This window comes from Leptodactylus fuscus, chromosome 7, assembly GCF_031893055.1.
Source record: "Leptodactylus fuscus isolate aLepFus1 chromosome 7, aLepFus1.hap2, whole genome shotgun sequence".
Lineage (NCBI taxonomy): Eukaryota > Metazoa > Chordata > Amphibia > Anura > Leptodactylidae > Leptodactylus > Leptodactylus fuscus.
Window position 1 is genome coordinate 97384566 of NC_134271.1, and position 144179 is coordinate 97528744.

Sequence of the window (144179 nt, forward strand, 5' to 3'; positions counted from 1 at the left end):
AGTCGGGGACCAGAAGGAGGCGAGGCTTGCTTCCAATGCAGGGCAATAAGCATCTTTGCCGCTGTTCAAATATACAAAAACAATTTAGATGTCTGCTTACCCAGATGGGGGGGATTAAGCAAGTAAGCAAAAGAATCCAACACAATGCCCTAGATAAAAAGAGCTTTCGTAAGAATCTCAAACTCCAGCCAAAGGGGATGAATATCTAGACAGTCCCAGAAGATGTGGCACAAGATACCCACCCCTACTCTGCAGCGCCAACAATGGGGCAGAATGCTAGGATTCAAGGAGTGGAGTAGGGCAAGGGTGTGATACCAGTGCCCCAGGTGATTTTTACATTTGCACAATAAAGGACTGATTTTAGAAGATACTGCCTTTGGTGAGTGCCCCCTTTCTATTTATGCCTGCTACTGTGGATTTTCTTCTGGAACGCTGAGCACCACCATTATAAGGCTCTGCCCTAGCAGGCATAGTTCACATATATTTTTTCCATTTCACTGTGCAAGAAGGATATTTGAAGCGACAGTAGTTCCAAACTGCTTTTTGTTCTTTCCCTATTTGGATTTCTTAATATATCATAGTGATAAGAGTCTATTTTTCTAATGCAGAATATCATTCAGCAGATGCGGACCCACTATACCAATAAATGTGTCTGGCTAAGTGCTACTCCTGAGGGTGTTGTTTAAGTAACCCCTGATATCCAATCTTTAAGCCTTGTATGGGAACATGATGAAAGAACACCACTTGCATATATCCTTAGTGAATTATACTGTTTATGCAAGTATCATCAGTGTATCATATTGGTATCCTGTATCTGTATTACTATGCTACTGTAACATACTGAAATTTCCCCACTGTGGGACTATTAAAGGATTATCTTATATGTAATGTCTAGGACTAGTCAGGAGTGAGACCATCCCATTTGAGATCCTTCAATCTCCAACAAAACAGAGGACTATAACTCACAAGGTTTTATCCCTTTTATTTTACAAACTGTTTTGCTTCTTGTGTCACCTTTGTCTTTTTTATATATACTTAATTTAATTTTATCTGCCTGCAGCCACCAGTAGAAGGAGCCTACTGCATGTATATAGTTTATACATTGAAATCAATAAGAAGATTAAATGCAATTCACTTCCTCTCATGGTGATCACAGTCAACCAAACATTTATCAATTAAAGGGTGTTCCAAATTATTTTTTTCTCTTGTAGAGCATACTTACCTCTGAGTTCAACTGGAGATCCAGCGGAGGGCCTCTGTTCAGATCCCACTCCCCCTGACCTTTGACCAACATCAGATGCAGTCAATGAATGGTTGAGCAGTGATGTTCCATATAGACCACCAATCACTGCTCAGCCACGGATTTTCTGATACACTCACAGAACGACAAATAATGGAGATTCTCTGCTGGATTTCCAGCCAAACAGAGAGGTAAGTATGCATATATTATTATTTTAAGCCTCTGCAGTGGGGAAAAATGACTAGGACCACCCCTTTAACTCTGTGTCTAGGCTTACCTGTGTTTTTCCCCTTTCATGGAGAAATGTACTTTTATATATCTACCCACAACAATAATATTCTAACAGAACATCTATTCTTACTGTTTGCATCAGTGACTAAAGTGTGAAATGATAACCAATGCGCTTCTGTAGTTACACAAGATTTATTGGTACAATTGTCACAGTTATTCTTACTTTGTGCAATAAAACCATTAAAACATTTTTTTTAAAATGTTGGAGATTTTGAGTAACTTATGCTTTAAAATTATTGCTTTTTACATAACACCTCATAATGTGCATAACGCCTCATTTTCACGAGTATACTGAAATAGGGTTGGAATCTATATTTATGTTGATATTTAGTTCTTTTATATTCAGATCTACTTTACGCCAGTGTTTTCCTTTTGTTACCCTTTCTCCCAGCGGTGCACCTCCCATAGAGACAGATCACCCATCATTTCCTTTTTCACTGCTTCTAAAGCTAGCTACACACATTATGTTACCATCTATTGTGTATGGGGCTGTCCCAACCTTTTCAAGTTCCTCTCCTTTTGATTGACAGCAAATAAGTTTCCACCAAAGATGTCTGGCTTATTTCACTCTCCCCAACACATGCACACCTGACTGAGGTCTAACCCTATAAATGCATATTATGAAAGATAATAAGGTTAATGCTGTCAAAAGTCTGTCCCTTGCACGAGCCATTACACTGAATAATAACTGGGGAATTTGTGTACTCGTATGAATGATCAGGGTGCTGGTTTCTTGAGAGGATCTGGCTATTTCTTTGATGTTTTGCGCTCTGCCCGAGGTCTCAGTCTGCAGATCACACCATCCAAGGGCCGCAGGGTTCCAGTATCCGTCATCCTGAAGCTCTGTCCTTCCACCAGTTCAAACTCAAACCTCTGCAAAAATTTGGCTATGACAACCTTTGCCTCCATCTGTACAGAGAGAATAAAAGTTATCACTGACTAAATGATAGTCTAACTTATTTCCAAAACATAATAAGGATAGGAAAATACAGAGCAGTATAATTGGATTGGGTGCCGATTCCTGACATTTCATGAACTAAAAACTTATGATGTCTCTTTAGTCAGCAAATGACCACTGACGTGTGCCCAGACAGGGTGCAACTACAGAGGTCAAATAGTCATGTGCCGTTTGAACACGTCACCCCTAAGGCATGTGATTGGTTGCAGCGGTCATGTGATGCCACAGGATGCCATCACTTCTAGTCAAAGATTGGAAAAGTCAGTGGTCGTCCGCGCAAGAAAGGGGGACATTTAAAGGTTCAATTATGTAATTTTGTTTGTTAGGGGTTTTTTTTGCAATTTTTAGCCTTTACGACCTCATATTTTCAGGGAAAATATGAGGTAACTTCAACTAAACTAATATCTCCTGTTTGTCTTACCTCCCATTTGGACAAATGACTGGGCGTACTGAATTTCAACAAGGCCGACCATTCTCTTTCCTGATATTTGCTATCATGTAAAAATCTGTTCAATTGAATCCACATTAGAGGGCCGGCTGTCCCACAGACATCAGGAGGTTTGGTAAATGCTCATAATATGTACATAGACATGATGTTTGCATGGTGTGCAGTCAAGCATACATGGATTTTGTGACTAATGATATTGAAGACCTACCCCTAGGATACATTGTAAAAGCACTATACAAAATCACCACAGTCCCTTCAAACAGTGGATTAGAAGGGGCCCGGTGTGTTATAACCCCACTGATCTCTTAGATTGTTAGGACCCCACAGATCAGCTATTTCTCACAGTATGCAACTCCCAGTATTGTTTACATACTGGACACTGTGCTGCTCACTCACTGTATTCTTGATATCTGCATTTGTGGATGCTAGGGATGTATCCCTTTCAAATATATCAGATACCACTGCAGCACATGTGACCATCACTATCAAGAATATACTGTAGGGAGCAGGTAGAGGGCCATGGACAAAGTTTGCATCAGGCCCACTGGTCATTAATATTAGATGTCCTGATCTGACACCTAGGTAGTAGAGATGAGCGAGTACTGTTCGGATCAGCCGATCCGAACAGCACGCACCATAGAAATGAATGGATGCACCTGGTACTTCCGCTTTGACGGCAGCCGGCCGCTTAACCCCCCGCGTGCCAGCTACGTCCATTCATTTCTATGCGAGCGTGCTGTTCGGATCGGCTGATCTGAACAGTACTCGCTCATCTCTACTAGGTAGCCCAGCAATGTAATATTGATGAAATATCCTATAGATAAGTCATCCCATAAAACCCCTTTAATATCAGCCACACATTAAAATGCATCTAACTTAGATTTTATAGAGATCACCACTCCTGCTAGAGGAGGCGAATACAGTGTGGACTTTTCTTCACCCTCTGAGAGTAGCATGGCATAAAGATGGTTAGGACTGTTAAGGCCGGTGTTATGGGTTATATCACGCACAGGAAATATCACTTATGGAGATGTTTATCCACCGGATGTCCTTTTCCAGAGACCTACAAGACCTCTCTACATGATCACTAAATGTTTCTCTATAAGTGCCTGATTTGTGTATACATGCTAACAAGTTGGAAATGCAAAAGCTGTGCAATCCAGACAGAGATACCCTAGTATACACTTATCTATAGAAATGGAAATATGGGAAAATAAAATACTTCAATGTCATTACTGTCATAATCCTTTTCTTTAACAAATAATACAGCTATGCGTTTATGATCAGGACATTCAGTAGCTTCTTTGGTTTTACGTGCTAGGATTCAGAGTGAAAAACTCAGTGGTTAACCCCTTAAGGGCATAAATATGGCCCCCGCTCAGAAACTAGAATACATGTACAAGTAAATAAACATACACATTAAGTACCTATAGTATTAAAATATAAAAATACCAATTACATATGCCATACGGTGAAAAACAGTAGAAAACAAACCATAATGGCTGAAATGCCCCTTTTTTTCACCACTTTTCCTCCCAAAAAAATCAGAATGAAAATGAATCAAAGCATCAGACATTTCCCAAAATGGGATCAATAAAAACTGCATCTTGTTTCACAAAAAACCCCACAGCTCCCTATCCAGAAATCTGAGAATGTTATGGATGTTACAATACGATGCAAACAAACACAGATAAAGCCAATAGTCTGCTGGCATGCTAAGCCGCTAGCTCTTTAACTAACAACGCTACCTGTTGGGGAGAGAATGGTGAGGCTTATGTTTAGTCTTTGGCTTAAAGAGGACCTTTCATGTCCTCGGGCACACAGGGTTTTATACACCGCTAGAAAGCTGACATTGCGCTCAATTCAGCGCACTATCGGCTCTCCCGTTATGTGCTCCTGGTGAAGAGCTATCGGTGCCGGTACCCTAGCTCTTCACTGTCAGGAGGGCGTTTCTGACAGTCTAAATGGGAATGCCCCTTCTGTTGTTGCGCATGTTGTTCATCTTAGGTTATATTTACCTACTTTTAAGACGTTATAAGAAAGATGTAAGCTCTCCAGCTGTTGGGAAACTGCAACTCCCAGCATGCATACTTGCTTGATCATTTTGGAACTCCCATAGACATGAATGGGACATGCTTCGAGTTGTAGTTTCACAGCAGTCGGAGTAACAAATGTTGTTCTAAGGACTAGATGTTGGTTATTATGTCCTGATACATAACACATACATATTAAATACTAATACTCGACAATAAAGTTCCTGAAATATTACATGCTGTTTATTGTTTCATTTATTTAGTTTTTACTACCTGAGAAAAAACTTGTCCAATACATGTTCTCGGTCCAAGAGAAAACGGAAAGTAGACGTGGCTAGTTCTGTTTGTATAAAACAAGATAAAATTATATCCAGTACATATACTATGGGTCTAAACATCAATACCAACTACAATGAATAATAAAACCGTATGCAGTAAATTCCTAAGAGGATTTGGTGCTTTAGCTAGGAAAAAGAATGTGCAACCACCGTAAAGTTACAAGAAACTAGCCAGCTTAGACTATTGGATGTAAACTGATATGATATTAAAATGTGGACATTTCATTTAAGGGCTTACATTGACCGCTAGATTTTACTTCCAAAGGGAATCTCTTTGCATGTACCCACACCCGTGGGCTGTTTTATTTACTGCTCTCGACTTTGGTTGTTCTCTGACTTTATCCCTACCTGCTGTCACTATCTTATTAGTAATAATAATTAGTGATGAGTGAGTAGTATTCGATTGAATACCTCACCGGCATAGGAATGCGTTTAACATCCAATGCGTTTAACCCCTTGGTGTTCGGCCAATTACACGCATTTCTATGGCGGCGAGGTATTCGATCGAATACTACTCGCTTATCACTAATAATAATAATAAGAATAATGAAAATGTTATTTATTTAGCACAACATATTTGGCAGCACTTTACATATCAGAGGGGAAATGAACAAATAATATTAGACACTACAATGGGACAAAATAATTAACTCTATGTGTTGCTGACTTTAGCATGTTCCTGACCCTTGAACCTGTGCTGCCAACCTTGACCTTCTGCCTGTTTACTTTGATTGCACAAACTCTGTCACCCATGACCTTAGTCAATATTCAGACTTTGCCTCTGTCCAACCCCTTGGGGGTTTGCACTGTAGTCTCTGACTTGCCTAGTTGACCACCACCAACACTCTGACCACTCCTAGAGGTAGCAATTTGATGGTTTCCCTACAGGGATTAAATGGTGAAGACGAGGAAAGCCAAACTGATTTGGAGACCCAGAGGATCCTCAACCCACTTGTTGTTACCATACTTACTTGGGAGCATCAGGGTGGAATCTATCTGGGTTGAAGACCAGGGGATCTGGAAAATATTTCTCCATCCGGCACATGATATATGTATTGAGCTAGGAAAAGAAGAAATGACTTGTGTGGGAAAATAGTACAGAGACTACAGCTGTGTGGACAAAGATGTAAATATAAGCGGAGGGAATCACAGCCCCAGTAATTTTCTAGAATAACACCCACTATTTAAAATGAACCTTCTACAATGAAACTACAGTCCAGTCTGCAGGCAGAAAGTTATAGAGCAGGAGGATTTGAATTTGAGCAGATTGATGTATAGCAGTGGTTCCCAAACTGTGGGCCGAGACCCCCTGGGGGTTCATGTGAAGACTGTGAATGCTGTGCAGTGCTGTACTGCAATCCCAATATGCTTGTTGATAAAGATTAGCAGACATATAAGTAGGACAGCACTGCACAGCCTTCAGAAGTGGGCCTAGGGAGCTGAATTATGCATAACAAAAAGTTATATTTAACTCTACTGGGAATCTGGAGATGGCCCAGAGTTCTCTACAGGAAAAGGATCTTGTGGGGTTCACCCATCTATGCTAATGAGGCTTCCTGAGGCTTCTGGCCACTGTATGCAGTGGGGGCACTGGGGGGCACATTATACTGTGTGGGGCCTCTAAAGAGCATTATACTGTGGGGGGAGCATATTATACTATATGGAGCCACTGTGGAGCATCACACTTTGTGGGGCCACTGTGGAGCATTATCCTGTGCGGAGACACTGTGGAGCATTATATTGTGGGAGGTACTGTAGAGCATTATACTGTGGGGGGAGCATATTATATGTATGGGGCTACTATGAAGCATTATACTATGTGGGGCCACTGTGGAGCATTTTATACTACTACCACTGTTTTTTTACATTTCTAGACTGCTAGGACCCTGCAGATCAGCTACAGTATTTCCCACAGCATGCAGCTCCTGGTATTGTTTACATCTCGGGCACTGTGCTGCTCACTCACCATACTCTTGATAACTGCAGTTGTGGGTGCTAAAACAATATACCTTTTAAGTATCTGAGATACCAGTGAAGCACCCATAATTATCACTGTCAAGAATTTTCTGTAGGAAAGGAGTAGGGAGCCCCGGAGAAAAGTTTGTACCGGGGGCCCACAAGACTTTAGTTACCCCACTGCTGATTGTATAGTCACATATAGGAAACTATACAATCTAATCTATAAAAAAACATAAGTGGTTACTGAAATATGAAAATAGGGCACATAATAAGAAAGGGATATGCTCTCTATGAAGACTCATCTCATTTAGCCCTACAAAGGAAGACAGTATTTCAAGCGTTCATTTCATTCCATTCATTCCATTCATTCCATTCCATTACTACAGATCATGATTCACTTTTGGCATATTTTTTGCTCTGGAGTGTTTCTCTCTTACCATTACATGTGATCCAGAAGGAATCCTCACTCCTTCAATAACAATTTCCTCTAATGAAGTCCTTGATGTTCCTGGAGCTGTTGGGTACAACCTCAATGTTTCTTTTAAAACCTAAATAAGAAGTTAAGATTTGAAAGCAGATCTATAATGTAAGGCTAGGCTCACACGGCGTCATTTGAAGATGATTTTGAGGTGGATTCATTTTCAGTCAATTGAATAAAGAAGCGCCCTGCTCAATCTCTGGCAGATCTTCCTTTGCAGAACCCTCAATGAGAGGCCATGTCTGTTTAGCCTCACTGTGTTTAGGGGCCAATCAGCATGGAAAGCCAAAGCTCTTCTTTCTGCTGCCTCAAATTCCTATCGAAATTTCACTGTGTGAACCTCACTTAATCGTCCATACTGAACTTGTCCAGTGCTCGTATAGGAACATGTGTAATAATGAAAATAAATCGTAAGTTCACTAGAGCAAGAAATGGCTGTTACTATAAATACCTGAGACATGTATTGCAGTTTCCCAAGATCTTCATATTCAATGTCTCTTCTGGAGCCAATAACTTCATCCACTTCATCCCGGAGCCTATGGAACCAGAGAAATTATTAGAATTGTGAGAAATAAAGTCACTATCATCTGGACAATATTACAAGCTGTGAAGGATATCCTATAATAATATATAAAAAAAAAATCAATAAATCAATTTATTGTTGACCATGATCCAAGGCTTGTGTTACCTCCCAATTCAGTTTCTATTAGTTTAATTCTTTGGTAATGGTCATATAAAGCTGGTTGATTTATACCTTACATTAGTAATCTCCAACCTGTGGCTCCCCAGATGTGGTGAAACTTCCAGCATCATGGTATGAAGACCTCTGCCGTACATTACATGTATTTACATTATGTGTAAAGGTCCTCATTACATTGTGGGGAAGTTAGCTCGGTAGAAGCAGTGGTGCGGACCCAAACAGTCAAGACAGGGACACAAATGGAAGCATGAAGTGCTCTAGAATTTCCTGGTAGACGGCTGCACTAACTTTGGTCTTGATAAAACACAGTGGACCTACACTAGCAGATGACATGGCTCCCCAAACCATCACTGATTGTGGAAACTTCACACTAGACGTCAAGTAGCTTGGATTGTCTGCAGCCTCTCCACTCTTCCTCCAGACTCTGGGACCTTGGTTTCCAAATAAAATGCTAAATTTACTTTCATCTGATAACAACACCTTTGATTACTGAGCAACAGTTCAGTTTTATTTCTCCTTGGCCCAGATAAGATGCTTCTGGCTTTGCCTATTGGTCATGAGTGGCTTGACACATGGAATGTGACACTTGTAGTCCATGTCCTGGGTACATCTATGTGTGGTGACTCTTGAAGCACTAACTCCAGCAGCAGTCCACTCCTTGTGAATCTCCCCCAAATTTTTGAATGGCCTTTTCTTAACAATCCTATCAAGGCTGTGATTATCCTGGTTGCTTGTGCACCTTTTTCTACTACATTTTTCCTTCCACTCAACTTTCCATTAATATGCTTTGACACAGCACTCTGTGAACAGCCAGCTTCTTTAGCAATGACCTTTTGTGGCTTACCCTCCTTGTGGAGTGTGGCAATGACTGCCTTCTGGAGATCTGTCAAGTCAGCAGTCTTCCCCATGATTGTGTTGCCTACTGAACCAGACTTTCACACGGAGTAAACATGCGTGCATTTTGGCAAAATACACATGTAAAAAATACACATGTAAAAATAAGACTCCTATTGACTTCAATGACTTTTTTTTACACGTGTAAAAAAACACGTCAAAATACACATCAAAATACACGTCAAAATAGCAAAATGGCTGTGCAGGAGGCCACATCCAGGCCTCTGGCTGCTATGGCACCCTTTTGGCAACCTGCATTCGTGCTGCAGGGGACCAAGGGGCTGACAGAGGGAACCCCTTCTCTCTTTGTAGCCACTTAACATGCAACAATCACTGTTAACTTATTAACTTAGCTTATAAAGAGTTAAACTACATCTACATCTGGCCCTTACTCATGTAGATTCCTATACTGGAACTCTTCTTTAAATATTTCATATTTCTTTTAAATATTTCATATATATATATATATATATATATATATATATATATGATCTATTTACCTTTTGTGAGAATTAACTTACCGATCTAATACATCTGGGTTCCGACCTAATTCCATGATAGCAAACGATAACTGGTTGGCTGTTGTTTCTTGTCCTAAAACCATTATTCAATCAATAGTCAACATCATTGTAACAAATAAATGTGTGACTGCTGCCCATCCCCCTCCACCTAGCAATCAGGAGAACAGGGAAAGAAAATTTGTCCGGTCCCTAGCTGTGAATGGAGCACTAGAAAGCGCACTAGCCCTTAATTTACAGGGAGGATTCAGGGAAATTATCTGCTCCCCTTACTCCTGATCATTTGGGGTCCCAGAAGTCAGACCCACAGCAATCTGATATTTATCCCCTATCCTATGGATAATACATGAGTATATGTAGTGGCACAATCCCTTTAAGCAGGTACATCACAAAGTATACAGTTAAATATTTCGGCAGCTTGATGTTCCTGCTTAAACAAACAACAGATAAGTGTTGTTATGACCTGCTTGTATAGTATATAGAATTGGATTGGCTATCCGGGTGGCCACAAATACACTGAGACTCACTTGTTGCTGGTCCTTTTCTCTACATATTAGATAGATAGATAGATAGATAGATAGATAGATAGATAGATAGATAGATAGATAGATAGATAGATAGATAGATAATCAAATTTACAAACCCGCAATGAAGAAAGTCACAAAATTATCTATTAAATCCTCCAGAGTGCAGCCTTCTTCTAACTCTAAAAAGACAAAAATAGTAGATAATGGGTATATTGTATTATGAAACGCTGCAGGATTTTTTTTAAAAAAATATATAGATATTGACATGAAAAGTTAAAACTTTACTAAAAATTCTTAAAAGATTTGCTTAACATTAAAAAACCTCATTTAAAACCATGTAATTTTACGATGACACATTTAACTTATTAAAAACACGGAGTAGGATGTCTAAAGCACTTTGTTAGTTGATCTGTTCTATTCCCTATTTTATCTTTGTGTATTGTGTTTTGGAGGGACCCTCTCCTTCTTAGTGACCAGTCTGTTGAGTTTTTATGTTTCTGGAATAGGACATATTTCTTTTTTTTATTAGTATAAGAATGTGTACCAAGACTAGGTTTCCCTAATGATACCACAAGTATTAAGTTACGTTAAGTAAATTGTACCATTTTCTGGATGACAATCAGCATGGCCATTAGGAGACTGACAAAGAAGAATGACAATTCTATATTGGAAAAGTCTAGTAGTTAAGAGGGGAAGATTCCATTCCATGATAAAGGTACATTAGTAAACCTTATAACTAAGGTGTATAAGCCCATTGCTATTTTATATCTCCACTTGCTGCATCAATTTTGATGTGTACACACATATATATATATATAGAGAGAGAGAGAGAGAGAGAGAGAGAGAGAGAGAGAGAGTATATATGAATTGGTGCATATGATCATGTTATTGGATGTAATGTACTGAATTGATTATTAAATATACTAATGGAATATTGCTGTGATACATGTATAAACCACTGTCAATTTGAAATTTTATTAGTTTGAGGAAAAGACACAACTTTTTAGATGAAGAATTTAAATTTCTGCATAGTCAGAAATTTTGGAACATACCGCCTCCTTTGAGGATCTGTGTGAGAATGTCTTTAGGAGTCTCTTCTCCATCTTGAATTGCTTTTATCCTTTGCTCAATACATTCTTTGCCTGTTTTCCTCAGAATGTCAATATTCCTTTTCACTTCTCTGATAAATCCTTGTTTGCTTGGATAAAACTAGGAGGAATAAAAGGATCAGCGGTGACTGAAAGGCAATTGTTTTTATTTGGTAGCCATGGAACAGTAATGTTTGACTCCATATAATGATATGTATATGACCTTTGCCTAAGGGGAGCTCTAGTGTCCCTATTATTAGTAACTAGCTGGTACCCGCGACTTCGTCTGCGGTGATTGTAGCAGTGGGTATATACAGGCGTGGGTAAGGTTTTCGTACTGTGTATAAGGTATGGGATATGAAATGTAACTTTGTATCTTGTTTTTGCTGTAATTCAGAGAATACGTGAGACTTTTGTGTTGAAGTTAATTTGTATTAGAGCTGCTATACGGTGTTGTGAGAAACTTTACATAGTGACTTTGGGACAGAAGTATTTGAAGTTAACCCTTTCCCGCCGATGGCATTTTTGATTTTCGTTTTTGACTCCCCTCCTTCTAAACCCCATAACTTTTTTATTTCTCCGCTCCCAGAGTCATATGAGGTCTTAATTTTTCTTGGGACAAATTTTTCTTCATGATGCCACCATTATTTATTCTATATAATGTACTGGGAAGCAGGAAAAAAATTCAGAATGGGGTGGATTTGAAGAAAAAATGCATTTCTGCGACTTTCTTACGGGCTTTGGTTTTACAGCGTTCACTGTGCAACCAAAATGACATGTCCCCTGTATTCTGTGTTTCGTTACGATTCTGGGGATACCAAATTTATATGGTTTTATTTACATTGTGACCCCTTAAAAAAAAGCCAAAACTGTGTTAAAAAAAATTTTTTTGAAAAGTCGTCATATTCCGACAGCCGTAACTTTTTTATACGTGCATGTACGGGGATGTATAGGGCGTCTTTTTTTGCAGGACCGGGTGTACTTTGTAGTTCTACCATTTTCGGGAAATGTTATTGCTTTGATCACTTTTTATTCAAATTTTTATCAGAATCAAAACAGTGAAAAAACGGCGGTTTGGCACTTTTGACCATTTTTCCCGCTACGGCGTTTACCAAACAGGAAAAATATTTGTATAGCTTTGTAGAGCAGGCGATATCGGACGTGGGGATACCTAATATGTATGTGTTTCACAGTTTTTAACTACTTTTATATGTGTTCTAGGGAAAGGGGGGTGATTTGAATTTTTAATCCTTTTTTTTTTTTTTAATATATATATTTTTTTTTACTTTTTTTAAACTTTTTTTTTTTTGCCTTTATTAGACCGCCTAGGGGTATTGACATGGGTGGGCGGTGTCGCGGATTGTCAGAGTGGTGGGGGTCGGCAAACATGGCTGCTCCGGAGCGTTAAAGAGCGCCTCCTGGAGTATCGTTAAGGTGAGGGGCAAAGTGGTAAAGTATATGTATATGTGAGTGTGTGGGGTTAGGGGCGAGGCTGTAGAGGGCAATATGAATTTTGTGGCTTGCTATGGTCCAAAGTGTGTGAGATTGCAGAGATGGTGGTGTGAGTTTGGGTTTTGTGTGGGTCCTGGCACAAAGGTATGTGCGCTATTGTGACGAAAAGTAGCCTATTGTTTAATCGGGTGTATTAACTATGTTTGTGGAAAATTTCAGCCAAATCGGTGGAGCGGTTTTTCCGTGATTGAGGAACAAACATCCGAACATGCAAACATCCAAACACACAAACCCACAAACCCACAAACTCACAAACTTTCACATTTATAATATTAATAGGATAAAGGTACAAATATTGCTCTGGATGTAATACATACCACTGACAATGGGTCCCGTGCTTCAACCATTCCTTTCATAACCATTGAAATAGTTTGTGGGAATAGCCTTTGATCTTCACGAACTGCATTGAGCTCCATCCCAAAAGCAATCTAAAAAAGAATACAGAATGTAAACTAAGATCTTGTGAAATGTCTTTTCAGCTCTGTCATGCCAATTTAGATTAGATCTGGGATGCCAATACTCCAGTAATGGACACAGGTTGTTATAAAGATATCCACTGAGGACAATGGTACTAATATCCACCTGATGTATATTGAGTACATGCAACATTTGCGTTTCAGCACCATTCTTGTTCCTTCATTGGGCATGACTTACAATACAGAAAACTCTATATGGTGAGAGGAGCCACAAACCTCTCATTATGTCACCATGGCAATGTTAGGCTGAGGTTCCTTGGGCCCATCTCCAATAGACCATTATACCCTTCATATTCATAGACCATAGCAGAACCATTATTGCGTTAGAGCCTGGATCCTCTGATACTCTGATGGGCCAGTCCAATACTGACCATAGGTTGGGGAGATTACTGCCATCATGCACATAAAACGTACCTAAAATACATCAATGTCCGGTACCTCAAGTGGATATTGAAACTGTTGTCCTCCATGGATATCTTTTCGATAGCCTGTGCCCATTATTGGAGTATTGGTATCCTGGATGAGGATTCCTTCAAACGAACACGTGAATTCAGATGTGTTTTTAACCCAAATTAGACCACATGGAAATAATAAGGCTGGTAGGAAAATGACCACAGATGACTATGTTCATCCTCCATCTATTGTACATTTGTAGTTTCTGTATTTTTTATCTTGTATATTCTGCAGCATATAGAGGGTGTGAGAAGCATTAGACTAGGGCTGAGTATAGATCAGTCTTTCTCAAAGTGGGCGATAACGCCCCCTTGTGGGCGCTGGGGGCCTATAGGGGGGCAGTAAAGGGCACAGAGAAGATTGGGGGGCGTTGAAGCGGTTTAGGGGGGCGATGGCTAATTGAAAGGGGTGGTATCATAACAATGATTCTATCTATACTGCTTGTTAATGTGAATGTAAGACTTTTCCTAAATACATTGCTTCAGCAAAACTGCATTGTTTGTCCACTATCTTACTTTATTCACTTCATTATGGACACTAGCACCTGGCCCCCTGCTCATTGCTGAGGGAGCCACATGACGTAGCCCCCTGCTGTGTGAGGGGAGAGAGGGGGGGGCTGAGTGTACGGAGCTAGCCTGTGCCTGCACCACACATACACATCACATACACATCACCTAGCTCCCTGCTGTGAGATAGAGGGGGGGGTGTGGAATAAGTGCTGCTTTCTTATATAAAGCAGTCTAAATCCTACTGGGCTAAAGGACCTGGTCTCTCTGTTCACTAGGATCAAGCTTTATTATATAGAGCAGGCTACTAGTGGGCAGAGGAGCCAGGTCCTTTAGGAAACTCCGTACAAGGTAAATCCAAGTCTACAGGACCTTTTGATGACATCACAGGCCCTTCAGTCATCCCATAGGATCACGCTATGTGGTGCTGTGTGGAACTGTGCTGTGGCAACGTTGCTAACTAAAAAGAGAAATCGGTTGCAGATTACGGAACGCGGTGACTTATAGCTGTTTTTGAGTAAATTCGAGCCTGATATTAACAAACTTGTTAAAAATCATCAAATTCATCCTTCACATTAGATTAGTTTTAAAATTAAAATTGAAATGTTTTAATAACATGAATAAAAGTTTTCCTAATATTACAAAATGGTGTTTTACATTACCCTCATCAGAAAGTCTTATTTTCACATGACACACATAATTTAATTATTAACATAATGACTGCGATTGTGATTCTTAAGATGTAGTAAAGTAAAAAAATTTGGGGGGGGGGCGCTAGAAAATAATTAATTCTCGAAGTGGGCGGTAGACAAAATAAGTTTGCGAACCTCTGGTATAGATCTAGCAATGAGGAGTGTTCACTCAATTACTTTATATGATAAATAGAGATGAGCGAACAGTGTTCTATCAAACACATGTTCGATCGGATATCAGGGTGTTCGCTATGTTCGAATCGAATCGAACACCGCGTGGTAAAGTGCGCCAAAATTCGATTCCCCTCCCACCTTCCCTGGCGCCTTTTTTGCACCAATAACAGTGCAGGGGAGGTGGGACAGGAACTACGACACCGGGGGCATTGAAAAAAATTGGAAAAAGTCATTGGCTGCCGAAATCAGGTGACCTCCATTTTAGACGAATAGTGGATTTCAAATCCGGGTCATATGAGAATGTGAACTTTGTGACTATGAGACAGGGATAGCTGTACAGGCAGGGATAGCTAGGGATAACCTTTATTTAGGGGGGAATGTTATTAAAAATAACTTTTTGGGGCTCTATCGGGTGTGTAATTGTGATTTTTGTGAGATAAACTTTTTCCCATAGGGATGCATTGGCCAGCGCTGATTGGCCAGAGTACGGAACTCGACCAATCAGCGCTGGCTCTGCTGGAGGAGGCGGAGTCTAAGATCGCTCCACACCAGTCTCCATTCAGGTCCGACCTTAGACTCCGCCTCCTCCAGCAGAGCCAGCGCTGATTGGCCGAATTCCGTACTCTGGCCAATCAGCACTGGCTAATGCATTGTATTGGCGTGATGAAGCAGTGCTGAATGTGTGTGCTTAGCACACACATTCAGCTCTACTTCATCGGGCTAATAGAATGCATTGGCCAATCAGCGCTGGCCAATGCATTCTATTAGCTTGATGAAGCAGAGTGTGCACAAGGGTTCAAGCGCACCCTCGGCTCTGATGTAGCAGAGCCGAGGCTGCACAAGGGTTCAAGCGCACCCTCGGCTCTGATGTAGCAGAGCCGAGGGTGCACTTGAACCCTTGTGCAGCCTCGGCTCTGCTACATCAGAGCCGAGGGTGCGCTTGAACCCTTGTGCACCCTCGGCTCTGCTACATCAGAGCCGAGGGTGCGCTTGAACCCTTGTGCACACTCTGCTTCATCAAGCTAATAGAATGCATTGGCCAGCGCTGATTGGCCAATGCATTCTATTAGCCCGATGAAGTAGAGCTGAATGTGTGTGCTAAGCACACACATTCAGCACTGCTTCATCAAGCCAATACAATGCATTAGCCAGTGCTGATTGGCCAGAGTACGGAATTCGGCCAATCAGCGCTGGCTCTGCTGGAGGAGGCGGAGTCTAAGGTCGGACCTGAATGGAGACTGGTGTGGAGCGATCTTAGACTCCGCCTCCTCCAGCAGAGCCAGCGCTGATTGGTCGAGTTCCGTACTCTGGCCAATCAGCGCTGGCCAATGCATTCTATTAGCCGATGAAGTAGAGCTGAATGTGTGTGCTTAGCACACACATTCAGCTCTACTTCATCGGGCTAATAGAATGCATTGGCCAATCAGCGCTGGCCAATGCATTCTATTAGCGTGAACTGAGTTTGCACAGGGGTTCTAGTGCACCCTCGGCTCTGCTACATCAGATTGCTACATCTGATGTAGCAGTGCCGAGTGTGCATCAGATGTGTAGTTGAGCAAAACTGACTCAGCACTGCTAAGTCTCTGCATTCGCATAGGAATGCATTGGCCAGCCTTCGGCCAATCAGCGCTGGCTCTGCCGGAGGAGGCGGAGTCTAAGGTCGGACCTGAATGGAGACTGGTGTGGAGCGATCTTAGACTCCGCCTCCTCCAGCAGAGCCAGCGCTGATTGGTCGAGTTCCGTACTCTGGCCAATCAGCACTGGCCAATGCATTTCTATGGGGAAAAGTTAGCTTGCGAAAATCGCAAACTGACAGGGATTTCCATGAAATAAAGTGACTTTTATGCCCCCAGACATGCTTCCCCTGCTGTCCCAGTGTCATTCCAGGGTGTTGGTATCATTTCCTGGGGTGTCATAGTGGACTTGGTGACCCTCCAGACATGAATTTGGGTTTCCCCCTTAACCAGTATATGTTCCCCATAGACTATAATGGGGTTCGAAACCCATTCGAACACTCGAACAGTGAGCGGCTGTTCGAATCGAATTTCGAACCTCGAACATTTTAGTGTTCGCTCATCTCTAATGATAAATATACCAAAAGTATAGCACGTCTATTGGAGGAATAGGTATAACCCATCATAATTCAATCCTACCTCCCTCCCTCATTAAGCCCTTCAAACCTAGCATGTCTTAAACCACAAACAGATATACAAACACAAAACTGGAACAGGCCAGATGGTTATCGACACTCAACATATCCAACTACAGGTTCAAATATAAAAAATATATACCTTTATTAACACAATGTTAAAATTATATACATCAATATAGAGAAATACACATATACTGGACAGATGCAAAACACCGTATAAAACAGTACACATAGATGAATCTTAGTGAAATAGTATTGCACATATATATATATAGTAAGATGAACTACACCTGATGCAACCTCCACAAACAATTTATTAAATAATCACACTACCCAAATGTAGCTAAACTACTCTCCTAGTATTGACTAAGCATGTATATAGTCATAATATCCTGATTGCAGAAAGAACACTCTCCTTAATTCCACATAAAGTCAGAAAATGACCAATAATATGTATTTCCGAAGCAGGAACAGGGATAAACCCATGTTTACAACATATTGTCATCAGGGAGGCAGAGCCGCAGGTATAATGCACACATAATGTAAAATACAATAAGGATAGGTCTACATCAAGAGGAAATATGCCATCTTACCCATATAGAATCACTGTGATGTAAAGCAAGAACACCTAGTGTCTGTTTGTCAGCCCGCTGTACGTTTCGGCACGCTAAGCCTTCTTCCGGGGGTGGAGTCGTGGCAGGCGCACTTCAATTAGGAAGTGCATTGGTCTGCCTCATCTCAGATACTATAGCATAGTCATAGCCTCAGGGCCTACGACCCCTTTTGTCATTAGTTGCACAGTGTTGCTTTCCCAGCTGTGTCACTTCGCACTGCCTGACCCTGACTCCAATCCTTACATGGATAACTTGTTGACATAGGAATACTCCTTTAAGTGGTGGCACAATGATGCCGCATTATTTTGTAAGAAATGCTAATGGTTACCTTGGCAATGACGTCCAGAGTAAGTCTACTCATTATCTCATGCATTCTGATGGGAGTTTTCCAGTCTGCCTTCTCTAACAGTTTGTCTACCAGTTCCTCTGCTTTTTCATTAAAAGTCCCCATGGATCCTAACAAGTAACTGGAAAAGAAGGTAACGCACACATAACACAATATAATACAAATAAAAGAAGACAAAGCAGCACTCAAATGTTTTTTTCAGTGAATATTCCACTGAAATAGCTATTTGGGTGTAATAAATATTCACTTTTTTCCATTTTCTGGAGATATTTTAGGTAAATATTAAATAAATTATTACACATGTCCTGGGGTCATGCCAAAAACCACCCCATTCTACTGATCTATCACCATCTACTTCCAGAGGTATAAGAAGTACTTACGATTTATTGAATGCTGGATCCATAATCCTCCTTTGTTTGTGCCAGTGGTCACGGTCTCGATCTGTGAGTAAACCTTTTCCCAAAAATCTGAAAGTAGGAATTACCATTTGAAAGTAAGGCAAAACTAACATAGAAAGCTATGGCTATGGCTATTGAGTTTTTTAAGCTGTCCTTCTACTGGAGTACAACAGTCCTTTTTTGTGCTTTTTTTTTTCAAAAGGGACACATCATAAATTGTAAAATGTAACTACAGATAAAGCACACCCAAATTCCCTGACACAAAGAAGGTGAAAAGCCCGGTGTAAAAGGCTTCAAACTAGGAGCAAACACATGATAAATGACTCCAAGTGTCATATGAGTACAAAATCAATCCCACCTTGGACGGCACACCTGGTCGTGTGCATGGGGTCTAAAGCTTCTGGCCCAATGCAAAATATGCACCAGGGTCCCTAACTGTTATCACTACTTATGATACAGCACGTACTGTTATGTGGCAGTAGAGTTTTTAGGCATCAAAGCACATGTACACCTACATCATTTGCATCCCTTATGCTAAGTTCACATTCGCGTCAACTCTTCGCTGAAGGACCAGAACAACAGATAGGCGGTACTCTAAAATAGTGGTTACATATGGAGCCCAACAGACCCCATTGACTATAATGGGGTCTTTTGAGTGTCCATTGTTTCAAAACTGAAAGTGGCGAATGAAAAAGTTGTGTATGCAGGACTTTTTCATTTGCTGATTTCAGACGGCATTGGAACAAAGTCTCCAACGGAGGCTCCAGTGCAAATGTGAACGTAGCCTTAGAAATAAAAATATAAATACTTCCCTAAGTAAGTCAGCCAATTGTTACCTTGCTCCAAACATGCTGTGCAGATTATCATAGAAATCATCTTTAGTGTATTTCGGTGACATCAAAAATTCCTATAAAAATATAAAACAAAAATTCTAGTTATTTATAAGGGCATAATGGGAGACCAAAATATCAAGTAGTGTTACCAACTCAAAAGCAATCACAATGAACAGTCTAAGAAAGTGCATTCTCAAGGACTAGGTCAAAATTTTCTCTTTCAGTCACTTTGTACTACCCAACTCCAATATATCTTTACAGTATGTACAGTAGTTTCACAGGTTACACCTCTTCAAGCTCAGTGAAGAAGAAAGTAGGAGCTGTCTCCCAGAGCAGTATATAGGTAAGTATGATGTGATAGGGGAACAAGGGGTGCGATGGGGGGAGGAGTCTTAGTAGTGGGCGAGATAAACCATTAAAAGCACTAACAGACCTTTAAAAAAAATTGCCCTGAAAAACTCTCCAGGACTAGACTGTTGTATCCACACCCGTTTGAACTTCTGCGCCATCCACACTCGTGCTGCGGCACACGAGGTGTATTTAGTTTTGATTCTTTTCTTAGGGTTCTTCTTATGTTGTCCGAACACTGTCCTATTCCCTCATCTCTGTAATTGCTTTTCACCTTGGTTTCACTCTGCCCCTCTAATAGTTAACTTTAGCCCTACTTGTGTGATTGACAGCCTATCTTCCTATCAGGTCTGGGGCAGGTTCTTCCTTCCTATTTATTGTTTGCACATATTCACATTGGTGCTTGCTATGTCTTGTGCTTGCTGGCTGTTACTCTTGCTGATTTGTTACCTGTACTCATATTATTGACCTCTGGCTTTATCTTTGACTATTCTCTTGGATTACGATTTTGTACTGTGTTACTTGACAGTTACCGAACCCTTGGTTAGTTGACCTCCCTTTGGTGTTGTATGTCTTGTCTGCGTTCTGTGTCATCACCTATATCTAGGGAGGGTTTTGTTGCTAAGTTGTCGTCTGTTGCTTAGAACAGTTCAGGCAAGTAGGCAGGAGGGGTGGTATTTTTATCTTGTTTTTATTTTTGGATGTATTTTCCTTTTTTTTTTAACCTGGGAAAATATAAAAAAGAGGAGGGAATACGTGCCTGTTTTTCACTTTTATTTTTTTTTAGTTAATAGCACAAAGTGCTACTAAAAAAATTTTAGGCTAAGGCCCCACGTTGCAGAAACGCAGCTTTTTTTGTTGCAGATTTTGCTGTGTTTTTTGATCCAAAACCAGGAGTGGATTGAGCAGAAGAGAGAAGTATAAGAGCTTCCTTTATATTTCCCATTCCTTTTGTATCCATTCTTGGCTTTGGCTCAAAAAACTGCAGCAAAATCTGTAGCAAAAAAAGCTGTGTTTCCGTAATGTGAAGCCTTAGCCCAAGGCCAGGGCCCCACGTGCTGCAAACGCAGCGATTTGCCCATGGCGGAAACGCCGTGGGAAAAATTGCTGCGTTTTACAGTACTTGCAAAGTGGATGGGATTCATGAGAATCCCATGCCCACTTTGCGGAAAAAATCACAGCGCAGACACACTGCAATTTCCAAAACCGTTGCGGTTTTGAAAATAGCAGCATGTCAATTATATCTACGGAAACGCCAAAACTTTCCAATAGATATAATTGTAACAGAAAGTCCGCAAAAGAAAACTCCATGAACTTTCTGTTCAAAACGCTGTGGGAACAACTGCAACGCGTTCACGCCGCGGTTGTTCCAGCAGAGCTTTAGCCTTAGCCTAAAACAGTTTTTCCTCTCCATTACGGTAATTTTTATTTTGTTTGGTATCATTGGGGATGAGGCCAGAACCTGTAATAAGGGGGTGGTTTTGATGTGTTATTTTGTTTATTTGTAATTATTTTATTTCATTATTTTTTACTTTTCTTTTTTTTTCTTTTTTTTACATTGTGTCCCCATAAAAGTCCTTTGGGGACATCTGATCACTGTTTCTTTTGTGGGGGAGGCTGATTTTCCCAGTAATTGGGGCTTGTATATTTAGCCCCAGTTGCAGTAGGTATACAGCCTCCTGCACATTACAACAGAGCTGATCTGGGTCCTGTAGTACCCAGCAGCTCTAACACATGTTTATCCCAGTGGATCATGTGATTGCCGGTAATAAACCTTCCCTGCCTTCTCTCTGGGACCTCTGGCTGAAGTTACAGCCAGTTCCTTGTTTCAGCAGCACGATTTTGCACAGCTGCTGAAAACTGCTTGGATGTACCGTTACTGCTACGTCCTTGTAGAAGAAGGAAACCACCATCTGGATGTATATACTCTATGGGCGGTCCGGAAGTGATTACATTACTGCTGGACAACATCATTGTAAATTGAAAATATGATATATTAGACCTCTAATCAAATGTGTAACTGAGGAAATGTTGCAGACAACAGACTTCCATCACAGCAATACTTAAAGTTATGTTCACACAGTATGTTCATATGTCAGTATTCTGCTCAGTATTTTTGTGTCAAACTAGGAATTACTATAGAAATCCACAACACAGATGGGTCAAATAAGAATAATTTATAAACCATCTTTTTTGTCCTAACCCAAATAAAATAAGCCGTGGTCATGAACATTTATCTAGGAATGTTTGACTGCTTACCTTAACTCCTTCAGGGCTAATAACAAAGACCATCACCTTGTGCACTCCATTAAGACGTATTACTGGGCCATACTTCTCCATCCTAGAGAAGAAATAGTTAATAATGTAGGGTATCATCACAAAATGTGCGAATGTCCAAAAAAAATTCTAATCTTATACGAAGGCAAGTGAGACATCTTACATACTTTAGCTGTAGAATTTATTTTCAGAAACTTTCAGAAAAGACAAATACATCATTTTTCAACACAATCTCCATTTTCAACAGCCTTTTTTGTTCCATATAATTTTCACAGTAGTTACTTGCCCTTCTGTCTCCACCTTTTTATCAGACATCAGTCTTTGTTCTTATTAACTGACACTTGTCTTGTCCATCCAACAGAATCATTCCCAGCAGCCCCACAGAAGTGAATGGAGCGGCCGTCACTCAAGCGCAATGGCGTTCCATTCACAAAGAGGCGTCCTTTTTTTTGGTCCTCCCTCCTCCTGATCATACAGTTATCCCCTCTCCTGTGGATAAGGACTAAGTGTCCATAGTGCGACAACCTTTCAATGTTTCCATCAGCTCCTTTTTTATGACTGACATTTGGACGACTGTACAAGACTATACTATACAAGGCGAAGTATGTTCCTAACTCTGATCTAATAAAAGACAGGGCAACTGGATCTCAATTACTTGAGTGCTAATAAAGTCAGAAACATAAGGATATTCTTTCCAAGAGGGTGAATTCTACCACCTTATATTACCACAGTTTTATCTGCTATTCCCACATTTCACTCAGGGGGAGGATGTTCTTAGTCAACATGGGGGCACAATGGATGTCCGTCTCAGATTCCTCATCATTTTCCATAGAATGAATTTTGACATTAATACCTCCCAACCGTCCCAGATTCAGTGGGACAGACCTAGATTCCGGGTCCTGTCCCGTGGTCCTGGTCCGTGGGAGGTATTTCCCGGATTCAACTCATTTGTGCCCGGAGAGAATGCAGATGAGTTGAATACAGTGGTGAAGCAGGAGCGTACAGAGTATGTAATGGGTATGGCGACAGCCCAAAAGTCTCCTAAAGGGAAAGAAGGTTCAAGCATGTGAGAAATAAACATATATGGAAAATATATTGAAAATAACTTCCAAAAGGCCTGAATTAAGTATCTATTTTGATATAATTCATAGAAAAGGGAAGGTAATGGATTCTTGAACTGCATAGACAGACCCATAATTTCCATTCAGTCAGCCATTAGAAGACAAAATAGGCTGCATTCAAGAAGTAGTCTACACCAATGGAGAGGCTTCCTGGTTCAAGCTTCTATCCATTCAGTTCCAAGTAACTCAGACAGATCTTATCTGCCCAAAGTCCTTGCCCTTGCACACTAGACTGACTTATAGCTTAGTGGAGTAGATGACTGCATTTAAAGAGAAGCTGTCACATTTGGGCCTGTGCACACGATGTAACGTGGCGCTCGTTCTGACACGTAAACTCGTGTCAGAGTCAGCACTTCAAAACAGAATCCCATTGATTTCAATGTGTAGCGTGTGTAAGACGGAACACATTGAAGTCAATGGGATTCTCTTTTGAAGCGCTGACTCTGACACGAATTTACGTATCAGAATGAGCACCACGTTACATCATGTGCACGGACCCTTAAACAAGCAGTCTTATCTATAGGCAGCATGTTTATAGCATAGGAGGAGCAGACTGATGTATCATCTTGTATGAAACTTGCCATTTATTTATTGAAATCTCTGCTCTTTTGTTGCTATAAAGTCGAGGTGGTGGTCCTATGAGAAGCTATCCCCCAAACCTATATATAGATTTGCTCAACTCCTCCTGCTCTATAACATGCTGCACTTTGCACTGCATTTTCAATGTAACAGATTTGCTGTAAGAGAATGATCAAGAATTTCTTTAGAACTATGATTAGCTCCTTGACCACTCAGCAGATTTTCATGTCTACATGTCAAAATCTGTGCATAAAAATGGTAAGAACTTGAAGATAAAGATTCTTCATTTCATACAAAGTTTAAAGACATCATTTACTTGTGAAATCTGAAGAATATTTTCATTTTTATATCTTACAGTTGTTGACATCACAACAATGAATTATTGTATAGCTAATAAGTAAAATAAGATTACATTTCATTGCAGTTCTGCAGTGTGTGACTTTGTTACACATCACAATGTCGCGCTATAAGAACATACTTGGCAGGCTGGGGAGAAATCCTGAAATAGACCTGCTATTTGGGATCATTTTATCTGAAGGTTTAAGATTAAGATTAATATATTAAGGCATTCCCTGGCTAGAAGAATTATTCCAAATGCATCAATTTTTACACTTTATTAACCTTGCAGGAATTTTTCAGAATTCACTGTCCATCTAGTGTAGTGTCTGTAGTGTAGGGTTGGACATAACTTCCCTTTAAACCTTCCCCAATGGCAGAACACAAGATCAATAGGGACAGGGTTAAGTTAGCAAGGTCAGTTTTCACTATCTTGATTCTGAACTTTGACACTATCTTGTTGCTGTCCCTGACTTTGCCAATATTTACTTTGCATAGTTATTGTAGTCATCTGAATTAACGTATTATCATGTCTGATATGCATATACACAGAAAGCCAGCCATATACTTCAGATAGCTATCAGCCAAAGTTCTTTCAGCTGTCTGCCTGACTCTCCCATGCACATGCTTGCTCAGCGTGCCAGAGTACTGCATGAAAAAAATACACAAATGCTAACAGGCTACAAATGTATACGTATGGTGTATTCCATACACAAAGCCAGTATGGCAAAATGCGCATCGGGGCCCGTTCTCATATGGTGAGATATTATATTTCTAAGGACAGAATGGTGGTGTTTTATTATGATATTGCAACTTTGTATGGCTTTATGTATCCACTTGATTGTATTATTATGAGTTCATTCTCTTTTTTGTACACACTACGTCACTGGGGTTCTTTTAGCTATACTTGTTAGCATATAGATACATTTATACCACCACCTTTGTCCTTGTATCATATTAATGTTTTTATTTCTCCATATGTGATGCATTAAGGCAACACTAGCCTCCCCCTTTCTTTCTTTGTTCCTTTTACTATTTGCTATTTTTTGTCATGTGATTTTATTGACATCATTAATAAATGTATGCCATTTTACAATTGGTGGTTCTGTCTTTTGACAAAGAGTACTTCACGAGTACAGAACTGGGAGAAGAGTGGAAGAGTCTGGTAGTGGCTGTTCTTCTACAATGGGGAAAGATCAGGGGTCTGCCATATATATTACATGGTCACAAGAGCTTAGAAAAGACCCAGAGTATAATAATAGTTCTTGGATGATTTACCCCCAAAATTTGAGTTCTGCTGGACCCCAAATTTTTGCAATATTTGCAACAAACACTATGGGACATAATACTGTGAACAGAGACCACTATGGGACGTGTTACTGTGTGGAAGGGTCACTGTCAGACATTATACCTTATGGAGGCTGCTATATGGAGCGGCCACTATGGAACATAGTACTGTGTGGAGGGCACACCATGGGACATTCTGCTGTGTATAGGGGCCGCTATGGGACATTACACTGTGTCCAGGGGCCGATATGGGGCATTATACTGTGTGAAGGCCACTTTGGGACATTATTATGTACTATGTGGAAACTAGGAAAGGGTACTATGCCATGGGAGTGGGGCCCAAAGTGAAAAGTTTGCTATGGGTCCAGTTTTGCTAGGCACGCCCCTGATTCCCAGTCTTTACACCAGATGTATTCACCAGAATGCAGTGTGTGCATAGCCTTCAAATGCATATGGGCGCTGATCGAACTGTGACCCAATGGCAGATGTCAAGGGGAAAAAGGATTGATCATGTTGATTTTAAGATGCTCAATTCTCTCTGCTCTCAATAAGTTAGTGGTTTATTACCCTCTCTCCACTGAGAAGACATGCACACTTGGCAATGACAAAATATTGGAAGGTAAAATACATACCATTCAAAGAAGGGGTCATAAATTATCAAGTTATTCTTCATCATCTTCATCAATGATGGTGAGTGTCCAAGGAAGAAACTGCAGATTAAATATTATATATCACTATTTTTATGTTATATTGTTACAGGTAAAATAGTTTATTGTATTATATATGTAAACATGCTGCTCATATACACCCAGGAGTATTCACTGGCTTGAAAGTAAAGTTCAAGAGGCAAAGAGCTCAAGGTAAAGCAAAATGTACATAAAAGATACGGTGTTATCTGCTGCAAAGATAGCTTGATAGTAGCTTCTGTACCTTGGAGCCTCACTCCCCTCTAGGTGCCAAAACATCTCTGAGCTAATCTCCCACTACCTTCCCAAATGTAATCTCTGATCCTCTGAAGACCTTCTTCGCTTTGCTCTTCATGCAACTGCCTCAGGCTACATTTAGATCTACACCAGAGTCTCTGTTGGAGACTGTCACAGAGTCAGACAAAAATCCGACGTTTTCAGTTTACAAAATTATGATAGACCCCATTGCTTAGTGTGTGACTGCTGTTTTAGCAGTTCGCTACTCCATTGTTTGGGTCCCCCAACTGACCTGAACAATGGAGATCCTGCACTAGGGTAGACCTAGCGTCAAAAATTTATTCTGTGCGTTCCTATACTCTGAATGGCATTACCACAATACGTAAGCCTCACAATCACCACCTTCAATAGGACCCTACTGTAACCATAATATCTGAATAGCTTCCACCTTTACCTACTGTCTCCCACCCCCTTTCATTATAGATTGTAAGCAGTACCCTCTGTCCCACTGACTAAGTCAGTCTATTGTATGTATTATGTCTGTAAACAATCTTCATTGTACAACACCATGGCATTAATGGTGCTCTAATATAATAATAACTATAACAACTAGTTGAAAAGCCCCCTCAAAGTCAGGTAAGGCCTGGTTCACATCTGCGTATGGTATTCCGTTTGGGGAGTCTGAGGATCGGTCAACAAGTACAAAATTGTAAATGCCATACATCATCTAATGTTCCCTGTGCTCATGATCAATTTGGCGGTTTTATTTTTAAAACGTGTCCACCCATTCGTAAGATATGGTCCCTGGAAGTTTCTAAGTAGACTAGCTCTTATTCCCCAAGTGGTTGGGAGCCATTTGGTTTTCTCATAGAAAATCAAGGGGTTACCGCACACTTGGGGAATAAGAGTGAGTTTAGATATAATCTTTTGGGGGCTAAAACTTTTGAACAGGTGGAGGATTTTAAAAAGTCAAATTGAAACAGGAGTGCAGACAGTATTCAATGGTATATGGCTTTTAGTATTTTGTACTTGGTGACATACACTCTTTAAGATCTTAAGTGCTTTTAAGTAGGATCAAGAACTCCACAAAATATTACACAGGCTTGTTATCCATTTGCTAGAGAAGCCTCATTGTATATCTATTATGTTGCATTATATTATTACTTTGCATTATTGGTTTTCAATCCATAACTGAGTTGATTGGAGACATAATGTATCTCCAAATACCAGTATACAAAAAATAGGGACTCCATTCACTAGCAGCAAGCAGAGACTAAAAACTGGGAGAAAATGAAATATAAATATATTAGAAACTTGTAGCTCTTACCTTTCTCTCGGGGGTCCGGGGATGTGGTCATACTTTACATGGGTGTAGTAGATATAGCCAGTGCAAAAAAGGAAAACTATGAGCACCAAGAGTAGGAGCAGGTAAATAGCCCCAGTTAGAAGGGCCAAAATCCCCATGTCCTTTGAGTTTTCTACTCTGTTACAGTGAAAGAAGTTCTAGGACAACATCAGACAAGCACAGGGCTTGTCTGTGATCTATGACCACACTTCAGGGAAGAGCTAGACTATTAAGCATGCCTGTAAGATTATCCCTCCCCCAGGAGGATGAGGAGGTACTATATACATTCTATGCAATAAGGAAACACTCAGAAGCTAAATGTATGAGAAGGTAGGGAGCGTGGAATAACAGGATACTATGAAAAACTTCTATAGTAAAATAAATTCCTTTATTAGCATTGTTACAAAGGAAAACAGCCTGAAAAGACATAACGCTCCTATGCCAGGCACATCTTAGGTGCACAGCTCTGATTTGCACTTGGGATGCCCCATATCAGTGCTTTACTTGTTGCTTACTTCGACCTGTAAGGGGGAGTTCACACAGAGGAAAGTGGAGCGCAATCTGGCATGTATACACGTGCCGGCAGATGACGTGCTCAAAATGCTCCCATTCATTTCAATGGGAGTTAGTAGCGGATACGCCGCGTTATTTTGCGGCCGTGATTTTGCATCCGCAAAATAACGCGGCGTATACGCTCCTAACTCCCATTGAAATGAATGGGAGCATTTTGTGCGCGTCATCTGCCGGCAGACGTGCCAGATTGCGCTCCACTTTCCTCCGTGTGAACTCCCCCTAAGATTTATGAACTACTAGCAGGAGGACCCGGCTTCGCACGGGTATATTACATTTTTTGTTTGTGTAGTGACCCCATAAGAACTGTCCAATTTTGCACTGGTGTATTTTGTATGTTGTTTGTGTGTATGTCCAAAAGCGTCATGTGATCATGTGTATATCATTATGGATATCAGTGAAAAACCTGTGATCAGTTGTTATGGATACCTGGAGTAAAGCTGTGTGAATGTGATCTTGTGTAACAGTGTCATCCACAGTGTCCTGCTTCTTTGAAGCTGACATACAGCAGTGAAGAAAAATGGCTGGTTTGCTATGGAAACCTGTGTGCAGAGGTACGTATCTAATCCTCCCCATGTGGTACTGTGTACAGTGGCATGTATCTAATCCTTTGGTGTGTGGTATTGTGTGAAGACGTGCGTATCTAATCCTTCCCCGTGTAGTACTGTGTGTAGACGCAAGTATCTAATCCTTGTTGCTGTGGTACTGTGTGCAGATGCACATATCTAATCCTCCGGTGTGTGGTACTGTGTGCAGACGTGCCTATCTAATCTTACGGCATGTGGTACTGTGTGCAGATGCGCGTATCTAATCCTCTGGCATGTGGTACTGTGTGCTGAGAAGTGTATGTAATTCTCTGGCATGTGGTATTGTGTGCAGAGGCATGTATCTAATCCTGCCCCATGTGGTACTGTGTACAGACGCAGGTATCTAATCCTCACCTATGTGGTATTGTATGCAGTGGCGCGTATCTAATCCTCCGGCATGTGGTTTTGTGTGGAGAGGCGCGTATCTAATCCTCCGGCGTGTGGTACTGTGTGCAACGGCATGTATCTAATCCTCCCCTGTGTGGTATTGTGAGCAGTAGCATGTATCTAATTCTCCGGTGTGTGGTATTGTGTGAAGACTAGAGATGAGCGAACAGTGTTCTATCGAACACATGTTCGATCGGATATCAGGGTGTTCGCCATGTTCGAATCGAATCGAACACCGCGTGGTAAAGTGCGCCAAAATTCGATTCCCCTCCCACCTTCCCTGGCGCCTTTTTTGCACCAATAACAGCGCAGGGGAGGTGGGACAGGAACTACGACACCGGGGGCATTGAAAAAAATTGGAAAAAGTCATTGGCTGCCGAAATCAGGTGACCTCCATTTTAGACGAATAGTGGATTTCAAATCCGGGTCATATGAGAATGTGAACTTTGTGACTATGAGACAGGGATAGCTGTACAGGCAGGGATAGCTAAGGATAACCTTTATTTAGGGGGGAATGTTATTAAAAATAACTTTTTGGGGCTCTATCGGGTGTGTAATTGTGATTTTTGTGACATAAACTTTTTCCCATAGGGATGCATTGGCCAGCGCTGATTGGCCGAATTCCGTACTCTGGCCAATCAGTGCTGGCCAATGCATTCTAATAGCTTGATGAAGCAGAGTGTGCACAAGGGTTCAAGCGCACCCTCGGCTCTGATGTAGCAGAGCCGAGGCTGCACAAGGGTTCAAGCGCACCCTCGGCTCTGATGTAGGAGAGCCGAGGGTGCACTTGAACCCTTGTGCACCCTCGGCTCTGCTACATCAGAGCCGAGGGTGCGCTTGAACCCTTGTGCACACTCTGCTTCATCAAGCTAATAGAATGCATTGGCCAGCGCTGATTGGCCAATGCATTCTATTAGCCCGATGAAGTAGAGCTGAATGTGTGTGCTAAGCACACACATTCAGCTCTACTTCATCGGGCTAATAGAATGCATTGGCCAGCGCTGATTGGCCGAATTCCGTACTCTGGCCAATCAGCGCTGGCTCTGCTGGAGGAGGCGGAGTCTAAGATCGCTCCACACCAGTCTCCATTCAGGTCCGACCTTAGACTCCGCCTCCTCCAGCAGAGCCAGCGCTGATTGGCCGAATTCCGTACTCTGGCCAATCAGCACTGGCTAATGCATTGTATTGGCGTGATGAAGCAGTGCTGAATGTGTGTGCTTAGCACACACATTCAGCTCTACTTCATCGGGCTAATAGAATGCATTGGCCAGCGCTGATTGGCCGAATTCCGTACTCTGGCCAATCAGCACTGGCTAATGCATTGTATTGGCGTGATGAAGCAGTGCTGAATGTGTGTGCTTAGCACACACATTCAGCTCTACTTCATCGGGCTAATAGAATGCATTGGCCAGCGCTGATTGGCCGAATTCCGTACTCTGGCCAATCAGCACTGGCTAATGCATTGTATTGGCGTGATGAAGCAGTGCTGAATGTGTGTGCTTAGCACACACATTCAGCTCTACTTCATCGGGCTAATAGAATGCATTGGCCAATCAGCGCTGGCCAATGCATTCTATTAGCGTGAACTGAGTTTGCACAGGGGTTCTAGTGCACCCTCGGCTCTGCTACATCAGATTGCTACATCTGATGTAGCAGTGCCGAGTGTGCATCAGATGTGTAGTTGAGCAAAACTGACTCAGCACTGCTAAGTCTCTGCATTCGCATAGGAATGCATTGGCCAGCCTTCGGCCAATCAGCGCTGGCTCTGCCGGAGGAGGCGGAGTCTAAGGTCGGACCTGAATGGAGACTGGTGTGGAGCGATCTTAGACTCCGCCTCCTCCAGCAGAGCCAGCGCTGATTGGTCGAGTTCCGTACTCTGGCCAATCAGCACTGGCCAATGCATTTCTATGGGGAAAAGTTAGCTTGCGAAAATCGCAAACTGACAGGGATTTCCATGAAATAAAGTGACTTTTATGCCCCCAGACATGCTTCCCCTGCTGTCCCAGTGTCATTCCAGGGTGTTGGTATCATTTCCTGGGGTGTCATAGTGAACTTGGTGACCCTCCAGACACGAATTTGGGTTTCCCCCTTAACGAGTTTATGTTCCTCATAGACTATAATGGGGTTCGAAACCCATTCGAACACTCGAACAGTGAGCGGCTGTTCGAATCGAATTTCGAACCTCGAACATTTTAGTGTTCGCTCATCTCTAGTGAAGACGCATGTATCCAATCCCCCGGAGTGTGGAAATGTGTGCAGACGTTTATATCTAATCCTACGGGATGTGGTACTGTTTGCAGACGCATGTATCCAATCTCCCGGCGCATGGTACTGTGTGCAGATGCATGTATCCAAACCCCCAGCGCGTGGTACACATGATGCACGTATGTAATCCTCCCCTGTGTGTTACTGTGTGTAGAAGCGCATATATAATCCTCTGGCGATGGTACTATGTGAAGACATGCATATCTAATCATCCAGCGTGTTGAACTGTGTGCAGATGTTCGTATCTAATCCTCCCCTGTGTGGTATTGTGTGCAGAAGTGTGTATCTAATCCTTCGGCATGTGGAACTGTGTGCAGACGCACATATCTACTCCTTCAGTGTGTGGAACTGTGTGCAGAAGCACATCTGGTGTGTGGGACTGTGTGCAGACACGTGTATCTAATCCTCTGGCATGTGATACTGTGTGCTGATCTGTGTGTCTAATCCTCTGATGCATGTATCTCAGTTTGGATATCAGTGTTGGATTGTGCATGTGGAGTGACCGTGTATTGCAATTGGAATATGAGTGAAATACTTACAGGTTTGTATTGGCTAAGAGGGGGGGCATTGTGTTCGGAATGCTGTATCTCAGCAACGCTACGTCCGAGCAAGTTGGAGTATCGTCTTAAACTTTCCCAGATACCTGAAGAATCTCTGTAACAAATTTGGTGAAGATCTGTCCAGTCGTTTGGTCGTGCATACAGAACAGACAGACAGACAAAAATTCATTTTTATAATATAGAGAGATAATAGAAATATATGCCAGTCCCTGACTGGTGTAAGTTTGAGTTCAAGTGCACAGAACCTCCTGAGATGTACCAGAATTATGGTGAACTGGTGAATACTGAGAGGAATACTCATCTCTCATTGGCCAAGGCCCACCAGTAACCAATAAGAGCTTCCATCAGTATTGATAGGAAACGCTCATTGTCTATCGACAAGGCTCAGTAATTAATGAGCCACCATTTTCCTGATGATGATCATCATCATTCAGGTTAGTGGTGACCGGCAATGTTCAGCAAGGGGCGTAGTACAGTTTTGGGGTAGCAGTTAAAAGTAATTAACAATAATATCTACTACATTATTAAAAGCGGATTTATTAATGGGAAACATGGGAAATTTATTGGTGGAGGCTGAGATGCAAGTGCATAACTAAGGCTAGGCCCACGTGTTAGATTCTATTTTAAAATCGATAGAGAGAAAAGTCCTGCATGGACACCACGAACCCCATTATAGGCTATGGGGTCTGCAAGTGTCAGCTTTTTTAGTGGACGGGCTTGCTATCTTTTGGGTCCACTGGGGGCCCAAAAGTCAGAGAGACGGACACTAGTGTGAACATGCCTAACTCTGTGTGCAGTTTTATATAGTAGCCACACATACATACATTGCGCATCACTTGTACACCACCATAATGCCAATTAGCACAGCCCCTTTCCAGTTTGCATACATTGATGTAGAAGATGACGCCTTCCTGTAGGTGGCCACTTTGAGTATGGACCAATCTTATTTGTGAGGTTCAGACAGACTGGCAGGGCAGGTTATAGAAGTCCTTGCTTCTGCCAGTTATGGAATAATCCGCTATGGTTCTTGATCCTCCAGATAGAATAGTAGTATCCATTGCTTATTGAACATATAAACGTGATCTACACAATAGATGTTCAACAGCAGAGTTATTTAAAGGCAATAAGAGGCCAGAAAATGATTTTGGAATTGTTTTATGTGAAATATATTTTTAAAGATCTTTTTGATGATGATTTTAAAAATGTTCTATGTTGTTAATCCTGCAGTTCTGATACCATCTATTAGGCCATATAATATTTTGAGACTTTGAGGTTTTCTGTAGATTTCTTTGCAGCAGCCACCTCACTTATCAGCAAATTGATGTTCCAAGCTATCAGGTAAAGGTAGATAAGACACAGAATCCACCAGTCACGTAGGTGATTTTAAAGCTTATCTGCTCCCCTCTCTACACAATGACCTCTGCCCAGGTCACAGAGCATGCATAGATAACTCTCCCATACAAGTGAATAGGGTTTGCTCCAGACCATTGCGTCTATGGCCCTTGGTCCCTCTAACATTTGAGTCTCACTATGAGACTCTGTCCCCCATTTTGTTTAAAATAGGCAGAGAGAAAAGTCCTGCAAGGAGGACTTTTCTCTCCACCATTTTTGATGGAAATCTTGTGGAAACCCAGCAGACCCAATTATAGTCTATGGAGTCCGCGGGTTTCTGCATGTAACTACTTTTTAAGCTGATAGGGTTTCCATTTTTTGGACAGAAATCTGAAAGCGAATATGAACCTCGTGTTAGTGGCAAAAGTTGGAATTCTAAGATTTTTAGGATTTTATAGCAATTATAGCTCTTTTTAGGAAACATAGCTATTAAAAATTCTTAGAAATTATGTTTAATATAAAAATGTTATTTAAATAATATTTATCTTCCTGGAAAAACATTCCCTTTAAGTATTTTTTAGCCCAGTTGTCTTTTACGCAAGGTCAGGAGTCTGTAACATGTTGTGCAGTGGAATCTGAAACAAAAATAGAGCAGTCTGTGGACTGGAATTTTTCAGCAAAAGAATGCAATTTTATAAAATGTACATTTACTTGCATTGTACATGTCCTATTCTGGATTTGTCAGTGCGGAATCCACATGTGAAATCTACAAGTCTGCCTGAATCTCACCTATTCCCCCTTTGATCCCGTCCAAACCCACCCAGAGCCTTTGTGTCCCCAGATAGTATTTTTGTTGTAACTGTGCTTTATGAAAAACTGGCAATGTACAACAATATAAACACTTTACTAATTGGGTAATGCCGTATATAAAACAACACATGTATAAGAGTCTTAACTGTAACACACAAAGTATAAATGCTTTTTTTTACTATCGTGTAGGGGTCTGTTTGGTGATAATTTTTGTGATGTGCTTTAGTAACCCATCTAACTTTATTTTCAGGCTCTAAATTTCTCCCAACTGTCTATGGAAAATCCATACACATTGGTATTACCAGTACATAGAACCATTGCTTTAGCCAAGGAAGGCAACTTCATATGGCTGTATCTCCCGCTTTACCCCACCTAGAAAAGTGGTTCTGTTGTCATATGAAAGCAGAAATTTCTGACTATATTTTTAAAGGGTACATGTGGTCATGAAAAGTTGAAATATGTGCAGGATCTTGCTGGGCAATCTGTTCTCTTGCCATATAAGTCTTCAGAAATGGTGCTTTATCCGTTTTTCTGCTACTAAAAGTCCCATTATGGCTGGAGCACATCTTGCATTTCGGTCTAAGGCTGTGGGCGGTTACCATAAAGAGCAGTCTTCCCGTATCCATTACTACTACTAATGGTTTGTAAAGTAATATGTAAAATATGCAAACAAATGGCTGAGAAAAGCACAATAGAACATAATATATAAGCTACAGGAACACTGGATTGCAAATGCAGGACATGGTGCAGCCAAAAACATCCCTGACAAAGGAAAACAGAAGTCTGAGTAAAATAGAAGAAAATCTGTCTGCTGTCTGTGCCTTATATTCTATCTGCAATAACACACACAGATATTCACTTGTATATAGTGAAGCTTACATTCTCCTTACATTGTAGAAATTGTAGAATTCTCTAAATGCCTGTTGTGCAGAGAAAACTGTCTTAAGATGTGCTGTGAGGAGAAAAACACCCATACTCTATACATTCACAATGTAAAGACAGAATAGTGCCTCCCCCTTCCATGAAACCATCTTAAGCCTGCTGTATCTATCGACAGGACTTCCATAGTAACAGGGAGTGAGCAGAAAATTAGCTAGAAGGGAGACTCCTTGTGGCAGGAACTTTAGGGTATGTTCACACAGAGTTTTTGCAGGCGGATTTTGACACAGAATTCATTTCAATGGGAGCCGCTCACTTTTTTTCCCCGTTAGCATTTTTTTTAAGCTAACGGGAAAAAGAAACGACATGCCTTATCTTCCCGCTGATTCCGCGGCTGACTCAACTGCGGCATCCGCTGCTCGAGATTCACTCCCGATTAGGCCCATTCATTTGGGCCTAATCAGGAGCGGGATGCCGATTCATTGCATTGGCATCCCATTGCGGCTAGCTGCACAGAGAACTCACATGTGTGAACAGGCCCTTAGAAAGGTTTTTCTGTCAGAAAGCAGTAACAAAGTGCTTTATAGTTTAGTCTAAACTCAAATGCGCTATTAAATGATACTAAGTTCTTTGAAAAGTTAGTGACCATTTAACAAGTGATCTCTGTCTTTTAAAGAAAGAGTTTCAGAAAACCTCAGCTTTCATATGATACCCTAACCACTTTTCTAGGTGATATAAAACTGGAGATGTAGTCAGTACATTGCTATAGGAGATGCAAAGGTAGCAATGGCTATTTGATCCAGGAGCTTTAAGGAGCCTAAAGGCCTCTCCACAAATTAAGAAGACACCAGTGTCATAGATAACACATCATGTAGTAAGCGGGACCCCTGTTACATATTTCGTTTTCGAGCTTCAAGTTACACCTCTGGATAACAACCCCTCATTTGTAAATGCTATAGCTCTACATAGTGCATTGAGAATGGATATACAGGACTCTTTTTGGCTTTGCTAGTGGGAACTTTAGAGCCTGATTTCTATTAAAACGCCAAAATATTCAGCAAACACCCTGACACAATAGCAAAAAAGAAAAGGCATATATTGAATATGGTAAAAAAAAATAACTTCTAACATTTTAATTTAGATTGTTTTGAAATTATTTTTTGGATTTATGTTCTGCCCGTAGTCTTAGTCTGCAGATTGTGCCATCCATTGGACGCAGAGTGGCTGTATCCAAGATCCTGAAGCTCTGCCCTTCCACCAGCTCAAACTCAAATCTCTGCAGAAGCTTGGCCATGACAACCTTTGCTTCCATCTGCAAAGAGAAACATAGATATTATATGGGACAAGTTCTCACATTTCTTCATGGTGTCAAAGGTGCTGTTGGGCTGCTGGGTTGCTTTCTCTGTACCGAATATTCTAGAGACCCATAATACAGAGTTCACCATGAAGTGGTTAATGGGTTTTTGCACCTTGACAAAATGTTTATTTAGATCTGGTGTTCAGTTTTGTAGATTTTGCTGAGAAGCATAGCATAGGAGCATATTCTATAATAATTGGATGTGCGGTCCATGTCTTTTTCTTTTAAATGTGAATAGCTATCTTGTTCTTACTGATTGGTATTCAAGAAATCAACTAGTGTATATAGAAGTCAGAGACTGATCACATTATCTCATCTTCATTGGAATAATAGATGAGCCGATTATTTCACATACAGTACTTTCTGATACAGATATACCCAGAGTGCAGAGAATGGTTGTTATCATTGCACTGATGTCAAGAGCTTCCTAAATCCAACATCAATAAATAATACTGTATTAGTGCTTCACAGATTAGGCCTTGTCTTTGTTTGCAGAGCAACTTCAGTTGACATGTTTGAATACTACTGCAAAGACCACTAGGAAATATGAAGACATGAGAAATATTATTCTGCTCTCCATACTAGGCATCAGGTTCAATAGGGACTTATATATATGTTACTCTCTTTAGAGCTATGCAGAATATTTAGGTGCTAGATATGTGAAAGAAGTAATAAATATACCAGAAAAATCTCTACCGTGGAATGTCTTTCATTAGTTCTCACAAAGCACTTACCTGAGCAAATACTTGCCCAATACATGATCGTGGTCCAAGAGAAAATGGAAAGTAAGCATAGCCAGGCCTGTTTTAGTAAAAAAAATAAAATAAAATAATAATAATAATAATAATGATGATATCACTGTATAAAAGGCTGTAAATAAGGATTATATTACAGTATGGATAACACACTTACTTGGGAGCATCAGGGTGAAATCTGTCTGGGTTGAAGACCAGGGGATCTTGATAAAATTTCTCCATTCGTGCCATAATGTAAGAATTTAACTACACAAACAAAAAATCCAAGACAATCTGAGAAACCCTAATAGTCTGTATAATGCCACTATATTGAGTTTATAAAGAAGATCTGGCTCTGTATTTGTAATTACTTTTTAATTAAGGAAAATCTGAGGTATCTCCATACCACAATAAATTTGTTTAAGGCCCCACGTTAGGAACGGCGGGCTTTAAACGTAGACCCCAAGGCAGAAACAAAGTGTTTTGGGGGGGGGTTTGTTGCAGATTTTGTTTTTTGAACCCAAAGTCAGAAATGGATTAAAAAGGATTGGCAAATATAAAGGAAGCTCTTAGACATTTCTATTCGGATAAAGCCACTCCGCAAAATTGGCAACAAATAAAAAAATGCATTTCCACAACATGGGGCTTTAGTTTAAATGAGCAACTAAGGAAGGAACTCAGCTGGTTTCTCAAAGACATTTAGCTAGTGTACCCAACTTTTAAGGTAGGGCCGCAGCTAAACTAAATGAGTGAAAGCCCGTCATGACAGAGATTTCTCTGGGCATGCACATGCCTGCTCTCCAGCACTATAGGGGATCATTTCCTGGCTGCAATTTTTTGTTTGTTTGAGGTTAACTCTGGGTTATGGGGGCGAGCACCTTAGAGTAAGATATATATTCCTCTCGCTCCTGCCTCCCCCTGCATTTCTTCCCGGAGGAAATTTTTCCCTCCCTCCTTCCCTTGCATCTACTGAATACACTGAGTTATTGCTTGGTATTTTGTTTTTCTGTTCCCTTCCCTTATTTCTTTTGCAAGTTAACCATCAACATCATACTTTTGGTGTCTGTCTGAATTATTTCTAGATAACAAAGTACGATGTCCCCCTCCTGCTGAGGGGGCAGGGTGTGGCAGGTCTTTCTGTGCACACAATGACATGGGAATATCCCGGTCATGCCTCTTATCATCCATACGACTGGCATACATACGAAATCTATCCCAGGACTATTTGAAAAGCAACCAACCAGCTAACCATAAAACAGTGCAAACTTCATAAATGTTATAAATGCAAGCACTTTATTCTGATACTGAAAATTTATGAGACAACAGCCAACTGTATGGAGAAAGAAGTCCCGGCACAGCTAATATAGCAGCACTGTTGGGGGCCACACGGTGGCTCAGTGGTTAGCACTGCAGCCTTGCAGTCCTTGTGTTCAAATCCCACCAAGGACAAAAAAAAACATCTGCAAGGAGTTTGTATGTTCTCCCCGTGTTTGTGTGGATTTCCATCCCATATTCCAAAAAGACATACTGATGGGGAAAAAATGGGGAAAAAATGTACATTGTGAGCTCTATGTGGGGCTCACAATCTACATAAAAAATAAAAATAAAAAAAATATAGCAGCACTGTACATTCACTGAGACTGCTCCAAGTCTCAGAGTGAGACTAATACCACTGACCGGGGACATGTGAGAGCGGTTATCGTCCACACATCGGGATGAAAGTGGTTACCATTAAGCCAAGCATCTAAATAGGTTGATGAGTAAAGCAATATTTCTGCTATCACTGAACTAGTTTATCATATCCTACCTTTTATACTGTAGGCACATCATTCAGGAAAATAAACTGCTTGCCCACAAGTTTGAGCAGTTTGAAAACTAAATTGAGTATAAGCCGCAATCTCTAAAAAGATTATCATCAAACGTTCTTTATTACTAATTTATGCAAACACTTTGAAGTGGATGTGGATGTAACTGATATTTACTGTCATTATTAAGTAACATTAGGCCTCTCTGCACACAACAAATGTAAGTTTGAAGATGTTTGGCTCTTTGGTGAGCGTCCTAACCGTTTTATTATATCTTCAACATTTGCATTTTCAATCTGTTTAGTCAATCAATTATTTGTTCTGCTTTAAATTGCTCTATCCATAAAGTATAACCATAAGGTTGTAAAGAATTACTATGTGAACTATTAGGTCCCATGCAAGATTAGAAACATCTTAACTCTCTAAGACTATAGAATAGATTGCCACAGTCTATCACCTACCATCACAGTTGTTCCAGGAGGAATCCTCACTCCTTCAATGACCAGCTCCTCATCTAGGGTTCTTGATGTCCCAGGAGCTGCTGGGTACAACCTCAAGGTTTCCTTTAAGACCTCATAGGAAAAAGAACATTCAGGATTTTATTATAACATTCTAAGGCTGCATGCACACGGAGTTACGGCCGGGCTTGTAAAAATACTCATTCACAGCCGTACACGCGAGTGCTGCGGACGGATCCCGAACACTTCCCATTCACTTCAATGGGAGCGCTTGTAACGCCGGCGTTATACAATACAATATATACAATTTTCCAATATACTTTCTGTATCACTTCCTCACGGTTTTCTAGATCTCTGCTTGCTGTCATTCATTCTGTTACTTCTAGAGGATAAAACTCTGACCATGGTCATGTGATTTACGGTCCATGGTCATGTGATGAGCACATGATTATTGTGTTGTGACTATAACGAGCAGAACCTGTGTCCTCATCACATGACCATGGACCGTAAATCACATGACCATGGACCAACCCCTTTAAAATATCACTAACTGTCCATAAAGTTTGACAGAAATCTGCAATAGAAGCAAATATAAGAAACTTTCTTACACTTATCAGAAAAAAACTATTTCTTTTCTGTTTTTAAAACTATAATTTTTATTAAAGCTTTTCATACATGTTATAAAACATAAACGGAATTAACTGCAAAAAACAGAGCAATAACATCAAAACCACCATTATTAGGAGGCCAAAACAGTAATAAGAAAAACTCACAGGACAAATGACATAATGGGGGGAGGGGAACAGGACAAGACAAAAGGAGGGTGAAGGGAAGGAAAGATCAGAGACCTTGGAGGCTACAATATCTATTCCAAGGGGACCAAATAGACTGGAAGACCTCCACCTTATTATTGAGAGTGGCAGTGAGGAACTCTAAACTTCTAACATCCTTGATACAGTCCACCAGCACAGAACCCATGGGGGGATATACACTCCGCCAATAGAGAGCCACCAGTGTTTTAGCTGCAGTGCAAATACATAAAAAGAGCTTAGATGACTTCTTGCCAAAGAGTCGCAGTGGCAAAGAAGATAAACTGATGGATCTAAGGGAGAGAGAGTACATCAGTCATGTCCTTGACCTCCCTCCAGACAGTCAGTGTCGGTTAGTCAACAACCAGAGAGCCATTGTAGGTCATATTAAACGTAAAATTTGCACATTTATTTCTTACAGTGCCAGTTACATGCCAGTTAGGGCAAATTTAGGGAAAAAATGCAATAAACATACAAGTCCTTCAAGTTCAATCTATAAATTTACCAAGATGCTCCAAAGGAAAACATAAAACCCCAAAAGACAGAGGCCATGTACCACATCAGATTTAAAAAAAATATTACCCAATTCTAAATGTGGCAATTGGACTTAATCCCTGAATCAACATCCTGTTCCAAAGATTCTAGTTCCTATAATGTGTGTTATGTTTTACTTTCAGCAAAGTCATCCAGGCCTCTATAGAGCTTGTACAAGGTATCAGCTAGCACAACATCCTGTGGCAGTGAGTTCCATAGTCTCACTCCTCTTAGTGTGAAGAAGCTGTGATTATGATAAAAAAAAACTTTTTTCCTCTAGGTATAGAAGATGCCCCTTTGGCACGGTTACAGATCTAGATGTAAAGGAGATCATTGGAAGGACATTTGTACTGACCATTGATATATTGGCCAGGGAACAGAGATACTTCTTTGAGCCTAAGCATCTTTACTGATGACTAGCGACTCCTAGTATATTTTCTATCTGCTATTCTGAGCTTGTATGTGTTCTTTCTTGTAATATATTCCTGTATTATCCATGCTGCTGTAACACACTGAATTGCCTCATGGTGGGACTATTAAAGGATTATCTTATCTTATGTATCATATTCACTCCTTTGTAGCCTAGTGTGGAAGTAAGTGTGGAAGTGGAGTCCTCCTTCTAAGGTCACATTTACTTGTCTGGCTTAGGGGATTCTGGATCCCTTTTTGTGGAGCCTATTGAAAAACTATGTGCCCTAGTTGTCCTCATCTTGTTGAGTTGGATGAAAACAATGAACATTTTGAAGTGGAGAAGGCAGAGGTGGAAGACATGACTGTTGGTGGAGGCCGTACTATTATGGCAAATGTCAGGAAAGGGTTAAAGGAGGTGCTGCTCATGGTCAGAAAAGTGTCTGCACATTTCAAATATTCTTACGTATGTGAGAACACACTGCTGGACTTGCAAGGTTGCATGTGCAAGGTCCAACTATCTTAAATTCTAGGTTAAGTCTTTGTGAACAGCAGAAGCTGGTGAAAGACTACTGCATGGAAAAGACTGGAGGGACAATGTGTCATGAGAGAAGTGTGTCTTTTGCTGAAGCCCTGTGAGAAGGTCACCAAATGTGTCATCATGGACATTCATATCTATTAGAGGAAACACTTATACTCATGCAACATGGGATCCACCTCTTGGCCACCATTACCCACTTGGGGCTATTGGGAATCGGCATATACAACCTTAAGAAGACTTGGAAGAGGATGGACAACTAGGTCTAGGTTGTATTGAAGGACCTGTGAAGACTTTCTCGTGGCTGAAGAGCTAGAAATGGGCTAGATAGAGTCCTTGGGGCCCTGCAAATTCCATATGCTATAGTTTAAGTCACTTTAAACTCAGATATATAACAAATTTAATCAGTCTAAAATGAATCATGGCACCAAGGTATCCAAACCCAAAATGAAACAGATCTTCAGTGGTTTGGCCATCTCTAGTGGTTATATGATATATGGACACCTCCCTGCTATAGCTGTGTCCCAGCACTGAAAAACCAGAGGTGTGATTCTGAAGCTTGTGGATAGGATGCAGCATTTACAACACCTATTATTGTGAGAGTTTATTCATTTCAATATGGAAATGTAAGTTTGTTGGCCATTGAATGTTTACTATATGTGAAGCAAGGAATGGTATGTAATATGGGCCAACAAGGCATCATTGTGAAAAGGTTTGTTATCAGTACCTGAGAAAGATATCGCAGTTTCCCAAGATCTTCATAGTCAATGTCTCTTTTGGAGCCAATAACCTCATCCACTTCAGACTGGACCCTGAGAAATGGAAATTATTTTCAGAACAGCTACTGATATAATGGCAGAACTCAGAGGCGTCAATTACAGGGAGTCTGTCAGCAGGAAAATCATTATCAAACTAATGACAGTACCTTGTAGAGCATCTTCTAAACTGCAAATTAGCTGAAAAGGGCTTTAGGGACATGTCCTCTCCTGCCAGTGCACCCCTAACTACAGACAAAATGGAAGATGGGGGAGGAGCTGGGCAGCAGTTAGTGGCAATTACCTAGTGAAACCTCTTAAATTTCTTTTCAGCTAATTTGCATAAGAATACAACACAGATTTTTATGAAAATGGAGCTGAATACAAAATAAGAAAGACATCTTTGGAAAGTTTAGATGGAGCTCTACTAGGTACTGTCATCAGTCTGATACCAATTTTCCGATGGTTGTGGTTGCTACCCCTGCATCCCCTATAGGTATACCCCTGGTATAACTACAAACTACTGTTGATACATTATGTGGATTTACCTTGTCAGGATCTCTGGGTTCCGTGCTAATTCCATCACAGCAAAGGCTAGCTGGTTGGCCGTTGTTTCCTGACCTAAAAGCATTTGCAATTCAATAACCTGTTTGTAACATGTAAGTAGATAGGTAGATATGAGATAGATGGATGGATGGATGGATGGATGGATAGATAGATAGATAGATAGATAGGAGATAGATAGATAGATAGATAGATAGATAGATAGATAGATAGATAGATGTGATTTCTAAATCTAACAGAAAATAGTTACAAGATGAAAAGTGATTAATTTGTCTCATTAGTTAATATTGTTAGCATTTAGAATTACTAACCTCCAATGAAGAATGTGACAAAGTTATCTATCAAATCCTCCAAACTGCAGCCACCTTCCAACTCTGAAAGGGCAAAAAGAAATATATGATGAGACACTGAAATGACTGAATTACGATGATAGGAACTGGAAAGCATTACATACACATCTTACTTCATCTCCAGGGACTCAGAACTCCAAGGATGGAATACTCTGATTTGTAGACTCTGCCAGACCACCCATCTCTCTACCCATCTATTTATTTATCTAGCTAAAAAAATACAAATGTAAGGCTCAGGCCTACATCGCTGAAATATAGCTTTCTTTGTTGCAGATTTTACAGCATGTATTTGAGCCACAGCCAAGACTGGCTACAAGGAGAATAGGAAGTATACAGGAAACCTCTCTGCTCGGCATAATCCATTCCAGGCTTTGGCTCAAAAAACTGCAGTGAAATCTGCAACAATGAAAGATGCATATTTTCAACATGGGGCCTGAGCCTAAGGCAGCACTCCAAGGTTAAGTGTAGAAAGAAGTGGGGTACTTTATTCACCCATGCAATGTTTCACCTCTAAGCACTAGAGACTTTCTCAAGGACTTGGTTGACTTCTATGGAAGACTAGGTCTACTTCTTTGGGCTTACATCCTACTGTATCCTGTACTGTGAAAACCTTAAAAAATTTTAACTAGCTATCATGCATGATAAGGGCCCCTCCTATTTGGAGTGCTGCCTATTTTTGAAGATCGATCTATCTATCTCTCTCTCTATCTATCTATCTATCTATCTATCTATCTATCTATCTAGTAGAAAAAAATGCAGAAGCAGCACAGCATACAAACCGGGTGCAAAGCCAAACTAGAAGGTGGCTAATCTTCAACTTTATATAAGAAATGGAAAAAATGGCAGCACTCCAATATTTAGAAAAAGTGTGGGTTTATTCCAAGCAGCGACGTTTCGGTTCTTATCTGAACCTTTTTCAAGCCTTGAAAAAGTGGCGATCCCACTGCCACTGCCATGATTATTATACACGGGGGTCTGAAAAGACCCCCGAGTATAATAATCAGAGCCCCAGGTGAGGTGATGGAACATAATAAACAATGTTACTTACCTCTCCGGGATCCAATGTTAATCTTAGCTGGCTTCAGGCCTATATGGTAATGCCCAGACGTCACGTAGTCTGGTATATTACCATATAGGCCTAAAGCCTGTGCTAGCAGTACCATATAGGCCCAAAGCCTGCTAGGATTAAAGAGGACCTTTCATGGGTTTTGGCAAAGGCAGTTCTATATACTGCTGGAAAGTCTACAGTGCGCTGAATTCAGTGCACTTTCAGCTTTCCTGATCTGTGCCCCGGGTGAAGAACTATCGGTGACAGTACTGTAGCTCTTCACAGTCAGAAGGGCGATCCTGACAGTCTGTCAGGAATGTCCTTCTTCCCAGCAGCGCCTGTAGCACTGTACTGTGTGAGTCGGGAGGAACTCTCCCCTCTCCTCCTGATAATACTCGTCTATGGATGAGCACTGTGAGAAGAGGGAGGATCGCCCTTCTGACTTTGAAGAGCTACAATACCGGCACTGCTAGCGCTTCACCCGGGGCACAGATCAGGAAAGCCGACAGTGCGCTGAATTCAGCGGTATATAGAACTGCCTTTCCAGTGGTATATAGAACTGCCTTTGCCCAAACCCATGAAAGGTCCTCTTTAACATCGGATCCCGGAGAGGTGAGTAACATTGTTTATTATGTTCTCTCATCTCCCCTGGGGCTCCGATTATTATACTCGGGGATCTGAAAAGACCCCTGAGTATAATAATAGAGCTTGAAGGGTCCACTGTGGCTCCTGTAACCTCTATTATGCCCCACAGCGGCCCCCCTGCAACCTCTATTATGCCCCACAGTCTATTGTGCCACTGTGGGGTATATATATATATATATATTGGTTGGGTGTGCGGAGAAGTGAGGAGTCAAAGATGTCTGTGTTTCAAACCTTACAGAGTCAAGTCACAGCTGAAAGAAGTGGTCATGGTGGTCCAAAGGGAGGCTAGGTTCACCACTGTATATTATAATAATCAGCCCCATTAACTTCAATGGCACTGACCTGGCAGTATCTTCCCCGGCCAGTACAAAGAGTATAGAGCTGTGCTTGTTCTGGTGCATTGAATACCCTGGAACAGATCATTGTGGGGGTGCCATTGTTAAATCATCAGTCCTGAAATACTTATTTAATTTCTGCACAATCATCTTTTATGTGTGCATACCTGCCCCTTTAAGTATCTGTGTAAGGATATCTACAGGAATGTCTTCTCCATCGTGAATCGCCTTCATTCTTCGCTCAATACATTCTCTGCCAGTTTTCCGGAGAAGTTCGATGCTCTTTTTTATGTCTCTGAGAAAGGCCTGTTTTCCTGGCGTATACTATGAAAAGAAATACAAGTGGCATTATCCTGCAATGGCAAAATGTAACATCAGCTGGAGTAAGTTTAGAACTATTCATTATATTGTCAAAAGTGTAAATAAACTTTCTGACAACTTTTGATTTTCTGGCAGCTTTTTTGTCATTTACAAATTTTGTAACATACTTTATAAACAAATGTCGACTCCTTTCTAATAGATGAGAGTCTTGAAGAACGAGGGTCCCTTTATTATCTCTCAAAAGGGAATTTTTGCTATGGTCTTTTTAAACCAGACATTCCCTTTAATGACTATATATGTTTGCCTCCTCACTGTAGTATGACGTGTGGCAGTAATGGCCTAGAATACAAACCCTTGTGAAAGGATTCCGTGTCTCAACCATTCCTCGCATAACAGTTGAAATGGCTCTGGGAAATGGTGTCTGGTCATCATGGAGAGAATTCAGCACCATCCCAAAAGCAACCTGGTGAATACAAATAATAGCAATTCTTTATACTGAAAATGTTTCCAAATGCCTTGTATTTTAAGGGAGATTTTGTGTATTTAAAGGCTACTCAGTGTATAATAAAAAATGCATTGTGTTTCAGTTGCTTACCCACACTCTGCTTATTGTCATCTTTGCTTATATTCAGAGGCTAAATGGCAGTTGCGATCATGTCTTATAACACCAGCTCTACCCTCTTCTACCTTTACATTGCGTTACATTTGACTGGCCATATTGACTTGTGACTACTGCATTTTGTCTCATTATTTTTAATACTGGTGGTGTCTGGCTTTGTACAATAAGAGCAAGTAGTGGAAGGAATATGACAATGGATGGCTTCTACTGGTTTGCAATCCAAATGGCTACAAGTTACAGGGGGTCAAAATCTTGCTCTAAGTGGCTAGATTAGCTATGGATAATTTATGTAACCTGGGATTTGGTCTATTTAAGTCCTTTCCAAATGTAAGACAATGAGATCACTGTTCAGTTTGCATATTATATTGTTAGAGCTATGCACAACTACTGGATAAGATGTACACATAGATTTTGATCATTACAGACACATATTTTGCTGAAAGATTTCTAAATTGTTCATAGTTACCTTGGCTATAACATCCAGTGTGACTCTACTCAGCATATCATATATCCCAACCTGACATTTTCCATCCGCCTTATCTCCCAACGTGTCCATCAAGTCTTCTGCTTTTTCATTAAAAGTTCCCATTAATCCTATCAAGTAACTGGAAAGGAAAGGAAAATCTAGAAAATCAATCACTGATGTCATTGAAACCTTTTACCCCATTGAGTTAAAGGGATCGCCTCAGGGGCAGACAACAAAAATAGTTATGGTCCCCTTGTTTTCCAATATCTCAACGAATAGTCATGGAATTCATTAGCTTAGACATATGCCCACAATGTTAGGATTCATGCACAGGAACGTGTACATTGTCAACACTTTTCACCTGTGGGGGTCCCTGGTGTCAGATCCCTGCAGATCTGTTATTGCTAACCCCTTTAATGTGACAGGGCCTCCTTACCTACAAAGCTCCCATGTAACTGCACAGGTTCCATCAATGGTATGTCTACCCATTGATTGTCCGATTTACAGAACCTACTTTCTACAACAGTGACAGGAAAGAACCCTATACAGAACTCTGTAGGAGGCCCACAGAACATTCAGACAATATCAATTTGATGAAGAACACATAGCAATGCAAGATATTTTCTGCTTTTTTGATAACGGAAAAGTTGCTTTTGCTTGTAGAGATAGATTTTTATGGTGTGTATTAGACGCTATCTTCTATAATATTTGCAAGAAATTAGTAAAATGTTGCAGTATATAAAGTTTATATAGAAAAACAGTATTTATTTTTTCATTCTTAAGTTAACTTGAAGGTAACATTTTGAGTGATTTGTAAAAGTGTTAAATACAGTGTTAAATAAAGGTTCTTACGTTCTACTGAAAGCTGGATCCATAATCCTCCTCTGTTTGTGCCAGTGGTCATAATCTCGAGCTGTCAGTAAACCCGTTCCCATGAATCTAGGGACAGGATAAAAAACCTGTAAAATACTGCACTGGATACTATAACATACGGTATATAATACAGTAAATAGATATCCGCTAGAGTCTCATGAACTGGACATTAAACCCCTAGATCTTCAGCAAGAAGTCAACGTGTCATTGGCATACTAATAACTGTACCATGTACTGACCACTGACAGGATAGAGATACCAAACTCTAACAGGGAATATAAAATCCCAGGTACGTTCACCTGTAACACACCTAATGGTGTGTATTTGATCATTTGCACCAAATGTTCCACTGAAAATCTGTATGTTGGAGAGACCGGACAGAAACTCAAAATGAGAATTAATTCACATCGCCATACAATCAAACAACAGAGAACTGATCTTCCCGTGCCAAATCATTTCTGCCAGGAAGATCATAATATCACCAATGACATGAAAATCTTGATCTTAAAAGGGAACTTTAAATCAAGGAAACAGCGACTGATTTATGAGTACAAGGCCATGACCCTATTCCAGACGCTAGACAATGGAATGAACGTCTCACGTGGGTTTATGTCTTTTTATACAAATCATTAAGACAGCCATTAAGATAAGAACCTTCGATCTGGCAATTGATTGTTTGTTTTTATAAGTATATAGTAATAAGCCTCTTCCCCCCTCCCTCCTGTAATCCTACCCCTGTGTCCAGTTATAAATATGCAGCCTCTAGAAGGTGTTTTTAGATATATCTGAAGAAGAAGCTCAGAGGAAGCTTCGAAACGTCATATTCTGTCATCACTATGAGTTAGCCATTAAAAAAGGTATCACCTACTGAAGACTTGCAAAGTTTTTTTGTTTTTTTATATTTCATGTACCATGTCCATTAAATTTCCTTGTATTAGACTGCATCTTACTGACTCACCAGGGACTGGGTTGTATGCTCCTTGGTCACTAGGGTTGTTATGAAACTGACTTATAACTAATGCAGTTATTAGAGCCATATGGTATTAAAGTTTGGGGCTTATAAAGGTGTTTACTGTCAATCACAAAACCACTTGAAAATGATTCAAAATTATTCAAATCCTGCTCTGACACTGCAAAGCTAACCTTTGTCAGGTCCTACTGGGATAAAAATCCCCATTTACAAACACTATAATGTCCCTAAGTGGCCTTCATACAGTATAACATCCCATAGCGGCTCCTCCACACAGTATAATGCCCCATAGCGGCCCCTCCACACAGTATAATGTCCCATAGCAGCCCCTCCACACAGTATAATGTCCCATAGCGGCCCCTCCACACAGTATAATGTCCCATAGCGGCCCCTCCACACAGTATAATGCCCCATAGCAGCCCCTCCGTACAGTATAATGCCCTATAGCAGCCCCTCCACACAGTATAATGTGCCATAGTGGCCCCTCCACACAGTATAATGTCCCATAGTGGCCACTCTACACAGCATAATGTACCATTGTGGCCTCCACACAGTATGATGCTATATAACGGCCCCTGTACATAGTATAATGTCACATAATGGCCTCTGCATTCAGTGTAATAGTGGCCCCTCCATACAGTATAGTGTCCCATAGCGGCCCCTGCAGACAGTAAAATGTTCTATAGCGGCCCCTGCAGACAGTAAAATATTCTATAGAGGCCCCTACACATAATATTAAGTCCCATAGTGGCCCCTACAGTGTTTTTGTACAGATATTGCAAAAATCTTGGGTCCGGCAGAGCCCAACATTTTTGGGGTATACAACCCACAAACTATTATACTCTGAAGTCTTTTCAACTCTTTTTTTTCCCTGTCCTACAGGCAGAACTTGAACCTGAGATCTGCTGATCCCTATTGCTACATAATGCAGTACATCTGAGAGATTAAGCTGCCAGAGCAGGAGTATTTTCTAACTCTGGTGGCTAGTCCTGGGTCTCAGCTGTGTAATATAGTGGAGACCCAAAAGTCGCAATGTTGGCACAGGTCCTGTGCCTGTGGCATTAAATTGTTGAGCTACTACAGTGCTAAGCATCAACTATGTGCTCAGTGCGATGTAATACACAGTCTACCAATAAGTATTTGGACACCTGTGGTAGAATAGAAAAACAACATTTCTTCATATCAATAGTTGGTAGACCCCAGCAGATGCTTCCTTACGGATGGTATTGATGGACACAATACTCCCAGATGCCTGTGGAGACTCCTGGTGTATGTGAGCCATCGGTTGGGTGCAGTTTCTCTGGCCAGCACTCGTCGTTCTCTAACTCCCAGTTTCGGAGCTCTGCCGCCTCGGGGCACATTCCGACAATCACCGTTCACCCTCCACTTCGAAATCACATAGGCCACTGTCGATTTTGGGTAATTGAGTTCACTTGCTATGTCCCTTAAGGATTGACCATTTCTGTGGTACCCGACAATTACCCCTTTCTTGAAATCTGACAACTCTGCACTTTGTGGCATCTTTCATGCGACTAATGCCAATGTTGTTTCCTATTTAACGGAAGAAGACGTGACGTACATCACGACCGCAGATATCTTCATTTACATGGGTGTCCAAATACTTATTGGTAGTCAGTGTAGTACAGTGCAGAACAGGAAGGGGTTAAGGACACAGCCCCATTATTCAAATCTGACATAATAATACTGTAACATACTCAAATTATTTTAGAGTTTGTTAATTCATTAAAGAGGACCTGTCATGTCCTCGAGCACATGTGGTTTCATATACCACTAGAAAGCTGACAGTGCACTAAAATCAGAGCACTGTTGGCTTTCCCGTTATGTGCCCCAGAGGAAGAGCTATTGGTGCAATTACTGATAGCTTTTCACTGTCAGAAGGGAGTTCCTGACAGTCTAGCTGGGAACGCCCTACTTGACAGTACTGTCCATAGCTCTATATACTGTCAGAAGGGGCACGTTCCTTACCAGCCATAATGCTGATTGGTGAGGAATGCCCCCCTCCCCCCCTTTTGACAGTACTCATCCATAGACTAGCACTGGGGGCGTTCCTCACCACCCAGCGCCATAATAGTACGACAATGTAATGTCATGGGCACAGAAGCTGTACCTGTGGCATTACATCTTGCTCTCCACTGTGTTGTACAGCAAGGGCCAGGACCAGCCACCGGAGTTGGAAGATAACCCGACTCCGGCGAATTAAACCCCTGGATGCCATAATCAATAGCAATCATGGTATCCAGGGTGTCCGGGGGAAAGATCACCCCCCGTCACCCCTCAACCCCTGCAATAAATTTGTGGGTTCTGAGGGGTTACCATGGTAGCCAGAAAGCCAGGCCATGGCTTCCTGACTGCCTATGCATAGTTCCCATAGGAACTAATGTTTGGTGGTCTGCAATACGGACATTGTACTTGGGAATCCCATCCACACAGAAAAATATGCGCAGCGGAAATGCTGTGATTTCCAAAAACTTTGTGTTTTTAGAAATCACAGCATGCCAATTATACCACAGAAACACTGGTATAACTGAAGCAGATAGTCTGTAGAAGAAACCTATGTGGAATTTCGGTGAAAAGCACTGAGGGAAAAACCATAATGAGTTTCAGCTGTGATTTTTCGGTGCGGCCCACTACGTGAGGCTTAAGCTCTAAAGTTCTATTTTTTCTTAGATTGTTCACACAGACTGTTAAAAAAACTACTACTGTATAAGCTGTGTACACAAAATAATACATTTTTAATTAACTCTGTTTGCAGAGCTGCTTCATTTCTTATTAGATGCATTGAAGGATAAATTGGATGAAAAATTGGGCATACATTTGAGCCATTGTTACCTTGCTCCAAACAGAACACCAATACGGGAATAAAAATCATCTTTGGTGTATTTTGGTGACATCAATAATTCCTGTGGAAAAAAAACATATGAAACTATAAGTTAAAGGTAGGATAAATATAATAAGCGCTTATCTGTTCTGTGATTATCTGTTATTATATGTGTTGAGCCCTGGGAAAAGTAACTTGAATATATCTAGGTATGGGGTATGTATGTATATGTGTGTGTGTCATATCATAGAGGGGTAGGTATAGCATCTAAGAATAATGGGATAATGTTGGCTGGCTAATGGACAAATACATTAATATACAGTATATTAGCCAAATGAGGGGTATCCAATGCAGTGATTTGTGAGTAGATCTAGACAATATAGGAATACTGGGAAATCTAACTATATAGGCATGTTTGGTGATTTACCTTAACTCCATCTGAGCTGATAACAAGAACCAATACATTGTGTAATCCATTGATACGTATCACTGGACCGTACTGCTCCACCCTAGAAGATACATGGTATTATGACATAACAGGAATAAGTGAGGATACTTTAGATTTAACCCCTTTATCATGAAGCAAACCCAGAAATCATCTGATTGTTGCAGTGTCGGCTTCTCAGGCAGAAAATTCTGGGCTCTATATTCATTAGGGCTAGTTCACACGTGAACTGCCCGCGCGGGTTTTGACACAGAGAGAGACGCGGCGAGCCGCATCTCTCTCTTGTCAAAACCCGCCCGCCGCGACCATCGCTGTCGCGGCTTAACCCTCTGCTGTCGGCTCAAATGAATGAGCCGACATAGGAGGGAGCTGCCGGGGGCGGAAGCCGCGCGGCTGAGCCTGCGCGGCTTCCGCCTGAAGAAAGGACATGTCCTTTCTTTTCTCCGCTAGCAGCAGCCCGCCGCTAGCGGAGAAAAGAAGCCCGGCGGTCTCCATAGACCACCATTATAAGGGGAGGTTTTGGACGCGAAATCCGCTGTCAAAAACCTCCCCTTATACTCACGTGTGAACTAGCCCTTAGAATGAAGTCCCGAGCACTGGTCTATTCTAATTTCTCCAGAATGGAGGGTTGGAAACTCCCTGTTTTAGTGATCGATAGGGCATGACTATTGGTCTCCCAACAATCAGTAAGCGGTGGCATAGGCTTGCTAATCACAAACACCCCTATAGGTAAGTGAAAATGTATCCGTCAGACGGCTTGGTCATTTACAACTAAACTACAGAAACCGCAGAGCTTTGTTCAACTGTGATGAGACATGTTATAGATTAGAGAAGATACCAGTGACCAGGCTCCTTTAAGGCCGGTTCACATCTGCGTTCAGTATTCCGTTCAGGGAGTCCGCTTGGGAATCCGCTAATAAAGCGGTTAGCAAAGAAACCACCAGGACTCCATAAACTATAATGGGGTCCATGTGTTTTCTGTGCGGTGTCTGCATGAATCATGCAGAGAGAAAAGTACTGCAAGCACCACTTTTCTCTCTGCATGATTCATGCGGACACCGTGCGGACACCACACAAACCCCATTATAGTTTATGGAATCTGTGTGGCTTCTTTGCTAACCGCTTTTTAATGCTTTCGGTATTACGTTCAGGGGGTCCCCAAGCAGACTTCCCGAACAGAATACTGAATGCAGATATGAATCAGGCCTTACGTACACCTAATGTATGTCGTTATTGTAGTCTCCGCAGAAAATAAGAACATAGAAAAAAAAGCTTCTGCAGCTAATAATAATAGTAATACTATTATTATTAATAATAATAATAATAATACTATTATTATTAATAATAATAATAAAGCAGCCAGCAGTAATTATCAGATGATAACTTACCATTCCAGGAAGGTGTCATATATGAGCATATTATTCTTCATCAGCTTCATTATTGTGGGCGAGTGTCCAAAGAGAAAACTGCAAAATAAGCGAAATCTACATTTAGGGTGCATTCACACTGAGTAAACGCTAGCTTATTCTGAACGTAAAACACGTTCAGAATAAGCGGCGTCTAAAGCAGCTCCATTCATTTCTATGGGAGCGGGGATACGAGCGCTCCCCATAGAAATGAATGGGCTGCTTCTTTCACTCCGTGCAGTCCCATTGAAGTGAATGGGGAGTGCCGGCGTGTACGCTCCGGCATGAGCAGAGCTTGCCGTATACGCCGGCACTCCCCATTCACTTCAATGGGACTGCACGGAGTGAAAGAAGCAGACCATTCATTTCTATGGGGAGCGCTCGTATCCCCGCTCCCATAGAAATGAATGGAGCTGCTTTAGACGCCGCTTATTCTGAACGTGTTTTACGTTCAGAATAAGCTAGCGTTTACTCAGTGTGAATGCACCCTTAGACAATATCATTAGACATTTCTATTACAACATCACATGTGCTCAGTCAGACCTGTAAGTAATGTCATGTTATATAACCACCTCATACATAGCTATACTATATATATATATATATATATATATATATATATACAGTCCTATGAAAAAGTTTGGGCACCCCTATTAATCTTAATCATTTTTAGTTCTAAATATTTTGGTGTTTATAACAGCCATTTCAGTTTGATATATCTAATAACTGATGGACACAGTAATATTTCAGGATTGAAATGAGGTTTATTGTACTAACAGAAAATGTGCAATATGCATTAAACCAAAATTTGACCGGTGCAAAAGTATGGGCACCTCAACAGAAAAGTGACATTAATATTTAGTAGATCCTCCTTTTGCAAAGATAACAGCCTCTAGTCGCTTCCTGTAGCTTTTAATCAGTTCCTGGATCCTGGATAAAGGTATTTTGGACAAACAATTCAAGTTCAGTTAAGTTAGATGGTCGCCGAGCATGGACAGCCCGCTTCAAATCATCCCACAGATGTTCAATGATATTCAGGTCTGGGGACTGGGATGGCCATTCCAGAACATTGTAATTGTTCCTCTGCATGAATGCCTGAGGATTTGGAGCGGTGTTTTGGATCATTGTCTTGCTGAAATATCCATCCCCGGCGTAACTTCAACTTCGTCACTGATTCTTGAACATTATTCTCAAGAATCTGCTGATACTGAGTGGAATCCATGCGACTCTCAACTTTAACAAGATTCCCGATGCCGGCATTGGTCACACAGCCCCAAAGCATGATGGAACCTCCACCAAATTTTACAGTGGGTAGCATGTGTTTTTCTTGGAATGCTGTTTCTTTTTGGACGCCATGCATAACGCCTTTTTTTATAACCAAACAACTCAATTTTTGTTTCCAAAATGAAGCTGCCTTGTCCAAATGTGCTTTTTCATACCTCAGGCAACTCTATTTGTGGCGTACGTGCAGAAACAGCTTCTTTCTCATCACTCTCCCATACAGCTTCTATTTGTGCAAAGTGCGCTGTATAGTTGACCGATGCACAGTGACACCATCTGCAGCAAGATGATGCTGCAGCTCTTTGGAGGTGGTCTGTGGATTGTCCTTGACTGTTCTCACCATTCTTCTTCTCTGCCTTTCTGATATTTTTCTTGGCCTGCCACTTCTGGGCTTAACAAGAACTGTCCCTGTGGTCTTCCATTTCCTTACTATGTTCCTCACAGTGGAAACTGACAGGTTAAATCTCTGAGACAACTTTTTGTATCCTTCCCCTGAACAACTATGTTGAACAATCTTTGTTTTCAGATCATTTGAGAGTTGTTTTCAGTAGCCCATGATGCCACTCTTCAGAGGAGATTCAAATAGGAGATCAACTTGCAATTGGCCACCTTAAATACCTTTTCTTATGATTGGATACATCTGGCTATGAAGTTCAAAGCTCACTGAGGTTACAAAACCAATTTTGTGCTTCAGTAAGTCAGTAAAAAGTAGTTAGGGGAATTCAAATCAATAAAATGATAAAGGTGCCCATACTTTTGCACCGGTCAAATTTTGGTTTAATGCATATTGCACATTTTCTGTTAGTACAATAAACCTCATTTCAATCCTGAAATATTACTGTGTCCATCAGTTATTAGATATATCAAACTGAAATGGCTGTTGCAAACACCAAAATATTTAGAACAAAAAATGATTAAGATTAATAGGGGTGCCCAAACTTTTTCATAGGACTGTATATGTACATATATACTGTATATACACATACTATATATATATATATATATATATATATATATATATGTATACCTCTGCAAAATACCACCTCTTTGAGAAGACCACTGCATTACACAGACAATTTCACAATTTCATTTTCAAAACACCAGCATCTTACCCTAGAAGTCTATTCATTAATGCAATTTTGGGGTTATCTGTATATATTTATACATATAGAAAAAGGAATGTAGCCCGCCAGCATCTCAATTTCAAGTATCTATCCATTGTAAGCCGATGGCCGGCCGGGTAATGGAGGGGGTGTACATCTCACCCAGACTACTAAGGTGGGTGAGATGAGAAAACTCTAGAAAGAATGTTTCTCAGCAGATAATTCTGTCTGCTGAGTGTTATTTCAAAGTTCCGGTTACTGGACTGGATTTTTAGGAATGGCAGGTAGGTTGGTAGTGGGACCTGTCATTCCACCCCCCCCCCTCCAGTCCACACTTTGGGGATGTTCTAGCAGCGACTCAGATGTTGAGAGTCTCCTCGTCAAGGAGGCTTAAGAAGTCAGTTCCAGCAGCAGACTGGGGGCAGAGTTTGGCTGGAGAGCCAAAGAAAGAGGTCATATTTTTGGAGCTGTGTCCAGAGTGATTCTACTGGCTTTTGGATTTCTGTTATTCTAGGTGAGGTACCTATTCTATGTTTAGTTAGAGCCTAGCCGGGCAGGTATTTATTTTTGTATTGTTTGCTTTTGTTGCTGCAACTTTACTATATGGCTTCCTCTCATCATTAATCTTGTGTTATGACATCACATCTGGTTATATTTGAAGTGGATTATTATTATATTTTATACATGAACTATATATTCCCTGGGATAATTTGCACTTAGCATTATGCACTTTATGATAATAATTCTATTAATGTATAGTATTATATAATGTGTATACTTTATGCTAAGTGATTGATGTATATATGAGGGGTGGGTGTATACACCTTGACAATGCCAATATTTTGTGCTTGAAAATGAATGGAGTTGAAATGTTGCATCTGTGCACTATGGGTAAATCCTTAGTATGGTACATACTATTGGTGTACCATTTCCATCATTCTGTGATGTTGCTGTCACAGTGCTGTGTCTGGGTGAGATATGGTCAGAATTAGATAAGGTACTGCTCTCATCACAGGGTATGATTTATGGCCTGGATAGGGTGACACTGCTCCCCACTCCCACAAATAGATATTCTGAACTTGCACAGGATGATATAACATCTTAAAATGTTATAGATTTACTTTAAAGCAAAATGAACATAATAGGAAAGCTTCTTACTTCATACTGCACATGCTGGGGTCAGTTTAGGTTAGAACAATCACCTATTAGAAACCTGATAGAGACCTAATAATTCTGATAGCTGAGAGTTTTGCTCTTGCTACCGTGTAAATGAGGCGGCGCTATGCCAGGGCCCCGGGGAGAGCGGCAGCCAGTCCAGGACAAGCTGTCCTGGACTGGCTTAGCGTCACTGTCACCGAGTGGTGGATTGGGGAGGCCGCTGAAGCAGCGCTGCTCCAGCGGCCTCCCCTCACACTCAGGCAGAGAGCAGGTCCTCTCCCTGCCTGCTCTCTGCCTGCTAACACCGCTCTGCCACTCCCCCTTTGCCCCGCCCCCCTCTGCTCCGCCCCCTCCTCCCAGGGGGGGGCAGCTTTCTGTCATCCGCCTCGGGCGGCGACAAAGTTAGGTTCACCCCTGAGTGTACTAGCTCACCAGTATATGATGGTTATCACTATGTCTTACCTTGTTATATCAATGTATCAGTGGACCACCCACTTATAGAGCTATTTTGTAGCAAAGGACCTTGTGGCGTCCTCAGATCCAGGGGTTCAGTGAAATTGTAAGTTCTGTTTCCCCTCACTGCGACGCCATTATAGACAGGGGTGTGACTACATTTGTCATCTGCACCCTTGAACACTAAATTTTACCAGCATTTGGTTTTGGATTTCTTTTATGTATCTTCTAACTCCTTACCTGTCTCTCGGAGGACCAGGGATGTGATCATACTTCATGTGGATATAGTGGATGTATCCACAGTACAGGAGGAAACAGATGACAACCAGGATCAGGAGCAGAATGGCAGCGCCTGTGATAAAACTCCAAACTGTCATGTCTCCTTGTTCTGAGCCAGGTATAAGAACAGGACAGAGGCTGTTTAAGACTTTTACTAAAACACAAACCAAGCTAGGAAGTGCAAGCGGCACAATAAGTCACAGTGTCCCTCCCACGGAGGAACAAGGAGGTGTTTCCACATTCTTGGGTTGAGGCCCTGCACATAAAGGCAAACACTAAGCAATTCAGTGTAAATAATGTATAGATTTTTCTTTAAAAAATGAGGTAGAGATTGTATAGAAATATGCACATTGCAGCAATGACGCAATTCAATTTCTGAGTAAGTCTTTATTTCTACATTGCAGTATAGCATTATTAAACGCAGATATAAGAACAGTCATAAAAGAGGACCTTGCACTGCCGCTGTTAACTTTATCATGTTCTTACGACGGCTATAAGGTTAAATGCTTGGCTCCCTGCCCAGCCATATGCTTGTGTAGGCCACAGCAGCGCAATGGTACTATTACTAGTAAAGGGGTTGTCCCGTCACAAGGATCCTATCTATAATGCTTGTAAATGTGAATATAAGACTTTTCCTAAATACACTGCTTCAGCAGAACTCCTTTGTTTGTTCACTATATTACTTTATTCAATTTTTTGTGGCCACAGCCCTGACCTAGCTGCTCCTGAGTCAAGTGATGTTTCAGCCTGCTCTCAGGGGGGAGGGAGGAGGGGCTAAGTGCACGGGAGCGAGCCTGGAGTGGGGGGTAGTTTACCCTTTGGGGGAAGGGGACGCCAATACACTGTTAGACGCCGGCACAAGTGAAGCCAGCAACATCGCTATGCTTCTGCCCTGCATGAAGCAAGCAGAAGCGATGCTGTTCCGCTCCGTTCCGGGGTCACATATGCAAAGCCAAGCGGCGAGATGCCGCCAGCCCTGCGTACACGCTCATACACCAGTCTAGCCTTCACAATGCAGACCCGGCACCCTGTCAGGTCTGTATTTGCATTGTGAAGGCTAGACGGTCTATGAGCGCGCACGCAGGGCCGGCGGCATCTCGCCGTTTGGCTTTGCATATGTGACCCCGCCCACCAATGACGAGACAAAGCCGGAAGACAGAAGACTTTAGAGGAACGAAGACTGGTAAGTATGTGACGTGGGAGTACCCCTTTAAAGGGGTAGCAAGGCGGGGAGGTTGTACAGAATGAAATAGGTGGGCAGGGTGTTGGAAAAGCAATGAGCCAATGATGTCTGGTGAGAAAACAGTCACTTTAACTGTACTGTATTTGCTTCAATATTCTTCTAGGGGTGACATCATGATGTTGGCAACCAACACCTCAATTTCTAGAACTTTCAGCCTGCAGTCTAAACTGTTGAAGAACCTTACCACAGTCCATATTTACATAATAATAATAATAATAGGCAATTCCTGTTAGATCGGCGGGGTCTGACTGTTGGGAATTCCACAGATCAGCTGTTTCCATAAGCGCATGAAGCTTCTGGGCCCCAACACAAAATCTGCACCATGCATCCCAAATACAGTCCTATGAAAAAGTTTGGGCACCCCTATTAATCTTAATCATTTTTAGTTCTAAATATTTTGGTGTTTGCAACAGCCATTTCAGTTTGATATATCTAATAACTGATGGACACAGTAATATTTCAGGATTGAAATGAGGTTTATTGTACTAACAGAAAATGTGCAATATGCATTAAACCAATATTTGACCGGTGCAAAAGTATGGGCACCTCAACAGAAAAGTGACATTAATATTTAGTAGATCCTCCTTTTGCACAGATAACAGCCTCTAGTCGCTTCCTGTAGCTTTTGATCAGTTCCTGGATCCTGGATGAAGGTATTTTGGACCATTCCTCTTTACAAAACAAGTCAAGTTCAGTTAAGTTTGATGGTCGCCGAGCATGGACAGCCCGCTCTCAAATGATCTGAAAACAAAGATTGTTCAACATAGTTGTTCAGGGGAAGGATACAAAAAGTTGTCTCAGAGATTTAACCTGTCAGTTTCCACTGTGAGGAACATAGTAAGGAAATGGAAGACCACAGGGACAGTTCTTGTTAAGCCCAGAAGTGGCAGGCCAAGAAAAATATCAGAAAGGCAGAGAAGAATGGTGAGAACAGTGAAGGACAATCCACAGACCACCTCCAAAGAGCTGCAGCATCATCTTGCTGCAGATGGTGTCACTGTGCATCAGTCAACAATACAGCGCACTTTGCACAAGGAGAAGCTGTATGGGAGAGTGATGAGAAAGAAGCCGTTTCTGCAAGCACGCCACAAACAGAGTCGCCTGAGGTATGCAAAACCACATTTGGACAAGCCAGCTTCATTTTGGAAGAAGGTCCTGTGGACTGATGAAACAAAGATTGAGTTGTTTGATCATACAAAAAGGCGTTATGCATGGTGTCCAAAAAGAAACAGCATTCCAAGAAAAACACATGCTACCCACTGTAAAATTTGGTGGAGGTTCCATCATGCTTTGGGGCTGTGTGGCCAATGCCGGCACCAGGAATCTTTTTAAAGTTGAGGTTCACATGGATTCCACTCAGTATCAGCAGATTCTTGAGAATAATGTTCAAGAATCAGTGACGAAGCTGAAGTTACGCCGGGGATGGATATTTCAGCAAGACAATGATCCAAAACACGGCTCCAAATCGACTCAGTCATTCATGCAGAGGAACAATTACAATGTTCTGGAATGGCCATCCCAGTCCCCAGACCTGAATATCATTGAACATCTGTGGGATGATTTGAGAGCGGGCTGTCCATGCTCGGCGACCATCAAACTTAACTGAACTTGAATTGTTTTGTAAAGAGGAATGGTCCAAAATACCTTCATCCAGGATCCAGGAACTGATTAAAAGCTACAGGAAGTGACTAGAGGCTGTTATCTTTGCAAAAAGGAGGATCTACTAAATATTAATGTCACTTTTCTGTTGAGGTGCCCATACTTTTGCACCGGTCAAATATTGGTTTAATGCATATTGCACATTTTCTGTTAGTACAATAAACCTCATTTCAATCCAGAAATATTACTGTGTCCATCAGTTATTAGATATATCAAACTGAAATGGCTGTTGCAAACACCAAAATATTTAGAACTAAAAATGATTAAGATTAATAGGGGTGCCCAAACTTTTTCATAGGACTGTATAATGTATTTCTTATAGTACTGGTCTGGGTCTATAAGGAAGACACAACTGATGGGCCACCTAGGGTTCTGGGTCAAGATGTGACCGGACAGGTTGTTCCTGTTATTTCTCCACAAAACTTACTAATAAATTCACAACTGTGACGCCACACCAGGGCTTCCCCCCCGATGCTTGGAACTCTGACCTTCCTTCGAGTCTGCTGCCTGCCGATTGGGATAAATCTTTCACGCTGTCTCATAAATTAGCTTTGCCCTGTAGTGTGCAGGAAAGGAGTTTTAAAATTTTAACCCGTTGGTACAGGTGTCTCGACATCCTTCACAGGATTTTTCCCACTGTTTCGGACTGGTGTTGGCGCTGTGGCACTGAAAGAAGCACCATGCTTCATATCTGTTGGGAATGTGATGTTCTTCGACCTTTTTGGGATGCGGTCTTCTCTCTTTATTCTAGGGTGTGTGAACACTCCAATTTTCGTTACTCTCCAACTGGCTTGTTGTCGGTCATTCTCGGTAAGATTTCCGAGATCAAAAAGGACCTCTTGGAGCATTTCCTTACGGCCGCCAGCGCCGTCATTCCGAGATATTGGCGCAGCTCTACACCGCCCTCGCTGCTTGAGTTCTTACAGGAACTTCTCCTCATACGGAGAATGGAAGCTCTGGTTGCGGAGGACTCTCCCGACCCTCTCTGTTTGAACAGCTCTGGAGGCCCTTGGTGATCTTCCAGGAGTCTTCTGATTTTTCTTCTTCCTTCTCCTGATCAGAATCTGGCTGCTCCTCCATCCTTTTCTGATTTCTCCCCCTTTCTCTTCTCTCTCCTCCCTACATGGTCTTTCCCATCCGTTTGTGTCCTGGTCTTGTTGTTCCTGCCCTTACATGGTTATTGTCACCCATTTTTTTCTATTGCCATTCATATTGATGGGCTTGTTTTGGCCCGCTTTTTCCCTCTCATCTTACTTGCCTTGGCGATGTTCATATTGTGTTGTACGATGCTGGTCGAGGGCATCCCCCTCGCCCATTCATGCTGTTTGGGGCCTGCATGCCCTACTTGATACCCTTGTTATTAGTCTTTTGGTTTTTTTATGCTATAAAACTTCAATAAAACCCGATTATACATAAATTCACAACTGGGTGTTTCCATTACACTTGTCAAATGGATGTGTCCCTACATAGTCCGACATTGTCAACATTGATTAGATGATGTTAAGTGTGCAGGACATATTCCCAACTAGTAACATATGGTTACCAATTAATTCATACATTTTTAGGAAGAATGAATACAACCCAGAATTTTGAGAAAAGATGCTCCAGAATTGTTATATTACGTAGAATTAAATTTTTTATTAAAACAAACTATTTCAGAGCAGTGACAGGTCCTCTTTTAAAGTCATGGCACTTTTTCAGATGACATCAAAAAGTTTTATTAAAAAAAACAAACTGTTACATGTTACTTATATTACAGTAGATTCAGTATATTATTTTTCTCCATAAACTGTAACCTGTACAAAATAAACAGCTGAATTACTGTATCCCTTAGGGCTCGTTCACATCTGCACCCGTACTCCGTTATGCAGGTTTCCGTTTCCTGCACAAAACAGGGGCAAGAGACGGAAACCCGCCGGCATGTTTCAATCCCATTCATTTGAATGGGCTTGAAAAGTCTCCGGCTGTATGTGCCAGTGAGCGTTTTATGCTCTCCACGGCAAAACAGTTTTTTTTAAGCCGGACACAGAGTCGAACATGCAGTACTCTGTGTCCGGCTTTAAAAAAAACGGTTTCGCCGCGGAACGCATAAAATGCTCACCGGCGCTCACGGCCGGACTCGGCATGACAGGTTTCTGTCTTCTGCATGCAGAAGACGGAAACCTGAAAACGGAGATCGAACGCTGGTGTGAACCCAGCGTAAGGTGTAATGCACTTATATAAACTCAAAAGTGATCATGTAGGGATAAGGTCCAAGTATAGTGTCTTCTTCATTTCTTTGACCTGTGTTCTGTTCGAGCTTTCAGTCTGCAGATTACACCATCCATTGGGCGCAGGGTTCCTGTATCTAAGATCCTGAAGCTCTGCCCTTCCACCAGCTCAAACTCAAATCTCTGCAGGAGTTTGGCCATGACAAACTTTGCTTCCATCTGTAAAGGGAAACAGATATTATATGGGACAGGTTATCATATCTCTCGCCCACCAGATTTCTCTATTTTTGGTACTTAGGATCTTGTGTTTACATGGGCAATGCTATTATGCTTAAATCTCAACCAGTGGCGTAACTACCGAGGTAGCAGCTGCCACAAGGCCCAGGACATTAGGGGCCCGGAAATAGCCGCTACCGCTGCGTTGTTTTTTTTTTCCTTAAAAGGCCGTTACCGGGCAGGATCCGTAAGTGACACAGCGGGCCCCACAAACACTATTATTATACTCGGGGGTCTTTTCAGACCCCCCTGAGTATAATGATCAGAGTCCCGGGAGAGGTACGGGAGCATAAAAAAACAGTTATTTATCTCTCTCTGCTCCATACAGGCATCGGCCTAGTTGTGTGATGTCCCTAATGTCACTTGACTGGGACCTGCGTCCCGGGTCATGTGACGTCCGGACAACATTGAAGATGGCCGACACCACCGAGGACTATAGCGGAGTCGGGGATAGGTAAGTAACAGTGTTTTTTATGTTTGTATCCCCCCTCGGTCTTCGATTATTATACTCTGGGGTCTGAAAAGACCCCAGAGTATAATAATTGTTCATGGGTGTTCATTATGGGGCATAATACTGTGTGCAGGGGCCACAATGGGGCATAATAGTATGTGCAGGGGCTACTATGGGGCATAATACTGTATGCAGGGGCCACTATGGGGCATAACACTCTGTACTGGGGCCACTATGGGGCATAACACTCTGTACTGGGGCCACTATGGGGCATAACACTCTGTACTGGGGCCACTATGGGGCATAATACTGTGTGCAGGGGCCACTATGGGGCATAATAGTATGTGCAGGGGCCACTATGGGGCATAATACTCTGTACTGGGGCCACTATGGGGCATAATAGTGTGTGCAGGGGTCACTATGAGGCATAATAGAGAACGCAGGAATGCGGAAGGGGGGGTCGGTCAAGGTCGTCGGTCGGGGGGCCCCATGTCAAAAGTTCGCCACGGGGCCCCGCCATTCCTAGTTACGCCACTGATCTCAACTTTGATAGTTGAGTTAGACTACCAGATCAGTGTTTATCAAAAGTGTCAGCTATGTATGGTGATAGATACATCAAGTCCATTCATTGGGATGAGTTGGTAATTCTAGGCTAACGGTAGAAACCCCTTCACATATAAAATGCCCTTTTTAACATATAAACCCAGAGAAATAAAGTTTATTGTTTTCCTTACACTTATGTCCCAATGTCTCTAATACAAAGTTGATGAACAATTTTATGATGATTTTCTTTCTAAAATTCTAAAGTAGCCATAGAAAAATATACAATATTGTAAGTACTCAGGGTCGGACTGGGGTGTCTAGGGCCCACCAGTGGAATTGTTTCTAGGGGCCCACCCCCAGGAACCTGCAGATCAGTGGCGGTACCAAAACACGACGTCTAAAAGTAATAACATGTCGGGAGCCATGCTGCTCACCCACTATACCATGTGCACTACCTAAATGTATTGCTACACCTTGTATGGCAAGTGAACAGCGCGGCTCCTAGAAATGCTACTATTCCCTGTACCTGCTTGGTCCTGGAAGAGCTGATCTGCAGAGGTCCTGGCTGTTGTATCATCATAGATGTAATATTGATGGCTTATCCTAAGGACAGACCATCAATATTAGAAAGATGAATAAATCCTTTAGAGCTAGTTCACATGGAGATATATGAACTCTGCGTGTGAACATTCTGTCGCAGATGCCAAGCATCCCGTCGTGGCATTCCGCTCCGGATTAGACCCAAATGAATGGGTCGGAGCCTCGTGCCGCAGATGCTGAGATTGATTCAGCCGCGGAATCTGCGGCAAGATAGGGCAGCTCGCTTCTTTTTTCCGCTACTAGCTAGCGGAAAAAAGAAGCGAGCAGCTCCCATTGAAGTCATTGGGAGTCATTTTTGGCAGAGGATTTTGAGACGGATTCCACCTCAAAATCCGCTGCCAACTTCCCCGTGTGAACTAGCCCTTAAAGTGGTTGTCCAGGAATTGGAGCAACTCATGTCCCGGATGGGAAGTGTAAAATAAAAAACAAATAAATAAAAAAGCATACTCATCTGTCCCCGTTACTCCGTTGTGCGCTGCCAGTGTCCATTCAGTCTCGTACTGGCGCCTCCTTGCTGGGAGTCCTGCACCTCATGTGATCGCTGAGACTAGTTAGGTAAAGTATTTCCAGAAATGAGACCGTGAGACCGAACAGACACAGGCGGGGACAACGGGGTGCTGGGGACAGGTGAGTATACTTTTTTTTTTTTTTTTTTTACACCTCTACTGCATGTATTTTTCTGCAATGTGTGGATGGGATTGCACACACTATATACCTACACACTCAGGCCTGGTTCACATCTGCGTTCAGTAATCCATTTGGGGAGTCCGCATGGTGGCCCCCGAACAGACTACTGAACGCATTAGCAAGCGGTGTTCTGTGAAAGCACATGGACCCCATAGATTAAAATGGAGTCCGTGTGCTTTCCGTGCGGTGTCCACACGGAACATGCGGACAGAAAAGTACTTTATGATCTACTTTCCTGTCCACATGTTCCGTACAGAGACCGCGCGGAAATCTAATCTATGGGGGCACACAGTATTTTCCCCTATAATGGCCCCTGCACACAGTATTATGACCCTTAGTGGCCCCTGCACACAGTATTATACCCCATAGTGGCCCCTGCACACAGTATTATCCCCCATAGTGGCCCCTGCACACAGTATTATCCCCCATAGTGGCCCCTGCACACAGTATTATCCCTCATAGTGGCCCCTGCACACAGTATTATGTCCCTTACTGGCCCCTGCACACAGTATTATGTCCCTTACTGGCCCCTGCACAAAGTATCATCCCCAAAAGTGTCCCCTGCACACAGTATTATAGCCCATAGTGGCCCCTGCACACAGTATTATGTCCCTTACTGGCCCCTGCACACAGTATCATCCCCCATAGTGGCCCCTGCACACAGTATTATGTCCCTTACTGGCCCCAGCACACATTATCATCCCCCATAGTGGCCCCTGTACACAGTATTATGTCCCATAGTGGCCCCTGCACACAGTATTATGTCCCTTACTGGCCCCTGCACACAGTATTATGTCCCTTACTGGCCCCAGCACACAGTATTATGCCTCATAGTGGCCCCTGCACACAGTATTATCCCCCATAGTCGCCCCTGCACACAGTATTATGCCCCATAGTGGCCCCTGCACACAGTATCATCCCCCATAGTGGCCCCTGCACACAGTATTATGCCCCATACTGGCCCCTGCACACAGTATTATGCCCCATAGTGGCCCCTGCACACAGTATTATGTCCCATAGTGGCCCCTGCACACAGTATTATGTCCCATAGTGCCCCTTGCATACAGTATTATGTCCCATAGTGGCCCCTGCACACAGTATTATTCCCCATAGTGGCCCCTATATACAGTATTATTCCCCATAGTGGCCCCTGCACACAGTATTATGCCCCATAGTGGCCCCTGCACACAGTATTATGCCCCATAGTGGCCCCTGCACACAGTATTATGTCCCATAGTGGCCCCTGCACACAGTATTATGTCCCATAGTGCCCCTTGCATACAGTATTATGTCCCATAGTGGCCCCTGCACACAGTATTATTCCCCATAGTGGCCCCTATATACAGTATTATTCCCCATAGTGGCCCCTGCACACAGTATTATGCCCCATAGTGGCCCCTGCACACAGTATTATGTCCCATAGTGGCTCCTGCACACAGTATTATACCCCATTGTGGACACCCATAAACAGTTATTATACTCTGGGGTCTTTTCAGACCCCAGAGTATAATAATCGGAGACCTGGGGGAATAAAAACATAAAAAATTACTGTTTCTCACCTGTCCCCGACTCCAACGCTGTCTTCTCCGCTGCCGTCCTTCTGAAATGACGTCAGACGTCACATGACCCGGGACGCAGGCCGGGTTCATGTGACGTCAGAGACGTCAGGAAGGATGCCTGACAGGATCGTGGAGAGGTAAGTAACACTGTTTGTTATGTTCCCTTACCTCTCCCGATCCGCCGATCATTATACTCGGGGGTCTGCAAAGACCCCCGAGTATAATGATGGTATTTGTGGGACCCGCAGTGTCACTTACCGATCCCAGCCCAGCCAGGATCAGCAAGTGAATAGGGCCCGTAACAGCCTATTAAAAAAAAAAAACGCAGCGGTATCGGCTGTCACCGGGCCCCCTAATGGCCCGGGCCCTGTGGCAGCCGCCTCCGCTGCCTCTATGGTAGTTACGCCCCTGATACCATATATGTCATATAAATACTTATATGAATGTATGAATACTATATATACTCACATATATACATACATACACTCACCCATAAACATTATTGTAGTATACTGTATACATACCTGTATACTGTATACATACCTGTATACATACCTGTATACAAAGACACAGTACTCACACAATATACAACACACATACAGTACACAAATGTACACATATATACATATTACATAGACAGATTTTACCAAAAGGATATACTTACATTTTCCAGAAGAGCACAGCATTGCATGAGACTGCTCCTGTCTTCCCCACACGATCCGATGTGAGAGACGACTCACTGTGAGGGGAGGGGGAGGGAAGCAGGAAGTCCGGGCAGCACAGCAGGTCCTCACAGGAGAGCAGCAGGTCAGTGACAGGAGTACGAGCTGCCATTATAGCTGAGGCTGAAGCTGCACACGTGTCCTCCGGTATATACTTTCCCTATATATCGGGAGGACACTATGTGCAGCATCAGCTAATGGAGGCCCCTGTGTTCTGAGGCAAATGCAGATGCATTGGTCAGGTGCTCGATTGGGGGCCCCGACCAATGTATCTGCATTAGTACAATGAGGATTTAACAGTCGGGGCCTGGGGCCCACCGGGGGATTCACCGGTACACCGGTGGGCCAGTCCGACCCTGTAAGTACTGTACATGAAATGTATATAGAGGTGCAAGATTATTGCTCCTCATAAGTTCTAGTGCCAAAAACATCCAACTCCATATAGCAACACAAGGCTGTTGTCTTCATGGTCATCAAGATGATAATATGCATGTTCAGACACATAAAACCCTCCTGCTAATTGTCAGGATACGGAGTCGCCGCGGTCTCCTTGCTGCGCGGTGTCTCCCTGGGAAACGTGTTAGGAGTTCTATTGGGTGTGCTTAGGTCATTAAGGGTTAATCTTTTCCTTGCTCTCAGTCTCCATGCCGTTAGCCATCAGGTGTGTTCTCTGCTGCTATTTAAACCCCACCCAGGCATGGATCCTTGCCAGCCATTCACTTTGTGTTTCCTGGTCCCCCTGCTCAGTCTTATTCCCTGTCTGTTTGTATTCGGTCTGTTCCTTGATTTGTATCCCGGCTTGTATTTTTGACTATCCCTTGTCTTTTGATTCGGTACCTTTATTATATCTCCTAGTTCGACCTCTTGCTCGTCTGACCTCGCCTTCTCTTCTGTGTCTTGCTGGGACTTGTGGTCCTCCCTGGTTCCATGCTGTTTAGTCTTTTGTTTTGCATTGCATTTACACTGCGCTTTCTGTTTAGGTGTGACCCCCGTGACTCCAGTCCCTAGCACTTTCAGGGCATCCTCTTCCCTTATCCTAGCTGCCGGGATAGAAGCGTAAGGAGTCGTGGTAGGCGCACTTCAATTAGGAAGTGCATTGGTCTGCCTCATCTCAGATACTACAGCAGGGGTAGGGAACGTACGGCTCTCCAGATGTTGCAAAACTACAATTCCCAGCATGCATACTTGCTCTGCTGTTATTGGAACTCCCATGGAAGTGAATGGAGCATGCTGGGAGTTGTAGTTTCAAAGCAGCTGGAGAGCCGAAGGTTCCCTATCCCTGTACTACAGCATAGTCATAGCCGCAGGGCCTACGACCCCTTTTGTCGTTAGTTGCACAGTGTTGCTTTCCCAGCTGTGTCACTTTGCACTGCCTGACCCTGACTCCAATCCTTACACTAATCTTGTGTGTTTGGATGTTTGTGTGTGTGTTTGTTCCACAATCACGCAAAGACGGCTGAACGGATTTGGATGAAATTTGGCACATAGATAGATTGTAACCTCGATTAAAATATAGGCTACTTTTTATCCCGGTAAATGACATGGCTTCACAACTAATATCAATTTTTGTTCACATACTATATTATACTGCGCTCATCTCTACTTCTGAGAAAGCCAGGGCTGTTATCTCTCTGTGTAAACACTCACTAGCCCTCAGTGTTCATGCATTTGCATATTATCTAATCTGCTCCAGGCACTGCTGAAAACTGACATGGGCAAATACCTTCAATCCAAATTGGTAGTTTGCCAATTTTCAACATGCCTGGAAAAAGAAAATCTAATTTGTCACAAACAACGAGAGCTATGAAGGGGTCAGAAGTCACAGAGGTCTCCTCAATCAGAGCTGACGGGGATCATCGGCGCCAACAACATGCTCATTATATGGTGTCCCAGCAAGCTGCTGAGATACCGGAACAATCACGGGCACAGCTTGAGGAATGAGTTCAGCGGCAGGCCAGCTTGACAGCTGCCGGAGCAGGCGGATCATCAACGCCAACAACACTCTCATTATAGGACGTTCCAGCAAGCTGCTGAGATGCTGGAACAATCCAGGCGAAGTGCAAGAAACAAGTTCAGCGGCAGGCCAGCTTGAGAGCTGCCAAAACGCGGATCATCAACGCCAACAACACGCTCATTACATGGTGTCCCAGCGAGCTGCTGAGATACTGCAACAGTCACGGGCACAACACGAGGAACGAGTTCAGCAGTAGGCCAGTTTGACAGCTGTCGAAATGGTGGAGCAGGCGGATCATCAACACCAACAACACGCTCATTATGTGGCGTCCCAGCGAGCTGCTGAGATTCCGGAACAATCACAGACACGATGTGAGGAGCAAGGTCAGCAGCAGGACAGCTTGAGAGCTACCGAAATGCCGGAGCAGGCAAACCATCGATCATCGATAGCAGCAATTTGCTGAATATAGGCGGATGATCGACGCCGACAACCCACAGATGAAGTCGTGGGCAGAGGCTAGTGTATTATTTATATATTGTGGAGAAGGTAGCTCAGTGGAAGCAGTGGTGTGGACAGAAACAGTCAAGATAGGGACACAAAATATGCAGCAAACAGGAATATTTAGAAAACAGGAAAATAAATAAACCTTCGCTTCAAGCACAAATGAGCAAAAACAAAATACAGCCTTAACTTCAGGCAAAAATAAAACTAATTCCTGCTCGTTCGAGCGACTAATTAAACAGAAGCAATAACTGATCTATACGTGTGGTTTACTATCAGCCACACGAAAAAACAACCACAATTTGGTCTCGCCGGTCTCAGGGTTACAGGACAGACCCAGCCACCTCTTCATTTCCTGGATCTGCTCTGAAGTGCAGGTTCTGCAACCTTTTATGGGCCAGTAACGAGCCTCAGGACCCACACCTGGGGCTGAAACCTATTCCAGACCCGCACTGAACCACACATAAGTCAGCAATCTGGGGCTGATATAGGGGAACTCCAGTACTTTGCCTGTCACCTTCTCACAATATATATTAAATACTCATTAGACCACTAAAATATACATGTTACAGAAATATCACAACAATCTCTACTCATGAAAGTCTTTATTCAGTTCTCATATGAACTTACCTGAGCAAATACTTGCCCAATACATGATCGTGGTCCAAGTGAAAATGGAAAATAAGTATAGCCAGGCCTGTTTTGATTAAAAAAAAAAAAAAAAAAAAAAAAGGTGATATATTCATTACATGAAATACTAGAAATAAGGATTGTATTAGAACATGGATAAAACACTTACTTGGGAGCATCAGGGTGAAATCTGTCTGGGTTGAAAACCAGAGGATCTTGATAAAATTTCTCCATCCGACCCATAATGTAAGAATTAAACTACAGAGAGAAGAAATCCGAGATAGTGTGAGAAGCCTTATTGGTCTATATGATAATGTCACCTATTTCCACCTTATTGAGCTTATAAAGAAGACCTTTCCCTGTATTAGTAATTATCTTTCATTGAAGGAAGATCTGAGGTATCGCTACACTGTATTCATCAATTTTCTTGGATTAATAAGCAACTAAACAAGGAATTCCATGGATGTTATAAATGCAAGTGCTTTGTTTTCCAGTTGGCAATTCAACTAATACGCTATTTGGACCCGCATTGACACAACTGTAACATATGAGGCAACAGTCAACTGTATGAAGCAAGAAGTTACAGTAGAACTAATATAGCAGCACTGCACATTCACTGAGACTCTGCTTCGTATCTCAGTGTGAGACTAGTGCTACTGACCAGGGACATATGAGAGCGGTTATCGCACACACATCCAGAGGCAAGTGGTTAACATTAAGCCAATCATAGGTTGATGAGTAAAGCAATATTTCTGCTATCACTCAACTAGTTTGCCAATGATTACCTTTTATATAAAAGGCAGAACATATAGGATATGTGAGAAGGTTTCTGACATACGTGTGGTCCAGTGCGGGTCTTGAATAGGCTTCAGTCCCAGGTGTGGGTCCTGGGCTCATTACTGGGCCATAAAAGGCTGCAGATCCTGCTCTTCAGGGCAGATCCTGGGAGTGAGAGAAGGTGCCTGAGTTTTTCCTGACACTGTGAGTCTGGTAAAACTGTATTGCACCCTTTTTGTTGATCCGTGTGGCTGGTAATAAGCCACACTTAAAATTAGTACTTATTGCCTAGTTAGTGCTCAGACAAGCAGGGTTTTGTTTCACATTCTTTTGCCTGAAATTAAGGCTGTATTTTATTTTGAAATGAAAAAAAATAATAAATTGCCCCACAGCTCAACAATTGGCTATAATGCACATCAAGGATCTATACGTGCAGGGAAAAAACTCCTCGGCTAGGAGGTGCTTTTGAGCCTGAAGTAAAGGTTTATTTATTTTGCTGTTTTTTTCTAAATAAACCTGTCTGCTACAAGATTTTGGTGTCCCTGTCTCTGACTGCTTGGGCCCACACCATTGCTGCTACAGAGGTACCTTCCTCACAGATATTAAACTGTTTGTCCACAAGTTTAATCAGTTGGGATTATAAGGAATAATCTCAAAAGGTTCATCATGAAATACGCTCTATTACCAACATGCAAAGTTTAAGGCTTTAAATTGAAAGATGTGGAAGTAAGGGTGGTTTCCCACTACAGTTATTATGGTTCATTGCTCTCATCCATCAAAGGATGTTGATATAGTGATTAATACTGATAACCCCCTTATTTTCATTCACTGTAATGCAAAAAAAATGACAAAAACTATCTTCTGTCATTTTTGTTTACTTTCCTAACGGACGAAAAAGTTGCGCAGATACAACAAACGTAAGCAAACATGATGGAAAGCTTCTGTCATATCTTTTTTTACATTAGAGTGATTGGGAGCCTACATCAATATCACATGGAGAGGTTCCTGTTTGCATTAGTCACTCTTTTGGTGCTCTTACTGTGAACATCCCCTTCACAATATGTACTGACATCAGTAAGTAACATCACTAAAATCTGTAAAACTCTGTAAAATTTGATTATACTGTATGTGAAAATGATCCTTTAAACTGCTATACCTATAAAGTATTATCATAAAATTATAAAGAGTTGCAATGTAATCTGTTAGACCCCAGGCAAGACTAGAAACATCTTAGCCCTCATAAGTATAGCATGGATTGCCACAGTCTGCCGCCTACCAAGAGAGTTGTTTTAGGAGGAATCCTCACTCCTTCAATGACCATTTCCTCTTCTAGGGCCCTTGATGTCCCAGGAGCTGTTGGGTACAACCTCAACGTTTCCTTTAAGACCTGGTAGGAAAAAGAACATTCAGGGCTGTTATTACAAAATTCAAGCAAAAACATAGAAAGCTAGTGTGGTCATTGGCAGGTATCATAGCAGCTAGTCCTTACCCATCTACTCTGGGACAACTGAAAATTAGACACTAAACCTGAAGAAGGGAAAACCAGGTAATAAATGCAAAACATGAGTTGTATAATGGGCAGAAATAGTGTTATTCCATATATACACGCATGACTTTACTATCAATTTATGTAAAATTTGTTGTTGAAAGGTTAGGTAATCTTTAAAGACATTGTCCAAATTATTTAATTCTGAGAGCGGGTACTCATTAAAAATAATAGACCAAGCAATATTTTCCAGTTCTTGGAGCTGACAATTCCAACTTATGATCTGAGACAGCCATCACAAATGCTAAATACCTACTATTTTAGCTCTTCTTTATTATACGGGATCTAATGGGTGTTATATTTAGAATGTCTATTATTGTAATTGAGAAATTCTTTATTTCAATTAGGAAAGTGTAAGCTTCTTAGCCTTTGTTTGTTCATTATGTGTTAGGCAAGGAAGTGTATGTTATCCAGGACAACAAGGTACAGATGTGGAAAAGTTAGATTTTTATTAACAGTACTTGAGACAGATATTGGAGTTTCCCAAGATCTTCATAGTCAATGTCTCTTTTGGAACCAATAACCTCATCCACCTCAGACTGGACCCTGAGCAATGGAAAGTATTGTCAGTATTCTCAGCTACTAATATAATGGTAGAACTACAAACTACTATTGGTAAATGAGGTAGCGATACCTTGTCAGGATCTCTGGGTTCCGTGCTAATTCCATCACAGCAAAGGATAGCTGGTTGGCCGTTGTTTCCTGCCCTAAAAGCATTTGAAAATCAACTGTGAACCTGTTTGTAACATTTAAGAAAGGATAGATATGGAATAGATAGATAGATAGATAGATAGATAGATGATTCATTTCTTTCATTCAGAATTACTAACCCGCAATAAAGAATGTGACAAAGTTATCTATTAAATCCTCCAAACTGCAGCCATCTTCAACCTCTGGAAGAACAAGTGGAAATATATGATGAGACACTAAAATTACTGAAGGATTAATGGAAGTGGAAAGTATTACATACACATTTTACTTGAACTGCAGTGACCCAGGACTCTACTCCTACTGTATCCCGTACGTCCCACCAGCAGAACAATAATGGAGTGTTTCCGCCCCTGTGTGCTTGTAGGACAGGAAAAAATTTTTAATAAAATACCTGTACACTCTCCTCCTCAATATCAGGAAGGAAGTTCTCCCTCTTTGGGGAGTCTACCTGGACAAAAGTCCTGTCCAGGGGTCTTGGAGTACCTACGACAAGATGATGTCATCCAATTGGAGAGAACTCTGAACTGTATTAATTAGCAACCCTGCACTTCTCCAATCAACTGAAGGGGAAAGCAGTCAGAGTGCGCTTAGGCAACATGACGAGAGTTCTCTACTCGATGCTAACCTCTTCTCAGAGAAGTGGGAATGATCTTGAGGTGGGCAGAGAATAATTTAACTCATCACTCTACTGTTCATATCAAAGGGTCACTGAAGGTATTAGCAGACTAAGTGAGTTGGGGTCTCTCCATTCCAGGAAAATGGTCCCTGCATCCAGAAGTCTTCCAGACGATTACCCAGAAGTGGGGGTATCCAGAAGTAGATGTGATAGCAACCAGACTCAATGCCAAGGTGGAGAAGGTCTACTCTCTTTACCAGAAGGACAATCCTTTGGCTGTGGATGCCCTGTCCATTCCATGGAGGTTCAGACTAGCATATATATTTCCTCACATGGATGCACTGTACAGAAAGGGCCACAGCAGACCCTACTTGATTAGGAGGCTGAGGGCCTTTGGAGTCCAGGGGGCATTTCTTAGGGCCTTTTTCAACTCTGTAGTGGCATCAGCCATCTTCTTTGGAGCGGCTTGCTGGGGAAGTAGCATATCAAGCAGGGATAGGACTAGACTCGACAAACTGATTAGAAGTGCCAGCTCTTTCCCGGGGAGCCCCCTGGACCCAGTTCAGGTGGTGGTCAACATTAGGATAATGTCCGTGGTGAGTTCCATACTGGAGAATAACATCCACCCTATGCATAAGACTGTGATAGCACTGGGCAGTACGGTCAGTGACCAACTGCTTCACCCTAAGTGTGAGAAGGAGCGCTATCAAAGGTCTTTACTCCCCGCTGAGGTTAGGCTGTACAATCAACACTGAGCTAAGCAGAGATCATTCCATACAGAGAACTGAAAGATCCTTAAGTTGTGATATCCCTCCTACTATTTTCTCTCCTTTATCTTTTATCCTATTATTCCTAATATTTTGGAATTTCTTAAGAATGGCCTGGACAAAAGTTGAAATAACAGATTGCAGCCTTTTCTGACTGTCTTCTATTACAGGATGCCTAGCTAGAACCTCACTGAAGACAATCCTGTTATAGCCATAGTAGCGGATCAGCGCACCTGGATCTTGGTTTTGTGCATGCGGTCACAAAGAAAATGGTGGCTCTGGTAAAATGGTGCCTTGGTCAGTTTAGACCAATGCATCAGTAGGGTTAATGTTCGCGGTCAGATTAGTCACTGATCTCGATCATTGCTGCCCTGGTCTCTGCTGTATAAGACAGGGAAGACCTGGTAGCTACACCAGCCGCACATCTCCAGAGAAGCGACCATGTTTAAAGACCCGACATCTGCCGTAGTAATAAAGCGGATGTTGAGAAGGGGTTAAAGTCCTGGAATAATTTTTTAATTTCTGTGTACCTGCCCCTTTAAGTATCTGTGTAAGGATATCTACAGGAATGTCTTCTCCATCGTGAATCGCCTTCATTCTTCGCTCAATACATTCTCTGCCAGTTTTCCGAAGAAGTTTGATGTTCTCTTTGACCTCTCTGATAAAAGCCTGTTTTCCTGGAGTATACTATGGAAAGAAATAAAAGTGGCTTTATCCTAAAACAGCAAAATTTAACATCAGCTTATGTAATATTATTCTCTAATAATACAGGGCACGTACCATTACGCAGGGCATATTGAACTTTGTTTGTAGGTTCCCCCATTGCAGAGATATTGGTGCCGTTAGTTTCAGCTTCCATCATGACTGTACTGTCAGAGGGGACGTCCTTACAGGTCAGCATCATCTCTGGGAGGTGGGGAACATACTTACAGTACACTTGTATAGTCTTGTACTGTGAAGGATTGTGCTCTACCACCCAGCAATGACGCTGAGCTGTAAAAATGATAGTAAAGAGATATCGGTAGCCAAAACTAATTGCACCAATATCTCTGCAATAGGGCATGTACAAACAAAACTGGAAGTGCATTGAATTCAGCACATGGACAGCTTTGTAATGAAATGTGCCACATTTGAAAGACTCATACAATCAACAAGGTAGATTAATAGATGAAAGTCCAAGGGTCCTTATTAACTCTTCAACATGGACTTTTTGCTATAGGATTTTAAAAGCAGACATCCCCTTTAAGATATGGTCGACTTTTATATATGGTCGACTCCCCACTGACTCTTGTGGCAGTAATGGCCTAGAATACAAACCTTCGCTAAAGGATTCCGTGTCTCAACCATTCCTCGCATAACAGTTGAAATGGCTCTGGGAAATGGTGTCTGGTCATCATGAAGAGAATTTAGCTCCATCCCAAAAGCAGCCTGGTGAACATAAATAATGGCAATTCATTATACTGAAAATGTTTCCAATTGCCAAGTATTTTAACAAAACTTTTCTGTTTTAAAGGTTACTCAAAATACAATGGAAATGCATTGGCATAGATTCACTATTGTGGTTATGACTAGATACTGGCACATGACACATTTTTGGAGCATCCTGGAAAATCTAGTGTGGACTAAAAGTTGTCGATTTGCTAGACATGTGGGTGTGGATTCTCAGAAGAAGGGGGACACAATGTGCTAGAAATGCACCAAGGCTGTGTCGTTAAATTCTAACTCTAAGTAAGCCAACAAAAAGGTGATATAAACTTAGACTAGGCAGTCTAAAGATACACCAGACTTATTATCCATCCAGCATGAGCCACTGTGATAAAGCTGGAGTATTTCCAGACTGCCTGTCAAACTATTAGTAAATCTGGGCCATTGTGATTCAGTTCCTCATTGTTTTCCAACTCTGCTTGTTGTCATTTTTGCTTCTATCCACAGACAACATGGCAGCTGTGATCATGTCATGTAACAGTCTCTCTATATCTCCATACATTTGGTTTGCTACATTAGGTTATTGACTCTTGACCACTGTATTTTGTCTCATTATTTTTCATACTGTTGGTGTCTGGCTTCATACAATAAGGGCAAGCACTGTTAGGAGCGCGACCATGAATGGCCTCTATTGACAATCCAAAGGATAGGACTTGCACCAGTATTGGTCTATTTAGGGGAAGTCGAAAACAATGACATGACTGTTCAGTTTGCATATTGTATTGCTAGAGCTATTCACAGGCTAGATAATACAATATAATCATAATTTTATTGTGATCCTAGTCAGTTACCTTGGCTATAACATCCAGTGTGACTCTGCTCAGCATATCATGCATCCCAACCTGACTTTTTCGATCAGCCTTATCTCCCAATGTGTCCATCAAGTCTTCTGCTTTTTCATTAAAAGTTCCCATTAATTCTATCAAGTAACTAGAAAGGAAGATAAAAGCAGTGAATTATTATGTCACTGAAAAAGTGCTGGGGTCCTAGGTTCAAATCCAACCAAGCACAACGTCTACATGGAGTTTGTATGTTCTCCACACGCGGGAGTTTAAATGGGTACTTAGACTGTAAGCCATGTGTAAGAAAGTGACTGACAATGTCTATAAAGCGCTGTGTAATATGCTGGTACTATATCACGTAAGAGATAAGGGAACCTGTCAGGTGGGTTTTCCACCATAAACTGGCTCCATCATGTTACGTGACGAAGTAATTCCCTTTCCATTGATGTGATCTCTATGTTACAGCAAAGTGAAATTATAAATGTTTGAAGGCATAAAAATTCACATTTTGAAAAAGATGCTTAGTCCTATTGAAATTAACCTAATAGCAGTGCTTAAATTGGAAAAAATTTTTAAAGGGAACTCTGGAATAATGGCTCCCCCTCCCCATCAAAACCTCTCCCCTCCCCACCGCAACCCTTCCCCTCAGACATGAACATTCCTGCACACACTATTATGCCCAATATTGGCATAAATTATGCCCCATAGTGGCCCTTGCACACAGTATTACATGCCCCCAAGTGCCCCTTGAACATAATATTGCATGCCCCATTGTAGATACCTAGGAACAATTATTATACTCTGGGGTCTTTTCAGATCCTGGAGAATAATAATCAGAGACCTAGGGCCCAGGGAGGAAACAAAAAAACTGTTACTTACCTCTCCCTGGCTCCGGAGCACTTCCCACAGAGCATGTCGGCCATCTGAAGTGCAGTACACGCGGTACACCGGGCATCACGTGAGCAGGGGGCTTGCGTTGCTACGTAAAAGTACACAAGCCCCTGACCCATGTGACATCAGAGATGTCACCAAGTAGTCCTGAAGCCGCCGGGAGAGGTAAGAAACAGCGTTTATTATGTTCCACGATTTGGGTCAAACAATTTCTTAATTTATATGGTATAAATTATACAGTATAAAGTAAGAAATTATACCGGAACACTAACCGGCATTTTTTAATTATTCCGGAACTGAGTTCTGACACGTTCCCGCTCAATTTAACCACTGCCTAATAGTAAGGGTGGGTGGGGAGTAGCTTCAACCTAGTCACACTGTCCCCTTGCTAAACATTCCTGATTGACATCTTCCCTGTGATGTCTGGAAGTAAGGGGACTGTGATGGAGATGTCAGTCATGCCCAGGAGGATTACCAAGTGGACTATGTGACTAGGCTGAAGTTGCTCCCCGCCCCCCTGTGACTACTTAGGATAATTTTCAAATATGACATTTTATACTTTCAAACATTTATAACTTTATTGCAAGAGAAAGATTACAATGGACACCAAAGGTCATTAATTCATCCTATGATGGGGGTAGTTTATAATAGAAAAACTACTTGAAGTTTAATTAAATGGATTGTCTGATGTACAAAACCCCCTTTCATTATCAGTGGGGGTACTCCATTCAGGACTCTTAATACCTCCTTTGACCTTTGGTGGCACTGTAAGGAAATTGAACACTTACTGCTGGTTCCCACAGAGAGTACTGGTGATCATCGCAGATACGAGCAGGGGAAGACCCTGTGATCAATTTATTACTGAAGCTCCTTTCTAACAAAAAACAATTGTTTAAAGTTTGTAACCCCTTTAAGTAACCCAACACTACATAATACATTATATACCTTACCTTAGGTGACTGGAATTTATCTTAATTTTTTTTATGATATATATAAAAGGACACATGGGGTTAATGATACAAATAGTCATTGGCAACTGGGAAGAAGGAGTTCTTCAGAACATTCAAAACACAGAAATTTGATGGAGAACGCACAGCAGTGCCAGGTATTTTATAGCTACTAGATTACAGAAAATATCATTTTGCTTTTTGTAAGTCAAAACACCTATTAAAACACCTATTCAATTCTGAAATGATTGAATTAGGACTACAAGGGATATACAAAGTTCATGTTGGAAAACAATATTTATTCATTTAATACTTAAAAAGGGTTCCCATGACCTATGTAGATAAACTGATTGACATGGCAGTGCTGCACCTCTTCACAATCCATATGATGTCCCGTTCATTGGTCACATGGCATGATCACAGCTCAGTTCCATTCAAGGCAATAAGCTGAGCAGATTTATCAAGTCACAGTACAAAAGTATGGCACTGTACGTGGTAAGTACTGAACCTGAGCGCTGCAGCTTCTTCAAACAGCTGATTAGCCAGGGGTCCAGGTGTCAGACCCCTGCCAAACTTTATTTATTGATATATACTGGGCTTAGGTTAGCAATTATGTAGCCAGTAAAACTCCTTTAGCATAACTTGTGGGTATCATTTTTGCGAGACAATCTAAACACAAGGTGCTAAATAAAGATTCTTACGTTCTACTGAAAGCGGGATCCATTATCCTCCTCTGCTTGTGCCAGTGGCTATAATCTCGAGCTGTCACTAAACCCTTTCCCATGAATCTGTAGAGAAAATAAATTTTTTTTAAAAAAAACCCAATAAAACACTGCACTGAATACTATGACATATATGCAATATATACAGTCCTATGAAAAAGTTTGGGCACCCCTATTAATCTTAATCATTTTTTGTTCTAAATATTTTGGTGTTTGCAACAGCCATTTCAGTTTGATATATCTAATAACTGATGGACACAGTAATATTTCAGGATTGAAATGAGGTTTATTGTACTAACAGAAAATGTGCAATATGCATTAAACCAAAATTTGACCGGTGCAAAAGTATGGGCACCCTTATCATTTTATTGATTTGAATTCCCCTAACTACTTTTTACTGACTTACTGAAGCACAAAATTGGTTTTGTAACCTCAGTGAGCTTTGAACTTCATAGCCAGATGTATCCAATCATAAGAAAAGGTATTAAAGGTGGCCAATTGCAAGTTGATCTCCTATTTGAATCTCCTCTGAAGAGTGGCATCATGGGCTACTCAAAACAACTCTCAAATGATCTGAAAACAAAGATTGTTCAACATAGTTGTTCAGGGGAAGGATACAAAAAGTTGTCTCAGAGATTTAACCTGTCAGTTTCCACTGTGAGGAACACAGTAAGGAAATGGAAGAGCACAGGGACAGTTCTTGTTAAGCCCAGAAGTGGCAGGCCAAGAAAAATATCAGAAAGACAGAGAAGAAGAATGGTGAGAACAGTCAAGGACAATCCACAGACCACCTCCAAAGAGCTGCAGCATCATCTTGCTGCAGATGGTGTCACTGTGCATCGGTCAACTATACAGCGCACTTTGCACAAATAGAAGCTGTATGGGAGAGTGATGAGAAAGAAGCCGTTTCTGCACGTACGCCACAAATAGAGTTGCCTGAGGTATGAAAAAGCACATTTGGACAAGGCAGCTTCATTTTGGAAACAAAAATTGAGTTGTTTGGTTATAAAAAGAGGCGTTATGCATGGCGTCCAAAAAGAAACAGCATTCCAAGAAAAACACATGCTACCCACTGTAAAATTTGGTGGAGGTTCCATCATGCTTTGGGGCTGTGTGGCCAATGCCGGCATCGGGAATCTTGTTAAAGTTGAGAGTCGCATGGATTCCACTCAGCAGCAGATTCTTGAGAATAATGTTCAAGAATCAGTGACGAAGTTGAAGTTACGCCGGGGATGGATATTTCAGCAAGACAATGATCCAAAACACCGCTCCAAATCCTCAGGCATTCATGCAGAGGAACAATTACAATGTTCTGGAATGGCCATCCCAGTCCCCAGACCTGAATATCATTGAACATCTGTGGGATGATTTGAAGCGGGCTGTCCATGCTCGGCGACCATCAAACTTAACTGAACTTGAATTGTTTGTCCAAAATACCTTTATCCAGGATCCAGGAACTGATTAAAAGCTACAGGAAGCGACTAGAGGCTGTTATCTTTGCAAAAGGAGGATCTACTAAATATTAATGTCACTTTTCTGTTGAGGTGCCCATACTTTTGCACCGGTCAAATTTTGGTTTAATGCATATTGCACATTTTTTGTTAGTACAATAAACCTCATTTCAATCCTGAAATATTACCGTGTCCATCAGTTATTAGATATATCAAACTGAAATGGCTGTTGCAAACACCAAAATATTTAGAACTAAAAATGATTAAGATTAATAGGGGTGCCCAAACTTTTTCATAGGACTGTATTAAATAGACATAATTTGCTAGACTCTCATGGACTGAACACTAAACTTGTAGATCTTCAACAAGAGGTCAATACTCCATTGGCATACTAATAACTGTACACTTGCCCATTACATTTCCTTGGGCTGGACTGTAACTTACAGACTCACCAAATACTGGGTCCTATGCTACACTGGGTCACCAAGGAGAGTGATATATTTCAGTAAAGTCGTGAGCCTCATCCATCTTTTAAGAAAAACGGTCTACTGAGTACAAAATGGCAATATTTTTGAAAAATAACCTGCCACTTTTTATGTCACAAAACTGGCCTGCAAAACAAGGATGGGCTGAAGGGCCTAGGACCATCAAAGGAACTTGTTCTGGGAGCCCACCCAACAGCTTCCTGCTAATAACCTATACCATGGCTCCCTCACTGAAATCTTATATATGTGTTGACTATACAGCATTACTGAGTATGTTCCCTACATCAACATCCCCCTATAGTTCTATGCAGACCCCAAAAGTTCCATGACTGGTTCATGCACAGTAATGTATGGGGAATGACATGGCAATAGAGCACTACACATAAGTGCAAGATTATATTGAGGGAGCTGTGATGCAGACATAGCAGACAGGGCTACCAGTAGGAATTTTTAGCCCCCCACAGAATAATGCTCCACAGTACCCCTCCACAGTATACAATGCTCCCCTGAGCCCCCCACCCCACAGTAGCTCCACGTGATGTATAATGCTACACAGTGGCTCCGTGCAGTGTAAAATGCTCGCATGAGCCCTCATAGTGGCCCCACATGGTATATAACACTTCATAAAGCATAATATGCTATCCCAGAGCCCCAACTCAGTATGATATGCTCCTGCTCCTCAAAGCCCCCACACAGCATCTTTGGCCTGTAGTTGACCTCCTCAAGTGTTTTAGGGCTCGTTCACACGTGAGCACAGGGGAGGTTTTTGACAGCAGATTTCGCGTCAAAAACCTCCCCTTACAATGGTGGTCTATGCAGACCGCCAGGCTTCTTTTCTGCGCTAGCGGCGGGCTGCTGCTAGCAGAGAAAAGAAGCAACATATCCTTTCTTCAGGCAGAAGCCGCGGGCTGAGCCGCGCGGCTTCCACCACCAGCAGTACCCTCCTTGTCGGCTCATTCATTTGAGCCGACAGCGGAGGGGAAAGCCGCAGCAGGCGGGTTTTGACCAGAGAGAGACGCGGCTCGCTGCATCTCTCTCGGTGTCAAAACCCGCGCGGGCAGTTCACGTGTGAACTAGCCCTTAGACATCACCGCTGAGGCCCAATCACAGGATGAGTGCAGATGGACTCCTAACGGAGGAAGCTTCAACTGCATCTTTCTTTTTTTTTTTTTCAACTGTAATTTTTATTAAATTTTCAAACAAAGTATACAACCATATACAATAGACATGCGAAATAAAATAAAATAAAGGAAAAGCCTAACCGAAAATGGCTTTCCACAACTGCATGAAACAAAAAAAAAAAAACACATTACAACAAGCAAACAGAGGAAACTGACAGAACAAACAGGACAGAGGGGAGTAGGACAAAAAAAAGAGAGGGTGGGTGGGCAAGCAAGGGGGGGGAGAGGGAATACGAACAGGTGTGAGTGGACAAAGGAGGGTCAAAAACCGTGCGTTATACAGTAAGCATCCCAGGACGACCAGATGGAATCAAAAACCTCCACTGAATGAGTCAGCGTGGCTGTCATATATTCAAGGCTACGCACGTCTTTAAGACGTGCTATCAATTCAGATTTGGTAGGGGGAAGCACATCTTTCCAATGGCGGGCAATAAGGGTTTTTGCTGCAGTACACAGATACAGAAACAAACAAGAGGTCTTCTTACCCAGTTGCTTAGGAGGCAAATTAAGTAGATAAATCAGTGGATCCAGTGGAACCCCCTGGATAAAAAGATCTTCCATAATAAGTTGCACCTCCTCTCAAAAAGGACGGAGAAGAGGACCATCCCAAAATATGTGAAAAATCGAGCCCAAAGAGGACTGACAGCGCCAACACATAGGGGAAAGGGCAGGGTTAAGTTTATGCAACAGTACAGGAGTATGATACCAGGACATGAGGATTTTATACTGGGTCACCCGAAAGGTAATACATGTAGAGGATTTAGCAGCCCGGGACCAGATAGCCGCCAAGAATCTAAAGGAATCGGATGCCCCAAAACCTCCTCCCACTGAGTCATCTACTTATGAGGCAGGGAGGACGACAAAACTGCATCTTTCATTTAATGTCTGTTGTTGTCATCCTGTGACTGATGAGAGCAACAGACAATAATAATTGTAGTGTGAACCAGTGGCGTAACTAGGAATGGCGGGGCCCCGTGGCGAACTTTTGACATGGGGCCCCCCCCGACACCGAAGATCTCGACCGAGTCTCTCCTACGCATTCCTGCGCGCTCTATTATGTCCCATAGTGGCCCCTGCACACAGTATTATGTCCCTTAGTGGCCCCTGCACACAGTATTATGTCCCTTAGTGGCCCCTGCACACAGTATTATACCCAATAGTGGCCCCCTGCACACAGTATTATACCCAATAGTGGCCCCCTGCACACAGTATTATGTCCCTTAGTGGCCCCTACAGGACTAAATACTGTCACCGCTGACCGCTATACCAGGACAAATTGTGGATAAAAAAAAATCTGGTCATGTGCATTACAATTTAGTAACTCCATGTGCCTCATATTAATAGCAGTTAACCCCATCATCTCCCTCACATTAACCCCTGTCTGCCTCACCATAAGAGTTACTGATATGTGAGAGACATGGAGGTAATAATAAAGTATCTTCATTATTATTACCCCCATATGTCTCACATATCAGTAACTCTTATGGTGAGGCAAACAGGGGTTAATGTGAGGGAGATGATGGGGTTAACTGCTATTACTATGAGGCACATGGAGTTACTAAAACACAAGTAATCCCCCCAAATGCCTGATAGTAATAAGTATAGTAACCCCAGTAAGTACCTGTGTAGCTTCAGTTTCATTTTCCTGGAGCAGCTTCTTCCTCTTCTCTTCTGTGCTGGACGGCAGGGATAAGCCCCGCCTCCTCCTCTCATTGGTGGGCAGAGGACAGGCAGAGAAAGGGAGGGGGGAGAGAGGGGGAACGTCCTGAAGCGCTGACAGGAGCCAGAGCTGCAGCTCCTGTGTCTCAGCCGTTGCTGCAGCTTCGGGGCCCCCTGTTGGTGGAAAGTATTCCACCAACAGGGGGCCCCGATCATTATATTCGGGGGTCCGAAAAGACCTCCGAGAATAATGATAGCAGCGGTAGCAGCTGTCACCGGGCCCCTGATGTCCCGGGCCCTGTGGCAGCTGCTACCGCTGCTATGGTGGTAGTTACGCCACTGGTGTGAACCTACCCTAAGGATTTAGAGGGTTTTGAAAACTTGTGGGACTTATCTATTGATTTATGTAATCACAAGATACATAATTTTGCATAATCAATAGATTACACTACACGTCTATGGCAATACAACTAGTAAAGACTGACACTGCTGCCCTGAAGCTGCTGCTATTATTTTTTGTGTAGCTTTCCCAATTCTAAATAAATAAGTGCCATTACTCTTAGCTCCTGATAGATGTGTACTATCTTTAGAACTGGGCAAGCTGTACAAAAAATACTAACAATTGCAGATACAGCACAGTTTGGTGCTAGTCTATTATGTAAATATCAAATTAAAAAAATATAACAGTAAAAAGTCAAAAGACATTACAGGCTCTATTTAACTTGTACCCGACATCCGCTGTACATGTACAGCAAATGTTGCGTCTTTAAACTTGGCTATAAAGTTGAGCCAGCAACAAAACCCGCACATTTCTAAAGTGCCTGTGTTTGAGATCAAAGGTAACTCTGACACATATTTCACCTCTCACATATTATTGTAAAAATATAAAAAATTCCAATCACCCGCCTGTACGGAGGAACTGTACGGACCTGCTTTTAGCGCTCATCCTGTAAACAATATGGGGCTGGAAGCAGAAAGCCTTCATTGCAGCTGCAGTGAAAGCGCCCGTCTTCAAGACCATGGACGAAGCTTTCTGCTTCAGGCCATGCATTGTGTACTGGAAAGATGATCGATCCGGGGTTCGGGTATCGGCCCCATATCAATCAGATATTTATGGCCTATCCTGAGGATATGCCATCAAAAAAAAAAAAAAAGCCGGACAACCCCTTTAGGTAGGGGCCCCACAGGTAGGAAACGCTGCGGGAAATATCGAGGCGTTTTACAGTGACTGCAAAGTGAATGGGATTCTTGCAAATCCTATGCCAACTTTGCGGTAAAAACCATGGCACAGACACGCCGCAATATCCAAAAACGGCACGGTTTTGGAAATTGCAGCATGTCAATTTTATCTACGGAAATGCCGGCAGTTTCCCCATCGGTATAATTGTAACAGAAAGTCCGCAAAAACTTTGTGGAATCTGCCTCAAAATCCGCCTGCAAAAAGGTCTCCAATTCATTTCAATGCGAGTCACTAGTTTCTTTCCCGCTAGTGATTTTTTTCAGCTAGTGGGAAAAAAAGCGTCATTCCCTATCTTCACACAGATTCCACAGCTGAGTCAACTGCGGCGTCCGCAGCCCGAGACACCCTCCATTCATCTGGGCCTAATCAGGAGTCGCGACTTACCCTAAAGTGCTGCGAGAAGAACCGCGATGCATTGCCACCGCATTTTTTCCTGCAGCGTTTTATAGCTGCGGGACGTCCCATGGGGCCTTAGCCTTAATATCCATTCTCCTATTTCTCCACCCAAAAGATGTCCTTCCCTTCTGTGTAAGATCCTTCTAACCGAGGCCTACTTACAAAAGAGGAAGATCCCATCTGAAGTCTTCTCTGATGGATTTTGCTGAATACAGAATAGAGCAGCTTGCAGTGCACAGCAACATATGTAAGCTTTAGAAGACAAACTATAAGAAATTGTTGAATGTAAGCCAATCTTAAAAGTTATGTTGGATTATAGGTATCTTATTTTGCTTGTGGTCTGTTGATCCTATCAGTTGCCTGCTACATATTAGGGAATTGCTTAAATATTCATTTGCATAAAGGGTGTGTTGTGCCTGCGACTATACAGTAAGTGGCAGCAAAGAACAGACCATTGAGAAGATTGCTTATAGGTGTTATTAAGACAGAAAGTACTTGCTCTCTATTCACATGATTGAGGAAAATCCCTGATTGTGGGGATCTGACTGCTGAGAACCCCCCCCCCCCCCCCCAATGCTCCAGAGAATAGGGGGTGATTCCCTCATTGCGGATTCAGCCTGAATATGGTTATGTCATGTTTTTTATTAGATGCATTGGAGCAAAAAAATGTTTGCAAATCTGGTCATACTCTTTAAACCATTGTTACCTTGCTCCAAAAAGAGCTTCAATACGTTTATAAAAATTATCTTTGGTGTATTTTGGAGACATCAAGAATTCCTGTAGAAAAAAAAAACAATATGAAATTATAAGTACAATGTAGGAGGAATATACTGATATATAAAAAGTAATGATCTTTTCTATGGTTTATTAGACGTATCAGGGTCTGCTAATCAAATAGGGAAAGGTAACTTGAATATATCCAGGGACATTGGTGCAGAAAGTACTAGTTGTATACAAATATGTGTATATCTATACATTCATGTCACAGAAGTGTATGGTATGTTTAGGGCCAATGGTAAAATACATTGATATCAAATATCAAATCAGAGAGTAACAATACTGTGATTTGTGAGTAGATCTAGACAATACAGGAATACAGGGAAATCTGACTATATAGACATGTTTGGTGATTTACCTTAACTCCTTCTGGGCTGATAACAAGAACCATTGTTGTATGTAATCCATTGATACGTATCACAGGACCATACTTCTCAACCCTAGAGGAAACATGCTATTATTACATAACAGAAACAAGTGTGGACCCTTTAGATTCAAGTCAAGCCCAGATATCAACTGATTTACACTGCGGTATTATGTTCTGGAAGGGGAACCATTTTATAGGTAGAAGTGCCAAGTCTGATGGAGTCACCCCTAGTTACAGGCTCTACAGTATGGGAAGAGTAGGGTTACTAATAGAGTGTAAGATATTGTATCAATATTGTGGCAACAATAAAAGCTTCTGTCATGATTTTGTAAAATTCCCATCTTCTAAACACATCCTATAACATTATGCTAAGTGGCTGCCAAACCTCTGAGACCAAATCAAGTTAAAGGGGTTTTCTTATTGACGACCTATTCCTAATAGCTCATCTGCTATTAATGACCCATTCTAAGGATAGGTCATCAATAACTTACTATTGGACTACCACTTTAATGGTGCTGTATTGTAGTTCTCTGCACAGTAAGTGGCCAAGAACTTTGCTATGGAGGAAAATACATTTATAGAAATGTACATAGAAAAAAAACATTTATCACCTACTCACATAATATCCCTCAAGCTGAGACCCCTTCCATCACTAGAACAAGGTCCAGACCACTGCTCCATTCAAACTACTCCAAAATGGTGAGCTTGGAACCCCCTGTTCTAGTGATAGTTGGGTTAAATTATGCTGCTGTCTTTTCATTATAAGGATTGTGGTGGTCATGGCTATCAGTCTGTCAACAAACAGTAAAATATAAAAAACAAAAAAAACTTTGCAAGTCTTCAGTAGGTGATACCTTTTTTAATGGCTAACTCATAATGATGACAGAATATGACGTTTCGAAGCTTTCCTCTGAGCTTCTTCTTCAGATATAACTTGCAAAGTTTTTTTTGTTTTTTATATTTTATAACCACTGGCTAACACGGTACCAAAACAAACATTTTCCTTTTAACAAACAGTAAGTGATGGCATGTACTTGCAAACAGAGGTGAGATCCAGCCAATTCTTCCCAGTTCTACAGATAAGTTGTTAAAAATACCACTGCCAGATCACTGAATTGAGCAGAAGAGGAGCCCAACCTGGTTCTATTACTGGTACCAAAGCCTTCCTACCCTACCACTTTCTAACTTGTAGACCACAAACCACATTACAACCTGTGGGCAGCAAGAAGTAATCATCAGTGTACTACTTACTCTTCTGCTCCCCAACCCCTCCTGCTCCTTACTACTTTGGGAAGAAAACATGGGGGTACATACTGTACTAAAACACTGTGTTTGGGGACACTGATGTAGCCACTTTACAGTGGCCATTATTTTGATAGGAGCCATTGTATGATGGCCAATATATGGGGTCATTATATTGTATGGCATCATTATGTGGAGGTCATGGTATGTTAAGGGGGACATTATACTGTATGAGGGCGCTGCTTCAGCTTTCCACCACAGGAAGCTGAAGGGCTGGGACATAAAGAGGAATCTGAAACGGACCTCTGCCTGAAATTCCTATTGTTTTTCTGCCATATGAACAAAACCTTATGGCTGAGCCCCAAGTTGTGAAAATACAGCTATTTTTGTTGCAGATTTTACTGCAGTTTTTTGAGCCAAGAATAGCTACTAAAGTATTGAGAAATATATAGGAAATTCTTATACTTCTCCCTTCTGCTCAATCCACTCAAAAAACTGCAGCAAAATCTGCAACAACAAAAAAAAGATGCATTTCTGAGCTGTGGGGAATCAGCCTAACGGAGTTATCTCCTTTTTAATATTGATGGCCTATTTTTAGGCTACATTCGAACAGAGGTACAAAAGAACTGTAAAAAAATGTATTGGGGATTCTGTGAAAATGAATAAAAATGGGACACATCCTATTTTTTGACCGTCTGTTAAAACAAAGTGTCAAAAAAAAACCTGTGAACTGAACAGCACCATTCACATACATTGAATGTAATGCAGTCATGTGACAGATGTTTAAACTGTCATGTGCATACATCTTAAGGATGGGCCGTTACATCTCTAAGGACCTGATAGGCAGGACCCCTGCAGATCAGCTGTTTTGAGGCAATGCAGATTTATCCACTTTTATCCAATTTATCCACCAGACTGCTCAGTCATTTACAGCACGGTGGCTCAGTGGTTAGCACTGCAGCCTTGCAGTGCTGGAGTCCTAGGTTCATATCCTGCCAAGGGCAACATCTGCAAGGAGTTTGTATGTTCTCCCCGTGTTTGTGTGGGTTTCCTCCGGGTACTCCGGTTTCCTCCCACACACCAGAGACATACTGATAGGGAATGTAGATTGTGAGCCCTATATGGAACAGTGACTGACAATATCTGTAAAGCGCTGTGGAATATGATGGCGCTATATAAGTAAGCATAATAAATAAATAAATAATAACTAAAAGCTATTCATCATACACTGTGATCAGACATGATATAGATTAGAGAAGGTACCAGTCACCAGGCTCCTTTACATACAAATCAAGTATGTTGTTATTGCAGTCTCCACAGAAAATAAGAACATAGAAGAAATCTTCTATGCTCCTAATAATAATAATGATAACAATAATAACATAGCAGCCATATATAATTAGCCAGTACCATAATATCAGTGGTAATTGTCAGGTGATAACTTACCATTCAAGCAAGGTGTCATATATGACCTTATTATTCTTCATCAGCTTAATTATTGTGGGCGAGTGTCCAAAGAGAAAACTACAAAATAAGCAAAATCTATGTTACATAGAACCATTTTGTATCAATTTTCTCTTTTTGTGACAATTGAGTCAAAATGCATCTCCACATGTGTTACATGAGCAGTTCTAGTTATGTAACCTTTGCTAGTTATGACTATGTACATCAACTGCTAAAAACTACTCCAACCAGGAGGACAAGTTTTATTGTTTTGGCGAACAGTTTAACAAAAATGACATGAGAAACTGAGTTGACCTGCTATATATCAATGCACCTAGAATGACATGGCTTAAAAATACAATCAAAGGAGAAAAGGAGAGAAGGTGGAGCCCTATTACCACAGTATAGAAACACAGCAATCTTTGGGGAAAACTTGTGTTCTCAGAAACCAATCTGTGTAATGGTAACCCTTACACTACACTGCACTGCTAGGATACTGAAAGCAGAGTCATTGCTTTGTATATAGCTTCAATGTATAATGAAACATTCTGCCAATCTCTAAGATACTTAGTGTTTCAATAACTCATAGGATCTCTGCATGCTGTCAGTGAAAGTGAACATTCTTGTTGAAAGGTCACCTGGCAGGTGGTTTTTCCATCCTAAATTGGCCCCAGAATATATACCATGCAGTAATAAGTTTTCCTAAATTGCCCCTCATTAAGGGATAATTCACACAACTGAGATTCAGAAAGGAAACCCTGTTTGTGTGTTGGGCGGATTTACCAGCTTGCACCTTATGCCAGGAGGGGGAGTCCTAGCAAGACAGTTATACATAATCCAGTCACATTAATGTGACCACCTGTCAAAATCCAGAATAGCCACCTGTCACAGAGCGGACCGCTGCGATACATGCAGGAAGAGAGGGGATGTTGTGATGATGTCACTGGGATGTTGAGCCATACCGACTCCAGTGCCGTACCGACACTCTTATGCAGTGAGGGACCTGTCAATAAACCCTCACAGAGCATGATGTAGATAGCGTGACTAAATGAAGCTTCACCTTTCCCCACTTATTAGAGGAAGTGCTCCCTGCAGCCTGTAGCTAGAAGGTGCTGCAAAGATCCCATGACTTGTCAGTTCTGCTTCCCCTCATTGCCATACTATTATATACAGGGATATGGCTCCATTTCACATCTGCAGCCATGAAACCTAAATTTTATCCTAAAACTCTAGCAGAACTGTAAGAAATTTACGTGAGATTTCTTTGTGTATCTTCTAACTCCTTACCTGTCTCTCGGAGGACCAGGGATGTGATCATACTTCATGTGAATATAGTGGATGTATCCACAATACAGGAGGAAACAGATGACGACCAGGATCAGGAGCAGAATGGCAGATCCTGTTAGAAAACTCCACACCGTCATGTCTCCTTGTTCTGAGCCAGGTATAAGAACAGGACAGAGGCTGCTTGTGATTTTTACTAAAACACAAACCAAGCTAGGAAGTGCAAGCGGCACAATAAGTCACAGTGTCCTTCCCACGGAGGAACGAGGAGGTGTTTCCACATTCTTGGGTTGAGGCCCTGCACATAAAGGCAAACACTAAGCAACTCGGTATAAATAATGTATAGATGTTTCCTAGAAAGAATGAGGTAGAGATTGTATTAGAATCTGCACATTGCAGCAATGACACAATTCAACTTCTGAGTAAGACTTTATTTCTATATTTAAGCATAGCACCTTGCACTGCCACACTTTATCATGTCCTTAGGGTGGTGATAAGGTTAAATGCTTGGCTCCCTGCCCAGCCATATGCTTTTGTAGGCCACAGCAGCACAATGGTACTATTACTATTAAAGGGGAGGCAGGATTGGAAGTTTGTGCAGAGGGAACAGGTGGGGAGGGTACGGGAAAAGCAATGAGCCAATGACGTCTGGTAAGAAAATTGTACAGTCACTGGATTTAACTGTACTGTATTTGCTTCAAGATTCTTCCAGGGGTGTCATCATCATATTGGCAAATAACACCTCGATTTACAGGACTTTCAGTCTGCAGCCTAAAAATGCTGTAGTACCTTACTCAAGTCCTTGTTTGCATAACCATTTCATTTATTTATTTTATGTTACTTATATAGCGCCATCATATACCGCAGCACTTTATAGCCATTGGCAGTCACTGTCCCATATAGGGCTCACAATCTACATTTCCTATGAGTATGTCTTTGGAATGTGGGAGGAAACCAAACAGCACTGGCGCTTATAACCATTCCATTCATTTAAAGGGGTTATCCAGCTTTTATAAACTCATGGTCTATTCTTAAGATAGGACATACACTTTAGATAGGCAGTGGTCCAATTGTCAGGACCCCTACAGATCAGCTGTTTCCCAAAGTACTCAGCTCATTCTTTACATGGCGGGTGGTGATGGGTACTGCAGCAGTATCCCATAACCTTGAATGGGAGACAATACTTGGAAACAGCCAACTTGCAGAAGTTCCGACATTTGTACCCCCATCTCAAATTGAATGCCTTTCTTTTAAGGATAGGTCAACAATTTTTGAAAGCTGCATAAACCCTTTAGAAAGACCTAACACCTTGTTTTCCATGATATAATAATTGTTAAGCGTTGTTCCTCTGTTATTCCTCCTAGAAACTTAGGAATAAATTGACAATTGGGTGTTTCCATTTTAAATATCCTGACACTGTCAGCAGTGATTAGATGATGCCAGAGTTTGCAGGAACATATCCCCAACTGGTAACAGTTACCAATTCGTTTATACAGTTTAACAAATAACCCCTAAAGATTTAGTAGAAATAACCAAGGAACAACACTACACAGAGTTTAATAAAAAGATGCTCCAGAATTGTTATATTATGTGGAATACAATTATTTGCTAAACCATACATGCCCAGAGAAGTGACAGATCCTCTATAAGGTAGGATTCACACTACCGTTGATGTCCGCTCAGAAGGTGTCTGTTTAAAAATAAATAAATAAATAAATAAATAAATAAATAAACAAACAAAACGGACACCTATCATAACGGACAGTAATTGATGGCTAGCAGTTACTGTCCGTTATATGTCCGTTGCCCATAGCCCTCAATGTTAAAAAAAAAAAAAAAAAAAAAAACGGACACTGTTATTTCAAACAGACAGAAAAGTTCTGCACGTAAGATTTTTTTGTCTGCTTGAAAAAACGGACATGGTTGTAAACAGACACTAAAGGACACAAACGGACACTAAAGGACACAAGATAAAATCTCATTGAAATGAATGGTAATTGCAAACGGACCAGCTAGTGTCCGTTGCTAAAAACTTGTATGGACAATAGCCACGGACACTGCTGAGCGGACACCAATTGTAGTGTGAACACCCCCTAATTTGATAGTGACCACACACAATCTTTTGAAAGTGGGTAGTGCAGGTCCTAATTCAGCAGTGATCTCCTTTATCATTGTTGCAGCTAACTCTCCTACTCCTGCAATCCATACCCTGGGAAAAGAAAGGTGAGGTTTATTACCGCTTCTGTTTTCTCCATTACAAACTATATAGCAAATATAAAAAAAATACATTTTAATAACATCCCCATTGCACAAACCATCGTCATAACCGACCATTCACCTAGAACTATACATATGTCAAAACACTCAAAAAAAACCGCAGTAAAATCTGAAAAAGAGCAGCATTTATGCAATGTGGGTCCTCAGCCAGGACAGCCCAAAAGGTTGTGAAAAAAAATCTAAAAATTACTTTGGTAGTGCAACAAGTAGAAAAAAACTAATGACAAAAACTATGCACAAAAAAATGTGTTATTGAGGACTTTTCGTGACTAGTCATTAAGGTGTTAAAGTCTTGCCACTTTTTAGGATGATATGCCTGCATAATATTATTTCAGTGACGCAAAGATGAAGACCACATTATAATAAGACCACATTATAATATGGCTCATGGCTGTTTATTAAAAAGGTTTATAATTAACTGCATTATATGTTAACATGTTTTATTACAGAAGGTACAGTAATGATAGGTTCACACCTGCGTTCACCTGTCCGTTCTGTGGTTTCCGTCTTCTGCATGCCAGAAGTCGGAAAGCTCAGACCGGGGCCGGCCGTGAGCGGCGGTGAGTGTTTTATGCTCTCCGCCGCGAAACCGGATTTTTTTATCCGGACACAGAGTACTGCATGTCCGACTCTGTGTCCGGATTATAAAACCCGGTTTCACGGCGGAGAGCATAAAACGCTCACCGCCGGACAGCTTTCTCACCCATTCAAATGAATGGGTGAGCGACTCCTACAGGTTTCCGTCTCCTGCTCTGTTTTAGGCAGGAAACGGAAACCTGAACTACGGAGAGGACAACGCAGATGTGAACGAGCCCTAAGCTTGTTTTCTATTTAGACATTAAAACCTGTACACAAAAATTTTTATGATCGAGGTTGGAGGTTATTTCCCACAATGCTTTGCTACTGGCCAAGCATTGTGGGAAAAGCTAACAATGTTAGCTAGGTCCCATAGGAATGAATGGATGCAGCCGGCACACAGCCTGTGCCGGCGTCTGGCCACTTGACCCCTGCACACCTGCTGTGTCCATTCATTCTAATGGGAGACTAGCTAATGCCCGGTTGACATATGCTGATGTGTTCCGTTCGTAAGAGTCTGCATGAGGACCCCTACGGACGGAACACAAGCGCAACTGCAAGCGCTTGCAGTTGCGCTTGTGTTCATAGGGGTCCACATGCAGACTCTTACGGACGGAACACATCAGCATATGTCAACCGGGCATAACACTTACCTGCACAGATGCTGCCGCTGGTCCGGTCCCCGCTGTTCTCGCTCCTCTTCTCGCCTCGCTTCCCCCACCTCCCAGGTTAGTGTTACAGACCTAGGAAGAAGGCGGGGCTTGTGGCTTAAGAGAGTGTGGGCAGGTACTGGGAGGGGAGCACTCACGTCTCCCCGCCCTGTACCCGCCCACACTCTCTTAAACCACAAGCCCCGCCTTCTTCCTAGGTCTGTAACAATAACCTGGGAGGCGGGGACAGCAAGGCGAGAAGATGAGCGAGAACAGGAGCGAGAACAGCGGGGACCGGACCAGCAGCAGCATCTGTGCAGGTAAGTGGACAGCAGGGGACGACTTAAGTAGCCGGGGGATTTTTTAATCACTACACAGCGTGGAGTCTAGCAATTAAAGCGTTCAATTTTTAGACTCCATGCTGTTTAGTGAATAGGATCGTTTTTAAAATCTGATATTCGATTATTAAAAAAAATCCCATTGACTTGCATTGGGATCGGAATCGAATGGAAAATGATCGGAAATCGGATTTTAAAAACGATCCTGAAATCGCAAGATCAGCTCAACTCTACTATTAACCCTAATCAGGCAAATCAAAGGCCCAAAAGCTTTGGTAGCTCATATGTACTGTTTAATCCTCTTGGTTCCATAGGATGCAATGGGGAGCAATTATTTAATATACACCATGAGGGTGTGTAGTGTTTAGATTTTTTTAAAATTTAGAGGGACCAAAAAAAGTGTTGCGAAAAGCGATGAAAAACATATGGTTCTTTATACCATTGAGAATGCCAAAAATGTGTATAAGAAGCCTAATAATAATCACCATTTTATAAAGTTATTATCATATTATCATTAAGCATAGTATGTACATTTTCCAATAAACATCTAATTTTTAAATCAAAATATTACATTTGTAAAAATGTAATTCTTGGAATATTAGTAAATTGTGTAATTATGTAATAACTATATACTTTGTGTGATTTGAGCACCAGTGTTGCAATGGCCAAGCTCCACAGTACAGGTACACTGCCAGAGTCTCAATTACAACACAGTTTTTCATATATCATTTGTTTGTTCGTCATTATATACTATGAGAGTACCAACAGAATTAGATGGTGTATTATATGGGGTAGAGAATGATAGACAACATTACATTATTGTTAACAGTACCTAAGACAGATATTGGAGTTTCCCAAGATCATCATATTCAATGTCTCTTTTAAAGCCAATAACCTCATCCACTTCAGACTGGACCCTGAGCAATGTGATGTTTTATCAGCACAGATACTGATATACTGTTAGAACTACAAACTGCTATTGATAAGTAGATTTACCTTGTCAGGATCTCTGGGTTCTGTGCTAATTTCATCACTGCAAAAGATAGCTGATTGGCTGTTGTTTCTTGACCTGAATCCATTTACAAATCAATAGACAGGTACATACATACATACATACATAGGATGGATTTACATAATAGTTGTGAAGGTTGGGTAAAGAGTTAGACACAAAGTCCATTAACGCCAACCTATAATTCTACTATGGTAGTCCAGAAGAAGACAAAAAACCATAAGGCGGAATCCAATTGGTCCATATTTAGGGTAAAAAAAACCTTTGTGAAGGTGTATTTTAACTCCATGAGGGTGCAGGTATTTTTAGGCCTTTGGGATATTATTTTGTCATTTTTGCATCACTGTGTTCCCATAAATATTTTTTTCTCGTAGATATTGGTGCATGAGAATTTTTGTGTAGAGAGCTGTATTTTTGAGTTTCACAATTTTGGGTTAATACTATATGTTTTGTTTTGTTTTTTTAAAAAAAACAACAACAAAAAAACCTTTTGCTCATTGTTTGGGGCAGTGGGATTTTTTTGTGGGGGGGGGCAGTTATATTTTTTCCAGTTTTCAATATTTGGTATAAATAAAACATATTGGCTACTTGCCACTAACATCCTAGTGCCAGCATTGTATATGTATATTGATGTATTTGTCAGCATTGTATATCACACCAAGGAGTTAAATGAACAAAGTTTCCATGAACTTTGAAATCATACATCACAGTTCCATTTGGTTTTTTTTCTCTGTGTACACATTCATACAGAAGCACTGCTTACATAGAATTCAGTATAAACAGATTATCTATATGTTGTAGCTGCATACAAGGACATAGCAGGTACTGGGTTCAAGGATACAGTGTGTGAATAAATTCTGACCGACCAATTCCCGTGAATAGCTGTAATCTGCAAAAAAGAATAGTAGAAATTGTTCAAAGATCGACCAGAAGTCCTCTATCTCTTTGTAACTGCTGTCTCCTCTGGCCAATAGATGGAGGTTCCAAATAATGATTTCCCACCCTCATCTATAAATTTAGAATTTCTCAATAGGATACTTGAAAATGAAACACCTGTTTGGTATGGACATAGGAAGAAAAGTCATGACTTTTATATTTTTACCTTAGAAATTACATCTAGTGTAACTTTGTTCAACACTTTGTGCAGATTACAACCAGGTATTCTCCATCCAACTTTGACAGTTCTACCTCTTCCACTTTTTCATTGAAAGCCTCCAAAAATCCTACCAGGTATCTGGAAGAGGAGAAAAAAAGGAACTAGAAATAAACATCCAAGGTCAAACTGCATATACACTTTAATGGCTTTTTAATGTGTGTGTGTATCTGTATATATATATATATATATATATATATATATATATATATATATATATATATATATATATATATATGGGAATACTGAAAGCGTATATAATCCGTGCTGGCAATTTTAGGAACTCTGGAGGGTATGATGTCTATCTTTGCTTACTCTTTTGTAAAAGCGGGATCCATCATCTTCCTTTGCATTGTCCAGTGAGAGTTGACTTGGTCTGTTATGAGGCCATTATCCATTAACCTGGAAATAATGTAAATATGTTAATATTTTTGTAACTATTATTGAAAAGTCTACCGTCTTGAGTAGACCAATGGGGAACTATGGAACAAGTACAGAAACACTAAAGTGAAGGTGACTTTCTGAAAGGTGAGTACTTGTCTATTTCATATTTGGTTATTACTGAGGATTTCCAGAAAGTCAGAAACATCCCTAAATTTTACAAAAATGCATCTGAATACATATGCCCAGTATGGTCAAATTTAATGTTACCTCCAGTAGTATAATTACTATCCATGACCTTAAAGCAGTAGCAGAAGTCAGTTTTATGTGCCATGATTATCACACTTATTGGTACTAAACAGCAGTGCAATACCGCTGCTGATGTTAGCATATATATGGCACATGCAAATATATGTTTCCTGCAGCTTCTTGCACTTGTGATTTATTATTCCAAAACTGATCTTGAGGGGCAGATCTTTTGAAGCCCAACAAGGGACTCCCCTCTATAACATCCATGCGACCTTATGGAAAACAGCATAATGTATGTATAATGCCTTTAATTTTACTTACATGAACTAGATATAGTGTAAGCATAGAGGGGATAGATAAAGAACTGCTGTGCTGTTCTTTTTCGCTACATATGACATTTATGTTTTAGTATTAAAAGCATTCCTGTGGTTTGCTCTATTGACTGCCATGTTTGAGATGTACACTATCTTCTTGCATTACAGTTACAATGAATGTAAGTTAATTTCTGAAAAATCTAATAGGCTGTATCAAGTCCATCCCACCTTTCAGAGGTCAGAGAGTGACAGAAAACTTGCATATATGTCTTATCAGTTGTATCACATGTCCTAGTTTACACAGCACAGCCAGTAACTGTTATGTATAAGGTAGATCAGTATGAGATAAAACAGGCTACCTTTCTGCAAACAAGCTAGCGTTAAAGTGTTCATCAGTAAAAAGCTAATAATTCATGAAAACAATGTCAAGACTTCTGGAAAATAAGGCTCTATACAGTCGAATACACAATCCTCTTCATTTCATTCCTCCTTCTAAGCTGCATAGAAGAATTTTTCACATTGTGTAAAATGTAGATATGTACTATAGAGCTATATCTTTGAACCCTGCAAAAACTGAAAATATTGTATTTTTCTCAAGACATACATATTTTATGAATAGTATGTCGCCTCAAAAGTTATCCAGCATTTAGTGGTCCCTTGTCTGCACCCATTCATAATATGGGGCTGCTATATATAAATATACTATGGCAGGAAGACACAAAGGCATATACAGAAACATATCACAGACATTTACTAAAGCACATACAGTACACACACTCCCTGATGCATGAAAACTTGCACACTTACGAAACAACCCAAATGCCAGCCACAGGGCTTCCATATTATTACCAGCCACAGTGTGTCATATCAGCAAAAAATGCCCCATATCAACAGCAGACTCCTTGTTTCCATGATACAAAAACAGATGAGAGGAAACTCCCTGAAGTGAGATCTTATCTCTGGGAGCTATAGCAGCCTGGTGTGAATCCTATAAAAAAGGGGTTAAACACCAGTTATGTTACCATGGGGTCAATGTGTTTGCTTTCTATTTAACAACATAAAAATATAAATATAACGCAGTGAAGCCTCTTTATTAGGGACCCTCGATGATCATGGGATGATGCTTTGCCATTAATGTAAGGAATTGAAAAATTATAGCAATTCAATTTGTCAGTACAGATTAAATGTTATTGTTCCCTGTTATCTACCCTTTGGCTAAGGGCCTGTGTTGATGAAATGTAGCCTTTTTTCATTGCAGTTTACAGAATTATAAGAATAAATAGAAAGAACTTCCACACTCTAAGGGTGCATGCACACTACGTAACGCCGGGCGTGTATGAGAGCCGTACACGCCGGCGTTACAGCAGGGCTGCCGAACACTTCCCATTCACTTCAATGGGAGCGCTCGTAACAGCGGCGTTTACGAGCGCTCCCATTGAAGTGAATGGGAAGTGTTCGGCAGCCCTGCTGTAACGCCGGCGTGTACGGCTCTCATACACGCCCGGCGTTACGTAGTGTGCATGCACCCTAATAGTATAAAACTATTCAAGTTTATTAGTAGCTAAATGTAAAAAAAACTCCAAAACATACAGATACAAATAACATTATAATACAAATATAATTATTGTGTCAAATCAGAGATAATAGTACCAGTAAACACCAAGGTGGTATGTGTAGTACAGGGTAACACAATAAGTAATAGGTAATGAATAGAGTATCTGCAAAAAGCAATATACTGTATATGTCCATAAGACTATAGTATATATTATATGGCTACAAAGAACTTGCATTTGCCTTTGTCATTACCTTTCACTTGGTGATTATACTTGGTTCTTTGTAGCCATATAATATATACTATGGTCTTGTGGGCTTATACTGTATATTGCTTTTTGCAGATACTCTATTCATTACCTATTACTTAATGTGTTACCCTGTGCTACACATACCACCTTGGTGTTTACTGGTACTATTATCTCTTTGATTCCCCACAATAATTGTATTTGTATTGGATGATGTTATTTATATCTGTATGTTTTTGTTTTTTTTTATTTAGATACCAATACACTTGGATAGTTTTATACTATTAGAGTGTGGAAGCTTTTTCTATTTGTTCTTATGTGAGTTTCTCCACACTTGCTATGGGCTCGTTCACATCTGCGCCCCGGTCTCCGTTATGCAGGTTTCCGTTTCCTGCACAAAACAGAGGCAGGAGACAGAAACCTCCAGGACTCTTTCATATCCATTCATTTGAATGGGTGAGAAAGCTGTCCGGCTGTGAGCGGCGGTGAGCGTTTTATGCTCTCCACCGCGAAACCGTTTTTATTAAACCGGACACAGAGTTGGACATGCAGTACTCTGTAAAAAAAGAACAACCTATATGATCAGCCAATTTATGGAAGATCAATAAAAAACTGCGCTAACCTGAGATGGCATAAAAAATTTTTATTCAAAAACACACTAATAATACACACTGTGTATTATTAGTGTGTTTTTGAATAAAAAATTTTTATGCCATCTCAGGTTAGCGCAGTTTTTTATTGATCTTCCATAAATTGGCTGATCATATAGGTTGTTCTTTTTTCAGTATACTATTCCCTACGGGGAATTAGTTTAAACTGCAGCTCCCAAAAACCTGATCCTAAACGGTTATTCTCTAAACAAATCTAACAGATCAGCTCGGTGCAACCTCTTCTTTTTTATGCAGTACTCTGTGTCCAATTTTTAAAAAAACAGTTTCGCGGCGGAGAGCATAAAACGCTCACCGCCATACCCGGTCTGACAGCTTTCCGTCTTCTGCATGCAGAAGACGGAAACCACAGAACGGAGACCCGAACGCAGGTGTGAACCTAGCGTATGCAGTATTGGCTCTTAAGTGTTATAGTTTACAGAATTAACAAAAGGGAAGCGTCTAAGTATTTGCTATACATTTTCCATTCCATTTGTAGCCACTCCTGACTTTGGCTCAAAAAGCCACGACAAAATCTTCAAAAAAAATGCTGCATTGCTGAAACGTGAGGCCTCATCCTTTAATGGGATATACCACTAATAAACACATGATGGACAGCTTAATATGCATATCCATGCATCAGGGAGTTATGGGACAACTGGTGAGGAATGCCCCCCAGTGGCCAAAAAAGGCTCAATGACTCTACTAAAGTATCTAAATACAGGGTCATGTCCCATGTACAGCTCTATACAGCTCTATATTCATGTTTACAGTATAAATAGAATAAAGATCTGTTGCCAATTAAAAACACCACTTCGTGATGATTCTAAATCTTAATACAGTTACAAATTCATTATCATAATTATTGTCTGTTATTATATTAAACTTACTATAGGTTTATTAAAGACGCAATTTGAATTTCATATCTCCTTAGGGTACGTTCACACCACAATTAGTTATGCCCGTTGCTCTCATCTGTCATAGCATGACAGCAGCGGACATTAAAGGCAATAGAAGTTACTGAGCGGCATCCATTTCTGTGTGTGTGTGTGTACTTTTACTCTTCAGAATATTATTGTAAAGGTGATCTATACAATACTATGGTGTGAAATTGAACTTCTTTCTGCAAACAGCAATTTTCGCTGCTACCAGTAGATGGCAGTGTCTTATAACATAACACTGTATTCATAACTGTTTTCAAATCTGAATATTTCACAGCTCCACCTTCCATCTTTTAAATGTGTGTATTTCCAAACCAGCCAGTAGGGTTATAGCGTTCCGCCTAAGTTTTCAGTGTTTGGACAAAAGAATTAATTTAGTATTTATCTAGGAATCAAAAAAGGCACCCGCAAGCAGTAGGACATAAAGGCACAAATCTACTTCTTATAATAGGTACACAGTAGCTTTCGGGTTTCCGCTGACCCTGTCTGCTTACAATAACCCAGGACTTTTCTCTCTGCTGATTTTAAGCCGATTCTGCACCTTATTGTGATTATTCATATTGAAATGTGCTCATAAAAGAAGGTGATGACAGCTCTGGATATTAGAAGTGCATATTTATACAGGGTCATTTAGTACTTAGTGGCCGGGATGTTATATTCTCTGATAGACGAGCACCTGTATGTGTTGGCATACAATTCTCCCTCATTTGCATAATGGTTCTAAGTTGTTTTTCTCCAAATTTATAAAAGTGACATATAACAAAGGTATGTTGTTAATCACGGTGAAACCCCTAGCTATGAACCAAGAGTTCCTTGTTTCGATGCACAAGAAATGCAAGGAGGTTCCCATGTTAACCCATTTATGCCTAGAGTTCCATTATTGAAAGTGAAAAATATATAACCTCCGGCATAAATGGGTTAAGAGATACACTGTACTGTATAATTTCAGGAAAACATAGTTTGATAAAGATCTGAGCAGGTGAAATGTCCTCCCATCTTACTTCGTCCTGCCCTACTAGATTGATCTGTCAATAAGGTCAAGCCAAGCCAGACAGCAAAAAACTATTTGCTATCCCCTTCCTCAACTCTTTTTCAAACCATATTTTCTATAAAATGCCAAAGAATCCTCCAAGTTCTCTGATTTCCTCCCACGCTCCAAAGACATACTGATAGGGAATGTAGATTGTGAGTCCTGTATGGGACAGTGACCAGCAATGTCTGTAAAGTGCTGTGGAAAATACTGGCGCTATATCAGTGAGAGAAATAACAATAAGAGGGTGTTCACACTACCGTTGGTGTCCGTTATGAAGGTGTCCGTTTAAAAGAAAAAAAACGGACACCTATCATAACAGACATCAAGGGGGCGTTCACACTACCGTCTGTGTCCGACAGGTAGTGTCCGCTCCTAGTGTCCGTTCAAAATCTCACACGGACATTAGGAGCGGACTCTAGCTGTGTCCGTGACACCTGTCATTTGTTTAAATGGGCATCGGGTGCGTTCTTTTGCACTCCGTGCCCTTCCTTCACTGTCCACATGTAAAGATGTCCGACTTTTCAAGCGGACAGAAAAACCCGACATGTAGGTTTTTTCTGTCTGCTTGAAAAGTCGGACATCTTTACATGCGGACAGTGAAGAAAGGGCACGGAATGCAAAAGAACGCACCCGATCGCCATTTAAATAAATGACAGGTGTCACGGACACAGCTAGAGTCCGCTCCTAATGTCCGTGTGAGATTTTGAACGGACACTAGGAGCGGACACTACCTGTCGGACACTGACGGTAGTGTGAACGCTCCCTAACTGATGGCCATCAGTTACTGTCTGTTATATGTCCGTTGCCCATAGATCTCAATGTTTAAAAAAAACGTACACTTTCTGTCCGTTTTTCAAACGGACAAAAAAATCCTGTATGTGTGATTTCTCTGTTCGCTTGAAAAAACGGACATGGTTATTAACAGACCCTTAAGGACACAAACAGACAACAGATGAAATCCCATGGAAATGAATGGAAATTGTAACGGACACAGCTAGTGTCCGTTGCTAAAATCTTGAACGGACAGTAGCAACAGACACTGCAGTCGGACACCAACAGTAGTGTGAACACCCCCTAAATAGGCAAGGCTGACAATATTGTATGTTGCCCATGGTTAAAGCAGCATGGATCTACTGGCAGGGTCCCTATAATATAAATTTGGGAGGAACTGCACCTTCTTTCTGACGTGCATGGGCCTAATTTGCTAAAATGGAACAAGAGGCATAATAAATCTTGCATATATTCACCACGAGGACAATGTGATTCCACTGCTGTCAGATATTTCAGGTTATTCATACGAACTGTATATTGCAGTGCAGTTGCAATTCATAAATGCATTTTAAATAGTGACTACAAATAGACAACGCTCACTCTCCCCAACAAACAAGCAACGTGACGAATCTTGTGTAAAAGTCATCAAAACAGACAAAAATTATCTTTTGTACCCAGCATAAAATAGAAAAAAGGGCGCTGAATTGGAAGCACGAAAACTTTGGTGTATTAGGGGCCACCCACACTACCACTGCTGTCTGCCCAGGGGTTTCGGTCCTAAACCCTGGTGAAACTGGACAGGGGACAGCGTGCCCGTGGTCAGCTTTAAAAACCATTCATTTGAAGGGGGTTTTTTTTAGAGGTAACCACCGGTGTCCATATGCAGCCTCTCCCCCTGGAAGCCATTTTTTTGCATGGACACAAAGTCTGCATGTACGTCTTTGTGTCCATGCAAAAAAAAAAAAAAAAAAAGGTTTCCAGGCGGAGAGGCTGCATATGGACACCGGCGGTTACCTCTAAAAACCCCTTCACATGAATGGGTGTTAAAATTGACCACGGGCACGCTGTCCCCTGTCCAGTTTCACCAGGGTTTAGGACAGAAACCCTTAGGTTGACAGCGACGGTAGTGTGAACATCCCTTTATGTGCAGTACGGTGGCTCAGTGGTTAGCCTTGCAGCGCTGGAGTCCTGGGTTTAAATCCCACCAAGGACGACATCTACAAGGAGTTTGTATGTTCTCCCTGTGTTTGTGTGGGTTTCCTCCCACACGCCAAAGATATACTGATAGGGACTGTAGATTGTGAGCCCTATATGGGACAGTGACTGTCAATGTCTGTAAAGCGCTGCGGAATATGATGGCGCTATACAGGTAAGCATAATAAATAAATAATAATGTGCAGTAATACCTGGTCTATACATTGGTATTGGCAACAAATATATGAAACATGTTGCACAATATTAATAAATGAATCATATCTTTAACCATTTCTAGAGATGGTTTTTGTACATGCACATGACCCAGTGACAGGAGTGATTGCTCTGTCCTGGCCAACCAGTTAGCTGAGCTCACGTTACACTCCACGGCTGATCTGTGCAGGATCCGCTGCTGGACCCCACAGATCAGATATATATGGCTTATGCTAAGCCTAGACCATAACTAAAAGAAATCCTGCCCAAGCCCTTGAATACACGAGTACTGTGCATGTGCTGTGTTCTGCCATAAGTGCAGCACGCCATTTCTTTTAACCCTCTGTTATCTGCCCTATTCCTCACTACTTCATGACTCATATTCATCTCTAGCCTATCTCAGCTAGATGTACATTCTTAGGTTTGCCCTCTGGATTTATTACTGAGCTAGGTAACATAACACACGTTGCTTTCACTGCCACAGGTCGAATCAAGTCTGAGGTTACTACAGTTACCGCCCAAAACTCAAGTGACGTCATAAACGCGCGTTATTTTGAATCCCCACGTCCGTCCCGCCGTAGACGTGCCATCATCACGTGACATTCCCCTTTGAAGCCTGGGCGTGTCGCCTCGAGGACTACGCATGCGTCGTATGTAGCCCTACCAACCCACTACGCAGGCGCCAGTGGGCGGAGCCGGCACCGGCTCATTCTAGTGACTCGGAAGCGGCCCCTCCTTATCAGTGGCGGCGCCGGGATTGAGGCCCCTCCTTCCACCAGCACCTCAGTCCTCCCTCTCAGTCCAGCACCGGAAGCTAGTGACTGGCGATATCCGGCCGGAGTGAGCGCACTGGGGACCGGCCTGCTTGTCCCGGGCACCTTCTCATGGTAACTGTCTCCCAGGCTTTCCGAAGTCGCGGCATTACCTCAGCGCCCACCTAACAGACTGTCCGGTCTGGGGAGAGTAGAAGAACTTGGGACTGAGGCGGCATTAAGGGGTGTCCTGACTTTCCCGGAGTGCCCCATCTGACAGAGGGGTAACTAGCAGTGTCCAGCAGGGAGCACCTCACACAGGGGTCGCACTGAAGCTCTGAGTAGCCGGCACCTGGTCAGGAGCACCGTGTATGTGTGCAGTGCCTCACCCTACACCCTGTGGAGCCGAGAACCTCACCCAGGGCAGTCACTCTACATCAGCCTGTGACAGGAACCTCACCTGGAGCTAACCCAACAACTTGCCACATAGTGACCCACAGAGTGGGCACCGAACACCTTATACAAGGGGCATCACCAGCTTCTTGGACAGCATATAGGAACTTAAAGAATTTCCTAAAAAAGACCAGTTTATTCCATTTAAGATCAGTGAGCTGTCAGTGGCCACCATCTGCTACAGAGTCCTCCATAGCTGACCTAACCCATAGTCACTCCAGGGTAATCTGCTGGCACCCTGGTATACCTGCCTGTCACAATGGACACTTTGAGCTGCGGAATTTAGTCATTTGACCTCATACTTAACCAAAAGCAAACCTAGCACTTTGCAGTTTTCTAAAGCAAAGTTTTGCTTGGATACAACGTTTCCAGAGGACATTTGACAATCCAAGGATCTTGTACCAGTATTGGATACGCCCAATTTCTTATTTCCATTAAGTCATATTTAATGCTCCAGCATGGGCAAGGTTCTTTCCAAGATTTTTGGCAACAAAGAAATGCGGATCCTGATGCTGGGACTGGACGCAGCTGGTAAAACCACCATCCTGTACAAACTGAAGCTGGGCCAGTCTGTCACTACCATCCCGACCGTGGGGTTCAATGTGGAGACTGTAACTTATAAGAATGTCAAATTCAATGTTTGGGATGTAGGGGGCCAAGACAAGATTCGACCTCTATGGCGGCACTATTACACCGGGACCCAAGGGCTCATCTTTGTGGTGGACTGCGCTGACCGGGACCGTATTGATGAGGCTAGACAGGAACTTCATCGTATTATTAATGACAGGGAAATGAGGGACGCCATCATCCTAATATTTGCCAATAAGCAAGATCTTCCGGATGCCATGAAACCGCACGAGATTCAGGAGAAACTTGGCCTGACCCGGATCAGGGATAGAAATTGGTATGTGCAGCCATCCTGTGCTACTAGTGGGGACGGTCTCTACGAAGGACTCACGTGGTTAACTTCCAACTACAAGTCCTAATGACAATTAGAAGATCCATTGCGGTTTTATGATATTACTTCTCCGAAGAGTATATTGGTAGAAAGTAATGTCCCAGGATTATGCTGATCTTACCGATCGTCACGTTAAATTACAGAGAATGGGCTGGAATATGTTATATATAAATATATACTTTATTTTTCTTTCTTGCTCTGCTTTAGGTTTCTGACCTCAGAAATTTTCCAGATACAGAATTAAACATGACTTAAGAATCGAGATGCAGGATGTGGGAGATTCCTTCTCTGCTGTGCCCAAAGTTAAGGGTTTGAGGGTTAAACGCTAACTTCTCTGCTTCCTTTTTTTCTTTCCCTGTTTTTGTTGTAGTTTCTGCATTCATACAGGGTATGTCGCTAGGTCTCTTTCCACTAGTAAACGTTAAAGAATATTCTCTAAAAATCACATGGCAGTCTTGTCTTTTATATCAAGACTTTTTAATAAGGGTTCTGCTAGCTAGCATTTAACAAATTACTTCTAAATTGTGTTTTTCGTTTTTTGGTTTTTTTAATATATATATAATACTTCTATATTTAATGCTTACATGATTATTAGACCTTCAAATCCGTTGCTGATTATTGGTGCAAAATAAATATTTAGCGTTCCATCTATGGTGATGACATTCAGATGTCGGTGATGAGTGTCACGACGCATGCATGAGTAAGCTGAATGCAGAAAAAAAAAAAAAAGTTTCTCCTAATTGATTTTTAGCCAGAAATAACAGGAAGACTGTGGCATTGACAAGTATCAGCGTCCAGTGTCTCCTGTACCTGTTATCTACTTCATAAGAAGAAATATCTGGGTTTTGTATATAGAGGTCCATTCACATGTAGCAATACTTTCCAATTATGCAAAGCACAAGTTTGTAATTCAATGCAAATTGCAAAGCTTTCTCGGACGCTTGATAATCAGCCTCCTGCCTGATTTCTGTGTTATAAGGTACTTTACTCCAAAGCGTCTGAATCTATATGCATTTATTAATAAATACACATATTATTTCTCTACCCTCATAGTGTACAGTACGCTTCTTTTCAGCTTTCTTTCATGTATGGTGTGAACAGCGCAGGTGTCTTGGAAGTCCTGAAAGTTGACACTTCCTGTATGTTGGCAAGTGAGCATACCTCTTGAGAAATAATGCAGAAAAAGGGAAGATGATAGTCTTAATTGTGTTCTTTTACTCACTGGATGCAATCTTGGCTCCTCTGGCCTATTAATTTATCGCAGGTTCCGTTTACCTCAATGTTATGTGCTATGCAATTGCTCCATGTCTCAGTGTGGACTCTACTACACTACTAGGTCACTAATCATAGAACCATTTACTTATTAAATAAAGTATCTTTCTGACTCGTGTGTGGCATGAGAAAGGTAAGTGTCAAAGTAATACTACAGATTTTCCTTGAACTCTGTTACAAGTCTCAGTGAAGAAAGCCATAGGATGTTAAAGGGGTTTTCGGCTCTGATAAACCATTACTTGTTAGAAAGGGTCCTTTGACAGTAAGTTTGTTACAGGTGACCAGATTGCCTTCCTTCTGGGACCCACGGAAATCGGTTATTTTTGGGAAAGGTGTTTCATATACCTGAAGCATCTCCACAAGAGAAATGTATCAGTATACAGTATCCATTCAAATCAATGGGCTGGCTGCTCTATCATCTCAGCCATATGTCAAGAAATTGCATTGCTAATGGTAAGGAATAAGTGTTTTAGATGAACGATTGTAGGGCATTTTAGGGTTTGTTGGGTTTTTTTTTTTTTTGGGGGGGGGGGGGGGTACTGGGCTGACAACCTTTCTCCAAATGTCAGTCTTGTATAACAAGGCACAGTACATGTAATGAGTTTCTTGCTGCAAAGTTAAAATTTGTCTCTTATCACGTCATCAGATAGTGTGCATTTTGTGTTGTACTAGGACTTGGCGAGGGTAAAAGCCCAAGTTCTTTGTATGTTAAAGCAATTGAAAATAAGTTATTGCAGTCTCACGTGATATATTGACTCCTGCAGTATAGAGAAGGGTGAAGGTTTTTTTTTTTCTTCTTCCTTTCTGCAGTTTATCACGTGCTTCAGATCTGTCATACTTCTACCTCTCCTGTCTTCTGATGCTGTATGCTGCTGTTAGGGTTGAGCTGTCACACCCTCCTAATGTCAGTTTCAGAGCTGCCTCTGTAGTTTCCTGCTGATCAAGATGACTAATAAGATGAGGTGCGCTCACTGCCTACACTACAGACTCTGCTTTTTTTTTGTGTAAAATGTCCTAAGGAGACCTGTTTACTGATCCACTTATTAAGCTGTTCTGCTCCTTATCTTGAACCTGCTTATTTTCATTATATCAGTCTCTGTATTCAGCCTCACATATACAGCTCTATGGAGTAAGAAGTTGAGTAGGATTGTTCTGCTGGTTAAATAATTTATTTCCTCATTATTTGTACTAGTGGCCTTTTATCTACAACCTAGCAGTTTAAAAAAAAAAAAAAGCAAGGAGTGCAAGAGCAGCTGCAATGTTAGTTTGAATCACTAGGGATTGAATGGATAGTTTAGTTAGATGTTTGTGTTGGCGCTCATCTGGCAGAACAACCAGCAAACTTAGCTGGAAGATGTCTTCAGACTTCTTGCTTCTGCTACTCCAGATTGATCCCAGTATAATATTGTATGTATTGCAATCAAATGATAACCCCCTTCTGACACTAAAGGGCTACAGTAACCTCACCGATAGCTCTTCACCAGGGACACATAACGGGAAAGCCGATAGTGCACTGACTTCAGTCGTCTTTCTAGCGGTATATAATACAACATATGTCTGAGGACATGAAATGACCACTTTAGTCCGGGGCGTCACGGACCGGAAACGCCATGATTTGCCTCCGCTGCAGGAAAAATCGCGACATTGTACAGTGCAGGCAAAGTGGATGGGATTCATGTGAATCCCATCCCCACTTTGCGAAAAAGATCACAGCGTGGACGCACTGCGATTTGCAAAGCTGTTGCGGCTTTGCAAATCGCAGCATGTCAATTATATCTATGAAAATGCCGGCGCCTTGCCTGTAGATATGTTAGGAGAAAGTCCGCTGAGGAAAACTCTGAACTTTCTCTTAAAAACTCTGCGGAAAGAACCGCAATGCGTTCACACAGCGGTTCTTCCTGCAGCGCTTTACTATCTTTGTCTGTCTTTACTGGGCCTATGACTGCTAAGAATTCCAGCGATCAGGAGAATGGGGGTTCTCAAGGATTCTCTAGTGCCATATGTGATTTAACCAATGGTTCACATACTTGACTGGTGCTCCTTTCTCTTTCATAGGACATCTGAGATAGCGGTCAAATAAAATTGACTACAGTGGGCCATGTAGGAATGTTTCATCTTCTATCCTTTGAACAGCAGATAAAAGTCTGTTTCGAAAGAGTGATAAGGCTGTATTCACATGAAAGTTATAAATGATTGTGTGACTGCCATTGTTTTTTAACAGCCACCACTTTTAAAATCTACGTCAGTGTTGCTATTCACATGACAACTGTTATTTTGATGGTCTGTTTTTGCTTAATTTACACATTGATGAGGGGTCCTTGAAAATGGCTGCCTCGTGGATGCAGATTCGCCTGTGAAAATGTCACAGCCATTCGAACAGAGCCTAATGTAACTATTGCATCTGTTAGTATAATGAACAGTGCTATGGAACTGGAGCCGTAAAGAATTTACTGACTGCCTTCAAAATAAGATCATTAAGCAACGGCATTAATTGTGCCTGTATTGGTTTCAGAAGGCAAGGAGGCTGTACTATTTATACCTGCATCATTTTGAGAAATAGAAGAAAGCAGTACTATCTGTATCTTTGTAAGTACGGGGAAGTAGTACTTTGTATACCTACTTCATTAGGGGGAAACGGAACTGTCAGTACATACAGCATATGGGGTGATGCTACATAACTACCGTATATACTCGAGAATAAGTTGACCCAAATATAAGCCGATGCCCCTAATTTTACCACACAAAAATTGGAAAACTTATTGACTTGAATATAAGCCTAAGGGGGAAAATGCAGCAGCTACTGGAAAATTTCAAGAATTATAATGGTCGGAGTTTTTGGGTGCAGTAGTTGCTAGGGAAGGGGAGGGTGTGTTTTGGTTGTCTGTCTGCCCCTTCCCTGAGCTTGAGGGCTGAGTTTTTCCCCCACTTGGAATTCAGCCTGGCTGAATATAGGGAATCTGCAGTGCTCCTATTAACCCCTTTCTGACAGAACAGGAGCACTGCAGATCCCCTATATTCAGTAGACTGAGCACTGTCAGACACAGGGATACCTAATGTGTATGTGTTTCACAGTCATTTTCTACTTTTATATGTATTCTAGGGAAAGGAGGGATTTAGAACTTTTATTTACTTTATTTTTTTTAAAGCTTCCCCCCCACACACACTATTTTATGGGAGATTCTATACATTACTATTGTGGCTGGTCATAGAGCCCCCCTCCCCCCCCCCCAATTTTTTTTTTTTTTTTTTTTTTTTTTTTTTGCTTGACTCGAGTATAAGCCGAGGGGGCTTTTTCAGCACAAAAACTGTGCTGAAAAATTCGGCATATACTAGAGTATATCATTTTCAGTAAGATGAGGAGGCAGGAGTGCCTAGCTTCATTTTCAGAGAGACCTTGCATCATTGAAGAGCACCTTAGCATCTGGTCATAGGTGTCGCTCCACTGATCCCAGCACATTCTCTCTAGTTCTCACTATTAGTGAGCAACAAGTGCAGTTAGTTTTGGTGCCTAATGTGCTTTTTAAGCTCTGCAATGTCAAAAGGGTGTTGTCAGGCAGGGGGACATGACTCAGAGCTCCAGTCCATGGCAGGGCTCAATCCACGTCCCTTGTCAGCTCTTGAAAAGAACAGTGCTGATTGCTCAGAAATGGTGAAGACTAGAGAAAAAATTCTGACTGCCAGAATCAGCAGTGACTATGCAAAGATTTGGACTTGTTGGGGGCATCACTATTTATGCACGTGTTATTTTACAGACAAGAAGGCAGAACTATATGTGCTTACTCCAGTAATATAGAAAGACTGGGGGGAGGGAGTATTTATGCTTACATGATTAGTTAAAATACTTAATGTAAATTTTTTTTTTTTTTCCTTCAAATTACGTCATGCTTACATTTTTAAGACAAGAATGGGTTAAGGCCCACTACCATAAAGGTACGGAGATATCAGATGTGACTAAAATAGGGGAAGTATCTGTTGCAAAAGTATTTAGTTTAGTTTCTGACTGAATGAAGTCTGTCACAATGGAAGTGTTCTCATGCCTTCAGAGGCCTCGTATATGATCATTATATTGCTGTGCGTTTAGCATGGGGGTGGGGGGTACATCTCCCATAGCTCATGTAGTAGTTTGGTAATCTTGATAGCATTGTGTGGTGTTCTGTATTCTATAACTGTACCACATTTATTATATCCCACATTTTTCACTTTACTTTGTGGAATACTTCAGAGACTATTCCCTTTCACTAGTTGGCCATGGTACTTCTTATTGGCAACCCACTCATAGCTCTCCTAAATGGTTAGGTTTGTAATTTATTTTTTTTTTAAAGTAATCTTATAGTATGGTGTGTGTGCCCTAAAGAATGAAGTAACCATTGGATCTGTACCCAAAAGATGCCTAGCAGCAGGAAGTTTAGAGTTGCCACTATGGCTATTTCCATATGTGCAGACAATACATTTTTCTCTCCTCTTTTACCAGCCACAGTAATTCCTAATTGCCTTGTTACATCGGAGGCTCCTTTAAGAGTGGAGGTGAACGCCATCATCCACACACTACCTTCCTGTATATCTGCTATCATGTATATAATACATTATCTATATAGTCAGGCACTTAATATACCATGTCACACTTGTGTTTCCTTTAGTAAACCCCTCCATCTTTCATGGCTGTAAATGACTAAATGTAGGTTTCTGATTTCTAATATTCAATAGCCAGCAATGACTCCAGTACTTTTCCTTTTTTTTTTTTTTTTTTTTTTTTTTTTTTTTTCTTCCCCTCACACTGAAATTTCTGCACTCATGTTGTCTCTCCCTTTGGTTTCCAATAGCAAACAAATCCTGACCCTGCCTGTAAAACAAGTCTTGTTAGGCACACGTCAAAGCTTGGAAGCGATGAATGAATCACTGGGATGAGTGTGTAATGTCCGCTGTGCAGTCAGCAGTGCAGAAGGGGAATGACTGAACAGGGGAAGTATAGTGCTGGAGAGGAGACTACAATCACAGATTCTTATCAAGTAAATGAGTTATAATTATCTGTCCTTTCACATAAGGTGAACTTGGTGATTTCATCAAGCTGTACATATGAATACAATATCACACACACTGACTATTGTATAACCACTATGAGTAAGTTAGTAAAACCAGCTGTATACATTGAACTGTTTCATATATATGGTATTTCCCCCCTCTCTCCTGCTCTGAGCATGCTATCCTAGAGTCCTATGAGTGCCAGAGCAAACTTAAGACCAGGTATTCTGCTATCAGTCAGCCACTGGCACTCTAACTCTGCGTACTTTGTTACTGTCCTGAATCCCTGACTTGGGTGTCATGGCAGACCCCATAGCACATGCTGTAAACCTAGTCTTTGCTTGGCTGCCTCAGACAGCCAGTATTCTTTAAAGAGATATGCGTGTATCACATTGAAACCAATAGGGAAAAAAAAGCAGCCCATTCATTTCAATGGGGAGTGCACGTATGCCGGCTCCCATTGAAATGAATGGGATCTGCTTTGTACGCTCTGATTCTGAATGTGTTTTACGTTCAGAATTAGTTCAGCGTATACTCAGTGTGAATGCACTCTTAGAGTTAGTGCAGAAATAATTGTGAATTAAATCTCTTCCATTCATCTAAATCAGAGGTTCTCAAACTTATTTTGTCTACCGCCCACTTCGAGAATGAATTATTTTCTAGCGCCCCCCCCCCCCCCCAAATTTTTTTACTTTACTACATCTTAAGAATCACAATCGCAGTCATTATGTTAATAATTAAATTGTGTGTCATGTGAAAATAAGACTTTCTGATGAGGGTAATGTAAAACACCATTTTGTAATATTAGGAAAACTTTTATTCATGTTATTAAAACAAACATTTCAATTTTAATTTTAAAACTAATCTAATGTGAAGGATGAATTTGATGATTTTTAACAAGTTTGTTAATATCAGGCTCGAATTTACTCAAAAACAGCCGTAAGTCACCGCGTTCGGTAATCTGCAACCGATTTCTCTTTTTAGTTAGCAACGTTGCCACAGCACTAAATCCACGTTCACACAAATACGATGATGGGAATGCTATCAAAAATCGTTGAACGATGGACCACAATCCAGGGTACAATTGCGGGATTGGCTTTTGTAGCCAAAATTCTTGGTATCCATTTTTGAATTTTATTTTTATTTCCTCGTTCGTTATCAGTTCTATGAGTTCTTCTTCCAGCTGGGGTGATCCTGTTGTGTTGATATTTGAAAAAGGATCCAACACCCAGTCCGGTATTTCCAATTTTAAAATGTAAAAATCTTCTTTCTTCCTGTTTGCTCGTGTCAATTAGCCACGCCCCCAAATTAACGTGTAGCTCCACCCACCACATAGCGTGATCCTATGGGATGACTGAAGGGCCTGTGATGTCATCAAAAGGTCCTGTAGACTTGGATTTACCTTGTATGGAGTTTCCTAAAGGACCTGGCTCCTCTGCCCACTAGCAGCCTGCTCTATATAATAAAGCTTTATCCTAGTGAACAGAGAGACCAGGTCCTTTAGCCTAGTAGGATTTAGACTGCTTTATATAAGAAAGCAGCACTTATTCCACCCCCCCATCTCACAGCAGGGAGCTAGGTGATGTGTATGTGATGTGTATGTGTGGTGCAGACACAGGCTGGCTCCGTACACTCAGCCCCCGCCCCTTCTCTACCCCCACACAGCAGGGAGCTACGTCATGTGGCTCCCTCAGCAATGAGCAGGGGGCCAGGTGCTAGTGTCCATAATGAAGTGATTAAAGTAAGATAGTGGACAAACAATGCAGTTTTGCTGAAGCAATGTATTTAGGAAAAGTCTTACATTCACATTAACAAGCAGTATAGATAGAATCATTGTTATGATACCACCCCTTTAAATTAGCCATCGCCCCCCTAAACCGCTTCAACGCCCCCCAATCTTCTCTGTGCCCTTTACTGCCCCCCTATAGGCCTCCAGCGCCCACAAGGGGGCGTTATCGCCTACTTTGAGAAAGACTGATCTAAATGGAGGTTGATTCTGTGGCAAGCACACCAAATGTGTGTAAGCCCTATTACTAAATAGGACAGGCAAACGTTTCTGCATTGGTATTATGGACGGATAGAGTTCATGTACACGGCGAAGTGCTGACCCTGTACAATGACCCACAGAGTCTGTGAGGGTCTGAATATTGGACCTATAGGTGTCCAGTAGGGCCATATGGTGCCTCTGTAAGCCACCATAGTTTTGTATATCTATATAAATCTGAGGAAAAAGGTACAATATGGGCTCTTGTTACGGAATTGGTGTTATATTACTGACCTAAAAACATGGCTCTATAATATTGCATAAACTTTGCTATTCTCTTTCTGTTACAGCAGTGCCTGTGCAAGTTTTAGTCTTTAGGATACTCTGGACCACTGCCTAGAAGCTCAGGTTGAACAGTGCAATAATTTTTCTTATCTATGAATAACTGTGAGTGCAGATAAAGGCAAGTGCGTAAGACTTTATGATTATTCTAGGTCTCTTGGAATAACTCGCAACCAGTAGCAGGGAAATGGCTTCTCTGCTAAACACTTCTAACTCAGGTCTCGTCCCTATTTAAAGAATGCAGTATTTCACTAACATAGGCCTCTCAGAAGAATGCAGTGACTTCCTATAATGAAATGCCAGCATTCTGTTATCCAGCTTAGTAAGTAAACATTACCTTTAAAAGGGAGGAAAATGATCTCTAGGGAGACATATAACATCCAGTAAACAGGCCTGAGCGATGCATCTTATTCATGACAGTGCTAGCGTGAAGTTGTAGGTTTCACTATGCTTGTGTGAATTTTTATTTTTTTTCGAAGAGTCTGTAGACTACGTATAGGCTATAAAATCTCGAGACTCTTTTTGGCCATTTTCTTTTAGCTTTTTTTTTTTTTTTTTTTTTTCTCCCTGCCACGTGGGAATAGCCTTAAGAAAGGCTATTCTTCTCCTACCTTTAGATGTCCTCTCCGGGCCGCCGTTCATTAGAAATCCTGGTTTTCGTCAGTATGCAAATGACTTCTTTCGCAGCACTGGGGGCAGTCCCCAATGCTGCGAGAAAAATATATCTAGCGCCGCCTTGATCTTCGTCTGGAATGGCCTCTCTTCCCGTTTCCAAAATTTAACAACAAATACATCCACAGCAGTGCTATATATACTCACTGTTTCATTGTGCACCCTTCCTTTTGTTTTATTTTACTTGTATCACTGTTCTTTTACATGTTGTGAATCTTTGGACATACTTCATTTCCCATGATTCATCTGCCTGCTCTCACTCTGTGTATCCCTCCCCTCTCTATTTTTCCATGTGTGCAAATTCCCTCCTACAAGGTCTGTTTTTTTCACTGTCTGTCCAGTCTCCTCCGTACATCTAAACAAGTACTATATCACTCCCACGGAGGTCAGTATGGCACAAGTGGCAAAGAGGTCACGTGTAGCTGTGATGTTTTGCTGCTGGCTGAACTGCTCATAGGGAGGAGTATTGAGATGCTTGCAAACTCAATGTCACAACTCTGGTCAATGACCTTAAAATAAATCTGATACAATGCTCAATTTAAGCCGTTACGGCTTTGCAAATTGCAGCATGTCAATTATATCTACTAAAACGCTGGCGGCTTTCCCGTAGATATAATGTTAAGAGAAAGTCCGCAGAGGAAAACTGTGAACTTTCTCTTAAAAGCGCTGCGGAAAGAACCACAATGCGTTCACGCAGCGGTTCTTCCCGCAGCGCTTTAGTGCTACGGATACGGCCTGTGGGCCCTTAGCCTTAAGGTTGAAGACAATCCATATGTCCAATTAGGGTATGGTTCTCATGGCTCTTCTCCCTAACCAAAAATCCCATTTCTTCCACATGTAAAGCCTGTAATGTTAGGTGTGCAGTGTGTATGTTCAGTGCACATGTTCGGAAATACTCTTGGCATATGTATTGAAGCTATCTATAGCCTGTATAGCAGGGGTAGGGAACCTTTGGCTCTCCAGCTGCTGTGAAACTACAACTCCCAGCATGCTCCATTCACTTCCATGGGAGTTCCCAGAACAGCAGAGCCAGTATGCATGCTGGAAGTTGTAGTTTTGCAACAGCTGGAGAGCCGTACGTTCCCTACCCCTGCTGTATAGGGTGAGACATTGCTGCTTGCATAAGTTCTGTTTGCTCACTGTACACCCACATGTTCTTCTGTAATCTGCTGGGTGAGAATTTAAGAACTAAACTTCTCATTAAGATGATAAAAAATATGAAGGGAAGGGCCTTGTAGCCCAAAATACTGCACTGCAGATTTCCTTACTCTATGTAACCTAACATGCTCCCTAGACAAGAGCTATCTTTAACTGGACTTTACTGAACTGGAGTTCCCCTTTTAATTCCCCAGGTCACAGCAGACTGCTTATAAATACATCAGATGGCAGACGTAGATATAGGTACAAAATACCACCTGTATCACTGTTGAAAGGATATGGCGGTCGTGTTGACATACTACAAATTAAGGGTGGAAGACGAGTTATGTTACTTCATCTTATTTATTTTCTTACTGATGAAATGATTGTGAAAGTATTGTCAGTCGGCCAGGCCGTACCTGCCTGCAGCATTGACAAGCAGTCGTGAGTTACGATGGGTGTGTACTACAAAAGAACTGGAGCCAAACAATCGAGACTGTGAATATAATAACACCATTCAGTGGAACACACCTCGACATGCCCTGTGGTGTGCTAACCCCCAGCTCTCTGGGAAGCAGAGCACAGATTACAGGACAAGGACATGACTCAGTGCAACTTCTTAGCACACCTTTATTAAACTACAGCGTACAAAGGGCGTGCGTACAGGACTAGTCACTGTAACTTCAGCAGATTTAGAGGAATGTGACTGGTTACCCATTAACTTTAAAGTTAATATTGATCTACGTTTTAGGGACAGCGGTTGTATCTCTGAACCTTGACATTGTACACACGCTTGTTTTATTAAATCATTTTTATATTTGGATATAATACTATTGCTTTAGGATAGTTTGCCTGAAGACCATTGCCCCTTAAAAAGTGGAATATACTACTGTAAAGCCAGCTCCACACAAAATCTAATGAATGGGCCCACCACTAAGAGACCAAACTGGCCAACTCCATGGGGCTCATGGAATATGGCGAATGACTGCAGCTAATCATGCAAGTCACAAGGAATTTTGACTAACTATGGCCCGTATTTTCTAACCTAGCAAACCACGTGACGGAAGTTGAATTTTTGAAACTGTTTGTATTAAATGAACTAAAATTGGTCATTACACATATATGGACAGCACCTCCATTAACATAGTATAATCCCGAAGAGCAACAACAAGGAATCAATGCACAGCGTTGAAGAATTGTATTTATTTATAGCACAATAGGTTTGTGCTTTGTTTAGGAACACTTCCTCCCATAGGGTGTCGACACTCATATGTCATTCTGCTTACAGAAATGAAGATATGCAAAACCAGAAGTCCACATTATTATATGAATGTCATTTGCTGTTGTGTTTAATACAGTTTATATCTCTCTCTTATCACCCAAACTTGGAAGGAACTGATTGTATAAGGCTGGATTCACATGGTCATAATGTATCTGTATTATACAAAACCTATCACATCTACAAATACAATCCCAGATGTTGCTGTAATGATACGAGCTAGCAGTATCTACGTTGCTGTATGCTTGGTTCCTTAAACCCACATTCAGGACAGAATTTGTGGCTTTAATGTATTTAATACAGACATATTCTCACCATGTGATTTCAGCCTGCACTGCGGGAAGTTCTCTACTATTAAGTGCAATGTTTAATACCCATAATGGTCCAGATTTTATTTCAGGCACTTCACAATAGACCACTTTAAAGGGTTGTGCTATGGTCTACATGTGTAGAAACTGTAAAATGATTTAGTGAATGGGTCATCTGGTGATACAGGCCGCCAGGTCACACTCAGTCTCCAACAGCAGGTCAACGGCCATCAGACAACTGCAGTGTCAAAAGTAGTCACCATTGTCTGTGGAGCTGGTCAGCTGTTACTCTGCTTTTTATATAGCACAGGGAGTCTGTGGCGCGCGCTGTTCAGTGACAGGTTTATGAAGCTGAATAAACAACCTATACATTATTCTAATGTAGCAATGCTGTAAGTCTTCTCCCTAGAGACACATATGACCTGGGTGTCTCCTTCCAAGGATGGAAATGTGAGAGCCCTGTCTATAATTAGGCATTAAACACCTTAATTAAATAGATTTATTGCTTATTGTCTGTATCAGAAAAGTGCAACTGACCAGCTGGAATTCACTGTACCAAATGCAGACCCCCCCTACCTGTATGTACAATGGTCAATTAAACGTCAGCATTGCAGACTTTACATCCCTAGAATCATGATGACAGATGCCATAAAAAAGGGGCATAGTTGGGTCGGGTGTAAACAGTGAGTGCCAAGCTGCAATGCTGTGGCAAACACACATATTGTGGCCTTGTGCGAGTGGCTTAAAGAGGCAATATGTGTCAGGCACCAGATTCCACCTTCTTGTGACTTATTGAAAACTTTTTGTTATGTTGGGTAAGCGGCATCACAAGTGGATTCCTCAAAGAGCGCCACCATAATATTTTGGGAATAATTTAAGGTACATAAAGGAGTTACTATTAATATGAGGAACATGGAGGTTTTAAATTGATAACATATCCTTTACATTAATAAGTGTCCACATTGTTTCTCTCACATAATGGCAACATTGTGAGTCGCATTAATGTCAATGTTTCTCAGTGCTAGATGGCTACAAAACATAACATACTTATGACTTACACACTGGCACAGGCTCTCAAGCATAGTCCTGATTCCTAATATTGTGAGTCACGTAGGCTGAGGTACATCATAAGGAACCCTCAGGTCTCCCAGTCAAGATCATCATTGGTGGCAGTGGAGAAGGATGGAGGAGAGCTCTTCTCTCCTCCTGTGTTGCAGCAAATACTATAGTAAAGTATAGTAAAGGGTGTCTGGCATTGAGGACATGGTGTGTACTGGGCAGCACATGCGCCATGTTCTCTTTTGAGAAGGACCTACTGTTAAGCTGCATGGCCTTGCAGCTTTGCAGATTACTATTGGAAACACTTTAATTTATGGTATTGAACCAATTGCCCCCCCCCCCCCCCCCAGTATTGAAATAATGTTGAAAATGTGATGCATTTTGCAGCCCTACTTAGGACACTAAACTACCATGGGGTCTTTATGAACCAATGGCATAGTGTCTTAAATCTACCCATATCCAGCCTATCTGACCATGGGAAGTTTTATTAAAATTTTAAAAAAAACTCAATAGATACCATTTACTAAAATAGGAGCTGTCAAATTTTGGTGGTTCAGCGCAGTTTAGTCCCCTCTTGCTGTCAAACTTGGCTCTAACTGTATTTCTTATCTCCTGAGCTCCCACAATGCACTGGTGTCCTGTAACTCAATCTGTCATATGTAAGAGAAGACAAACTCCAATTCAGTGCAATATAAGTAAAGCAAAGTATTTACAAGGTTACTTCCGATCTAATGCAGATTTTATCATTGGAGCTGAGTTTTCATTTTTGTCCTTTAGACAATGGAACAATGATAGCAAAGTGCTCCTTTTTACTTTCCATTGTTGTTTTTTTGCTTTCTCACATATGCGGGAAGTGCCTAAGAGGATAAAAAAGGAATGGCTGCCAAATAATTTCTATAGATTTTCCTTCTTGAGCGGTGTAATCTAGTGTAATTAAACCATGTAACCTTTCTCCCGTATTTGTACAGTACAGGCCTTCTGCAAACCCCCACGCTCAGCAGCTTTGATACCAGACTGCTGTGCGTCAGTGAAGGAGTTTCTCCTTGAACTTATTAGACTTATGCATGGAAGTTATAATCCAGGAATTTATCTCTTGTATTCCTGACGCTTGTGGAGTTTTGCCTTTTACTGATACATATGTTTCCCACCTGGCTTTGTCCAGCATTAGAATTTGTATTTCTCTGTTGGAAAGTTAAGCAATGGATTAATAACCTCCTAATGTTGTACCTCCCCTTTGTATATAAAATAGTGAAAGTAATACAACTCTTTTGACCCTGGACGGGTGCAAGTATACTACCTTGGCAAGGAAGGAACCTAAGGTCATATTGACCAACCTGTTGGTGCCTGGCCCTCACTGAGAGTATTAGGGTAAGTTCACACAGTTTTTTGGACCAGAACCTGAAGCGGAAGCCACTTCAGGTTCCGGTCCAAAAGACAGGTCGCCACAACTGAAAGCCGGTGCACTGCACCAGCATCCAGCCGCGCACTCCACTCTGGATTAGGCCCAATGAATGGGGCCTAGTCCGGAGGAGGGAGTTTCTTCAGGCTGAATCATGAGGCGACTCGGCCTGAAGAATGAGAATCTCTCCTTTTTTCTGGGAGCCGGAAGAAACGATTGATTTCAATGGGAGCCGGTCAGTTCTTTTTTTCCTGGGAGCCGGCTCCCGGAAAAAGAAGCAAGATGATCATTCTTTCAGGCAGATTTGCCTCGCAACATCCGCCTGAAGACACTCCCTCCCGACTAGGCCCATTAATTTGGGCCTAATCCGGAGTGGCGTGCACGACTGCACCGGTATCCAGTCGCAGCTACCGTACCGGTATCCAGTCGCAGCTAATGTATTTTAGACCAGAACCTGAGACTGCCTCAGGTTCCGGTCCAAAAAAATTGTTGTCCTCTTTTCCTTCTGATCTACTACCACTGTTCAAAAGTGAGAATGACCTAAACTAGCTGTGTACAATGTGCACAATGCTACCAGATGGCTCATAGCTCATCTATTTCCAGTAATCAGAAAAAGTGGGAAATCAGATACTTACCAGATGGTAGAGGGTCCTTACTCAGATACATGCTGATCTCCCTCTGTTTTTTCATTATGTAAGCCATGCTGCTACTCTCCATAGGTTTTGGAACGGCCCAGCATTGCAGTATTTCTAGCTGGAAGTTTGCAAAATCTCTTCCATTTTTTGGCTAATGCCCGGCGTTGTGGAAACACAGGGTTTTTTGTTGCTGTTTTTTTTGGAGCCAAATCCAGTAGTGAATTGAGCAAAAAGTAGAAGTAGTAGTATTGTATATATTTCTCCCATTCTTCTTGGAGCCATTCTTTGCTTTGACTCAAAAAGCTGCTACAAAATCTGCAACAATAAAAGCTGTTTCTGCAATGTGGGGCCTCAGCCTTGCTGATTATTCTACTGTTGCGGAAACACAACTTTTTTTGTTTGTTGCAGATTTTGTTGCGTTTTTTTGAGCCAAAGCCAGGAGTGGCTATATATGGAATCAAAAATATATAGAAAGCACTTATACTTCTAACTTTTGCTCAATCTTGTCCTGGCTTTGACTCTAAAAACCACAACAAAATCTGCAACAGAAAAAAGCTGTGTTTCCGCAACGTTGGGCCACAGCTTTAAACAGTAAACTAAAAAAAAGGGAGTACAGAGACTTAAACCAGGATTTTGTAGAATGGGGCCAGTGGAATCACCTCCGGATTAATGCTGGGAAGAATAAGGTGATGGTGGTGGACTTTAGTAAGCGGAGAAGGTGGAGATCTAAGGGACATGCACTGAGCTAGTCAAGACCTAGAAGTACCTGGATGTGCTCCTCAATAATAAACTGGTCTGTGCTGATCATCTGGGTGCGCTGCACAGAAAGGGTCACAGCTGACTCTATCTGCTCAGGAGGCTGAGGGCCTTCGGAGTCCAGGGACCACTTCTTAGGGCCTTTTTCAACTCTGTGGTTGCTTCAGCCATCTTTTTCGGTCTGGCCTGCTGGGGGAGCAGTATATCAATCAGGGACAGAAATAGACTTGACAGGCTGATCAGAAGGACCAGCTCTGTCCTGGGGAGCCCCCTAGACCCAGTACTGGTGGTGGGTGACAGAAGGACACTGTCCGTGGTGACCTCCATGCGGGAGAACAAATCCCACCCCATGTTTGAGACTTTGACGGCACTTGGCAGCACTATCAGTGACCCTCTGCTTCACCCCAAGTGTGAGAAGGAGCGCTGTCATAGATCCTTCCTCCCAACCGCTGTCAGGCTACATAATCTACATCAGACCAAGCAAAGAGAGAGAGAGCTGAAGTCTTCTTTTTTTTTTTTTTCTTCCTTAGCTGCAATGGATTCTTAGTATTTTTTCAGTTTATGTGTCTCCTTCTGTAATATATTACTGTGTATTATCCTGTATCTGTATTATCATGCTGCTGCTGTAACATGCTGAAATTTCCCCATGGTGGGACTATAAAATAATTATCTTAAAAAGGGTAAAAATTGCCTACCACTTTAGGCCAAGGCTTCTCATAGCATCCTGCAGCAAAAAAAAACAGTAGTACAGGGAAAACAGTGGCAGCAATGCATCACATCTTTTTCCCGCAAGGCTGTTTAGTCGGCATACCCACACTTCATGTATTTTTCTGCAGTGTGGGGATGGGACTACACAGTGACTGTAAAACGCAGCATTTTTTTCTGTTGTATTTACGCCATGTGGGGCCTCAACTTTAAAGTGATTTGCTATTAAGAAAGTCTAACCTGCAAATCCAAATTGTATTCTGTCCAAAAATCTGTAGAGTACGGCTACGTTCACATCTGTATCACAGTCTCTCTTCTGAGCCTCCGATGTAGAGTCTGGCAGAAATCCCAGATGAAAAAAGTCCTACAACCCTGGCTTTTTTAGAGTCTGGCAGAAATCCCAGAAGAAAAAGTCCTACAACCTTGACTTTTTCCAGGGATGTCTGTAAAAAAAAATAACAGACACCTGGCAGACACCCATTATACTCAATGGGAAAGACACCTATGATACTTGATGGGATCCCTCAGGACAGGGTCGGACTGGCCCGCCGGAGCACCGGGGAATCCCCCGGTGGGCCCCAGGCCCCGATTATATATTGCTGCTCGTTTTATTTAAGAAAAAGCATAGGCAGGGGCCCGATCTGCATGATCAAGGGCTGATCGGGATGGTTAGGGGACTATTAGTACTTCCTAGTAGTACTTCGGGACCTGCATATACTAAGAGGAGGCAGCGTCCCTCTTCTCCTGCTAGTGAGAAAAGCCCAGGAGGCAGAGCTAATCGCTGTGCAGCATAAGGCTGCTGCCCAGACCCTGCAAAGAAGAGGAGGAGGAGGAGAGGAAGCTCCGTGCTGCAAAGAGAAAGTAAAATTCACCAGGTACATGATGGAGGGGGGAGGGGGGGTTACTATTCCTATTAATGTAAGGCATTTGGGGTTATTAATTTAGTGTTAGTAACTCCATGTGTCTCACATTAATAGCAATTAACCCCATCATGTCCCTGACATTAACCCTCGTGTGCCCCATATTAGGGTTACTGATATTTGAGATATATGGAGGTAATACTATTAATACTATTTAATGTAATAATCATTACCTCCATATGTCTTACATGGGGGACATGATGGGGTTAACTGCTATTATTATGAGGCACATGGAGTTAATAAGCTGTAATACACATGACAGACACTATGGGGGATAATACTGTGTGCAGGGGCCACTATGGGGCATAATACTGTTTGCAGGGACCACTATAGGGGATAATACTGTGTGCAGGGGCCACTAAGGGACATAATACTGTGTGCAGGGGCCACTAAGGGACATAATACTGTGTGCAGGGGCCACTAATGGACATAATACTGTGTGCAGGGGCCACTAAGGGACATAATACTGTGTGCAGGGGCCACTAAGGGACATAATACTGTGTGCAGGGGCCACTAAGAGACATAATACTGTGTGCAGGGGCCACTATGGGGCATAATACTGTGTGCAGGGGCCACTAAGGGACATAATACTGTGTGCAGGGGCCACTAAGGGACATAATACTGTGTGCAGGGGCCACTAAGGGACATAATACTGTGTGCAGGGGCCACTAAGGGACATAATACTGTGTGCAGGGGCCACTTTGGGACATAATACTGTGTGCAGGGGCCACTAAGGGACATAATACTGTGTGCAGGGGCTACTATGGGGCATAATACTGTGTGCAGGGGCCACTAAGGGACATAATACTGTGTGCAGGGGCCACTATGGGGCATAATACTGTGTGCAGGGGCCACTATAGGGGATAATACTGTGTGCAGGGGCCACTATGGGGGATAATACTGTGTGCAGGGGCCACTATGGGGCATAATACTGTGTGCAGGGGCCATTATAGGGGATTAATACTGTGTGCAGGGGCCACTAAGGGACATAATACTGTGTGCAGGGGCCACTAAGGGACATAATACTGTGTGCAGGGGCCACTATGGGACATAATACTGTGTGCAGGGGCCACTATGGGGGATAATAGAACGTGCAAGAATGCGTAGGAGGGGGGTCGGTCGAGGTCTTCGGTGTCAGTCGGAGGGGGGGGGGCCATGTCAAATAGTTCGCCACGGGGCCCCGCCATTCCTAGTTACGCCACTGGGTCAGTGGTAACCACAACCGTGCCGTTTGTGTGCAGGAGACCTAAGGCTGAGACCCCACATTGTGGAAACACAGCGTTTTTGTTAAAGATCTTGCTGTATTTTTTTGAGCCAAAGCCAAGAAAGGAAGGACTACTAAAGGAATGGGAAATACCTAGGAAAATTCTTAGACTTCTTCCTTCTGCTCAATCCACTCCTGGCTCAGAAAAACGCAGCAAAATAAGCTGTGTTTTCATAACGTGGGCCTAGCATTAGGCCTGCTGCACACAAATGGCACGGATGTGGTTACCACTGACTTCTAATGGGAAATTACAGGTGTATCAAGGTAAATAGCACAGTATGGCAGCACCCCTATGCTGAGGTTTGTGCTATATGACTATCATATAGGGGTCATTAGCCTTACAATTATTGCTCGGCAGTTCGAGGACCTCATCTTTGATTTTTTTTATTTAAATTGGCACACTAAACAAAAAAGGTTGCCTCCCCCTATTCTAGACCCGCCCCCTGTATCCTGGGTCCTGGTGAGGGGCAGCTACTGGAACCAATCCAGCTTGATGCTGCAAGTGTCACTGACGTCTTGACGCTGAGCGTGGCAGCGGGTTTCTACAGAAGCAAACACAAACAAAAACAACTTTTTCCCCTACTTTCCCCCTAATCTATTAATTTCACTGACCCTTCTGAGAACTACAACTCCCAGCAGCTCCAGATGCTCTGGATCTGTTGAGAGTTGTAGAATCCCCCCCCCCCCCCCCCCCCCCCCAAGTTAATTTCCCACTGTATTGTAATGCTGGTGCCTGGTCTTGGGTTCCAGCATAACAATGACTAAGTCGCAGGAGCCCCCTGTAGGCCACACATCACATCACCGTGATGTGTGGTTAACAAGTCCCAGGGTGCAACAGAAAGAGGAGAGGCGGCAAGCAGGAGCGGGGTGAGGTAAGTGATGCAGCCAGGTTCTCTCCAGTTTTGCGATTGGACTTTAACAATCAAAAAACCATACTCGCCTGTCCCCAGCACCCCATTGTAACTCGTCTGGAAAACCTGCACCTAATTGGTCTCAGCGGTCACATGAGGTGCAGGACTCCCAGTAAGAAGGAGCCAGCATGAGACTAAATGGACACTGGTGGCAGACAACAGATCGCTGGGGACAAGTGAGTGTGCTTTTTTGTTTGTTTGTTTTTTACTTTACACCTACTGCTTGCCACATGGGTTGCTCCAGTTCCTGGACAACCTCTTTAAAGGATTTATCCACCTTTCTAATATTGATGGCCTGTCTTTAGAATAGGCCATCAATATTACATCTCTGGGGGTACAGCAGCCAGAACCTCTGCAGATCAGCTTTTCTAGGACAGTGTAGGTACAGGTAATGGTAATAATTTTAGAAGTCACGCTGTTCACTTGCCATACTGGGTGTAGTGGTGGGTTTAAGTAGTGCAGCAGTGAACATCATATGGTGGGTGAGCAGCATGGCATTGTTATTACTTGTAGCCGTGATGTCTAGGTAAAGCTGATCTGCAGGGGTCCTGGCGGTGGGCCCCTAGAAATAATTCCACTGGTGGGCCCTAGTCATCCCAGTCCGACACTGCCTCAGGATCCATTGCTGTCTTTCATTAGATGGACTGTTGTACCGAGTGACAAAAAAGTGAATGTAGTCTAAAAAGGTTATTTTGCAAAAGTATTATAGTATATAGTACAGGGTGGGCTATTTATATGGATACACCTAAAGAAAATTGGAATGGTTGGTGATATCAATTTCCTGTTTGTGGCACATTAGCATATGGGAGGGGGAAAACTTTTCAAGATGGTTGGTGACCATGGTGGCCATTTTGAACTTGTCCATTTTGTATCCAACTTTAGTTTTTTCATTGGGAAGAGGGTCATGTGACACATCAAAGTTATTGAGCATTTCACAAGAACAACAATGGTGTGCTTGATTTTAACAAAACTTTATTCTTTCATGAGTTATTTACAAATTCCTGACCACTTATAAAATGTGTTCAAAGTGCTGCTCATTGTGTTGGATTGTCAATGCAACCCTCTTCTCCCACTCTTGACACACTGATAGCATTTCTTCTGCAGTGTTGCTAACACAGGTTTCCAGTATCCGTTGTTTCAGGTGCTGCACATCTCGTAGCTTCACAGCATAGACAATTGCCTTCAGATGACTCCAAAGATAAAAGTCTAAGGAGGTCAGATCAGGAGACCTTGGTGGCCATTCAACTTGCCCACGACGACCAATCCACTTTCCATGAAATCTTTCATTTAGGAATGCTCGGACCTGATACCCATAATGTGGTGGTGCACCATCTTCCTGGAAAAACTCAGGGAACGTGCCAGCTTCAGTGCATAAAGAGGGAAACACATCATTATGTAGCAATATCAGATATCCAGTGGCATTAAGGTTTTCATTGATGAAGAATGGCCCCACTATCTTTGTACCCCATATACCACACCATACCATCAATTTTTGTGTTCCAACAGTCTTGGAGGGATCTATCTAGTGTGAGTTAGTGTCACACCAATAGCAGTGCTTTTGTTTGTTAACTTCACCATTCACAAAAAAGTTTGCCTCATCACTGAACATAATGTTCTGTGTAAACTGAGGGACCTGTTCCAATTTTTGTTTTGCCCATTTTGCAAATTCAGTGCTCCGATCTGTGTCTTCGTTGTGGAGATGCTGCTGCAGCTGAGGTTGTAAGGGTGCCATTTGTGAGTATTGATGTTCGACTGATGCCACTGTCCAGTGACATGCGGCGAGTGCTACGCTGTGGGCTCTTGCTGAATGAAGTACAATTGAAATGTTTTTGAACAAACTGCCTATGATAACAGTATATTTTAATTAATAAAAATAAAAACAAAATGCACTCAAAATGCATGTTCTAATTTCAACCTTTTTATTTTTATAAAGAACAAAAAAATGGTCATTTGTGAAATTCTAAGCATTAGCAGGTTATTACAAACTGAAATCAAACAGTTTTCAAGTCAAAACTTTATTCTAGGTGATGTTACATTTGCACATAGGACCCCTTTTTCGAAAAGAGCTTCTGAACTCTCTTGTCCATTGAATTTGTCAGGTTTTGGATGGTTTCTGCTTCAATAGTTTTGCATGAGGACTGAATACCCTCCCAGAGCTGTTGCTTAGATGTGAACTGCCTCCTGCCATCATAGATACTCCTTTTGCTGATGCTCCAGAGGTTCTCAATGGGGTTGAGATCAGGGGAGCATGGGGGCCACACCATAAGTTTGTCCCCTTTTATGCCCATAGCAGCCAGAGATGCAGATGTGTTATTTGCAGCATGAGACGGTGCATTATCGTGCATGAAAATGGTCTTGCTGCAGAATGCACGGTTCTTCTTCTTGAACCATGGCAGGAAGTGCTGTATGAGAAACTCCACATACATTATGGCGTTCATCTTTACCCCTTCAGGGATCCTAAAGGAGCTGACAATCTCTCTCCCCATGATTCCAGCCCAAAACATTACTCCACCTCCTCCTTGTTGGCACCGTAGCCGTATTTGCATGGGGTGTCCATCAACCAGCCATCCTCCACTCCATCCATCTGGACCATTGAGCGTTGCACAGCTCTCATCGGTGAACAAAACAGTTTTGAAGTCAGTCTTCATGTATTGTTTGGCCCACTGGAGCCATTTCTGCTTGTGTGCAGTGGATAGAGGAGGTCACAGGATGGCTTACGCACAGCTGCAAACCTCTGAAGGACCCTGCATCTTGTTGTTCGGGGGACGTTGGAGGCACCAGCAGCTTCAAAAACGTGTCTGCTACTATGACAAGGCATTTTTGCAGTTGCTCTTTTAACCTGACATAATTGTTTGTTGGAAAGAGTCCTCAATTATCCCTTATCAGCACGCATACGTGTATGCTGTGAATCAGCTACATACTTCTTGATTGTGCGTTGATCACGATGAAGTGTCTTGGCAATGTTGATTGTAGTCATTCCTTGACCTAAATACTCCACAATTTGTTGCTTCTTGACACATCCTTTTTCTTTCCCATTTTGGCAGAAAATGTAGGCTGCTTAATAATGTGGGACAGCCTTCTTAAGTAGTCTTGCCTTTAATTGGACGCACCTGTCAAACTAATTAGCGCAGGCGTCTGCAATTGCTTTCAGTGATATAGAGAGCCCTGACACACATCACCATCAATGAGTTTAACAGACAAACAAAAATTCTTACCTTATCACTCCTAAACACTTTTTGCATAATAATGTGGAACACAGTGTAGTAAGAACTGAGAAAGTATACTTTGTGCATTTTTTTTTTTTTTTTACAGTTTTGTATGTGATAAAAGGTTCCAAAACGTAGCATTGTATAAAAACTTATACCAGTAAAATATGAGAGTGGGCTGCAATAGTGTCCAATGAGGAGAAAATTGAGGTTGATGCTAAGGCCCCATGTAGTGCGTCACAGTGGGAGAATCCTTGGTAGAAACGTATCGCAGTTTTTCCCGCAGCACTTTACCTATAAGGAAATCGCTGGTGTTTCTGTAAGTATAACTGAACTTTAGTATATAACTGAGTATAAATTTCTAAAAACACAACGGCTTTGGAAATCACAGCATTTCCGCTGCACGTATTTTTCTGCAATGTGTAGATGGGATCCATTTTCCAGTGACTGTAAAACACTGTGGGCAAACTGGTGTTTATGTCACATAGGGCCCCCGTCTTTAAATGGATACACCCGACTAAAATACCCTCTTCGGTTATGTTGGCATAATAGAAGGTGTTTTACTGCTCTAGAGAGATGAGCTACTGAAAAGTCTCCTACTCACTGTGACCATATGTTATATAATAATGTTACCTTTGGGAAGTTTCCTTATAAATATAACCTGTCTGACTTAATATTCAGTTCTATCTCCAAGCAGCATGTTACTGCGCATGAGATGCTGAGCAGGTTAATGTAAAGTTTTGCTCTCAGGATAAATGGTGATTTATTCATTTATATCTCTGCTCCAAACTCTTTGAGCTCTGCTCTGTATATTCCACAACTGAATTACGGATGGAAAATCTGCTGTGTTGTACAATAGCAGTAAAGTGGATGTGACATTAAACAAACGTCATCTACAAAATTCTGAAACAAAAACTGTAAATGTATACACACGGTGAAATCTGCAACAATGACACTATGAATTGTACTGCAAAAACTAAATTTTTTTCCCTAATGGAATTTTGGAAAATCCATTTCTGATTTTGAATGACAGAAATTCAGCTGTAAATCTCTCCAATGTGGATGTACCCTTAGGCTGAGGCCGCATGTTGCGAAAACGCAGCTTTGCTCAGTGGATTGAGCTGAAGAGAGAAGTATAAGTACTGCCTGTATATTTCCCATTACTTTTGTAGCCATTCTTGGCTTTGGATCAAATAAACAACAGCAAAATCTGCAACAACAAAAAAATCTGCTATTCCGAAACGTGGGGCCTCAGCTTTAGGGCAGAACCCCATGCAGCGTAAATGCTGCAATTTGCCCACGGTGGAAATGCTGCAGAAAAAAAATCACAGTCACAGTCAGATCAAATTGGATGGGATTCTAACAAATCTCATGCCCACTTTATGGTAAAAACCGCTCTGTGGACATGCCGCAGTTTCCAATACGGCACGGTTTTGGAAATCGCAACATGTCAATTATACCTACGGAAATGTTGGTGGTTTTCCCAAAGAGGTATAATTAAAACAGAAAGTCTGCAGAGGGGCCTTATCCTTACACAGGAATTCGACTGAATATTTCTACCCTATTCACCGGACAGGTAATAATGATTTGTGGACGTTCAACTATTGAGACCACATCTGTTTGCTAGAACCAGACATTCCCATGCGGAGTTTAAATGGGGCATAAGCACTAGCCATAATCGTGTAACTGGACTGGGACAGGCAGCTGAGATGAGATAAGATAAGATAAAATAATCCTTTAATAGTCCCACAGTGGGTAAATTTCAGAATGTTACAGCAGCATAGTAATACAGATACAGGATAATATACAGTAATATATTACAGAAGTAGACACACATAAGCTGAGAAGAGAAGGTATACTAGGAGTCCATAGCAGCTAAGGAAGAGAAGAGAGAAAGAAGGAAGACTTCAGAATCATTATCATTAGTTCTCTGTGCGGAGTGATCTTCGCTTGGTCTGATGTAGATTATACAGCCTGGTCGCGGTTGGCAGGAAGGTCTTGCGATAGCGCCTTCTCACACTTGGGGTGAAGCAGACGGTAACTTACAGTGCTGCCAAGTGCCATCATGGTCTCCTACATGGGGTGGGATTTGTTCTCCCGCATGGAGCTCACCACGGACAGTAACCTTCTGTCACCCACCACCTGTACTGGGTCCAGGGGGCTCCCCAGGACAGAGTTGGCCCTTCTGATCAGCCTGTCAAGTCTATTTCTGTCCCTGGTTGATATACTGCTCCCCCAGCAGGCCACACCGAAAAAGATGGCTGAGGCAACCACAGAGTTGAAAAAGGCCATAAGAAGTGTCCCCTGGACTCTGAAGGTCCTCAGCCTCCTGAGCAGGTAGAGTCTGCTGTGACCCTTTCTGTGCAGCGCCTCCAGGTGATCAGCCCAATCTAGTTTATGATTGAGGAGCACATCCAGATACTTATAGGTCCTGACTATCTCAATGCATGTCCCTTGGATCTCCACCGGGGTTGGAGCACTTCTCCGTCCACCACCATCTCCTTGGTCTTCCCAGCATTAATCCTGAGGTGGTTCAGCTGGCACCATTCAACAAAGTCCCGTTTTAAGTCTCTGTATTCCCTATCGTCGCCATCAGTGATAAGGCCTACTATTGCAGAGTCATCGGAGTACTTCTGTAAGTAACAGCTGGATGAGTTATGCCTAAATTCAGCAGTGTACAGTATGAAGAAAAATGGGGCAAGAACTGTACCTTGTGGTGCCCCCGTACTACAGATCACAGTGTCAGACACACAGTCCCGAGCTCTCACCTACTGAGGGCGGGTTGTCAGGTAGTCTAGGATCCAGAAGGACAGGTGGTGGTCCACTCCACCAAGGTTCAGCTTCTTCCTCAGTAGCCCTGGTTGAATGGTGTTGAACGCACTGGAGAAATAAAAGAACATTATTCTCACAGTGTTCCCGGGTTTCTCCAGGTGAGAGAGAGCTCTGTGAAGAAGGTTAATGATGGCGTCATCTACCCCAATGCCCGGCCGATAGGCAAACTGGAGGGAGTCCAGAGCGGGGCACACTAGAGGGCGTAGATGTGTCAGGACCAGTCTCTCTAGGACCTTCATCAGGTGGGATGTCAGTGCTACAGGTCGGTAGTCATTGTAGTCCCCTATTCTAAAGATCAATAGAGAGTACTATCAGACCTTCACCAAATTACAATTAGTCTAAAGCCCCATTTTGCGAGCTACAGTGAAAAGCGCTGTGGAAAAGACCAAGGTGAAAACATATTGCGTTTTTTTCCGCAGAGCTTTTCACAGAAAGTCAACAGAGTTTTCCTTTGCGGACTTTCTGTCCCTATTATACCTATTCATAAAATTGAAGTGTTTCCCTAGGTGTAACATGCAGCGATTTACAAAAGTGCAATGGTTTTTGAAATCGCAGCCTTTCCACTGCAAGTGAATTGAATAAGCCAGGATCCCACGCACTTTGCAGGTACTGTAATACGCTGCCGTCAAATGGTGGCATTTATACTATTTGGGGCCCTGACCATATGTAGACTGAAATAAACTTTGAATTGCCCATCTGCTAATAACCCTAAACACCGATTTATCAGCGCAAATGTTCCTTGCTTACCGTAATCTATTTTTGGTCATTTTAAATATTAAGAAATATGATATTCATTTGTATAATAACTTGTATCTGCTTTTACTGTGGTTCCTGTGGTTGGATACATGATTCAGAGCCTGCTGACTGAGTCATGGATGAAATTACATATTCTGTATCTTAGATTCACCTATATCCTTCTGTCTGACTAGGACTAGCGTGGGGTCACCTGTGATGACAGAACAGTGCAGGAAATATTACAAGTTCTGTTCCCAGTTAATTTTTAGACAAAATTTGATTAATAATACTTGAGTCATTTAAGGTAGATTGGTTGCTAGGTATTCATAGCCTTTTATAAAAAGCAAACAGTCTTATGTGTCATTAGTTAGATTTAAGGCTAAGGCACTACATAGGCCCTAAAGTGGTTTTCTGGGCCCCCAACCAAGAGTAAGAAATGGCAGGGAAGGGGTTAAAATAATTTAAAAATGTGTTTTCACCTGTCCTATGTCCCCATCTCAGCCACATCTTCCCTGTGCCAGTCTTCTGTTCGCTCCAGCGATTAATTGCCCCCCACATAGCTGCGTCAGTCAATCAGTGGTCACATACATGTGGTTTGGTTCCACTGCCTCAATGACGTACCCAAGTACCTGTGCGTGACCACTAAGGTCTGTCATTTTTTGCACCAGAGCAGAAGATTGGGACTGGGGAAATGTGAGATTTTATTCTAATCCATTCTTCCTAATTTAACCATGCCTGTAACCCCTAATTTAACCGTTTTCTCTTTCCCTGAAAATAACAAAATCGAAAAAAAAACAAAAAAACTTTTATGACACATCAATCAGACAAGTGATTTAAGTAATATCCCATTGTTCCAAACCTCTAGCATTTCAGACAACTTGCCACACCTGGTCATAAGAGATTGCTACAATGGATACAAGAAACCCCAAAACTGGCTTCAAGCAGGTGTTTGGTCCATGAAATATGGACTATATGTTAGTTGTATATCCAGTATCAAACACTGAGCAGGCACCTGGACTCCAAGTATCATAGCCATCTATGAAGCTAAGAGTCCCTACCTCCCCATGGGAATACTGCCCTATGCAATCATGTTTTCAGGACAACAGTCCCGAGAGGAGGCAGGGAAGGACCTGTATTATCATATATACCTATGATGCTTAGAGTCTGTGTTCACTCAGTGTTCATTCCAGAAAATGCAGCCTATGTATGGTCCGTATATCACGCCAGTGTGAAACAGAACTTAGACCGAGACATTGCTGTAGCAGGTAAAAGGAAGAAATCAGACCTGGGCCCTTATTTCTGAGGCTGCCTGAAGCCCCCTCTGCCACATATGAACACATTAATGTTATAAATGGCACATGGCAAGTGGGGGCACTATTACAGATTTTATATTGGGGTCCAGAAGTCTTCATCACAGGCAGTATCATGTTCTACATGTAGGATAAATGCTGTTAAAAATTCTTTATGTAGTTAGTCCATGCAAAGACTATACACAGATCCATATCATAGAGATCCGTATAATACAAATATGTAATACACCAGCTATTGGTTTTACATGGTGGCTCACAGGGGCTTGTCTCCTTGAATATCTAGAAGAAAGAAATTGTGGAATGCTCCATACAAAAGGTGTTCTTAACGCAATACTTGTAGGGAAAATAATGGAGCATCATAAAAGAAACACATGGAGTGTCTACAGGTTTATAAGGATCTGTATATACTTAGAGCTATAGACTCAAAGGGTTTTACAATGCAAACCTCAAACAGAAGGCTTCAACATAAGCCGCTGTATAACCACACAGGTCATACTTCAACCGTAGTGCCCCCTTGTAAAAAACATATACCTTACTTATTGTATACCCCTTCATGATATAGCAATTTCTACTACATTATTTCATGTAGCATGCGCACCCTTTCTTAAAGGGGTATTCCCATCTACATAACTATTTTTAAATTTGTAGATAATTAAAAGTTAAATATTTTTGCAAATATAAGTAATTAAACATGTTGCAGAGTTTTAAAGATTTTCTCTAAATATCTTGTAGTCACAGTCTGTTGTCTTGATCAGTTGCCAATGGATATGACCATGAATGCAGGACCTTTCTTTTAAATCTTATTTTATTGAAATTTTTTATAATTTTACATCTCTTATAAACAGTACAAGATAAGTAGTAATAATTCAAACAGATTAGTTACAGGAAATTATGTACAAAACCATGTAAGGTCAAGATGGAATAAGACCTCTTTAAGTTGTTTTCATGTAGATGTAAGAAAACAATAAAGACAATATACAGCCTAGTTGTGTCCATGTCTGCTTCACTACATTAAGAATCAGATAACTGGCAGTAAAGCCAAGATGTGCCCAATAATGAGCACGCACAAAACATAAACTTGGGGGGAGGGGAGATGGGGGGGAAGAGAGAGGGAGGTAAAGAAAAGGATTTAGAATGACAGAATGGGGATATAGCAAGACAGCATAAGTACATCCAACAAAGAATGCAGGACCTTTCTAAGGTCAGAAAATCCACCATGATTTCCTCATTGTGGCCGGGATATCTTCTGATACATGTAGTGTCCCTGTCTGCTGACATAAGGAAATCATAGCTGGGTTCCTGAAAAGTCCCAGACCGTAGAAAGTTTCTACATTAGTGGTCGTATCCATTGGCAACCGATCAACACAACAGACTGTCACCACTAAGATAGAGAAAATCTTCAAAACTCTGCAGAATTTTTAACCACTTATTTAACTTTTCATTATCTACAAATATAGATGTGATTATATTCATGGGAATACCCCTTTAAGCATGGGTTATGCCTTAAGGACAAACTGAAAGGATTTTACAATGTAAACCTCAAACAAAGGCTGCAACATAGGCCACTATGTAAGATTACAACTCTGACTTTCCAAGTGGGCGGTAACTTTTTGCTTTTCTCTGAGAAAATAAAAAGTTCCCACCCACTTGGAGAATTACAATACTGTGTAAGCGGCCATTTTCTTGTGGCCTGTGGGCATGCACAGTCTGCTCTGCCCGAGGCCTAGAAGTCTGAAAGCTGCATCGGAAGAAGACGGGTGAAGAGGACGTTGCTGACGAAGATGGAGGCGGCGCTGTAGAGAGTTCTCTCGCAGCATTGTGGACGCCCCCAGTGCTGCGAAAGAACTCATTTGCATACCGCCAAAAACCGAGATTTCTACGGAACGGCGGCGCAGAGAAGACAACAAAAGGTAGGAGACGAATAGCCTTTCTTAAGGCTATTCTGACGTGTTACTAAGAAAAAAATGTGTTTGAAAGATAGGATCCCTTTAAAAGGAAATACACCAAATTGATCAGGGAAACAGCGAGCATTATATGATATACAGTCCTATGAAAAAGTTTGGGCACCCCTATTAATCTTAATCATTTTTTGTTCTAAATATTTTGGTGTTTGCAACAGCCATTTCAGTTTGATATATCTAATAACTGATGGACACAGTAATATTTCAGGATTGAAATGAGGTTTATTGTACTAACAGAAAATGTGCAATATGCATTAAACCAAAATTTGACCGGTGCAAAAGTATGGGCACCCTTATCATTTTATTGATTTGAATTCCCCTAACTACTTTTTACTGACTTACTGAAGCACAAAATTGGTTTTGTAACCTCAGTGAGCTTTGAACTTCATAGCCAGATGTATCCAATTATAAGAAAAGGTATTTAAGGTGGCCAATTGCAAGTTGATCTCCTATTTGAATTTCCTCTGAAGAGTGGCATCATGGGCTACTCAAAACAACTCTCAAATGATCTGAAAACAAAGATTGTTCAACATAGTTGTTCAGGGGAAGGATACAAAAATTTATCTCAGAGATTTAACCTGTCAGTTTCCACTGTGAGGAACATAGTAAGGAAATGGAAGACCACAGGGACAGTTCTTGTTAAGCCCAGAAGTGGCAGGCCAAGAAAAATATCAGAAAGGCAGAGAAGAAGAATGGTGAGAACAGTCAAGGACAATCCACAGACCACCTCCAAAGAGCTGCAGCATCATCTTGCTGCAGATGGTGTCACTGTGCATCGGTCAACTATACAGCGCACTTTGCACAAATAGAAGCTGTATGGGAGAGTGATGAGAAAGAAGCCGTTTCTGCACGTACGCCACAAATAGAGTTGCCTGAGGTATGAAAAAGCACATTTGGACAAGCCAGCTTCATTTTGGAAACAAAAATTGAGTTGTTTGGTTATAAAAAAAAAGGCGTTATGCATGGCGTCCAAAAAGAAACAGCATTCCAAGAAAAACACATGCTACCCACTGTAAAATTTGGTGGAGGTTCCATCATGCTTTGGGGCTGTGTGGCCAATGCCGGCATCGGGAATCTTGTTAAAGTTGAGGGTCGCATGGATTCCACTCAGTATCAGCAGATTCTTGAGAATAATGTTCAAGAATCAGTGACAAAGTTGAAGTTACGCCGGGGATGGATATTTCAGCAAGACAATGATCCAAAACACCGCTCCAAATCCTCAGGCATTCATGCAGAGGAACAATTACAATGTTCTGGAATGGCCATCCCAGTCCCCAGACCTGAATATCATTGAACATCTGTGGGATGATTTGAAGCGGGCTGTCCATGCTCGGCGACCATCTAACTTAACTGAACTTGAATTGTTTGTCCAAAATACCTTTATCCAGGATCCAGGAACTGATTAAAAGCTACAGGAAGCGACTAGAGGCTGTTATCTTTGCAAAAGGAGGATGTACTAAATATTAATGTCACTTTTCTGTTGAGGTGCCCATACTTTTGCACCGGTCAAATTTTGGTTTAATGCATATTGCGCATTTTCTGTTAGTACAATAAACCTCATTTCAATCCTGAAATATTACTGTGTCCATCAGTTATTAGATATATCAAACTGAAATGGCTGTTGCAAATACCAAAATATTTAGAACTAAAAATGATTAAGATTAATAGGGGTGCCCAAACTTTTTCATAGGACTGTATCTTATTTAGCACTTTCTTCTTGGTGACGGATCTAAATGTCATGAAAATGACTGAAGTGAGAATAAAAAAAGCTTTTAAAATCAGATTTATATTTTGATGTTGATAAACTGAAATAATTGTTCTAAATGCAATGACTATATCTCCGGCTCCACTTCCTGCTAGTATATATTATTTATTTAAATAAATAAATAAATATATATATATATATATATATATATATATATATATATATATAATAAAGCTAAGCTAATCTCCAAATTAATTAGTTTCTCAGTCCTCTGCCTCCCTCAAGGGATCGCTGATCTTCTCAGCCTGTTGAATAAGAGTCTCCAGGGACCATTATTAATTTAACAATTAAAGGAACATACGGAAGGAAATTCTTCCAGGGGATTTTAATATTATGGTTTCTATGGCTGAGCGGTCTTACCATATAACCCAAGGCAGAAGGAGAAGAGCTCATATCCAGCTGTCTACATTACAGGGGGAGTTTACATGATTAAATTGCTGTCATTCAAACACTGAGTGACTGTTTAGTCTGAAAACTCCCAGAAATCAGGAATTCTAATTAGACCTCATGAGGGTCATGTGGAAAATTTCAATCATAAGTCGGAGCTGACAGGGAGAATTGTTTGGTGTCCTCTGCAAACCGGCTGAAGTAAGGTCACATGATCAGTCATGTAAAATAAGCCATACATGACGTCTGTATGTTTGCTCTCTGTTCTTTGGGTTGTATAAAGTTTCGGCTCTAAAATGATAGTTTCAGGTTAACGGGTGGCAGCCATGTAATTGCAACTAACCTCTGTGTGTTTAGGCTGGGGTTGTATTCACACCTACAATTGTCCTACAGTTACTGTAATTGCAGCTGTCCTCTGCCAGCTATGGTCATGTGACTTATACACAACTTTTTCCATTTGTTTATCTTGTCAAGATTTTGTCCTCAAACACAGTCTGCATCGTCCTCAGACCCAGACATTGCATGTACGTATGACTGTTGGCTGTGGAATCCTGTTCAGTGCAATAGTTGCTAAAAAGTCTGTGAGTAGCCTAAAAAATAAACTGCAAGACTTGTTAACGTAGAGACAGATGTGTCGTACACTGAAATGTATTGGTGCCATAGTAACAAAAAAACAAACACAAATTGGAAAATTTATTAAGTCCTGCCTTCCAAAATTTGGGTATAAAAAAAAAGTTCCAAGGTAGATATTTGCAACTTCTTGCATTTTTATCTACTCTCTACAGTGAATTTTGGGTGGAAAAGTCAATGTGGCAAGCGGGGGACTTTTTAAAACGTTATAAATCACTCCAGTAGGGAGGTGGCAAATAAAATGGAATAAGATGGGGGCGTGGCCTGGCTATGGAGGAGTGAGGACGTGCTTTGCCTCAACTCCTTCCCCGGCCTCCAGTGTTTTGCTGCCTGCGTGCCGACCGACACCTTGCTACTCACCCGAATATGGGGAAATCCTGCAGGACCGTCCAGAGGTCCTCCTCGACGTGTTCCCCGCGATGACTCCATTGAGCCGTTTCTCCAGGCTCCGCGCTCCTCTGCTGCAGCCGCGGTGTCCAGATCCAAGATGGAGCTCGTCACTGCCTCCTCACCGTTTGGCCCCAATGCATGCCCACCTCTGGAGGTTCCTGCCGATGCCCGCGGCCCCTCTGTGGTCCCAGACCTGCCTTCTTCTGCACCTGGTGTTCCTGGTCTCTCCTCCAGCCCTCAGCCATTATGGGCTTTGGACATCGCCGGCTGTCGCTCCTACCCTCCCTCCCTCCCCCCTATCTGCGGGGAGTTCTGATTCTTCCTGGCCGTCTCTCCCGCCATCTCCTGCAGTCCTCTCAGCTTCTCCACACTCCAGGGGTGATGATGTCCGTCTCCGTCAGGTTGCCCCTCTTCCCCAGTTTGCTCATCTCTGTTCATCCCACCCGGATGTACACCTTTTTTGGTTGGAATATAGCCAATTGTCCTCCTTCCTGTGGAAGTTTTCTCTTCCGCCCCTTCTTTGTTCCCCCCTGTCCACTCTGGAGGCCACCCTCTCACGCGCAGACCCTACCCCGCGTGCTCTCTCCATATTGTATGATGTTCTCCTTGAGGATGCCACTCCTGGGCTTCCTCCTTATGCGGGGTCCTGGAACTCTGAACTCACCTCTAGTCTGACGATTCCCGATTGGAATAAGTCCTTCACACTGACCCATAAAATGGCCTTGCCCTGTAGTGCGCAGAACAGAAATTTCAAAATTCTGGCCCGGTGGTATAGGTGTCCAGACCTTCTCCACAGGATCTACCCATCTGTTTCTGATCGATGTTGGCGCTGTGGTGTTGAGAGAGGTACTATGCTCCACATCTGGTGGGAGTGCGATCCCATTAAACCCTTCTGGGACGCAGTCTTTTCCCTGTACTCTAAGGTATGTGATCGTACTATTGCTCCGTCTCCCCAGGTGGCCCTCCTTTCGGTCCTCCCCGGTAAGATTTCTGAGATTAAGAAGGACCTCTTGTGGCACTGTCTTACGGCTGCCAGGACTTGTCATCCCTAGGCATTGGCGCAGTACTACTCTGCCCTCAATGCTGGAATTTCTGCAGGAGCTTCTCCTTATTAGGAGGATGGAGGCTTTGGTTGCGGAGGACTCTCCGGACCCTTCCAGGCTTGACAGCACCTGGGTCGTGTTTCAAGATTCTTCCGAGTTCTCCTCCTCTTTCTCCCCTTTGTGGTCCTTGTCTCTGTCCCTTTGTCTGTGTTGTTCCCGTTTCCCCTATTGCCCGCCTTTTTTTCTATGTCCCCTTTTGTCATGTATGTATTTACTCTGTAAAGTTTGCAACACAGACATGTTTGACTCCTCACTTCTCTATGCAACCCAACCCCTATATATGTGTATATATATATATATATATATATATATATATATATATATATAATTTATATATATATATATATATATATATATATATATATATATATAATTTATATATATATATATATATATGTATATATAATTTAAATTTTTATATATATATATATATATATATATATATATAATTTAAATATAAATTTATATATATATATATATATATATATATATATATATATATATAATTTAAATATAAATTTATATATATATATATATATATATATATATATATATATATATATAATGTCCCACAGCAGCCCCTGCAACCTCTATTATGCCTCTCAGTGGCACAATATACTGTGGGGCATAATAGAGGTTGCAGGGGGCCGTGTGGGGCATAATAGAGGTTTCAGGAGGCTGGTGTGGGGCATAATAGAGGTTGTAGGGGGCCATTGATTGTGGGGCATAATAGAGGTTGCAGGGGGCCAGTGTGGGGCATAATAAAGGTTGCAAGGGGCCAGTGTGGGGCATAATAAAGGTTGCAGGGGGCCGCTGTGGAGCATAATAGAGGTTGCAGGGGGCCGTTGTGGGGCATAATAGAGGTTGCAGGGCTGGTGTGGGGCATAATAGAGGTTGCAGGGGGCTGCTGTGAGGCATAATGGAGGTTGCAGGGGGCCGCTGTGGGGCATAATAGAGGTTGCAGGGGGCCACTGTGGGGCATAATAGAGGTTACAGTGGCTGCTGTGGGGCATAATAAAGGTTGCAGGGGCCACAGTGGACCCTGCTACCTCTATTATGCTCCACAGTTGCCCACCCATGAATTATGATTATACTCTGGTGTCTTTTCAGACCCTGGAGTACAATAATCAGAGACCCAGGGGAGGTGAGGGAACATAATAAACACTGTTACTCACCTCTCCGGGATATGATGTTACTCTTAGCACAGGCTTCGGTCCTTTATGTTAATATCCCAGATGTCACGTGGTCTGCTAGAATTAACACCGGATCCAGGTGAGGTGAGTAACACTGTTTATTATGTTCACCTCCCCTGGGGCTCCGATTATTATACTCAGGGGTCTGAAAAGTTGGGTTCATGGCCGCCCCCTGCATCCTATATCAGAAGGGGAAGCAGGGGGTGGCCATGAGCAGGCCCGGGGAAGTACGTAAATTGGTCGCTACCTGCTGGGGATGACAAAAAAAAAAGTATGTTACGTACCTACCTTGCCGCTGCTGCCACTCCTGCTGCTGCCGCCTCCTCTTCACTGGGCAAAAGATGTCTGTGTCTCGTGCGCTAAGATGCAGAGGTCTAAAACAGCCCAGGATAGGGCCGCTCGGTTTGTTTTCAGAGCAACCCCATCCTGCACTAGCTTTGAAAAATCAAAAGTAATAAAATAAATAAAAGTCCTGTGGCTGCCGCCATCTCCAAAAGTGCCGCCTGAGGTGGCCGCCTCACCTCGTCTCATTAGAGGTGCAGCCCTGGCTGCGTAACTTCTAGAGTGCCCCCGATCAGTAAGTCTGAATGCCCACAAACGGGCGCCATCATTAGCGTGCCTCTTTTAGAAGGCTGTTCTACCCAGCAGTTTACAAGTGCAATGAATGCTCACACGCTTATTATTATTATGGGAGCAATGAGCTGGATTAATTATTCACCACTTTGCTCCCTTCCAGGCGCTGAACACTGACGTCACATCAGGCCCAGAGTAGAAGTAGGGGAGCATTATATTCTGTGTAAGCATTAAAAAGAAGGGGGTATAAGAGGGAAATATATTGTGGCATAAAGGGGCATAGCACAGAAATGGGGTATGGTATTCAAATCGAGTTAATTTTCCTTCCTCCCCGAAATCATTTTTCAAAATTTGCTTAGTTTGCCCACTATTAATGGGACTTTGCATACCTAACCACTTCACTCATTAGCTGCCAACCCTAAACGCAGCATTGGTTCTAGCCACATATATGCTATTGTGGGGTCAGTTAGTGGTAAAGTGTAAAGCAATCTTGCTGCCAAGAAAATAAATTTTTATGCGACCTGTTCAGTGCCCCCCTACCAGAGCAGCCATTTTCACCTGTGATAGACACCTAGTGCTGTCCCTTAAAATAAATGTGTAAATGGGTGCTGTGGTAGATTCGGCCATGCCTCAGTGCACCAAACGGCTCATCTGCGTGCGGCTTATAAGTAGATTCTCTCCCCAGTAAAATAGTCCAAGACAAAAAAAAAAAAAGTGTATGTTCACTATGTCACTAACAGCCTCTACCACATCATATAAGTGACTTATTAGTGATTTTGGTGGTGGTACAGTCAGGCATAGGAAGAAGTGTCCACTAGAGGATCTACTCTGGTTTCTCTCAGCTTGACTGACAGAGACCTCTCCCTAAGTTATATATTGTGTGTGTGGAGGTGAAAAGGTTAGGGCAGCATAAATCTACTGAGCCGTCCCTTTAAATATTTCACAACCCATTTCAGCAAGTCCCTATGGGGAAGATTTTGTATTCAGAATTGATCAATTTGTTTTTGTTACACCTATAAAACCTTCTTATGAGGCTTGTTCCGTGTCAGGGTCCAGGAGATCTCATGATCTGTAGACATATATGAAAATATAATTCATGTATCTATTTGTATATTGTTTTTGCTGTAAAGGAT

The 144179-nt window shown here is 41.8% G+C and overlaps 4 protein-coding genes across 4 annotated transcripts; 1 reads left to right on the forward strand and 3 right to left on the reverse strand.

The window, feature by feature from the left end:
- Nucleotides 1–2278: 2278 nt before the first annotated feature.
- On the reverse strand, nt 2279–27963 carry LOC142212708 (cholesterol 24-hydroxylase-like). The gene is made up of 15 exons (XM_075280694.1): nt 27827–27963; nt 26209–26286; nt 22236–22317; nt 19632–19702; nt 18778–18864; nt 18380–18518; nt 13302–13412; nt 11437–11593; nt 10501–10563; nt 9861–9933; nt 8197–8281; nt 7705–7815; nt 6280–6368; nt 5244–5310; nt 2279–2440 (listed from the first exon to the last, which is right to left on the reverse strand). Exons 1-15 carry the CDS (start codon nt 27961–27963, stop codon nt 2279–2281), a joined length of 1512 nt encoding a protein of 503 aa, XP_075136795.1.
- Nucleotides 27964–36387: 8424 nt separating this feature from the next.
- LOC142213956 (cholesterol 24-hydroxylase-like) lies at nt 36388–57948 on the reverse strand. Its single transcript, XM_075282591.1, has 15 exons — nt 57749–57948; nt 53496–53573; nt 52090–52171; nt 51674–51744; nt 47833–47919; nt 46981–47119; nt 46248–46358; nt 45742–45898; nt 43508–43570; nt 43181–43253; nt 42605–42689; nt 39592–39702; nt 37504–37592; nt 37326–37392; nt 36388–36546 (listed from the first exon to the last, which is right to left on the reverse strand). The coding sequence occupies exons 1-15, from the start codon at nt 57883–57885 to the stop codon at nt 36388–36390; spliced, it is 1509 nt and encodes a 502-aa protein (XP_075138692.1). The 5' UTR covers nt 57886–57948.
- Nucleotides 57949–62959: 5011 nt separating this feature from the next.
- LOC142213955 (cholesterol 24-hydroxylase-like) lies at nt 62960–91738 on the reverse strand. Its single transcript, XM_075282589.1, has 15 exons — nt 91595–91738; nt 90311–90388; nt 87614–87695; nt 87185–87255; nt 80046–80132; nt 77516–77654; nt 76557–76667; nt 75770–75926; nt 73976–74038; nt 73780–73852; nt 73607–73691; nt 72876–72986; nt 70992–71080; nt 70823–70889; nt 62960–63118 (listed from the first exon to the last, which is right to left on the reverse strand). The coding sequence occupies exons 1-15, from the start codon at nt 91729–91731 to the stop codon at nt 62960–62962; spliced, it is 1509 nt and encodes a 502-aa protein (XP_075138690.1). The 5' UTR covers nt 91732–91738.
- Nucleotides 91739–105838: 14100 nt separating this feature from the next.
- ARF6 (ARF GTPase 6) lies at nt 105839–108343 on the forward strand. The gene has a single exon (XM_075282574.1). The coding sequence runs from the start codon at nt 106800–106802 to the stop codon at nt 107325–107327; it is 528 nt and encodes a 175-aa protein (XP_075138675.1). The 5' UTR covers nt 105839–106799; the 3' UTR covers nt 107328–108343.
- The last annotated feature ends 35836 nt before the right edge of the window (nt 108344–144179 follow it).

Bases quoted from the DNA above. Each gene is read 5' to 3' on its own strand.
- LOC142213956 (XM_075282591.1), bottom strand. From the start codon at position 57,885: ATGACAGTTTGGAGTTTTATCACAGGCGCTGCCATTCTGCTCCTGATC. The intron at 42,690-43,180 runs GTAAATCCACAT...TCCATTTCTCAG, and splicing joins AACCCAGAGATCCTGACAAG to GGTCCAGTCTGAAGTGGATG. The intron at 39,703-42,604 runs GTACTGATAACA...TTTTCCTATGAG, and splicing joins AACTGCGATATCTTTCTCAG to GTCTTAAAGGAAACCTTGAG.
- LOC142212708 (XM_075280694.1), bottom strand. From the start codon at position 27,963: ATGGGGATTTTGGCCCTTCTAACTGGGGCTATTTACCTGCTCCTACTC. The intron at 19,703-22,235 runs GTAAGCAGTCAA...ATATTTTTATAG, and splicing joins TTAGCCCTGAAGGAGTTAAG to GAATTTTTGATGTCACCGAA. The intron at 7,816-8,196 runs GTATTTATAGTA...CTTCTTATTTAG, and splicing joins AACTGCAATACATGTCTCAG to GTTTTAAAAGAAACATTGAG.
- ARF6 (XM_075282574.1), top strand. From the start codon at position 106,800: ATGGGCAAGGTTCTTTCCAAGATTTTTGGCAACAAAGAAATGCGGATC.
- LOC142213955 (XM_075282589.1), bottom strand. From the start codon at position 91,731: ATGACGGTGTGGAGTTTTCTAACAGGATCTGCCATTCTGCTCCTGATC. The intron at 74,039-75,769 runs GTACACAGAAAT...TTGTTCTTCCAG, and splicing joins ACAGATACTTAAAGGGGCAG to AGGTTGAAGATGGCTGCAGT. The intron at 63,119-70,822 runs GTAAGTTCATAT...TTCCCTTTACAG, and splicing joins TTGGGCAAGTATTTGCTCAG to ATGGAAGCAAAGTTTGTCAT.